We start from the raw sequence: 122,920 nt of genomic DNA, 5'->3' as shown, positions 1-122,920 counted from the left end.
ACCCTAACCCAAAACCTAAACCAAAACCTAAACCTAAACCTAAACCTAAACCTAAACCTGACCCTTGAAACATTCTTTTGAGTTGGGGGATTGCTTTTTTACCCGATAAGAAAGACAAGTCTCCAATAATGTGAAAGATTTAGGTCCCCATGACATGAGTAATACCTGCAAAACACACACACACTCGTTCTAAAGCAGTATGTCATCCAATAGCTTGTTACCCAAATATCGATATGGCCTTTATGTAGATGTGTATTGATCTGTTGTTTTTTTGGTGTTTTCCTTCCTTTCTCTCCAGAGACTGGTTTTATTTCTCTACGTGTCGGCGTCTCACAGCTGAAGCAGCCAATTTGACGTCCGCTAACTCCTCTTGTTTGTTACATAAACCTCAGCGAAGTTAGTCAAGCATAACCAGGTGTGCCGCTGTCAATACAATAATCCTATTATTTATTCATTCCCCCTCGTCTGTCTGTGTATCGCGCTCTTTCTTTCTCACAACTGTGCCACAAATGGAAGCAGCCAGAGGGAGCTGAACTTCTCTTTACGTGCCAACTACAGACTTCCCATGATGACACAGTATGAGGTCAGTGCACACACACACACACACGTAAACAGGGATCAAACATCTGAAACGTACTCCACATCACCCACCATCCCTCCCCGCGGCACCCCCTATTTCTTATCTGCGTGTCCGTCCTCCTTGTGTTCTCTTCTCTTTATCTCCCACTCATTCATAGATTTTTCTGTTTGAAGGAAAGCGTTTCCTCCTCTCTGACGACAGCAGAAGACCCAGTGGTGAAGCGCATCAAAGTTTGTTTCATGTCGGGGTGCAAATGCTTTGCTGAGGCTCTGATTGACTAAGACTGGCCCATTTCATTCAGCGCCAGTCAGAACACAGGCCTTAGTCATCTTGTGCGATGACAGATCCGCTCGTCAAGCCTGAAACTTCAGCAACATCATTTTGAGCGATCGCAGGCAAGTTGAATTATCCAAAGTTCAAGTAACAGATACTGGTAAAGTTGAATGTGTCTAGAATGTGGTCGATTAATCCGGGCAGCACTTTTAAACCGGATTATTTCAGGGGAGCTGCAGCATTTTCTGACAAGTCACACTTTATAAAGGTTAAAAAATCAACAGGTAATTCATAATTTAGTTATACTTTATTTAGCAGAAACAATAAGCTGCTTGAGGTTTACATTTGGTGGGTGTTTATTCCTGTGGAATGACTCTTACTGTGTATTAACTACATATTAACATTTACAGGTACACATGTTGAGTAATAAACCCTTTACTCACGCCTCATTTACATTTATAACTGCAGACACGATGGCCCATTAAGTGAGGACCCAACAACAATCTGTCACACGCTGTAAATTCTAATAAGTGAATGAACAGATTTTCAGTTTCCATAAGGTCAGAGATAAAATAGTTCAGTTGAGCTGAAAAGAAGAAAAACTGCCACTCGAGGAGCATGAACAGCTGCCAGAGATTTGATCAGAAACTGGCACGTTTGGAAGGTTTTTCTCTTCAATGCTCATAAAGACTTGAGTAAATGACTTAATTCAGGCTTTTAAAAGTTGCATCAATAGAATGAGGGAGCTGCTTTATTTTTCAGTGTCCGTGGATCCTGTTGGCGTGGAGCAGTGACCTATGGGACACGTGGATAAGTTTGAAGTCCCGGTGCAGACAAACACCACGCTGAGCTGAATGATGTGTGCACAACATTTAAAAGTCATCTGATAGGGAGATAAGGAGCAGGGGTGGCTTCGTTGATTCTGCTGGGATATTGATTCAGTCAATATCAAGTACAGCAAACACGGGGCCATTGGCTCAGAGATCGCTGATCGATCGGGAGTCACACCAGCAGTTACTCCTCTCAAGTCAAATAACTGTGACATTAATGGGTATTGGACATTGTGTATTATTTCATAGCTGCTTTTATTTGACCAATTTAAATGAATATATATATTTCTACAATTCCTCTCAGCCTCTATTGCTTCCTCTTGCTGAGAAACAGACAACCACAGGCACTTTTCTGAAATCGACACGTAAACTTTTAAGCTCTGAGATTTTGCCCCAGACTTGTAAAACCAATATCTGTCAGCTGATGCCACAATATCTGTGAAGCTTCTCGGCCCATCAAATATTGAAGCAATGTGCATTAAAAATGCACGAGGTTAACAATACTGTGTTGTTTCTCTGATCCCTCTCGCACCGATCATCTTTAAAGGACCCAGACAAGCAGCCACACACACACACACGCACACACACGCACACACGCACACACACGCACACACACGCACACACACCCCTCTACTTTCAAATGGTTTCCAGTATAATTTCACCCATTGCATTACATTTTATGTCTCCGGGAAAACTTACAAGCTATAAAAAATTATAGCTTGTAATTTGTTTTTTTTATTAAATTGAAGTTAATACTGGTCCATAGCAACAGCTCCTAATGTGTTTGGAACTTGTTCCTCTTCACTATATGTCTTTGAAATAGCCACTCTGTGATTATCAGTCAGAGCTGCGGCTATAATTACACACCGCTGGCTTTATGCATATTTAGACATTGCACTTCATTACATGTGCCCATACACAGCTCCAGTTTCTTCGTATTAAAGGTGCCCACAGTTTGGTACAGTCAAACACTGTGGCTCTCCTGCTGAATGTGATAGTTGAGCGTAATGATAGAAGTGCATTTGAAGTGCAAATCGACTCTCATTTCTAACGTGTCTCCCATCTCAACCATCTTCCCGTGTCCCCGACTCTCTTTCTCTCTCTCCTGACTTCATTTCCTTTTCCTTTATTCCCTTTTTCTCTTCCTCTCTCCCTCTGTGGCAAACGTTGCAGCGAACAAAAACTCTAATGAAGACCAGAGAGACTTCATAATGGCGTCACCATAAAGGTCTGCAGGCATACATAAATTAAGCCAGAGTGACAGGGAAAGACTTTCAGCTAAGAATAAACTTCATTATCATGGTGATTATTTGACTTAAAAAGCCTTTTTCAGAGCCGGGGATACTTTTGATGTTGGGTGGAAATAACTGGGGAAATGGTCCACATTTTCCCACAAGGCTAATGTGGCAGGGTGATAACCTCTTACTGAATGTGGAACCCTATATCGCAGCGAACCCCGTGCAGCAGCGGAGTCACGACCACTTGCTGCTGTGATTCTGCTGTATTTTGACGGGTGGTGATGGGAGATGCATCCATCAAGCCGAACAGGACGGGGATTGAGAGATTTGAAGCTCCAGCGCTGTCCTCGTTGCTGACAGCGAGGACAAGTGATGTGACGCTGGGGGAACAGTAGTACATTTTTAAACAGCCTGTTATGTATGGGTGTGTTATTTACATACACAAACACACACACACACTGTGCCTTAAATCTTTCTGTGGCGCTCCCTGATGGGTTCGCTTCAACAGCAAAAACACTGATGATCAATGGCTGTATGATAATATCACCATGCATGGAAGTGCCCAAGGGTAAACGTTAAAATCTAAAATGTTGAGTTCCAAGTTATTCTATTCTAGGATGCAAATACTGGGCGTCTGTTAAAAGTCAAAGCATCTGGTCATTTGTAAAGGACCATTCCATATTTTCGGGAGATTGGCTTTCTCCAATATTGTGCATATTCATGCAAACAGTATTTTTTATTAAAATGACAAGTAATTTCAAACTGGTTCTGGATTTTACTGTAGGGGCTGAACCTCAAAGAGTAAGATCCTCTGAAAATACATTTTTAATGTCCACTTTGATCCATCAGAACAAAAAAGTTTTAAGCCACTGTAGCTGTAAACTTAACCCCTAAACCACTACATCATCAACCAGTCAGAGACGTCCCCCATCCGCTCCTGTCCCTCCTTGTCCTCAGACAGACATGACTGCTGAGTGACTTGGCCGCCGCCTGTGCCAGCGGTTCAAACAGACTGTGGTCTTGGCTGTCGGGAAACTCTGGAGATGAGAAGCTTCTACTTCATACGACATTTCTGTTGCAAAAGTGTGAGCTGCTACTACTGGAGTCATCGCTCATAGCCAGACAACCCAGACAATTTTGCTTTAACAAGTTAGTTGTTTGTCTTAAAGACGTCTGTGTCTGTGTGTCTTAGCCCCTCCTCCCAGCACTCCGTCCTAAAGGGGTTTTTTTTCATTTCCAGAGAGAAACACTTAAACTTAGGGGTGGAGTAACACTTTATTGTCATTAAATTTAAAGATACTTCATGAAGTGTAAACCAAGAGTTTTCTTTCATTTTACATTTTTCATCATAAAGTCTGTCCTGAATGCTGCTTAAAATATGTTTTTGTCCACTTTGAGGCAGCAGAGCAAAACGGAAACACTGAGATTCTGTATGAGCAATTTATTAATCTGCGTTGAACTGACATCATTGATACAACATAGCCGCATACCCTACATTGTAGTGTATGTAGGGCCTACATACACTACATAGCCCGACGTGCAGGGATCGAACACATCATCCTTTCTGCACAATGCAGCGGTGATGTCAGTAAAAGTATCTGTTGTTTAACATTTTTTTGCTCCAGCTCAGCACAGTGGATAGAAACTACACTGTAGCTGTGCGTCACCACAATCTGCCACTGGCCAAAGTGTGTATCACGACAATTCCGTCTGCATGCCCGTGCTCGCTGGACGTGAGGTACAAACAAAACCACTAAACTCTGAATTTTTTTTTCTACCACACAAAAATACGGAGCTGTGTTTTTCATTCTTTTGTCATACTTTCATCTCTGATGGGTTCAAGTCACAGCAGCCGCCCTTCCGTCCTCAGTTTGTTTTATTGGCCTGTCCTGGTAAAAGAGAAGAAAGACAACAGGGGGGGATGGAGGGTATTGGCTTGGTGCCAGACAGAGAGATGTTATCATCACCTCTTGATAATTAACAGCACCTCATTGCTTCAGACTGAGTTTGGTCTTAACAGCTCAATTTCTGTCACTTGGTCTTATAAGTCAAGTACCAATAATCAATACTGTTGAACATGACATCACAAGGTTCCAATGAAATAACAACTAATCTGTCTGGAGCGACACTTTACCACATAAGTAACACAAAACCAGGTAGACACTTGTTCTTAAAGGGTTTTTAAGAAATGTATCACAGCACTGTGTCAGATTTATACCTCAATGAGGTTTTAGACACAATTGCTTCAACAAAGAAAGACTTGATTGTGAATTTATGGCACTTACAGATTGTCCTCTTGGAGGTGCAGTGCCAGTTTTGGTGCGACTTTAACATGCAATACGTTCAATTGTTCAAAATGAACAAGCCAGCGCTCTGTAGCAGTCAGTGGGAGAGCGGCAGTGTGCCTTTAGTCTGTGGACGCATTTGAACATGTTTTATGAACAATGTCTTCTTCTATGTCCTAAGACAAACGTCAGCAGTGGTCGGCATTTAGTCAAACCACGGGTGAAAATCAATGCAGGATCATTTTGATACTTTTACTTTGATACACCATCTGATCTTCATTCATAGAATCACTTCCTCTTTATCAATTTTACTTTGTCTTCAAAGAAAAAGTTTAATTGTTATAATGCTTTACACCGAGTAGAATTACAAACCTTTTATTTTGAAAAGTTGTGACCTTGGCTCTGAAGATTGTGTCGATTGTTCAACAGACCTCTGAAATAGCCGACATGCAGTGTCTGAAAAAAGTAACCGCAGTTAAGTAAATCATTCACACAAGCCACACATGTGAACAGTAATAAAGCTAATTCTGTTTCATTTGAAGCAAAAAACATTGAGTGTAAAATCTTCATCGCAGATAAACCAGTTGGGATGAACACAAAGTTTTCTTTCTGCACCATAGACTTCATAATAATAATAATTGGGAAGTAGCTCCACAGCATTAAGACAGGACAAGAAAACAGCCCATTCCAAACAGGCAGGTTTAGGCACTGCAGTAGTTAACATAAATAGACAACATGGAGATGGTCACTGTTGATACACATTTCATTTCAGACAGGCTATAATACAGTACAATACAGATTCATTATGGTTTGCTTTAACTACCTTACAAAGAAATAGTGCCCATTCCTGACCTACAGCAGCACATCTGGGGCCCACTCACTGCTTTTTATGTTCCCACAAAAATGAATGATACCATTTACACTGACATACCCTTGATCACAGAAACATTCAGCTGCTCACTGAAACCATTAGGATTTGTAGAAAATGAACTTTATAAATTATTGAGGACAAAATCACATGTAATAACCACAGAGTTGAGTGTGCGCTACAACTCACTGTGAGTCATTTCACCCATGATGTTCTGGGTCCCCGGCTGCAGTGTAAGTCAACTGAAGGGGTCAGAGCCGAGAGCACACTGTGAAAACTATTGTCTCTGAGTTCACTGAGATGACATAATGATCTGCGGCTTTGCGAAAGCATTCGCAATAATAATAAATCCAAGTAGGATGCTACAAAATAACTGGTACAGCGGCTGCATTTCAAAGTGTAGCCTGCTCTTGCTAGCTTCTCCATTATTACCAACACTAGTTTTAACAGAAGACTGAAGTAGGTGTGAATGTGAATGGTCGTTTGTCTCTGTATGCCGGCCCTGATGTACTGGCGACCAGTCCAGGGTGTAGCCCGCCTCTCGCCCAATGTCAGCTTGGCTCCCGCCCCCCCGCGACTCTCAAAAGGATAAACTGTATAGATGATGCATGGACGGAATACTGTGTTGGTTATTTGATTGGTCCATACTGAAATATCCCAACACATGTTGGATGGATTGTCATGAAATCGTGTGCAGACATTAAAGTTCCAAAGAGGAGGAATCCTAATGATTTTGATGAAGCCCTGGTTTCGCATCAAGCATCGCTTTCAGGTCAAAACCTTCTCATCAGCCTCAGCTGTACTCTGTTGTTAGTGTTTATATCTTCACATGCTAAACTAAGGTGGAGATCTTAGTGATCTTCTACTACAGCTACTTCACATCACTGTGTAACATTGTTTTTGTGAGCATGTTAATATTAACACTGCAGAACCACAGGGAAGACAAGCTGACAGCATGACTCAAAAGACTGATCAGCTTTTCACAAGACACATTCTTTACGAGGAAAGAATGTTAACCCGATTAAGACAATAGTCTGAATAAGACACAAAAATGCTTTTTTCTGATCATCTCAATTTGAATAAAGTCATACAAAAAATTGCAGTAATTAAATTAAGACATGTGGACAATTCTGAAATTAGTCACAACATCTAAACACGTATAGGTCTTAAACACATTCTAACGCCCACGTTTTCACAGCATTTCGCAATATCAACATACGGCAGCTATCAACTGCTTGACAACACATGTACTGTGCACAGGATTGCTGGCACTGTGAAGAAGTCACATTTCTGGGATGATTGAGAAACCAGAGGTATGCCACCCATTTTATGGGAACTAAATATTGCGTTTGAATGGGCGCAAAGATCACATGAGCAATATTTTCAAAAAGGTCACAGGTGCGTTGGACCTAGTGGCTGACGTGAGTCTGAATAGGACTATGGTTTGTATGAGGAATATGAATATAATATTTTATCAGCAACTATTGTAAACCACATAATCGAGATAATGTCTTATTCAGAATAAGTTCAACAGTCTGAATATTGGTGTCCATGTAAACATAGTTACTGAGGCATTTTACATTCTACATAGGTAGCTTAGGCTGATTGAATTGATTTATTGACTAAACAATACTCAAACTTGTTTTTTTCAGTTCAGCTCATGAACACAAACAATCTCATAACTGCAAATCCAGTCACGCAGTGTCACACAGAATCCAAACAACAAAACAGTCCATCAAAATGTAATCACACGCAGGGAGGTGGAAAACAACCGTAGAACATGAAAAAAAGTGAGTCCTGAGATGATCGGACAGCTATGAATTAAATTTAAAATTTAAATGTAACTGCCTTACACTCACAGCATTACTTTAAAAGTGGTTTTCTTGCAGCGACAGAAGCTTTATTAGTTCTTCAAGAGCCTTGGAAGCGAACAGCCCCCCTCTCTCTGCTTGGAGATGGAGCCATCTGGGAGATGGGCGGCTTGGCTCCTCTGAGATCGTCTGTCAGGCTTTTGCGCTGCCTCTCATATTAAGTTCCATCTCTGTGGGATTCTCTGTAGACTCAGGTTGATTTTTCTTCTTCTTCTTCTTTTCTTTTTTTTTTTTTACTTTGGCATCCTGTGGACCACATGACTGACTAATGGGATGCCCGTGGAATGGATGATGGTGACTCTGCACAAGAATACGGTTAATCTCCATTAACAGCCACTGTGTGTCCACTGTGTATGGCCACACAAATGGAGGCTTTTCATTGACGTTCTTACTTTGGACCCTTGGTTCAGGTTGAACGGTGCATTTCACGAGCATGAAAAGAAGCTTTTACTTCAATTCTTTTTACAACAGGGATGCTCAGTACTCTAGAGAATGCTGCAGTTAAAATGAACATGGTTTCTCCTGTAGTGAAAAGAATACAGGTCATTGCCAGCGTAATACAATACATCCTGAATAACCTGAGGTGAATAACAGCTCTGTCTATTTGCCTTATTAAGCTCGTTTTTCTAACTTTTTTTGTAATATTTCTAACAATTTCATACCACAAACATGGCGGATGCACCGAGAAACCAATCCAAAGAGAAAAAAGTAATCATTTCTTCAAGTATGATAATGGCTTGGACCGAGGTTTACAAAGAGACAAAGTGTCAGATTGAGAGTTCAAATTTCAGCAAAATGTGCTGGAAATCAGGAAGCAGCTGAGAAGCTGATATTATTTTGGCAAAGTGAACTAATCAGACATTTCCTGGAAAGTGAGTGAACGCCGCGGTTTGGTACGGAGACGGAGTAAGGAGGAGGGGAGTGAGAGAGATAGACAGTCATTGAGAAAGATAAAATGGAGCGAGGGACCAGACATTCCTCAATGCTAATACGTGAACGGGGTCCAGGTGCACAGGAGACAGGCATAAGAGGCACCATCTGTTTATCCAGACAAGGCATGCCAAATATGAAATATTCATTATGATTCATAGAAGCACACAAGCATACCATGCATACTGTATTTCAGCAGGGCCCCCAGGCTGTGTAGCATCCATATGCAATAAGCTGGGAGTGGGGAGTACCTGTCAGTGTGTGCGAGAGGGAGAGTGGCAGCATGTGTGCCCACATAAATGACTACCTGGATTCCAGAGTGGCTGTTGTCATGGCTGTGTGACTAATTCCTACATGTCAGCTCTGATTATGATCATCAAGAGTCTCACTGGCAGACCCGCAGCATCTCAACAATATGACACTGTTGTTGCAGAGGAGGCAAAATGTCCCTGTCATTCTGTCTAACATAAAATATATATATATATAAATATATTATGATCAATCAGAGTATTCCATGTTGAGCATGTATGTCTGTGTAATTTTGTAATATCTGAATGGTTTTCTATGATGTTTCATGAAAAGTAATATGTAATAATGTGGCTCAGGATGTTTAGCAGGACGTCCACTAACCAGAAGGTCGGCAGTTCGATTCCAGTCTCCCCCTTTTGCAGGTTGAAGATACTGAACCCCAGTTTTACCCCCAACACGGCAGTGTGTGAGAGATGTGTGATAGAAGAAGGGCTGCACATAGATGAACTGCATGAGTGTGTGTGTGAATGGCTAAACTGTACTGTCAAGCTCTTTGAGTCGTCATCAAGACTAGAAAAGTACTATATAAATACAGATCATTTACATGCTAATGTTTATACAGTAGGTCAAATTATATATACACCATGTTCAGTTTTTTTTATTATAATTATTGAATTCCAAGTAATCCATAGAGAGGATTGTATTCAATGTCAACTCATCATAAATTGCCACATTTATCTGCCAACAAACAAAGCAAAGTTTGCAATTATAAACTTATAACACATTATATTTAAGTGGGAGTAAATATAGTTTTTTCTTTTGTGGACATTCATGGACACAGAAAAAGACGAAGCCTGTGCATATCTGAGAACTGTGTCTCAGTTTCCCCTGTAGCTATGGTGCAAAATTACACTGTAATTTCCAGGAAAAATTAATAGGATATAATAGAGGAAATGTCTGACCCGGAAAACAAAGTGCGACCATTCGCTGTGCTGAGCTCATGATGTGCTCGCTGAGCGGCGCTGGGGGAGAAATGTTATTGAAGGGCATTTACACTCAGCTAATTTCACGCTCCCCATAATAGGATCGCAAAAATGTCACAAAGTTCATTTTGGAGAGGAATATTTCCCGATTTTCTCGCTGATATGAGAGTCTTGAAAACAGCAGCAGAGGCACAACCGAGGTCCACGTCTGGTCCTGTATCAATCACCCTTTGTTTCCATCTTTCGCATGAATATCTCTACACAGTAGTGTTTCTGAGCACTATGACAATATGCACTGATTTGCCATTATTCAAATCAATGCTCAAACCAACCATCCAATTCTTCTTTTATTCTCTTCGAAGCAGAAATAAAAAAGTTCTGTCCGACAACAGGTGTTTAAAACAGCGGCTCTCCACTGAGTTACATTTTTACATTTATATAGTTAGTTTAAATTTTTATTAAAGCTGTCGATGGCCCTCTGTGGCTGTTTACAGTTCTTGTGAAAACACTTGTCTTGTATATAACATAATTCCTGATCTCACAAACGGAAGTTGACAAAATGATCCTGACACGAGGTCCATTAATCAGCTGTTTGGAGCTTTCACTTGCATCACTCAGTCGGCCTTAGAACAAGGAGTTTGATCAGTTGTCACGTAAATACAGATGTGTTGAGTTTTTTTTTTAGAGGATCACATTGTGGTAAGGTCAAGATGTAATTGTCATTAAATTAAAATGAATACATTTTCAAAATTGATTAGAGGCTTAGAAAAACGGGAAAATTAAAACATGTTGAATTCTATGCTCAAAATATCATCATCATCATCATCATCTGCTTATCCACGCTCAGGTTGTGGCAGCAGGCTAAGCAGAGGGTTCCACACATCCCCAGCTCCACTCTCCAGCTCCTCCTGGGGGATCCTGAGGCGCTCCCAGGCTTTACCCCGGGGTCTCCTCCCAGCTGAGTGTGCCTGGAAAGCCTCCAATAGATGCACACAAGAGGCATCTCATCAGGATGCCTCTTGTGTGCCTTCTGTGTTACCGTCTTACCAATGACCTTGACAGTCTTCTTCCCATAAAAGTAGCAGCAGCTTGAGTCACTACAAACGATGAAGAAACTGGCCCTCTGGCAAACAGTCTTCTCTCCGCCCCACCAACCGATGGAGCCGCAGGCTGGCCTCCATGCTTTTGTGGATGATGTGGTTCTTTTGGCTTCATTAGGGCGTGACCTCCAGTGCATAATGGGGTGGTTTGCTGCTGAGTGTGAAGCGGTCAGGATGAGTGTCAGCGCCTCCAAGTCCGAGGTCATTGTTCTCTGCCAGAAAATGGTGGATTACTGAAGGGTAAAGGTGGAGCATCAGATGGACAGGGCATAAGCAGCAATGTGGGCGTTGTACCAGTCTGCTGTGGTACAGAAGGAGCTAAGCTGCGAGGCAAAGCTTTTGATTTACCGGTCAATCTATGTTCCAACCGTCAGCTATGTTCACACGCTCTGGGTAGTGACTGGAAGAACGATATTGCGAAAACAAGTGCCCAAAATGAGTTTTCCCCCATTAGAGAAAGAGTGAGAAGTTCAGACATTCGGAGGAAGCCTTGAGGAGAATCGGAGAGTTGAGGTGGTCCAATCCATCTGTCTGAGGTTTATTGGGCACACACAACTGAGAGGAGACCCTGGGGATGTCCCAGAACTCGGTGGAGGGGTTAAATATCCCATCTGGCCCTGGGAACGCCTCGGGATCCACCAAGAAGAGCTGAAAAGCGGGGTTAGGGAGAGGGACATCTGGGATACCCTCCTTGGCCTGCTACCTCCACGAGTCGAGCCAAGACAAGTGGAAGACAATGAATGGATGGATCCGATAAAGCTAGAATGGCATCATACACAACCTCTGCCTGTCATCTGGGTGCAAAAATCAGTTTGCTCTCGTAACCACCCACCAAATCATTTGGATTTGGTGCATTTGGTGCTAGTAACATACTTTAATGGATGGTTTCCAATCACTCTGAGCAGCCCAAAGGTGTCACATGGAATCTACCTCAGCACCACATACTAAAGCTCTCTTTGTCCCTCTGTCTGTGGACAGTGCATGTCTTCCCGTCTCGTCCGCTCGGACACATTTCTTCTGGTAATTGCCAAATTTACTGTCACATCTCTGAGCCCTCATTGAGCCAACGGCCGCCAAACTCTACTAATGTCAAATGAATAATGATTCCTCTGGGAGAGAGAGGGGCAGAAACAGAGGTGTGTGTGTGTGTGTGTGTGTGTGTTTGAAAATCATTAAATCCCCTGATGTCTTCAGCATTCAACAAGTGTTTAGAAATGGATGACAAGCCAGGAGAGCAATAGAGAGAGAGAGAAGTAAGAATGCATGCAGAGTGAGGATGACTGACACTAATCTCTTCATTAATATGGGTGTGAGACACATACAAAACATGTCAGGATCCTTGACACTGTGTGTTGCTGCGATCTGCTGGAGTCAAACCTGCATTTTGTTTTCTTTGGTTCAGACCAGAGACCCTTTGTTCTTTTTAACACCTGCACTGCTCAGTTATACAAAGAAGCTTTTTAACACAACAATGACGTGACCCAGAAAGCTTTTGTACGTCAGAACAATGAGCTGATGGTTTTTGATTCTCTAGATTTTATCATAGGTCAAAACAAAGAGCTTTTGAAGTTGCACTCCACTAGTGAATCCCCCAAAAAAATAACCTCTTCTTTGTTCCTCAAAATAACACATTCAAAGGTTTAGTCATGAACTAAACTCTCTTCATGGCCTTGAAATGACTTAAATGTAACTCTACAACTTCCCTCCTCATATTGTGACTCAGTTTCAGAGCTCCGCCCACAAGTTGACAAGATTGGTTTCTTAGGTTTGTGATGTCACAAACTCTGGCTGTTTAAATCTGTTTCCTCAGACTGACATTTGTTAACTGTAGTGTTAAGGTGAAGACAATCTCAGAGCACATTGTTGCAGATATCCAGGCCAAGACTCCACCTTCCATTCACTGTTCACTGTTTACAGTCCGACTAGGTTCTTTTTCCACATGAGGCAAATGTTTCTCCACACAAAACACAAACAGCGATTTGGTATAATCCGTATATGACATTAAGATTGAAATATGATAATAATGGCAATGCCTGCTTTTTTTGTTGCTAAAAGTATGTTTTGTTATGGTATAAAAGGCACAAAGGGGGCATCCTCACATGTTAAAAAACTTGATTTTCATCTGAGGTGGACTAGAATTTATAATGTCAATGCCAAAAAAGGGTTAGGGTTAGGGTTAGTCTTAGTAGGGTTAGTAGGGTTAGGTACAAGTATTTCAAGAAAGAAAGCAGAGTTATCAACCAAACTGTCTTTTGTGAACGCAGGTTCACAGACTAACCTCCGTTGTCATGGTAATGTGTGCCATGGTCAGTTTTACAGATTTCTCGTGTGGTCTCAGGCAGTGTTGTGCAAGTCCACACTTCATCTTATTTAGTCCCTATGAACCAAGTTATGCAGCATTGCAACCAAACATGCATCCAAATGATGTTACTAGATTTAATGATGCTCCTCCATGTTCATTAGCAGCAGACAGATACGTTCACCAAAATCATGCCCACGATCAATGAACACGCTTTTTCAGCACATTAATGCACAACACTGCTCTCAGGTTTGGCTCTCCCTCTAAAGCAAGTTGTTGATATCTTCTTAACTGTTCTCAAGCTTTTTCATTATTAATAGACAAAATGAGCAAACTTGTGAGAGTAGCACTTGTAAACCAGAATGATTCTTTGCTGTGCATGTCACGCTATTCCTTCCCTCCTGTTGTTTCTTTTCTATTTCTCTACTGTCAACTGTCCCAAGAAGCTAAAAAGCAAAACAAATATCTTTGAAAAGGTTTGCCGGGGTCTTTTTCCGTGGGGAGTGTGCGTGCTCTCCGCATGTCTGTGTGGGATGAAAGTGAGTGCAAATGGTTATTTGCCTCTCTATGTTGGCCACTTGTCCACATTGTCCCCGCCATTTATCCAATATCAGCTGGGATTGGCTCCAGCTCCCCTCAGAGATGAGTAAGCGGTTTAGATAATAGATGGATGGGTAAAACCATTTGCTAAAGGTTTGGTAAAAGCTGTAGTTGTCACTTCACAAGACAAAACAATCAAAAAGTGCTTCTGGTGCAGACATAAGCGAATTAAGCCAAATCAAATGCAATTTTATTCAATATAAAAATTGGTTCCACAAGTCTTGCATGGCCTGTTGAGAGATGGAGGCCCAGCTACTGATATAAAGAGAGGAGAGACACAAGTTATAATACATGAGGAGTTTAGACGACTTAAACTGAAATACAATATGTATGGGGTTTCAATAAATGATTAATAACACACCTGACTTGAGCACACTGTGTACATATTATTGTGAATTACCTTCAAGAAGACGTCACAGGCAAAGAATGAAAAGATAATTTCTCCCATTGTGATCAATATTATGTCTGATATTTACAACTGCAGAGATCAATAGAGATTGTGTGAGGCAGGTTTATATCTGCGCAATAGTTTCCCTTGATGAGAGATAATGATTGTTGTTCATCTTCTTTTATTAGCCAATTCCTTCCTGTAACAGATACGCACAGCACGCCAACACCTGACGTGTATAAGTACTCACGTACTGTATACAGTATGTGTTCATCAGTCTGAATGAGGATTATGGCTGGTATTTAATATTTAATGATCTGGTTTATCTAATGGATTTGTACTTAACTGCCCTGACGTGAGTTATGAAGCTGCATTAATGTCTCTTCTAAGAGCATCAGAGGAGCGCCACATGGAGGAAACACATGACAAAGCTCCCATAATGCAAAGCACCCAAAAACATATGGAAGAAAAATATATAGAGAGGAATCAATATGAGCTCTTAGTGCTTGATAAGATTGGTAAGTCTTTCAAAAGGCAACAAACCAGTCAAATAATAATTTTAGAAAAAATGAAAAAGCAATTTCCCAATCTTTGCAACTGTTACTATAAACATAACCTCTTGATCTTTGGATTCGTTCATATGTTGAATTGTGCAAGCAACTGTAAAGGAGGAGCCATATTCAAAGAGTCATTTATAAAAACAGGTTGGAGGATGGTAATTATTTCTCAAAGTTTTTAAAAATGAATAACACAAGAGCAAAAATGGAATAACTTGTTTAAACCATAGACTGTACATAAAGATGGATGACGCATCTCCACTTCCTTTCTTTATCCAGAAATGAAGCTAAAATATAGCATCAAATAACTAATTAAAGCCAAATATACTGGAAAAATGAACACACGGATATATTACAGTATTACATATACAAAACATTCAGATATAAACAAATACAAATAATTGAACAGATGAATAAATAAGGGGAAAGGAGAAAATGCATACACCAATAAGGGAAAAAGTTAAATCATCACATAGAACATATGGTTCATAAACAGCCAAGTCAGTCTTTGCACAGCATCTATATTTACAAAATCTATATATATTTTTATGGTCTTTAAAAAACTAAAAAACAACTTAATTTCATCAACTGTGTCAAATGAAAAGAGTGTTTAATTTAATTAACATAAGAAAATAAAAAAAGAGAGATACTACTACTACCATTGCAACGTGGCGGGTTTCTAAGTAAAAGCCAAGTCGCCGGGTATGATTTCTATGTGTGATGCCTGTGTTTGCGCAGTAGGAATAACCTATATCCACTCCTCTCTGTCAGGAGTGAAACGCCACAGGCTAATTTATAATTCAGCTCAGAAACCGAGCCGAGCCAGAGGAGGCACGCAGGAGAATGTCTTTCCTCCAGGCATCACTGGAGGGGAGCGACAATTACCAGCCCTTCGTGCCTCTCTGGCCATGTTTGCCTGTGCAGAGACGTGCGGGCTCACATAGGTGATGGCATTTCCCAGTGTTCATATAAGTGAGGGTTAACAACATTGGCCCTGTTTGTCTTGCATCTGCTGAGTTGTGGGATGGGATATTATTTGCAAACATCTCTGACAGGTTGTGTGTCTTCCCTGACGATGAGGTTTACATCATCATTGCAGTCACACACCCCCTTGAAATTCTTTTTGTCCTGCTCAGAGCCTTTCACTTCTTTGTGTCCCGAGCCACCTCTTCATCAAAAAGCATTTTAATTGCTCCGGGTTTAGACATGTGCAATGAACCCTCATCAACTTAATTGGTTGCAAAATATTCACGCACATGAAAGTAGTCAGCTGACTGCAGCATACGCAGCCCGACACACAGCAATGCACAGTCCGGGCTACACAAAAGCACAAAGCGACACACTGATTCAGACTTTAACGGAGCAGCGAGGATGATCATTTATTATAGCAACAGAATAGATGTGCAGGGAATATCTTCCTCCAGAGAGATGCTCCCCTTCTTGAGTAATTGGGGCAAAGTTGGAAACAGTGACCGTAACTTCAGCTCTCCTTGACTGGCCAGCTTGTCCAACAGCCTGTCAACAAAGTATTGATCTTCTACTTTCACTGACCCATTCTTCATCTGGTGTCATGGATACTGAAATTTAAGTAGAAGAACGCACAGTTGGATCGGTGAATTACAGGCCAAAAGGTCCACAGTGGAAAAAAGAGCGAGGCACACACACTTATTCTGGTGCCTAGCTTTATTTGGAAGAAGACGAAGCAAGCAACATATAATGCTGCTTTCCCAGATACACACACTTTTTAAAAATAAATAAGAAAGTCGTGCTGTTATAAAACGAGAATATGGCAAAGATCATGAAATGCAGGAGCAGTTTGCAGAAAAGTAGCCGACGGCAAAAACATGACTGCTCAGTGCAAGTATAAATATAAAATCTGTGCTGCTGCAACCAGATTCTGTATCAAACAATATTACACTTAACAAATATAGATCTTTAGACAAATTGTTCTGGCTCAGTTTCAATTTCTAGCGTAGGTTATGAAACATTTCCCCCGTCAAAGTCCAAAAAGTTTTGTTGCCTGCTAACAACAAAGGGGAAATTAATGTCCACACAGACCTTTCGAGTTCGGGAATCGAGTTCAGACTTTTCGACAGTGCTAATCACAGGAACACAGCGCCGCCCTCTTAGCAAAGACCTAGAATAAAGAAACTTGTATTGGACATTTGTTGGACTGTCACAGTTAACCCAAAACCACAAGTTCGATTTGAAGGCATCACTTCCTTTCACCGGAGAAGATTCCATTCTCTGACTGTTACGTTATTTGCTGCTATGCTTCAGCAGAGATTTACAAATGGAAAGTTTTATCGCTAAAACAAGTTGTACTATGATGTTTGTATAGTGAGGGTGAAGTGTAGGTGGGTCGTTTCCAAAAGGTTTTTAAGTACCATTCAAATACACAACCACATATATAAACAAAGGGCTCATGTTGAAAAACAGGGGAATCCCCCTTAACAGCCGCTCATTGACAATGTGAGAATATAAACAAAACTGACCAGACCTTCATCACAAATAACAGTGTCTGTTAGTGCTAACTAAGAATAACAGATTAATAAACTTAAAATAACAGATAAATACACTTAAAATAACTGACTCTCATATTGTTGAAGGAGCGACTCAGAGCAAGTGAAGGTCTGAGTCTTGTTGGCGAAGCTACTTATCTTTGTAATAGATCCTCGCTGCTCTTTCACCTTGGCTGGTTATATGTGGCTTTATATAATGGAGTCTAGACATATGATTAATGAATGCCCAGTGGTCAAACTGTGGTTCTGTGTATTCAAAGTGTGTCAATGCTGCTGCTCTTTGACATCAAGGGGAACACACTTAACTTCACCGTCACCACTCTGGTGATGGAAAAGATTCAGAAAGAGATTCAACGCTCTACCTGCTGCTGACAATATATTTTCTAAAAATAGAAACATACAAATATAATTAGGTAAAACAAATGAATACAAAGAGGTATAGATTAATATATAAAATAAAAAAGATGACAGAGGTAGAAAGGTACAACAGTGGTTAAAGGGAATGTGCGAAAAAAAGTGTGCATATAGAATGGTTATATAAGAAACAACTATATATTTATTTTGTGCACAAGGGAACGTATACAAGAGAACAACATATCTCCAGAAAAGAGGATAAAGTGAGAAATCTCTTTAATAGCTGTTCTCTGGTCGTATGATCACGCATGATAAAACCTATCTCTCATGTGATTGATGTTAATTGGTGTCATAAGCTGTAATTTTCCTCCTTTCCCCTGAACCACTTCCCTCACCAGACGTTTGACAGTGTGGAGCTGGATCATTAACGCTGACACAGATCTGAGCAAACAGGTAACAGGCTACAAGGTCCAGCTGATGTGTTTTGACTCACCGACAGGAGACGAATTCAATTTAAAACATGTCAAAAAATGAATAAAATGTTATTAATAATAATAAAAGGATAATGAACGGAGATATATCCACAGAAGAGCGAAGCATGTGCCAATTGAGCAATTTGTATTGCATCATGCTCACTTCACATCACTGCTGTATGGTTGCACAGTATTTGAACATTTTACCTTTTAGTAAATGAAATAGTTTCATCATTTGATCCAATTAGACATTTATGTGAACTTTTGTCTTAGTTAGCGTGTGATTTCTTTTGTTATGACCCAATACAGTCGCAGACAGAAAGGAAATGACAGAAGTGGAAGAGAACTTGAGTGGATCACTTTCTCACATCCACACAACTGACCCATTGCATGAAGCAGGCATGAAGGTCGGTTCGCTGCTCATAAATGTAAAGAAATTGTCGGATGCAGTCCACCCTCAGTTGCACATGTTAGAAAGGTGATGGCGTTCTGATGCTGTTCAACCAGCCTACGCCCGCTTTGATCAGTGCATTTCGCGCTGTGGGGAAAGACCCTGATAAGTAGTTCTGAAATTGAGGCCAGAAAATATTTGATGACCAAGATGTTCGTGGGTTCCACATGAGGGAAAATCTCCTTTCGACTTGCAGAGTGGAAGCTGTTCTGGCTGCTCCGCCTTGCCAATTCATTCCAACCTTAATGGAACAGCCAAGCCAGCAGACTTCACCAAAATAAGCCGACATTATGAAGCTGAAATTTTAAGTTTATATGCAAGATCACGCACATTTAGATTGCTCTGATTGCTCAGCTTATTCTCACTGCAAAGGATGATTCACCTGGATGTGCCTCTCTGGTCTGATGGTTATTTCCTGCAGAGGGAGAAATGAGTCCCCTCACGCTGGATGTAGAATGAAGGATATTCCCATAAAGACAAACAAAATTGATGCTTAAATAGTTAGCATGTAGGGAGCTGGTCAATAAGAGTGTCGTTAAGGGAAAACAGCGCAAGGTCATCATTCATGATGCGACAAAAGCAGTCGTCAGAGAATTTGAAGTTGCTCTAAATTAAAGCCAAATGAAATTGTGAATATTCCACATAAAAGACCTCATTAAATACTGTTCAATGAAAGGCTAACACGTTTTTTTATTTTATTATATGTGGTTTACTGGTGATCTGTGTGCACACACGTTTTGACAATCTGGAAACAACACTTAAATATTTTAAACAGATAAAAGCATTTGAAAATAAAATGTTACAGTAGATCAATTGACTTTAAGTTGGTAATTTATATAAAAACAAGAATTATTCAGGTTGGTATTTATTTAATGTAAAATTAATATATATATAGATATGTTTAAATTAGTTTGTGTATTTGTGGATTGAACAATGTATTTGTGAATGCCTTTAATTACAAATAATCACACACTTGTTAGGAGAAGAGTTTATTAGCTGTGCTTAATGATAGATTCAATAAGCACAGCTAATACTATCCATCTGAATGTACAGAATTTTTAGCTCCAAAACTTGGAGGACCAGTTACAGACTGCGGAGCTGATACCTCATGAGATGGAAATATGAATAAATGTTAAGTGGAAAGATCAATAATTTGTGCAAATAGAGTTTTCCAAAGACAGGTGAAACAATGTTTTCATTAACCCTAATCAATACTATTGATCGCGCAGAGAGCCTTTTGTCCAACAGAGCTTAGGTTTCTGGCTTGCTTGTTAATTACTAAGTGATTACAAAGAGCAGCCACAACGAGTCACTCCCTCCACTCCCCTCCAGTCATCCTCTCCTCTCTTATCAGAGCCATCCTTCATCCTCTCCTCCTTCCTCTCACCACCGTCACTCAATTCTTATTTTACTCTGCGCTCTTGTGCATCGTGCATCCTCACAGAACATTACAAAGGACAGCAGGGTGGGTTCTGAGGTCAAGTTAATCTCCATCTTTAAATGTTTTCAATTTACATCTTCCATTCTGTGCAATTGAACGTCTGTCAGAAGAAATGGGTGGAGTAACAGGGGCGAAAACCTAGAGAACAGGAAGATTTGAGCAATTTGCAAATAATAATACGTGCGACCATCGCCATTATAATGTGGCCTCTGCCGTGGCGAGGCAAGTTCGTTCTCATCAACCCGTGTGTCAGAACAATTGATGGGAAAGCACACAGTGCAATAGGTCTTCCTGTCCATAGTGTTGCTTGATCTCACAGGGGATTCATTCACACGACACAGAGAAATCGCCTGAAGCTCGGCAAAGAAAATGGAAAAGTTTCACGTGTGGAAATTAATCCAGCAGAGAAATGAATAAAATATCTGCTTCAATAACCTTTCCTCCATCGATCCGTGTCTTTAGGAGAAGATTTGCACAAATCTAAATTGATTTTGCAGATATGGAATAGTGTTCTTGTTTACAAGAATGGTCATTTGAGAATGAGAGGGAAGAGAGAAGGAAAATAAGAAAGATGAGGAGCTCCTGAAGAGAAATCTGCATAAACATAGTGTGTAAATCAGTTTGTGTTATTCCTCGCCACGCAGCAAGTTTGCAACAGATATTTCCTGATCCATTATTTCCGTCCAGGTTGCGTGTGTGTGTGTGAAGAGGATCTGGGGAGCTGAGGGTCCAGGTGTCTTTTTCACATCACACTTGAAACCGAATTAATTGGGACTCGAGTGCTGCTGCAGCATCTCCACGCGCCACCAGCACCGTCCACATGTTGGCATACATCAATAAGTGGGATAGTGAACCTACTGGCACATGCATGCGTGAGTGTGTGATTGTGGCGGCCGTCGTTGCTGATGCAGCTCAGCACTTGAGATGAGGACGCAGCTTTAAGGCTTCACATGGAGAGGGTTACTGACAGCGGCCGGTTGGGATGGAAAGATGTATGTGACACCATGTGCACTCTGTCAAGTGGGACGACTGCTCAGTTTGGAAGAACTCAGGCGTGTATACGTCATAAGGCCACCATAGTTTTAACAAAAACAAACCGTAGGGCTCATATCACGACAATTCGTGCGTCCCTTCACAGGTTACCAGTTAAATTCAGGATCGATTTCAAGATTCTTTTTATAACTTTTAAAGCTCAACATGGGCTGGCCCTCACATACATTTCGCAGCTCTTGACTCCCTATAAGTCGGTCGTAACCTGAGATCGGCCAGCCTGTCCCTGTTGGCTGTCCCTAGGTCAAGGCTGGCTACTCAAGGTGACCGGGCTTTCTCTGTCAGGGCCCCGAGGCTCTGGAACTCCCTGCCTGAGGAGATTAGGCTCGCCAACTCACTACCGATCTTTAAATCACTGCTCAAAACGTATTTTTACAGGAAAGCATTTCAAACAAGCGACTTGTAATTATTTTCATTACAACAATCAGTCTTACAGAGTTCAAGTGTGATGTTCCTGATCTCTCTCTCCCCCTCTCTCACCCCCAAAGTGCTTGTGTGAAGCACTTTGTAACCTCGTTTAGATAAGTGCGATACAAATAAAGTTATTATTATTATAAAGTTATTATTCTACGTCAGAGCCATGTCAGAGTTAAATGAGAAGATCAATAACTTGCAGTATTGTAAAATGTAATGGGTTCTTCTCTGACCCATTTCACATCCTTGAATGGATCCATCCATCCTGGAAATCCGTGCGGTAGTTTTATTTGCGTAATGCTGGTAACCATGAGACAGCAAACTAAAACAAACACAGACAAAGAAAGTACGTATGTAAATAGGATGGGAAAAGTTAGCATTGCCTGTATATGCAGCGTGTGCACACAGAGTATGCGTCTCCACTCTGATGCTTTTGATTAGTTTTGTTTCTTTATTATATGACATATTAATTATGTATAAACAGAATCAGATCAGAAACCAGGATGTTACACGGCTGTCGTGTAAACGAAAGAAAACATTCATCCCAAAAATTCCCTCTTTTATTTATTCAACCCACAAACATATATAACATATATATATATATATATATATATATATAACTCTTGTCACATTGTCTATAATAATTGTTTTAATTAATTATAGTTTTGTTTGACAAGAAGGTTCAAACCAGTTTTCAAATCTTTGAACACAAATATTCAACATTATTTTGATGTCAGATTCTCTCAACTCTATCTATAGGTTTTGTTTAAAAAAAACGACAGCTTTGATATATGCAATGAATGGCTGGACTGGTCTTTATTATCTAAGGGCACACACACACACACACACACACACACACACACACACACACACACACGCACACGCACACACGCACACACACACACACACACACACACACACACACACACACGCTGATAGAAGCTAACTGAGGAGTGTACAGTATGTAACGTTCCTGATGACACAAGGGTCCTGCTGAGCTAGAAATTGAAGCACAGCTTGACACAGAGAAGCACGACTTACATGAGGGAGATATCAGGAACAGTTCAACACATCTATCACATAAAACCATCAGGTGGCTGAAATATAAATATATATATATAGTATATATACATACATATATATATATGTATATATATCAATGAGCTCCAGAAACTGACTCCTGGTAAAAAATGCTCCTCTGGTCTAAGTGCATATGCGTGTGTGTAAATGTGAGACAATGCCACTGAGACAGATGCATTAATAGATTTATGCATTATTTAGCGTGTTTACAAAGTGTGTACTCCAGCTCTGGCAAATGCCCTCTGCAAGGGGTCTCTGTATAATCTGTGTAATTGTAGATTTAAGTTTGGTTCCTCTTACAGATCGGGCTCCAATGCCAATTAATTTATTTAACAAGCATTCAAGCTCAACCTACCGCTCCAGATGTGTGTTGGATGCGTTGAGACAATCGACTCCTTGCTCGCCTACACTGGGAGGTGAGAGAATAATCCTGTTCAACAGGTTGTCTCCAGGCTGCTCTGACTCCACGTCTCACACACACGCACGCTTAAAGTATACACCTCATGCAGAAACTCAAAAAACACACACATTTGCACACACATGCACGCCTCCCACACCACACGGTTAATTAATTCTAATTTGAACGGCCGTGGCCTCACCTCCTACACTCATGCCTTCTGATGGTGCCTGGAGAAGACGATGCAGCACCTACAGCGAGTGGGAAAGAAAGCGAGACTCGAGCAGAAGCGTAATTCGAGAAAGTAAAAAAAGAATTCAATGTGAGTTGATGTGATCGAGAGGGACACGTCTCTCCTGAGGGACAGCAGGGACTTGTGGCCCAAAGTTCGGCAGCCAGAGGTGTCGGAATTCAAATTTTGGAGGGTTTTAAGATCAGGAAATCCAGTAAAGTTATGTCAGTAAACAGCGTAAGAGAGACACACATGAAAAATTCGACTCGAAACCCTAACCCTAACCCTAACGACGTAATCTACACCATTGTTTTGGCCTAGGGGGTTAGGGTTAGGGTTTCGAGACAAATTTGAATGTGTGTCTGTTTTACGCTGTTTACTGACATAACTTTACCGGATTTCCTGATCCGGTACTACTTCTCTCCCGCTACCAGAAGCAGCGATGCTAACCCTAACCCTAACCCTAGGATTTGAATGTCGGGGCTTACGGACACTTGGATGACACCACAGGAGCAGAATGGAGGCATTTTATGTTTTCTTTCTGTTTTTATATTACGTGTGAAGAAGAGGTCACGTTTTCCCTGAAACTCCAGACGTGTTTTGTGGACTCAAACACTTCACCCACCCCTCCAGTGGCATAGTGGTGAATAGATAATGAGTGAACTTTAATTTTTTTAAAGTGACCAATCCTGTCATGAAAAAAGAAAAGTCAGTTCCAGACAGGAAAGACTTTGCAACCATTTCTTTTTTTAAGATAATGCATGGTTTGTAAATAACGTTACGGCTGGACCAATACAGATTCAGGATGGAAACTCCTACACTTTATAACTTCATAAAGCCAGTTGTGTTTTAGACTCACTGGAGGCTGTAGGGATGGTAATGTCTCCTGGTTTGTCATCACTCAGTCGCCATGAACTTTCATACAGACATTTATGGATCCACAGGGGACACCAGGTGTTGTTTTTCACAACACACTGAAACTGATCCTCTTATCCCCCAAAAGAATCACAAATCACTGCTAAAAATTACATTGGATTTATGATGTGACAATGCTTTGGTCCAAGTTAAGCACAAAAGAAATGGGTTTGTGTTTATGAAAAGATCCTGGTTTGTGGTAAAATACTTGGTTAATAATAATAATAATAATAATAATAATGGGTTTAAAGTGTTTAATAGAAGTCACTGAATGTACAATATTTATCACTTGAGGCAGCTGAGTTCTGAATTACTTCAGTTACGTTTTAGGGACTTTTTGTCAATAATACAATAATAAGGACCTGTTCGTAAACCATGACATGAACAATCATATTCATAGTTTAAAGAAAGCAACACTGACATGTAATAGATAGGGAATGTAAAAGGTAGGTCCCATGTGTTGTAAATGGTCTTATTTCCAATCACCAGAATGCGGAGTAGAAATCCACATTCACTGTGTATATTCTGTATCAGCTCAAGTCAAATATTCAAAGTTGACACTCTGTGTTTGTTTAATAGCTTTACAAGTCTGTGTGATGGAAATATTCTGTCCTATGCATTATTTTATCCACATTAATTCAGCCGCGCACATTTGGTATCTGCATAAGAATTGGAAATAAAGTTCTGGCAGGACAGAATGAATGTGTAATGACTGACCCACCAGCAGGAGTTAGAGGCCTGCAGTTTTTCTATCCTGTGACTTTTTTTCAAATCCTCAAAATTGAAAATATGGGCCAGTAGCTTAATGCAAACAAGCATTAGGTGCTGCCGAGAGTTTGTGTTTGACCAATTAGGATTGTTCCTTTTACTCATACATCTGCACTGGCAGCAGTGGAGAAGATTAGACTTCACAGAAATATATCTTTGTAATTATGTTGTATTTAGATTCTGTTCACTGCTGACTTGTTTTTATATCCCTGTGGGGGCTTCTTAATACTCATAGACCGCGTTGACATGGACACCATTATTGCGACTACTGACCATATTTTGAATTATAGTGTTGTTAACAGAATGATACAATCATATTCCTGTTTACAGGACTCACATAACTGCATCCACTATTCGTGCAACGTTATTCCACAAGACTTAAAACCACAACCTGGAATAATTTAATGTACGATGCTACCTTTTCCAGTTTTGGATGTTTTCTTTAAAGCTACAGCTCCTTTTTATGTATTTCCATCTTGTTTATACCGAGTGGAAGTGTCATCAAGCAGATGGTAACTGCCGTATGTCGACGTCTCAAAATGCTGTGAAAACTCCAATAGGACGTGATAATGCGATTAAGACATATACATATAGACGTGTCTTAACACTATTATTGGTTGGTGAGTATGCTTATTGTCTTGATCGGGTAATATTGGTGTCCAAAGTAGTCATAGTTGGCTTTTTGAGTTCTAAGACTTGGTTTTAGTGTTAGGGTAAGGCATTTAGTTGTGGTAAGGGGGCTCAGGAATGCATTTCACCAAACAAATTGGTGTGTGTGTGTGTGTGTGTGTGTGTGTGTTGTGTTGTCTGTTAGAGAGAGAGAGAGCTTCGCACTCCTGATTTCAGATCCGTTACAATAAAAGGATGTAGTCTGTATTCCTCCTCTGTGACTCCCCAGTGGAGTTAACAGCCTCATTGATGCCACATGTTCTTGTCCACAGCATCTCAGCGGGTAAATAAGAAGAAAAAAAGCTCAGAGACCCTGATCCTGCCATGCAACAGAGGGCTGTTGGCCTTATTAATAAAAAACATTCACGCACAAACAGCTTATCAATAGCTATTGACCCAGCCTGACGGATTCTCTACACTTGTGTGACTGATGAGCCGGTTTAATCCTGCGTGGTTAGACAGGGTGAGGGAGGTGGGGAGAGAGAATAGGGGGGGGTGGGATGGGGGAGATGTCTCACTTCGAGATGCTCGTCTCTGCTTCGGGACATTTTTTTAAAGTGCGACCATCCGCTCACATCTAATACATGCGTGGGTGTGAACAAATACACACACCCACACGTCCCTGACCACACTGCCACCATCTTAATCACACACACACACACACACACACACACACACACACACACACACACACACACACACACACACACACACACACACACACACCCACACACACACACGTACATCTTTATGATAAGAGAAGCTGTGTATTATTGTACAGGGACACTTAATAAAAATGATTTGCTGATTTCCAGCAAATTGTAAATATTTAGGAACTATTCTTGACTCAGGTGATTTAACTGTATAACACACACACACACACACACACACACACACACACACACACACACACACACACACACATGCACGTTGAATTTTATTATGAGCAAACAGACAATACAAATGAAGCATGCAGTTGAATAGAGGTTGTAATACATACACTCAGACCAGGCTCGCAAACACACAGAGGAATACACAGAATGTACACTGAGGCAGCGCACACACACACACACACACACACACACACACACACACACACACACACACACACACACACACACACAGAATCACACACACACACACACACACACACACACACACACACACACACACACACACACACACACACACACACACACACACACACACAGGGTGCTGAGCGGGGAGTATAAAAGGGGCATCCTTCCCACTCAGCAGAGAAGTACTCTCCTCAGTCTCACACACTCCTCCAACACGCTGAACCTCCTTTCTCACGGTAAGACAACCACTTTTTCTTTTTTCATATTTGATGGACTTGAATGTTTTTTAATATTATGAAGGTTTTTTTTTATAGTGTAAAATGTTTTTTATCTTTATAATCAGACTTGAATTCAAATGTGGATTACATTTCTATTAAAACCTATTGATGTAAGGAATCGAAATGTTACTTTATATTTTGCCATTTAAAAATGGTATATATTTAATATTTAAGTGAATGCATCACATTTGGTACATTTCATTTTTGAAGTCATGATACATTAGAAGCTACAAAATAATTTACTTCCCTTACTGTCTTTGATTCTATTTCCATAAGTGAAAACCTGAGATGTGTCCTGAAAGAAAAAAAAGAAAAAAATGTCTGCATTGACAATCAGGTTAATCTGACCTGCTGCTCGGGATCCAGTGATTTACAATCACAAAGCTTTTGTGTTGTGCTGCTGTGTGGAGCTGTGTCCCTGGATGACAGTGTGAATGTGCTGTACTGATTCCCGCGCCTTCTCGCTGCAGTCAGCGTGATCATTAACTGTGAAGAATGGCAGATGGCAGATGGTCTCAGTAGCAGTTTGTCAGTGTGGAAGACGACCAGTGAGTCAGGAGACGAGGACCCCTGCTGCAAACCCAGACTGGACTCAAGTGCGTCTCAAAATCTCTCTTTGTTAAACTTTCCCCATGTGTTTCTCTCTCCTCTCACCGTGATCCAGATGACTACAGGGCTGTGTGTGTATGTCCTGTTGGCGGTCCTGTGTACGAGCTGTTTGGGGCACCCCCTCTCCTCTCAGCACCTAGACGAGGGCCAGCGCTCCGTCTCCGCTCCCTCTGAAGGTACAGCAACGACAAGCGCACACACTCATTAATATTACAGCAAGTTTCCATGACTGCGACATGAGAGTCTATGTGTTTGTGTGTTGAGTAGCCCTCCTTGAGGCTGATAACCACAGCTTGGGAGAGCCCCACCTCCGACAGAGCCGCTCTGTCCCCCAGCTGAACGCTCTTCCTGTGGCTGAGGAGGATGGAGACTCCCGGGCCAACCTCAGCGAGCTGCTGGCCAGACTCATCTCCTCCAGGAAAGGTGTGTATGCGTATGTGTATGTGTGTGTGTGTGTGTACTGGTGTGTGTCTCTGTGTGTCTGCAGTTGGATGTCATCTTGTTACAGGACATAAGGCGACAATGAACGTGTGATACGGAAAAACATCTGGCAACAGTAATATTTACACAAAAAGGTCATTTTCAGAGTGGAGTTCTCTCCCCTGTCAATCTCCCCCCCCCCTCAGTGTGGCTAATTACTGGAATCAGTGCTCACCCAGCTTTGTAAAATGAATTAGAGGCTCTCAAAAGCTTTTGTGGTTTGGAAGAGCGTGTATTAGTGTGCGCAGCCTTCCGGCCATTCTCCTTGTACAGTCTTTTTTCACTCTTTTTTCTTCCATGTCCGACTCCCGGTGGCTTCATTCTATTTTATTTCCCTCCAAACCAACAGTTCAGGGCTCTGATCTGATAGAAACAACCGGGGAATACTTTGCCACTCACATCACACACACACTCAAACACACACATACTTTGTGATTAACTGTGTTCTCTGCTTGGCTTCCAGATACTAAAACTGCAAAAATGTTTTTACATGGGATTACAGATTAGAAACACATATAATACTCTGGTTCTTACCAGTTTACACATTTCGTGACAACTGGATGATTCATTGTCTTGCCTCAAAGGTGATTTACACATCCATGCACGATGCAGTGATCAGATATCTGGCTAATTATTTCTCACATATTATATATTACATGTAGTTTATATTTCACTGTGGCAAAATATTCAGTTGAAGTATTTTGGAAGTAGAAAAATCTGAAACAGACTCTGCAAAATCAATAAAATGTCAAAGGCCATGTTGAAAAAATGTATATGTAATACCCGTGTGGGGGGTGAGGGTCTGTGCTTGTGCGCTCACTGTTCACTTGCCTGTTTCGGTGTAGGAGGTGTCGTTGTCGAGCCTTCTGCAGCCAATCTTCTCAGCACACCAGGGAACTGAAGCATGTGCATGTGTGTGCATGTTTGTGTGTGTGTGTGTGTGTGTGTGTGTGTGTGTGTTGCGTAGGAGGATGTGGGTTGAGTGCAAGCAGCATCCCTGCGAGCGCTCAATTGATTACCAAACGGATGCATGGCAGTCCTGCTTCTCTCCACTCGGAATAAAATAAAAGTCTGGAATTTTTTGGGAGAATAAGAATCAGAGAGTTTTTACAAGATTAGAGGTCAGAGTATGTCGGGGGTACAAGTGCACACACATGGAAAAATACAGGCACGGACACTCAATGGAAGAGAGGGTAATAGTATGTTGTCGGCGTGAAGTCCAGCTGCTTTCAGAACAACCCTTTTGTTATGCTGTGTGTGGAATTGGGGGGGTGGTCAGGGGGGCAATTATTATGTCACAAAAAACAGTTTCACAGTAGAAAGAAAATCCCCAAATCCAATCTAAACGACACAAATCCATCGCAGCAGCCATCAGTCATCAGCCAAATAAAGTTAGGCGTCTCACAGAGCGAGCACTTTCTCCTCTGAAAAGTATAACTTGGTGATGAACTCCACTAACTTCTGAAAGTTTTAAAAGTTGCAAAAAGTGACGACATTCTGGAGATTAAAGCATCAATCACTTAAACTGCATCTCAGTGCAGGATGAGTACTAACTGCGTGATGGAATGAGATTGTTTGTGACCCCCAGAACTGCCAGATCAGCCTCGTGTGATATTTCCAACAGAATGATGATGCTTCAGTTATTAAAAACTGTGAATAGGTCGTTTCAGCTCTGTCTCCATGTCTCACAAAATTAAAAATGAATTCAAATAGCATCACATTGCGTGCATGTTGCTTCCAAAATCAGAGTATTTCAGATGTCCTCCCCAGCTATCTCTATCCAACTCAAAAGCGGGCCCACAATCCAAGTCTTCGTCCTCTCTCTTGGTCTTCCTACTCTGAAGGATATTTATTTCCATCCTGTTCTCCTCCTCCTCCTCCTCCTCCTCCTCCTCCTCTTCCTCCTTCTCCTCCTGCCACTTCTTCTTCTACCAGGTTCTGTGCGCAGAAACTCAGCGGCGTACAGCAAAGGACTGAGCCCCAACCATCGGATAGCAGACAGGGACTACTTGGGCTGGATGGATTTCGGCCGCCGCAGCGCAGAGGAGTACGAGTACTCCTCGTAAAAAGGGAAAACAAGAAAAAGAAGGGGAACAAACCCCATGCAAGCTGGCCCCTCGGTGTCTCACAATAAGAGTCTATTTATGATGTATTTGTTGTACATTTGTTTGTAAAACTGTAATAATGCAATATACATATATGCCAAATTTTACAGAAAAGCTCTCACTGTCCAAGGTTTGTTTGTTTCTGGTTTTTCTCTGGTTTCTTTATCGTTTTTTGGGTGGAAAGGATCCAGGAGGTGTCAGGGTCTGTTGAGACTAACTGGACTGAATAAAGACTGAAAATATCACTCTCTGCAAATGGTTTCTTATGATGCGTGCTGCTCAAATTAAATTCTCTCACGTTCATTAGTTGCATATCTCACAGCAAAATGTGGATTATCTGTGGCACCTCATTTCTGGTGCCGGTGTGCATCAGTATTATGAAGCTTCCTATATCGCAGAGAGGAGGTGACAGTAGGAACAGGTACTGATACTCACTGCACATGGAAAAACACATATGCAGTTGCTCTTAGTCTTTTTGGGGATTTTGAATAAAAGAGTATACACAGTAACTCACCCTCAAAAACGTAATCATTTGAATCAATCAATCAAATCAATCATTTGGTCAAAACTTGACAAAGACTACATTCCAAAATCAGTCTCATATAATTCCTCTCTCATCTGTAACTGGAAAGAGGCAGATGACTGAGCACAGTTTGAACATAGTCAAAGAAACTGGTCGACACAGGTCACATGTAACTCTATTCTGGTGTGTATATATTGTTTTTATATCCACCTTTGTGACAACATTTCACAATTTTGCGCTAAATATTTACCACTTTTAAATATCTGGAGGGCAAAAAGACAAACAAAACATTAATGTGTTACCAAATGTAAATGTTAGTTGTTTCTAAATATCTACAATTGGAGGATGCAATGGGTATTAAATAGGCTTTACAGATGGCTTTTTCCACTGAACTGTGTGGAGTAGATGTATATCTATATCAATATACACACACACACACATACAGTATATATATAGTCAATGTAAAATAGAGTGAAGACTAAATGTATTTAAATCATCTCACTGCTATTGTCATGGAAATATAGGGAGGTGTGTTGCGTACATTGTGTGATCCAGATAGCTCTGATTTCATACTATCACAGTCACACTCTTCCAGTTTCAAAGGTCAGAGTCTTAGTCCGATGCAAAACGAAGAAATTCAACCACATGAGAAATACACATTGCTATCCCATGGTGGATTTTGCTTAATGCTGCTGGTTTTGATAGCATGATGAATGTAAAGGGAGAAATGTTTAAGACTAAGAAAGGGGGTCAGTGTGCAGCTGCACCGAGGAGATGAAAGTCAGTGAATGCATCATTCATGTTTCAGCATATCTTCAAAAGAACCACAGCATCATTAAGAGCTGTAAAGTGTGTGCTAGAAAAGTAAAATAACCCCTAAGAGAGTCCACAATATGTGTTATATTTAAACATTATGATGTAACTTCATCGGGCAAAGACAAAAAGAAGGGACTCGATGACGTGGTATCCACATTGCTGGGGCTAACTTGACATTTTCTTTTTGAAATACGTTTCGGAAAGCAGCAGCGCTGACCAAAGACAGCAGTGAGAGACGGCTCCTGAGCTGAACCTGTAGAAAGTATTAGTGAGAGGAGGAGGTGGACTCCACAGTGACGATCCACGATGCTGCTGCTACAGCCCCGCCTGTTAACTGAGCGATGTGACTGAAAGTTGGAGAGAAGGATCGATGAACAAAGCAGACTGAGTGAATAATTCAGAGAAGTGGTTTGGGATGCCCTGGGGGAAGGAGAGGGTGTGCTGTGTGTTTATATGTTGGTGTGTGTGTCTGTGTGTGTGTCTGTGTGTGTGTTTCGATTGAGATCACACTTGAATTGGAAATGTACAGAGACTTGAGAATCTGAGCGAGCCATGGGAATTGGCTCGATCTTTCTGTTTTAAGAGGTGAGGTCTAAAGACTTCAAGGCTCTGGAAAGGTTTAAAGGCTCCAGCAAATGTTTCTACTGTGTGTGTGTGTGTGTGTGAGCTTTTGTGCGTGTGTTGGATCTATCAAGAAATGAAGTCACGATATCTCGAGTACGAATGCTGCCATCTTGCACTGAGGATTCCTTTCTGTGCTGCGGTAGCAAGGTTCAGCCGATACACGCATTTGACTAATCACGTGTCAGTCTCAGCTGTCAACCAAAGGAGGAGGTGGGGTTTATGACCTATAATGTCGCCAGCCACTAGGGGGCGATTGAGATGCTTTGGCTTGACTTTTAGGGAGCAGCCATGTTGTCCATGTTTATATACAGTCTATGCAAATTACTTCTAAATTACTGACAAAATTAATCAGTTTGCAAAACTGCACTGAATCTGATTACTTACGAAGCCACCAAAGTTTAAATTCCTCTATTGAGTTAATCTTGAAATATCTCAAAGAATTCTCTTTGCAGATAAAATGCATTTGACATATTAATCATTTGCACGTTAGCCAATGAGCTAATCCATCCATAACCCAACCATGCTACAGTTGCAGATGTATATGAGTTGAGTTCTGCGGTGAAAATGTTTTAAAATTGAATTCAAACCGATTCCAAAAAGTGAAACTCTCAGAGGGAAACTAACCTCTAAGTGTTTCCTGAGGTTTGAAGTTGAAGTCTTTGCTGATAAACCTGATAGTGTTTCTCCTTTTTGAAGTGATGGTGGAATTTCCAGGAATGTAAAGCTGTATGGACGAACCTCCGCTTCTTGACTCATCCCTGTTTCCTTCCCCCCTTGCCACAGAGTCCTTGAGTGAGACCTTGCGTGTCAGACACTCTTTTCATTAGTTAATAAATGTGGTTATTGTAAAAGATTTTCGACAATAAACTAACTAAAAAACTAAAAAACTATGATATAATAACATTACATATTCAACTTTTTCAAATTGAGTCTATATTTTCTATTCTGATTCCGTAATCTCGATTACATGTGGACGTCTGCCAGGAAAATATAAAGGTCAAAGATTCCATGTGCAGTCTTACATGGAGTGACTGGAGCGCTCTTACATTCATAAGTGCTCTGGCTTTGTGTCCTAATGGGCGAAGCCGCACACTCATGAAAGGAACATGAGCTCCAAGTGTGTGGCTGTAATGAAGATCCAGTGACGGTAGATGAGCAGATGGTCTGAGCTCTTCCTGAAACTGTCTCGCATTCTCCGTTGTGTCTGTCTCCAACTCTTACTTTGTTTCACTTCAGATGAATCAGTTCAAAAGCATTTTACTGGCATCTGAAATGAAAGGAGAGTTCCTACATCCTTGATGCTCTGGATCGGTCTCCAAAAACCCTGCAAAATGCAAGTCGGCATATAATGAATTCATCTGGCACCCAGGAGCACATAACACAAGAGCAAAGAAGTAAGAAGCACATTTTAAACTCATTTCAAACCAATGAATACAAATACACTGATTTATTTTCATGCTGACAGTCAGATTATAGAAGATTAATAGCACTCTCACATCTGTTTGGTAAATATGAAGCTACCACCCTCATCCTGTGAGCTTTGTACCGACAGTGGTTACAAGGGGAAAATGGGAAACAACTAGAAATACTTGTTTAGTCTCATTATTAATCTCGCAGTGGGCAAGAGAAAAAAAAGCCTGACACAGGAGGACACAATCTCAGCTTCACATTGATGTGAAGCTGAGACTCAAAACTTTTGGGTAAAAATAACTATTAAACTGCCAATGAAAAGCAGACTGCGTAGGATACACTGCCAAACAACATGAGTCAGTTGTAACACAATTCATCCTTGTAAAATTATTATTACAACACAGTCTGATTGTACAAATCTGACTGAGGCTACCGTAAAGCTCTGAACGCAAATCTGGATCCACACTGAAATGTAATGGGTGCTTCCTTAAACCATAATGCATTCTTCCACCAAGTTTCATGTAAATCTGTCTGGTGGTTTTTCCATAACCCTGCTAAAAAACAAACCAGAACAGACCCCTCAGGAAACCACGTTTTAAATTCACCAAATTGGAATTTTGATTTGGATCTGCACCAAATTGCATACAATAAATGTCAGCCCCCTATACATGCCTGATTCTTTTTTATCAAGATCTATATTCTTTCAGAAATAAAAGCACCATATCTCACCATGTTTAAGAATGTGAAAAAACAATTCCTGGGTTCATTTCTGACCGATACCACTTCATTCTACCAAGTTTTGTGGAAAAACCCATTATGGGTACTCATGTAATCCAGCTAACTAACATATTATAAAACAGTACCTTCTTGGTGGAGGTAATAATGTTCACCATCTTAGTTTGGCATGTCAACATTTAGCTGATTAGCTCTAAACAAAGCTGAGGATGTCATTAGGTTTTCATGTATTTTATCATAAAACAAAGTTTTCATCCTGAGGTTGACGAGACATTTCATGATTAAATCATCTGTAGGGAAACATCAGTGCGGTCGCATTTACACCCGGGAGTGGATTTGATTTAACAGAGGTGTTTGATTTGGTGTTGTCATAAATGATTTTTTCCAAATGTTGTTCTGAGGGGACAGATATCCAATATGGAGGACGTCAGGGACATTAGAAATGAAGTTAGATCTCATTTCCTCCAATTAGTCTCCCCGGGCCGCCTGAGTGACATTTTTCGGTTATTGCTCACCTCTCGTTCACCCCGTGGCTAACATGGGTTTAATAAGCAGCCCTCATCATATCCCTTGCAACACAAGAGAGACACACGGTGCGTGATGGATTATGACTGCACCAATATGGACACTTACATACATGCACTGTGCTTCATGTAATGACTGTTTGCTGTGAAAATAGTGAGCTCCATCTGCTGGAGGAGGGTAAGTAATCATTTTATGCCGGAGACGATCTTTTCCTCATCACGACTGGCCCCAGTTTCATATCGAGGAAAATCATGACATTCAATCTTTTGTTTGACAAGTTTTATTCGGAAAAAAATCCCCTGATTACATGCTCACCCCGATACTTACAGTGATGTGTGGTTCATGGTAATGCACTACACACAATAGTAATAAGTGTGTCATCACTGACATGTCACTGACAATGAACAGTATTTATAATGTGCGTGACAACAGATTATCTCAAATGAAAGAAAGTTGAAATTCAGGACAGGGTTTTTAAAATAACTTAACACAAATGCAACAGTGATAGTGACAGATACTTCACGCCCTTAATCCAACACATGAATAACACAAATGATCAAAAACAGATGGTCGAGGCACATATTGCTTCATTTCACCCTGGAAAACTTAAGGAAGATGTCCGACCACTATGGCTGATTAACCACAATCACTTCCCCTGTCTCTGTCTTCATCCTCTCGCTGAGCTGCAGCTTCAGCGTATTGATCCGTCTGATCCAGTGCAAGCATCATCAACTTCCTGGTCTAATGGCCAATTAGGAAACTAAATCAATGTATCTTTTAATAAAGACGTAAAAACTATTCAATGATTTGCTGAAAGTGACATGTCGGGCTCAAACCCAATTGGATCGGGAGAGATTTAGGGCGAGAGGGGAGAGAGGGAGTGTCATCATGTATTTGGTGTAAATTTTCAATTCTTTATAAAATGTGAATTTTTGATCCAGTAATATTAAGGAAGAATGAATTGGCATGGTTTAGTGCTACAGTGAGGACAAATAGCCAACTAGGGCCATGGCAGATTGAAGAGTGCACCTGTGTACATCAGAGTGTGTGTGGGATTTGGTGGATGTGATTCAGAATAAGGCGAGAGTGGGAGTACTACATCTAGCCAGCAGAGTCAGTCTCCGAAGCAGGGGGGTGTGAGCGGATAGCAGTGGGAGATATTTGCAGCTTTGACTGCACAGTTTTTGGATTTATCCGTCTGGGTCAGTTCACCCAGTTACATACAATTAAATTACATAAAACAGGTTTGCCCAGAGTTTAGATATCTGTCAAACGGAAGAACACAGAGTGCGCTTTTAGTCATAGAGCTAAGATGCAAAATTTAAAAAAAGTTGCATTTATACATTTCAGGGATCTCAAAATCTGAGCACATAAAAACTAATTTAGTGTTCAATCACAATATATAGAATATATGCGTTTCGAATTTTGGGTGAATTAACCCTTTAAATGACTTTGCTCTCAATTAAAGCAGGTGCAACCACGTCAAAGTATTGTAAAGTTGATTGTGTCAGTGTGGAACCACAGTAGTGATGAGTCAGTAGTACCATGTCACTGTCGTACAGTATGAACAGTGTCAGTCAGAGTTTGGGCTCCAGGTGACTGCTCAACAGTCAGTCCTCGGCCCTGCCTGGCTCTGGCCTGGCTACCCAGATGGCCAGCAGTAGTCCGGACTACTCTGGGGGCCCTGGGGCTTTCATGGCCATGCTGGCACCAACCATAGCTGGATAACTCCTGTTCCTCCTTATTCCATCAGGCCCGAAAGGGGAGCCGGACCTGCGAAGCCCACCCAGAGGCCCCAGCATGGGGCTGGGGCTCATTGCTCTGCCCCCTTGAGCTCCGGCCACACCCAGACGTTTCACCTTATCCAGCAGGTTGAGGTGTTGGACGGTAACGCTAACGTCCGTTTGGCTTTCGCAGTCCCGCCCTCTCTGCCTACCCCTCATCCCCCCAGTCACCTCCTTCAGGATGGAGCGGGCTGGTTTAGAGGCCAGGAAGTTGTCGTAAGAAGGGCTATTGAAGTCGAACCCTGCAGACGTCAGCACGGCTGAAGCTCCAGGTCCCGTGGGCGAGTTGGGAGGGGTGGAGGGGCGCAGAGGGTCAGGGTTGGGCGTTCGGTTAGGAGCGATGGAAGTGCTGAATAAGACTCCTCCGCTGCTCTGGCCGTGCTCCAGGCCCTGGCTCTGGTGATACATTGCTGCTGAGATCCCTCTCTCCTGGAGAAGGCGCACCAACCCCAGAGAGGTGCTGGTGGTGCGTGTCGCATCTCTGCAAGAACATGAGAAATGGGGGTTAGTGCTATACCGACTGGTAACACTGCAAAGTAAAGCTTATGGAAAACAAAGTTAGGCTTCAAAAAGTTGATCAAAGTCACACAATCCTCTTTTTTTTGCAATGTTTCCAACCATAGCTTGAACTTAAATGTCTTGTTTTGAAAAAAAGAAGAAGCTTGGGGTGATACAGTTAATTTCTCTTTTAAAGTAGCTACTAAGACACAATCTGCTAACTTGTAAACAAAAAGAACACAGTGAAGTGGTTTCCTGGTTTATCTGGAGCCTTGCCTGAGGTTGGTTGAAGATTCGGACGGCCTGAGACCGAGCCTACGGGGGGTGCAGGGTGTCACAGCCGGAGTGCCCAACAGAGTGCTGGTCATCACACAGGAGGACGTCGCTGGGACTGGGTTCAGACTGAAAATCAATTAATTATCAAGCAAGAAGAAAGGATCATTAGAAACATTGAAAATGTGGTAATTCTTACTTATTTAACCTTCATGATATCATATTCTATGATGTTATCATAGAAATGAGGGGATGCCATAGTTTTATTATGAACCATAAGAACCTGCATGTATCATAAACTTTATATATTTCTAAACAAAGTTATTAGGTACTTTAAATGAAGCGCTCGTCCAGCCAGAGGAACATGTGCATCCTTAGATGACTTTTCTTATAAAAACACATGATTTCATAAGGACTTTTGTAATAAGTCGTCTATTTCAATATGGCTGATATTAGCAGAAAATCAAAACTCTGTAGTTGTTGGTTATTAATAAATGAACAGAAACACTCACGTTGAGCGGCCACAAAAGTTTGACTTTTGTTATTCAATTACCTTGGCGTGACCCGTGTCAGCTCATCTGTCGGGTGAAGAATCCGACAGGTTGTGAAGGTGTAGGTTGAGCTGGTGTGGGCCATGCATTTACCTGGGTAGTACGCAGCTGAACGCCGCACAAACACAGACGTCACAGGTGTTTCACACAGGTTCCACAATGTGAACATTTACATCCATTAAATAAATGCATTGTATGTCCTCACCCAGGGCGTCAGTGTTGCTGAGATGTGGCGATGGGGATGGCGGGGAGGGGGAGAGCGGAGCGAGGCTGGGTGGAGGCTGCCCGAGGTTGGTGTCGCTGGTGCCGGAGGTGGAGGGCACAGCTGGAGAGGCCGAGGCAGAGGACGTGGGCAGATTCTGGAAGTACTGATCACCTGGTTCATCCTCTTCAAAGCCCCCCCATGGATACACCTGCAGAGACACGCAAGGGTTACTACTTTAATTATTACTCCTCATACTATGCGACATTCTTTAGTAATAGAACAAGTACTTAAAAAGTAATTAGTCAAATCAGACTATATACAGTAATCAGACAGATTTCTGTTATTTATTCAAAATAGCTAAATAAAGTTTGTAAGCACCATCAACTTCCTTGTCTAATGGCTACTTAGGAAACTAGATCTCAGTTGTTTTGGTCAGTATGTTCTTTATTTTATTCATATTGTTCACAATTATATTTGTGCAATAAAAAGGTTCTCACCACAATTACTAATTACATCCTGTCATATAGTAATATATATATATATATATATATATAAATAATTATGTATATAATATAAAGCTATCTATTTAGGTGTTACGTGACAAACGCAACACAACTGATTATTTCATAAACTGTAAAAGAGGCACTTGAAGGACATGAGCATATCATGAACATGGTCTACACACACACACACACACACCCACCCACCTGCTCCAGCTCTAGCTCGAGGGGTCTGTAACCCTTGGGTACGACTCCCGGCCTGGCGTCCAGAATCACACCGAGGTGAGGCTGTGCTAACTGCTGCCAGTGGTGCAGGGTGGCAGAGCCTAGAGGACAGAAATGAATAAATCTGCTTTGTAGACAACTGTTTTTTAATGTCCAAAATAAAACACTTGGATTAATATCTATTATAACAATAATTGTAAATGGTTGTTTTACTATCAGATTGATAAGTAGTTTTCCTAAAAAGACTTAAAAGCATTGCCCAATAATATCAAACAGTGTCCTGTGGTTTTAGTTAAAAGATTATAAATTATGAGACTTGGAATCTTAATCATCAAGTTATTTATCAAAGATAAAAATTGGTTGTGTGATTTTGGCACAGGGACAAACTGACAGCTATTATTAATAATTTTAATAAAGTACATATCATGTATAATAGACGGGTACTTACACTATGCATTTAATATGAATAACTACTTATTATTGTCTTATTATTATAAATTATCCATAAAAAAGAACAAGTTCAGAGGAATATAACAGCATAAACCTCATCTGGCTGAAGTGGGTGACGCACAAAGATGGAAGCACTACAGAGACACTAGAAGAGTTGAGGAATAAGGTGAAAAAGAAATGAAATGGAGGAGCAGTTAGAATGAGAAAAAAGGGTTTTATTAGTCTCAGTTTGGAACTGAGATGATAACAAAGAAAAAAATCAGCATACAGAAAAACAGAGGAAGTCATAAATGAATGAATAAATAATAAAACCTCACATAAAGAAAGAATCATGCATATTTAGGAAAATGAGAATTAAAAATAAACACATATATGGTAAAAATGGAAATAGCAGGGTTTCTTTATATATATATATATACAGTATGTATGTATATATATGTAGGAAGATTTAAAAGTTTGATAGGCAATGTGCTGCCCTTATTACTACCAGCAGAGGGCAGCACAGGCCAGCAGCAGCAGCCAACTCAACACTGGATCACACAGGGGAATATTATAACAGGGCTGTGACCCCATCCAGTGATGTCACATCAGGGTCACATTCATATAAACACTTCCTGGATAGATTTCACTTTATTCTATGTTACATGTGGACTCTCACCAAACACTGCAGGTGTTTTTACTGAGCTAAATCCAGGACCTGCAACATACTGAACAATCTATAGCTCAACTCATTTTTATCCTTCAGGCAATTTAAGTTTTTTATATCACCATATTTTACCTGCAGTTGTTGTTGTTTAAGAAAATTCATTTGGTTTAAATAAGATTTTGTGTACTGTATTTATTCTGAGGACCTTTGCTCTTGTTTTTGCTATTTGACAAATTTCTCTTTTTTGTGTCTTGGAATGCTTTCTTTATTTTCCTTACTTGGTTATATTGTAAGAATTCCCGAGTTAAAATAAAGGTTGAATACCTCCTCCTTATCTTACACCTGTTTGTCTGTATTCCAGAATGCCATCCCCTCTCTCCTCCTCTGTGTCTACAGCCAGCCTCTGGGCTGTGTGTCTTTGTAGTAGCTGTGTGGAGATGCGAAGCTGCCTGACTTGTGATGATGCATCAGAGACCAGAAAGAGTTAAAGAGCATGAGCGACAGAGGCCTCTCCTTCCTCTCCCTCGCTCCCTTCATCTTCATGCTCCCGGCCCACCTCCTTCCCCTCTCCCTCTCTATCCCAGCTCCTGTCTTCCTCGCCCACCCCCATCCTTTCTCCTTCTCCCCCTCGAGCGTCTGCCCGTGGCTGTCCCTCCTACTCTCCCTCTCCGTTCCCCAGCCTCGCTTGCTCCCTTTCTTTGCCCCGACTCCCCTGTGCAGTTCCGCCTCCCCCTTCCTCCCCACCTTGCCTCGCTCCCTCTCTCCCTCACCTTCAAGTGGCTTGACGATCTGGAGTTTGTCTGGGAGGTAGGGCCCTCGTGTGGCCCACAGGTGGAGGTTCCCGAGGGACATGATGCTTTCTGAGGGCGTCAACCCGCTCTCCTGGCCCAGAGCATCGTGCATCCCTCCGTGTCCGCCCTTGCTTCGCTCCCGCTCCTCTACAAAGAAGCGCCTCTCGCTCAGGTTGTTTTGTCGACGCAGAGACAGGCGGCGCAGGGCCACCCTCAGGTCCTCAGCACCGTTCGCCTTCTTCTCCCGGCCCCTGCTGTCAGAGCAGGATTGCAACAGACAACAAAGGGTAAGAATATTTTTTCCAATCTTAAGATCATCATATCAGTCAACTCAAAAAGACACTTCTGTCTTTTGACGTCCTTGACCGTCTAAAAGATGCGGTTGCGATGGATTCCGCAAACAATCAGACACAAGAGTTTATTTTCTTTTATCTCTATGCAACTTTTGCTATTATATCAGTCAATTAAAAAAGACACTTCTCCGCCCTCTGATTCCTGCAGAAATCTAAACAACAACTTCCTCTCTCATTTCTTAATTGATAAAGTTCACTTCTTCTCACCCATCCTGATTAGATGCCGTCTCCATTAGGATGCTCTGCGTGCGGTTGTCAAGGGCAGCGCCGTCTCCGCTGATGTCAACGCCATATATGCTGGAGTGGGGCGTGGAGAGGCCGCTGGACTGAGGTGACGTCCGTGCGGACAGAGACTGGTTGGAGCCTGGGATGTTGGCGCTGGTCGGAGTCAGTGAACGCTGACGCACAGTCTGGTTGACGTTCTTGACCGTCTCAAAGACGCGCTTGCGATGGGTTCTGCAAACAATCAGAAACGAGAGCATTAACCCGAGCCATTTGCAGCTAGTCAATAACATCTTCTCTATGCAACATTCGCTATTATACACAGGGCAGATCTGCTTTTTAGGATGTTTTTGTATTTAGGAGTTAAACCTCAATGAATCAAAGAACTGCAAACATTTTGGCATCCAACATCTAAACTACACATCACAGTATCCTATAACTCTCTCTGCAGGATCAAGTACATGAGCTACCTTACCACCTTTAAGATTACGAGTTAAGGCCATAATTTGTCATAGATTCATAAAAACATATGACAAAACACACATGACGATTTCAAATTATGGGCGGTTTTGCTCATTTTCAAAAAGGGAAGGTAACCTACACAGTTGTTTGTTTTTTCCAGAACTGAAACTGTTATCCAATTAATTATTTCTGCATTTACTTTTCTTTTTGAACTTTTATAGTAATTGGTGTCTCTCACATATTGAAAATGCTAATTTTACCTAACTTTAGTCTAAACAATAGTATCATCGGTACTCAATCGTTACAGGATGTTATAGTTTCACCAGTGTCTGTTTGTCTGTTTGTTTATTTGTCAGCAGGATTATACAAAAACTACTGAATCAATTTCCGCCAGACCTGTGGGAGGGCTGGGGCCTGGTCCTGAGAAACATTCATTCCATTTTAGTGTGGATTGTAAGGGGCAGATACAGATGCTTTTTCTTTTATATTTCTATAATAAGAACTAGGTGTAAGATTATTCATACTTGGTGGAGGTATGCGCTCTACTGTAGTTATTATCTGTTTTATTTTATTTTTTAATACTGTGAAAAAGCAAAAAATAAATAATATTGGTGTTGTATTCTGCACAGTCCCTGTAGTTTCAGTGAAATGCTAAGTACTGGATCCATACTTCAGTTCTTCACACTCAGGGTCCTCCAGACTCATCTCCTTCCTCATCGTTCCCTCAATCTCAGCAGCCAGAGAATCCTGCAACACAAAAACTCATGAAGAAATGGAAGATGGGTCACGTAAACCACACACACACACACAGACACACACACACCCACACTCCCTCACCATCGGGTACAGTCCCAGCGTGTTGTAGCGCCGAGGGGTTCCTGCCGTGCAGGATCTGTTCCGCAGGTTCTTCAGCTCCTCCTGAGCTTCATGCAGCATCTCAATGCACTCGAGGTACTTCCCCTCCAACTCCTGCAGCTGTTGCATCGTAGATTTGGTATTAACATCAGTTAATACAACAATATAACAGTCTGGTATCATGACAACATTAAGACAAATACAGTGTTTACAGCGAAGTCATGTTATTCTGAAAACAGTTTGGTAAGAAAAGAAATTGCGATCATAACAGTGCAGTGAAGTGGAAGTTACCTCCGCTGTCAGCTGCCTTTGAGCATCTTTAGCTGCCAGCAGGTGTTGAGAGAGCTCCTCATTCTCCACTGCAAACTAAACACACATACGTGCAGGTTTGAATTAGTAAAACCACCAGAGCATAATAATAATCACATTTGTGTCCGTACGGATACTCACAGATTTGGCTTTCTTTTGCAGATCCACTATGTGAGAGAGGAGGTGTGTGATCTCCTCCTGCTGTCTGGAGGCGTCCTCGGTCTTACGAGCCAGTTCCTCCGCGATGGCAGAGATCTGGAGACTGGACGACCCTGGAAGGACAGAGGGAGCAAGAGTCTCTTTCAACCTCTGAGAGGGAACGAATGTCCCTCCGTAGAAAGAATATGCATGAAAACAGTGTAAAGGAGATAGACACAAAACTTACTGAGCTCTTTCACACAGTCGTTCACGAGCTGCTGCTCCTTTTCTTCATAGATTTCAGTCTCTGACTTCAGATGGTGAGCCTACATGCAGACATCTAGTTTTACAATACACTCCAAGCAATGTGCACTTCTCTTACAATGTGTGTGTGTGCTGCTGTTATCAGTGTGTGGAGACAAACCTCTGAGCGGAGCGACAGGTTTTCTTCTTCCAGGTCTTTGAGTTTCCTCTGCAGTGTGTCGCTCACAAAGCCTCCTGAGGCGGCCCCCACTTTACTCCTCTTACCCCTTCAGATGAAGACAGAGCAGGACTGAGTCTCACAGAAGGTCAGTGCATACGTATTCAGTTTGAACTGGTGTGTGTTCAGCACATTGCTTGTTTTGCTGTTTTGCATTCCAAAACTTGTGATTAAATGTACATGCATACCTGTGGCTTTGTAATGTATCTGACTGTCACATTGTGTTGTTGGATTTGTATAATGTAGTTTAATCACAGATTATTTGCTTGCTTTTATCAGGTGTAGTCAACCATAGTGTTTTAATCGTGGGTTTGTTGTACAGTTAGTTTGGATTTTATGTATAATGCACATGAATTATCCATGGATAATTGCTATTATATAAGACAAGATTTTGTTTATTTCAGGTTGCCTTGTAAAAACTGGCTCATTGAAAGTATTTTGTCTGTTGATTAATGAGCACTGTCCTTATTAAATAAGTAAAGAAAAAAAACTAACACAATATCATCTTTTTACAGATGTTAGTGAACAAAGAACGGATGCTCACGTTGGGGAGCTGCTGGACTCGTCCTCGCTCTCCTCAGCTGCGATGGTGTAAAACTGCAGCAGCTCGTCCTTCAGGTTCAACTCATGGTGCAGCTGGGCCACCTGGAAGAGGTCACATCGTAACTTCACAACTCCTGTATGTGTGTATTACAATGTGTGTCTGTATGTAAGTATCTGGTGTAGGATCTGCTGCACAACTATCAATCTAATGTCATAATCCGGTGTGTGTGTTTGTGTGTTTGTGTGAGTGTGTGTGTGTGTGTGAGTGTGTGTGTGTGTGTGAGTGAGTGTGTGCAGACCTCCTCTGTGATATGTGCCACTTGTATCTCTAGATAGTCATTCTGCTCAGTCAGAATTCGGTTCTTCTTAAGAAGCGACTGGCCGATCCTTGCAGCCAACTCCAAGTCTCTCTCTTTCTGTTGGATGGAAAGTACGAAGACAACAGAGGAGATGATGTAGCTGACATTCAGAACTGCGACACCCAAAAATTGCACAATACAACATTACGAAAATACATTTACTCTTGCAGGTGTCTGTGTGTGTGTGTGTGTGTGTGTGTGTGTGTGTGTGTGTGTGTGTGTGTGTGTGTGTGTGTGTGTGTGTGTGTGTGTGTTTGTGTGTGCGTTGACAAAAGACAAAATTACAAAAAAGAAACAGATGCATGCAACAGCCCAGAGAAAATCATCAGCTCCTCCCAAAATGTTTTCCAATTTTCACACCATGTTTATTAAGTTACATAACGATATTTGAACTGTATTTAACTGTATTTTCAGATCTGTGAAAAGTATCCGATTCAGTCAATCACGTGGGAACATTACTGTGGAAACTGCCTGTCGCACTGGCATGGATGTCCTTATCTCACATTTAATAAGATACAATGTGTTTAAATTTGTGATGCATTGTCCATGAAGTGTACAATAGGTGGTCCACAAGGGTTAGTGTTAGGGTCCTCTATTATTGAGCCCGTAAAAATGGTAAACCATAGAAAAACCTTCTAATGGGGACATTCACATCAGAGGTGAAGGGATTGACAGCCACTGATAAAATATCTTGGCCTGATACTGAATAAAAATTTGTTCTTGGTCTGTAAGAATTTGAAATGGTTGTGCCGTGCCTCCACTTCATGATTTGGTGTTGGACAGCACAGCCAGTTAAACTTTATTTCTATTCTGTTCTGTTCTCTAGATCCTCCAGAAAATCCTGCACCAAACAGCACCATTCCACCACACTGCATTTGGGCAATCAGCTTTATCTGTGACAACCGCAAATCAATGGAACATCCTGACTGGTGATGTGAGGGGCAGCAAACAAACAAATGAACCACAACAACGTCTGCTCAGCTCTGCACCCACTGACTTTTATATTCTATGTGAGGGCCTTCAAGACTCATCTTTACTTTACAAACATACATTTGTAATGTGCTTCATTTGCATAATTGTGTGTGTTGTTTCTACTCTGACTGTAGCCTTGTTGCTCTCTGGTTTAATCAGGTATTCTGGTACAGTGCATCACATGGTGACATTTATGTTTGAGCTGAACACTGTCCCTTTTAAATACATAAATAAATAAAGTGCAGGAGTGCAGAATCGGATCTGCTGCAGCATTACTCGGATGGGTTGGACAATATGGCCAAAACTTTTATCAAGATAAAAATGATCAATATAGATTATTATCACGATAAATGTCAAATTAATATTTCTTTCAAGTTTTAAGGCTCATTGAGTGAGGGTTGTGGTTTTAAAGTCTTCTTTATGAGCTGAGAATGACAAACACTTGATAAACCTGTGCTTGCACAATGCACAAATAGCAATATAGAATAGAATATCGATCAATTTATCTTTTATTATATCGCTATCGATGAAAATTACATGGCGATAATGATTGTTTTTGTTTTTTCCGCTCAGCCCTGACGTAAAAAGACCGTCTCACCTCCTCCAGCAGACGTGTGACAGCATCGATGTCACTGTACGTCTTCGTCATCTGGCCCACTCTGTCTGCACATAGCACTGTAGAAACACAAAACACACAAACAGAGTGAGGAGAAGGCGACAAGTATCACCCTGTGAGCCCTCTACTCATCACATCTACCATGACACACACACACAGCCACAATATGGAACACAGAGAGTTTACAGAGTCATCCTCTCGGAGGTGACGGACGGGCCATGTTTAGATGACAAAGCAGGGCAGCAGTTAAAGGGGAAGGGGTTGTTTTCCATGGCGCACAACAATTGGCTGTGTTGCCCTGAGGTGACAGCGGATATCGGTTTAGACTGTGAATCAATAACATGCTGTACAGAGTTATTGAGTGTGTTATGGTAAACCTCTGTAATCCTGTTACCCACTGAACTGTTGTTATTAAAGCACATTTAAATGAGCCGAATTTAAGTTATGATCCACTCAGGTTTACACAGACACAGCATGAGAGTGTGTGTTTGTTTGTTTTGCTTGTGTGTGTGTGTGTGTGTGTGTGTGTGTGTGTGTGTGTGTGTGTGTGTGTGTGTGTGTGTGTGTGTGTGTGTGTGTGTGTGTGTGTGCATGTGCACTAGGGCTGTTGAACCAAATTATAATAAGCTTCAGGAAAATCCTCTTAATGAGGACGATGCGATACGATATGCTACAATAATCAAATCATAGTATGCCACGATCAAACTGATCATATATTGAATCATATTAGACGTGTCTCTCTTGTCTGTATTCATGACATGCACTTTACCTCTCTTTTCCTCCTTACAGTACCAGTCATCCAGCTCACATTCATCCCTCGCTAATCCCTCCATCCTGCCCTCGCTGTCCATCTCTTCCCTTGGCTTCACGATGAACAACAAGCAGACATGACAACCGTTCCAAATACAGATCCATTCACTGTGTCTCTCTCTCTCTCTCTCTCTCTCTCTCTCTCCCTCTCCCTCTCCTCCTTTTCAGCTTCTGTACAATATAACAGAGCCCTGAGCCTGAATTACCCTCCGCCCACAGGGACGCCCCGTGAGAGAGTGCGAGGGAGGCAGAGAGATGAGAGGGAGTGCACATCTGTTTTGGAAAGAGCTCCGCAGCAGCTGAGGTGAGGGTGGCGGAGGTAGTAGTTGGTTTTTGATCAGACAAGAGAGGTTGGAAGATGGAGGAAGAAAGAGCCAATCAGAGAGAGGGATGTGGCGTGGGCTCCTCTCTTAGTCTATAAGTGCTGACTTCTCTCACCTTTCTATCATTCCCTCACTTCTTCTGTCCACTGCTCGGTGCAGACCCACTGAACGTGTATCTGCCTCCAGCATCTGTTGCTATGGTTACCCTCATCCACAAAAAGACCCCCTGACACATGCACGGACACACACACACACACACACACACACACACACACACAATATTTCTATGTAATACACTTCCTTGCTCTACAATGCCAACAAACAAACAAAATCCTTAAAACATGATAGTTTACAAAAAATAATATATTACTTAGTTTAAATCAAATGTTCACGGTGAAGAATCTCATGTCTATTGTATAGAAGGGAAAATTACTGCCTGTCAAACAATGGAAAGATTAATTTCCAACTTGAAGTACAAGAAACGGGCCGGTAGCAATTTACTAGAAACTAGAATGACACTCAGTCGAGCACATACAGTCCCCTTAAATTCAATCAAGCCTAACCAAATTTCACATACTCCTGGATATTGTTCCACTAAATGTGCTTAATCTTTTTTCATCAAGATCCATGAGAAATCAGGGAAAATGTCAGGGAAAATGTCAAAAAACGCCCTATCTCACACCTGTCCCCTGATTAAGATCTGGACCAAAGGTTAATGGGTTCCGTCCTGATCCATCATTCCACCAAGTTTCATGGTAACCTGTCCAATATTTGTTTGCGTAACCTTGCTTACAAACAAACACGCAAACTTACAAACAAATGGTCAAATGTGAAAACCTGGTGGAGATCATGAAGAAGTTTGAAAATAAGATGCATGAAATATGCTCAGAAGAATTTAAAACTACCTAATATCTATCACAGAGAAATCACTGAGGAAGAAAATTCAGCAAACGGTCGATTAAAACCAAAGAGGAGTCAAAACACTGATGGTTCAAAACATCCAGAGAACAAACACAGAAACACAGAGACTACAAGAAGATAGTGGGACGGCACCACCTTGTGGAGGGAGACTGATATTACAATAATATCAACACAGGAAAGGACAAACAAGAATGTAGATAAAAGTAAGAAGTGACACTTATATAAAAAAAATCTGATTGAATCTTATTATATTCAGTAACAGACGTGTTTTATCTGTAACAGACAAAACATTGCCTATGTTATTGAGCTAATGGTTTTTATGTTTTCACATAACTGTCCTCAGATCATTTTAAGCTCTATTTAATAAACAAACAGAAGAGGAATCGATATTAACTGCAAACTCTCTTAACTGTTTATATGAGAAAGCCTCTGCAGACAGTTCATCTTCTTCCCTCTGAGCCGGTGCATTAGTGGAGGAACAAAAATGATCTTAATCCACAGTTAATGTATTGATCTTCCCGGGCCAGTGAGTGGAGCCGTTATTTGTTTTAATGTTATCTTGATATATACAGTTTGGATCATTTACGGGTTTGAAATAAAATATTCGACCAGGTTCTGACCCACTTTAGACCAAAGAAATACCTCAGTGTCTTTTTACCTCAACATATAACCAGAGTATTCAACATTATCTACATAACTCAGAAGTTTAGAAAAAAAACTTTTAGCATTTAAACATTGACTCTAATACCATCACTCAGTTGTAGCTTTTAAAGTCTTGCTACAGAAATGGTTCATCAAACCAAAAACACTTATTACCTCTGCCAAGGAGGTGTTGTGTTTATCAGCTTTTATTTGTTATTTTTAGTATAGTTTTAATATTGTACAAAATACAGAAATTGTATATTAATAGTAATATTAAACCCCATTTCTCTATAGATTTACTGATTTTAATACTTTTTTGTTTTATGAAGGATTTGTCTGTAAAATGTATCTTTACAGTTGTTAAATTTGTTTCTTTCCCTATACCTACTTTCCCCACATTAAATTGAGGATTAATTTTGTGTTACCCCGCAATATGTTTTGCTTTATCTTGAAATTATTTCCTGTTATCATGCAACATCATCATTTCATTATAAGTGTGCAGTCGTCTGTGTCCCTGCAGTTGTCCTGCATCCTGCAGATCACTGTACTGTGTTCTACTGGAGAGCTCTGGATTTTGTTCAAGTTTACTTCCACAACCAGGCCTGTTGAGCATTAGTACTATATCAGCATGCTTCACGCCCAATTCAAAGTCAATTTAATTCCATACTGCAGGGTTGCGCTGGGAGAAGATGATCGGAAATGATCTACAGAAGAAATAGAAGAAGGAAACTATTGCGAGGTAATGCAATATGTATTGGGAAGTAACGCAATATGTATTAGGAGTTAATGCAATATGTATTAGGAGTTAATGCAATATGTATTGGGAGAGAACACAAAACCTTCTAGAAAGTGATCCTCAAAAAAAGTCTCAACTCACTTTGTTTTTTAACCTGTCAAGATATTCACACAAAATACAGCAGATTATGTTTCCATGAACCTTTTGAAGGATTAAACGTAGCTTGTGCCCAGGTGGGTAAATCCTTCACTTTAAATACCACGTATTCCTACACCAGCCCCAGAGATTAAAACCAACCTGTTAAATCTGCTGTGTCCCTCCTCCTCCATTTCTTTTTACTACATGTCCACTGTCTGACTTAGAAATAAGATGACCAAAAAGTTCCTGCACGCTTCCTCAGGAGCATCAGCATCACTGGAGATTGATATACGCTGTATGTGTTCCCATCACTGCCAAACTTACAGAAGTATTTGAGGGTCTCTTCGATCTGCTCGGTGGTCAGGTCGAGCCTGGCGTCCGGCGCAACCAGAGGAGTGTGCAGCCAGTCATCGTGGTCGTAGCCGTAGACGGTGTCGGCCCGCAGACGGTACACCGGCAGCTGCTCCTCCAGGAGACTGATGATCTCAAACTCTGGCAGGTCAGTGCTGTTGCACACATCTGAACATCACAGAGAAAAAAGTGAGAATACAGCAGCCTGATAGTGGAACTGATACAGTGAAAGATGGAGACTAGGGTGCGGTAACATATATGTTGAATGCGAAGAGAGTATCGTGGTTCAAAGTTCACCAAATTTGATCTCATGTGAGACCCCGCTGTGATTTGCCTCGCCACAGGGAACAAATGTTTCAATCTCCCCCTCACTCCAGAATTGAAGGTGAAGGTTTGCGACCAGGCCGTAACATTCATGCACTGCTTCTACTTAGTTTTAAACTTGAAGAACATTTTGTTTTTAATACTTTTAATTCAGTGAAAATTATAAACACATCTGCCATCTCTGGATGTGTGGTTACATGAATACAATAATTTAGCGTTCATTTGATATAAACTGACACCAGCTGGGACAGTGGCTCTTTGTGGCAGCATCACTGTTACTGCACAGATATGACAGTGAAGATAAAAGTACTAAAAATAGTACTGTTCGGTATTTTTAGAAATAAAAGTGCTAGATATTACAAAAAAATTAAGAAATTAAAATTGAGCTCAAACCAAAAAAACTGCTGAATATTTTGTAATAATATATCTCCTTGAAAGAACAGTGAATAAAACACCTTATAACATAAACAATTTTTTTTGTTTTGAGCTTGATGTTTTCCTGCAGTAATTCCTCATGACCTTCATGCACACACAGACACACACACAGACAGACAGACACACACACACAGACAGACAGACAGACAGAGACAGACACACACAAACAAGAACCTGTGATTGTCTCGGCGTCCCTGCAGTCAGGCGTCACCGGGTGTGTGTCGATGGGCTCTCTCTCGCTCACATACTCCTCCTCGTGCATGTGCCGCTGCTCAGGCTCGGGGTCCGGGTCCGGGTCCGGGTCCGGATCCGGATCCAGGTCCAGGTCCGGGTCCGGGGCCGGGGGCAGGGAGGGGGCCGGGGAGGCCAGCTTGGCTCACCTCTCACTGGCGGAGAGAAACAGGGGCCATGGGCCTCTGGAGCTCCGCACTCCACCGGATCAGCAGGTCAGAGCGACGCAGCAGATACAGACACCTGGGTGAAGAGACGGGTGAGGAAGAGTTACAGAACCATACGGATATTTGTGCTGATGTAACCCACACTGATCAATGCGTCTTTCTCTTTCCCTACAGAGTCTTCAACTTCAAGTGCTGCTGCTGACTCTGCAGCGTGCCGCCTGCCAGCGATCTGCATAACTCAAAACCCGTCCGCTGCAGACACCACTTCTCATCTGTCGGGAAAAGAACGAGAAGGCAGATGAGGGCTAAGAGCGACTCCTGATAATAGCATGATATAATGAGAGTGTATAACTTAATGGATCCAGGTACGGGAAATCGTTTTTCCTTGCTTCCCATCATGGGAGCTCAGACGGCAGGTAGAACTGCAGAGGAGGTTCAGTAAATGTCTTTTCAAAAGATGCTCAACAAACTTTTCAACCATCCATCACCTCAGCAAACCAAACAGGAAGACCTTCACCACAGCCCCAGGCCTCTGGGGCAGCATTGAGTGAAGTTTGGTCCTGAGTCGTCTGTCTGAGGTGAACACACCAGTGCTAGCCATGACCTTGCAGCGTCCTGTTATGTTTCTGCAGGGATCTGTGTTACACTGCAGATCTACTGTCAGCGAACACACCACAGATGTGCATCATGAAATGCACCTGAGTGTCCGATCAAACAGTGAGCGACGGCTGACAGAATATAAATCAAGGCGGAAACGAGGCTTGTGTGCATATGCATGAGTGTCTGCTGCATGAATAGGTGCTTGTGCGTGAGAAAGCAGACATGCAGTGATGTATGAGTGCATCTGACATAGAATGTTTTTCTATAACTGACAAGCACATGCACGACAACAGCAATAGATGAAGCTGATGTTCTCGCACGTGGTCTGGTCTCTGTGCAGCAGCGCCACAACCTTGGGATGTCTTTCTCATTGCGGCAGTTTGTACTCAAGACCAGTGTTAAATACAAGTGGTCATTTGTAGGATTACATCATCTGTGGATAAGTTCAGATTCATAAGGGAAGTATTCCACATTCAGATTTGGGATTAGAAGTCATGTGTGGTGACATTAACAAACCAGTGTCCGCCTACAATCTCTAGAATCACAGCAGATGTGGACAATAAAACAATAATAATAATTATTGGAAGAGGATTTTCATCAATAGCAATATAACAAAAGTTTAATATATATCAATATAATGCATTGTGTAAGCACAGTGAGGAGGTGTAACATATAAGTGATCGACCTCAGATTTGTAAAATGTTTTGTCTGCTCATAAAATAATAACTAAGAGAATAAAACAATCACATAATTTTATCTAAAAAACATATAAGTGAAAAGTTACATGGGACAGTAAACTAATGCTGAACTAAAGTGGCAGTAAGTAGGGTTTAGCCTTAGAATAATAATAATGTGACATTTATCATGATAATTATCGATATCGACTGATATGAAAATGTTTGTCTAGTAATAATTTTTACCATAATTGATACAATATAATTTATATTAATAATTTAAAAGAAATCACAGCATCTTTCTAGACACCCAAGGACACCTTACAATATATCGCAAATAAACACATGATTTTTCTATATAAAATCAAGCTTTAAAATTAGATCAGGAGACACAAACACCTATAAATACAACATATGTAACATAATATTAGTGAAAAGGTAAAATCAAGGTTAAAGGTTCAGTGTGTAAGATTTAGCTGAAAGGGATCTATTGGCAGAGATTTAATATAATATAATCCTAGTGATGTTTTCACTAGTGTGTTTCATCTAAATGATAAGAATTGTTGTTTTATTTACCCTAGAATGGCCCCTTTACAAAATACTTTATATTTACATCAGGAGCGGGTCCTCTCTACGGAGGCCGCCATGTTTTTTACAGTAGCCCAGACTGAACAAACTAAACACCTTTTGAGTTGTTATGACAACTGAAGGATACCACAGGTTCTCTCTCATGTTGGGAAGGGGAGGGTGAGGTGAGGGGTGTTGCAACATGCAACTTCACCACTAGATGTCACTAAATCCTACACACTGAACCTTTAAACTCAGGTTAAGAGACACCTAACAGTATTTCATATGTGAACACAAGAGCAAATCCAAAAGGTTAAAATTAGATTAGTGAGGGACAGATAAGATGTGATGCATGGTAGACGGATCATATCAGATGTGTTTTGATTGATGGGATTCGAACATATGGACCTATAGTCTACTAGTAACAGTAACATTGGAGTGAAATGTGTTATAAGAAGTGGTGAGAGGCCTGGCAGCTGAGTGGATGTGTAAAAAAACAACATTAAATGCTGCTTATGATGATGATGATGATGATGATGATGATGATGATGATGATGACAGTGTAGTAGAAGTAGGCCACGGTTCATTCATGCATGTGGCACAAACAATGCTAGTCGGATTGTGTCTGAGGGCGTGGTTTCATCTGCAGGTTCAGATCTGGGTTTTGTCCTCAACAGTGTCACATTGTGATCTCACACAAACCACCCATGATCAGCTGACCTCATGATGCATGACATCGCCATTAAAACGGTGAAAGCAGACATACAGAGATAAATACTCACACACAGAGGAGACAAGGTCCACACGGTGTCACAATAAAAGATCCAGCAGGGGACTGAGGTGCGGTTAAGTAACCGGACAGACAGGCGGGATAACGGGCAGATGATGGCTGTTCCCCACCAGGATGAGCAGGTAGACACGGGCTCAGTGTGTGTGTGCAGGCCGGGCAGCAGCGCGCACACGCCGGCTGGATCCTCCTCACAGCTCCGGATGATCAAGGTCACCTTAGTTTGGTTTCAGTTGTTCCTGACCCGGTCCACTCCTGCCTCCCTGCAGCCATCTCCCCCTGACTCCCCCCTCTCTCCCCTCACCACCACCAAGCTGCACGAAAGGAGGGCAACACGACTTCCGGGTGCTGCCTTCACAATAAAATCCCTCTTTGACATTCTTCTCAGACAAAAGAAGTAAATGTGGGAATTTTAAGGTTTTAATGAAAATTCTATATCATCCTTTACGTACGTTTAATTTGTAAAGCATATATATAGCCACACCAGTCTGAAGATATTTTTGTGTAGGATTATCCAGAAAAACCAAGACACAATACTGTTTGCTGTGAATCATGACATTTCACCTTGTTTTTATAGCATCGAATTACTATTATAACCCAAGACTTCTGGGAAAATGCTGACTTGAACAAACATCAGTGTGAAAAGAACCACCTAAAATGACAGAAGTAATTTTTTTGAGAAAAATGTATTTGATTGATATTGGATTAAACTTTAGTTTTTATAGTTTGGTTCATGTCCCATCTGCTAACATGGAGGAAGCAGGTGGAAATCATAATGCTTTAGCTTCACTTTTCAGGAGCAGGCATGTCGTTCATCTTAACATACAATCCATGGACATAAATAATAGAATAAGGGCTCAAATCTCTACACAGAAAAATATATAAAATGTTCAATAATCCACAAATCATTTTGTCTTCTCTTTTTTTCTCTGTTTATTGGTATGTTCATTTTCTATGGACACCTCAAAAGTTCATTGTCGTTTTTATTTTCAAATTGGTTTTAATTTGAAGGAAGCGCTTCATCTCTTTCTGTATCCTGGGTAGCTCTCACTGACTTGACAGATTTCTTCTCCCTGCCTCCATCCAGAGACCCAGACAAGGACCCACCCGATGTGGACCAAGACCAGTGACGTCACGAGCACCCACAACAGGAAGGGGACAGGCGAAGAGGCTTGTGGGACATGATTTATATTTCCGTAGCACATATGAAAGGGAAAGAAGAAGCAAACTTGCCTCAAAATCATGAATGAATTGGGTCTAATTAGGACAAAATGTTTTCGCAATTTAAATTAACTTTAATTTTTTTTTGTTACATATATTATAATTAACAAATAAATATATTTTGGCAACATAAGAATGTTTCCCTTTTATCTTAATATACAAACAATGTGATATTATAGAATATATAAGACATCTTATTAATATATGAAAACACACATGTTTCTCATTGGATACTGACCAAACAGAAACCAGATTCCCATGAACCTCCAGTGATTCCCTGCTCTTTCTTGAAGAGCTGGGCTGAAGAGAGAGCAGCCATTGTTCTCCAGAGAATAAATAGACACGACTCAGTCTCAGTCCAACTCCTCTCCCCCACCACCGAACAATGTTGTCCTCGGCTACATTCATTTTTCCAAAGTGCAACTCAAAGTAAAGTAAAGTCGGTGACTGTGTTGTCATGGCGAGTTTGAAGTGACCTCATGCTACTTTGGTGTCATTCTTGTGTTTTCTGTTGGTCGTGGTTGTCTATGTATTTATGACCTATGTTTCCTGTGATCAAACCAAAATCAGCTCTGTGTTCCAGTGCTTCATGCTGAGCATTACTCTATACATTACGATGATGGACATCAGGTTACGAGCATCAGGCCTCTCCTGAGAAGAAAGACCTTGGCAGGGAAAACAGAGGAGAGGACAAAGTTAACAGTGGACATTGTAATGGTTCCCTGCCAGAAAATTACATTTCAACACAATCCAGCAGGTATTGTATTCATCGAGTTGCTTTTCTATGTTTAAAAGTGCTTGTAAGATTCTCAATCGTTCCTGGTCATGATATCTTCAGAAGTTGTACAACTGTACGTAGGCAACTGGACTTGCTTGTGTTTCTTAAAGACACATATTATTAATTAATTATAATAAAAATGATAATATTATAGTTCCCTGCCAGAAAACTGCATTTCAACACAGTCCAGTAGGTATTGTTGGAAATGAATGGTTTCAATTGATTCAATTGAAACATTAATTTATTATTATTATTATTATTATTATTATTATTATTATTATTATTATTATTATTGTAGACCTTATGATGGCATATATATAACTTGCTCACAATGCTATTGCTATTGTATATAACAATGCTCAAAGACACTTTACATGTGTTAAAAACAGAGAAAGGTAAATAAAAGCAAATAAGTAGAACTTTAAAATACATATTCAGCAGCAGAAGCACATGAATGTGACTCCTCACTGGTTATTATAAAATGTAAAGTAAAAATAGTTTTGAAAAAAAGTGGAAACAATACAAACACATGGTGACCTCACTGACAGACAGCAGCAGACAGACGGCAGGTCGGAGGAGACAAGACTCATCTAATCCACTGTCCCGACAGCAGGTGTCAGCAAAAAGAGAAGCTGCAGCTGAAAATGTTGTTGATGCTGTCGGGTCATGTCAGGACTGTTGATGGTGGCACCCTGCAGATGGACTGACCACAGCACCACATGGGACGTGATTTACCTTGTTTACCTCCTGAGCAACCAACCACACTCTGTGATTTATTGTGTTCGGGGTCTTTACGCGCAGCCAACGCCTCCTTCCACACACTAGTAGTCCCGCTCTCCATGTTGGCCCACATTCTCCTCTTTTGCGATGAATTTCGACCAGATCCTCTCTGCCATCGGAGGCTTTGGCAGATATCAGAAGATTCTGTACGTATGGATTTGTTTACCCCAGGTCTTCCTCGCCTTCCACATGATGGTGAGCATCTTCACCGGAGCCACGCCGCCGCACCGCTGCCGAGGCTCCAACTCGAGCTCAGTGGCCGGAGTTCGGTCCTCGGTCCCGGGGAGCCTGAACTTCAGCCTCCTGTACTCTCCATGCTCCTCCACTGGCGTCCCGCTGCAGGACAACCGGACCGAGGGCGTTCCGTGTGGCCGAGGATGGGTGTACAGCCAGGAGACTTTCCTGAGCACCACGGTCACCGAGGTACATGGGGAAATTAAAATGATGTTTAAATCTTTTGTGAATAGCCACTTTAACTATTTATATAGTCACTTTCCTGCTTAGAAACAGGTGGAATAGTTCCACTCTACAAAATAAGAGGAGTCTTTCTTATAATAAAACCTATACAGGATCGATAATTGAAGGGATAACAGCAATAATAATAACCATGTTAGTAGTTATTATAATGCCAACACACTCTTTAATACTGAGCATTTCTATCTCAACTACAGTTTGATTTGATTTACAGGAAATTAATATGATAAGATGCATATTTTATATTTGGATCCTGCACCATTTAAGACAGCTGTTGCAGGTTTGTTTTCCTCTTGGCATTGTTTTCCTGTTAAGTGTATACTTATAATTATGTCAACTTGATCATATTTGCATGTTTTGTGTCTGATATATATATATATATATATTTATATATATATATTTTATTTATTTTTATTTAATGATATAAAACAGCAGTTCTGTTTTTTGTGCACCTCTATGTGTACACCACTATCTGTGGATATGTTACCACAAGATGTAAAGTGTCTTTATCATGGTGATGTGCTGGCAGATAAATTTAGTACCATACAAGGCCGGATTAACTCACTAGTGGGCCCCCCATTCATTTCCTCCCCCTCTGTGCGGAATGTGTAAAAAGTACATCTACCTGTGTGTGTAATGCAGTAACAGTAATAGTAACTGTTTAACTGTTGAGTTTTCCATTTTCTAGTGGGACCTGGTGTGCGACAAAGCTGGACATAACAGCCTGGGTTCGTCCATCTACATGTTTGGCCTGTTGGTGGGATCTGTGTTTTTTGGAGCCATGGCTGACAGGTATTAGCCTGCAGCCCTGTAACCAAGCACTTTGTACAGACACAGCAACACACAGCCAGATCCCTGACATCAGAATATGCAGGTGTACACACACACACACACACACACACACACACACACACACACACACACACACACACACACACACACACACACACACACACACACACACACACACACACACACACACACACACACACACACACACACACAATCTACCAACCAGCCAACCAATATACAAACCAACCAACCAACCAACCAACCAACCAACCAATCAACCAACCAATCTACCTACCTAACTTATTACTCCTCTTTATCTCACAGTTGAAACTGTCTCATAAAATTCCTTAAGGTTTATTGGCAGTTCACACTCAGGTCTCAGCCTGTCGCAGTCAGGGATTCACCCATGCACATGCGCATAGAAAGCATAGTCACGAACACCTCTTCTCCTTCTGCACCAGATACGGCCGACGTTTCGTCCTGCTGCTGTCCATCGCTCTTCAGACTGTGTTTGGAGTCGCTGTTGCCTTCGCACCCAATTTCCTCGTCTATGTGATTCTTCGCTTCTTGGTTGGCACCACGATATCTGGAGTCATCATCAATGCTTTTGTACTTGGTATAAACCAAACACACACGCTCAAACACAAACATCAAGAAGACTGCTGCAGTGGCACTGATGGTTTTGACAGCATTTCAACAACTGTACTGGATGAGTTTCCATGGGATGGAATGCAGACTTCATTGTAGGGTGTTTGGGTTCCTCGCATACCCAGAGGAAAGAGAAATTAAAAAATAAGATATCTTCTTCAATTTGAATAACATTTTAATAAACAGATGACCATTGCTCTGTAGCAGTCAGTGGGGGCGGGGCAGTGTGCCTTCAGTCTGTGGACCAAGTTGAACATGTCTTCTTCTATGTCCTCGGATAAACTAGTGCAGCGGTTACTAGGTCAAACCATGGGTCAAAATAATGGTAATAATAATTTCTCTACAAAGTAAGAGTAAAAGCTTCTTTTTTTCCTGCAATGCTTTATATCAAGCTGAACCACAGAGCTTTTGTTAAGATAACCGACATGTAATGTATACAAAAATTACATACCAGTTACATCAGTATAATTTTATGAAAAACATTGACTAGGTGACCAGGTAGGATGAACACAAAGTTTTCTATCTTTACTCTGCACACAATGTCCAAACAATGAGCACACCAGAAGAAATCATGGTCAGGATCATCTCTCTTGGATTTATCTAGTCTATAGCTTCTCATTTCTCCTAAGGGGGTTGAGGAGAGACAGATCTGAATTTAGACATCTTCAAATAAGAAGATTTGTTTCTCATGAGACAAAGAAAAGAAAGCATTTTTCAAGTGTAATAATGTCTCATGCTGTTTCTGCTACCTCCTCTCCAAACCCAGGGCATAAACCCTGCCCTTTACATTGAAGATCCTAAACAGCAATACCCACTATTCCTCTCCAATCCTCTCCCTCTCCCTCTTCCTCTTCCTCCTCCTCTTCCTCTTCCTCTTCCTCCTCCTCCTCCTCCTCAGGCACTGAGTGGACTTGCACTAAGAGACGCATGCTGGCCGGCATCATCACGGATTATGCTTTTGGCCTGGGCTACATGCTGCTAGCAGGCTTGGCATATCTCATACGAGACTGGAGAAAGCTGCAGCTGGCTATATCAGCCCCAGGCTTCCTCCTCATCTTCTACATATGGTGGGAGATTCAACATTGCATCCTCTGTGCATTCATACACTCCTTGCACAGGAATACCCTCTTTGTGATCCTCATCTCCTCCTAAGCTCTTATTTCTATCCCTCCGCTCTCCTGTCCCGTCTCTTGTCTCCTGTCAGGGTGGTCCCTCACTCTGCCAGATGGTTGTTGGCCAACGACAGGAGAGAGGAAGCCATCGCACTCCTCCGCAAGGCAGCGCTTGTAAATGGTCGAGTTTTACCCCCAGCCGCAGAGGTAAAACTGTGTATTTTACCCCCACACTCTCAGGCTACATAAGCCATTACACCGTTTTTTTCATGTATTCAATTGACAGGTATCAATCTTCTCATCATTGTCCAACATTCAATGATGTGTGGCTCTGCTCAAAGCTGTAGAGCTAACAGTGAAAAGGCTACATCCATACTGCTTTAATGTGAAAACATTAAACTGTTCACACAAGCATTTAAGCTTGGCTACCACTATTAATCCCTGTCCACACTAACACGCCTGCAGACGCATATCACAAGAGCACTTAAGTACACTGGGCATGCGTGTGCGTGAGTGGTGAACGTGAGTTTCTAAACTTAATTGTATGGATATAGCCTGTGCACCTTATTCAATCAGGAATTGTACATTGATGTTAGATATGTAATTTGCCCCTCTTTGTAAATTGGCCCCTTAATGGCCCCTGATTTAGAAAATTTCTAGATCCACCGGGTAGTGAGTATTTAAAGAAATTTCGATTTACTATTCGAATTTATAGTCAAATAGTGCCTGTGTTTGTCATACTGACCTATCTCTCAATGCAATGGAGAAGTTTATTTATGGTTGTTGAGTATTTTTGGAGTACAATAGAGCTCGGACAGAGGACTAAGATATATCAGACATACAGTGGGTGAGGAGGATTAGTTAATTGTTAGTTAAAGGTTGGTCATGAGATTTGGTGGAAATGAAGATAAAGAGCATTGTAATTTATAGTTTTGTGTGTGTGTGCACCAGGTTGAAAAGTGTGAGCTCATAGGTGGAGGGAAGCGAAGTTACTCAGCGGTCGATCTCGTTCGAACCCCTCAGATGAGAAAGAGAGCTCTCATCTTGTTCTACATCTGGTAAATCTTGTGTTTCATGGAGTTTCTATTCCCATCTTCCTTCTCTCTCTTTTCTTTTTTTTCTTTTTTTTACAGTTTTTTGCCCTTTCCCCTCTTTTGCAATCCCCAGGTTTGTGAACGTGCTGGTGTACTATGGCCTTTCACTGGGCGTGTCCAGGTTAGGGACTGACCTCTATCTGAACCAGTTTATGTTCGGCTTGATTGAGATACCGGCTCGTACTCTGGTCCTGCTCGTCCTTCCCTACAGCCGCCGAATCTCCCAAAGCTGCTTTCTGGCTATTGGAGGCCTCGCCTGTCTGCTAATGCTTGCTGTCCCTGCAGGTCAGACGGACGCTGTGAATTTGCATTGATACAGTTCACTGACAGGACTGTTAACAACTTTTATCACTGGGATACTTTCTTTGTCTTTCCTCACCTTCCCTCCCCGTGTCTCTAGATCAGCCCTATGTCCTGAAAGGTCTCGCCATGCTGGGAAAGTTTGGTATAACTGCTTCCTTTGCTGTCATTTACGTGTACACTGCTGAGATATTCCCCACTGTGATACGGTAAGACACCATTGTGTGTCTGTGCATCTTCAATGGCTTTTTCTCAAACACATATCATCATTATTTACACTATTTTTTACCCATTGGGCTAATTCAATACAAAGAGCGGTGTGTCTCAATTCAGGGGCTGCATCCTTGGGAGGACGCAGTCTACCTGCAGTCTACCTGCAGTCTACCTGCCCTCACGACTGTTGTCTACCAACAGAGCTTAGACACGAGAAAGATTTAATGTCAATTGGTTTTTAGCTGTTCGGTTGAGTTGAAGCGTCTTTGAAAAAACGATTGTCCCTGTAGGGCAATGAATTCTGGGATAGTTTGGCCAGGGAAAGAATCCACCCATTGCAGCCTTCTTTTCTCAAGGATGGAAGGACCCATTTGTCGGCCTCAATTTGAGGAGCCTTAAATGGGGCAGTCTAGTCTTGCTGTTGGTCTTCAAATGCAGCCTCTGAAGGATGAATTGACCCACAGCTAATATTGTTTCCTCGTATCCCCATAGGCAAACAGGAATAGGTGTCTCCTGCATGTTTGCCAGGATAGGTGGTGTGTTAGCACCCATCATCAACATGCTTCATAGCCACAACTCCACATTGCCTCTGGTTATCTTCGGTACCTGTCCGCTGCTGGGCGCCATCCTGGCCCTGGCGCTGCCGGAGACTGCCGACAGACCTCTTCCTGACACGGTGGCGGACACAGAGAACTGGGACATGATGAGGTAGAATGTGACCTTCCTAAGTAAAGTTTCAGTGAAGAGTTAGTGGTGAATTGTATTTTCATTCTCACTAAAGAAAAAACTCGTGAGCAAACTAAATACAAGAAGGGAAGCGTGAAAATTAGGAAAAACACAGATTTTTCCTAATTCTTTTAACACGTTGACTTGCTGCGCATCAGGTGTTGAAGTGATATCACAGTTCAGGCTTATTCTGAGTCAGTTGTTAGCTGTTTGTTGAGAATGCTTTTTTCCAACTTTATGTTTATAAGTTAAAATACACACAATCCAGTTTTAAATTTAAAAAAAAATATTGCTTCCATGTCTCTTTCCTCCAAATTTGCAAACATCTTTACAGACATCCACTCACATATCCCAACTCACTGACCCCACCTTTACAGATCCCTGTCACTTCATTGTCTCAATTCTGTTGACAGGACATTATCATCCAGGGAAAGTTTTTTTAAAACAACCCTTAGTTACCCAATATTTAAAATAGGAAAAAACAAGAAAAGGAAAAAAAAAGCCAAACCACAGAACAAACAGGTAAAAGAAACAGAAACTACACAACACACAGACCAAATGTACTATTAAACCATACCACAGACTTTAGTGCCCACATTAACCCTACAAACCATCAGAAAGTGACTTTCAATACAGGTTGAAGAAAGTTCTGAGAGCTTTTACTGTGCCCTCGCTGCTCAGCCTCCATAACCCTGAACTCTCATCACCCAGTCTGCTCACATGAGAAAAACCTTCCTCTGTGACCAGCTCAGTGCGTGCTTTGTGTCTTCTCCTGCAGGTCGCATCCCGCCAAGGACAACCCTGAGAAGTGTGAGTCTGTCAGGCAGTTAGCCAGCAGCACAGAGGAGCAGGAGCTGCAGCATTTAGCGAGGCAGGCCTGACCTGTCTGTTCACAAATTAATACAGCCTTTGACACCAGATGCATGTCTTCAAACATCCTCTTTGCAGTAACACGTCGGGTACAGATTAAGAGCTCTATGCAAGAAAGCCAATCAGGTTTCATTCACCAAACTAGCATGCACATGCATGTGCAGTTGCAGGCATAGGCACACAAAGCAGGCATTCATCTGTGCTGCCGAGGCAAATCAACACCCGACTGTTACCTAACCTTAGTCAGGAGTAGATCTGTTTCAGTCAGGTTTATTCCTCAGAAGTCAACACTTTAAATATATTCTTGAGAATTATTTTGATGTCAATTGTCAGTTATGGGAGGAAACAGAATAAATTGTTGCTGTGTGTATATAAACTTGTATTTGTACATTAACATGATTTAGCTCAAACTTGTAATCCTGTGTGATGAAAAAAATTACATGGACACGAAACCCTGTTTTTCAGGACTGGTGCTTTTATTACTCTGTGCGTTTCTTGAAAGCACTTTTATATTTTTGTACAGAAGTGTATGTGGACTGTTTGTGGTACCTTTATACTCGAACAAGCAAACTGCCTCGTTTTCCACTTAATGATCTCAAGCCAAGTGGAATACAACTGGTCACGTCCCACTGCATGCAGTAGTCACCTTCATTATGCCTAATTTAGCCTTTTGTTACAGTAGCGGATGTGACCAGTAGGTGAAGGGATATTTGTATCATTTTGTGGAGGTTTCTTCTTCTTCTTCTTCTCCTCATGTAAAATTACTTGCCATGATGACTTGGATCTGTGGAGTATCTCGTGTATTTTAAAAATGTTTAAGGGCTGTTTTTGTGAATATTTATTAGTGATACATGAAGAAAAAACACCAGCATGGGTCAGAAGGACAGGTCATGTAGTATCTAATGTTTCTCAGGGAAGGGAATTTGTATTTCTAAAACTATTAATACCTAAAGAAAAGACATTTGGAGTTGATATGAATTGTAAAGTGTGTGTGGAGGGGGATATGCTTGTATTTCACTGCATGGATTTAGAGAGTATGCTTTACTGCCATCCACAGCATGTGGGTTTGTTTTATTAACCAGAGATGTCACTCAGGCCAGCCAATGGAATGATTCTCCAGTTTTTATTTTTATTGCATTCATTTCCACCTGATGTAATTGCAACAATGCAAATTATAAAACAATGAACAACAAAAGGAACTTTGTGATAAAAATGTACTTTGTACACCTAAAATGAAGGCACTGTGCCCGTGTGCTGTCACCAATAAACTTGTCAAAAACCAATGTTTAAAAAAGCGACCCGTTTGTCTTTGTGCAAATTCTACAGCATTTCAGTTCAGTTCAGACTTGGTGTTAACACCTGAGAGATACGATCACAAGTGGCGAGCGTTAAGTTCGTCTGTTCACACCTGGCATTAAAATACGAGAGAGAGAAAAGTGTCAATCATTATGTGGCAATGGGTAAAAACAAATTAACCCATTGAAGACACTGAAGCATAAAAATACTTTTGAGTATTAGTGGTTGAGTTAGTGGTTCTTCATATGGGGCCCATGGTGGATTTGTCTTGCCTCATGTGTCCGAATGTGGTTTGAGTGATCGGACCTCAGGCCAATTTGTGTGCGTTCAAACCTGAACTTATATCTGACCCCTTATGATCGGATCACTCAGGAAAGATGTTAAAACCAGGTCTGAACGGGGTCTCCATCACCATTCAACATTAACATTTCACACGTTATCAAGCAGCTCAATCTGATGCAATAATGATATCAACACGTCCAAATTAGACGTCAACCGTCCCCAGGCACTCAAATACTGGCTTTAACATACAGATTAATGCAGAGAGGACACATCTACGCCAGAGTTACATATGTAGCATCAGTGGTGACACCACAGTTGTTGTCCTTCATAGACATGAGGATGTAGCCGTCGTTGCCCCAGTATGTGGACCATGAGTTCTTTATTAACCAGTACGGCTCACCGCTCAGAGTCCCATAACCCACTGCAAGCACAGCATGGTCCAGATCATCAGTAGTATTACCTGAAAAACAACAGAGGGGCTGAGTTGCAGAGAGAGAAAGACAATGGCAGTAAAAAAGTATGAGAAACAGTGGGAGGATAACTCACCACAAGCAGGTTCGTAGTAGACGCCATGGCTGTAGAAAACAAATGATCGATGTGCTGCGTCAATACTAACGGCCACCGGCCCGTTTTTATAGAGGGCCAGCTTAAGGGCCTCCCCATCCCCTGATGTCACGTTGGTGTAGCTCTTGATCTTTGCAGTAAGCTGTGAGGCGTTCATGTGACAAAATCCGTTCTGTTCAGAGAGAAAAACGACATTTTAAACACAGAACTAACTGAAAAGTTACTCACATAACACTTCTCATGTTTCTTAAAGCAGGTTACAAAGCCGTTTAAGGCTCGTCTGTTAGACTCACTGAAACTGAAGATAAAAGGTGCAATTAAAACCATAACATTACTTTCACAGGCACATTGTGGTGCTGGCAAAATGGCTTAAGGTGCCTAAATGTCTTTTTGTTTGCTCTTCATTATTATGCAAATATTCGAAGGAGGTTTCAAGGTGTTTAAACACTTTAAACACAAATACAATACATTTTATTTACAGCATACAGAATTTTTCCACATTCTGACTTCAAAGCACACCGAAGTCAGCTTCACATCTGTGGAAATGGGATCTTCTGAGGAACATATGAATGCACAGATAATTGTAAAGTTTCAGGAAAATATTCCAAATGAAAAACTAACTGCACTCATCACTGGACTCATTTTATAGAAACTTGCAATTTGAGTAGTAGCAGTTTCAATTTCTCCTCATCCAGTACTGAGCATATGGTTTATGTTACTTCACATCTTGAAAACATCTCACCATTCCCATATAGGCTCCGTAAGTCTCTGTTGTAGCGATGCCTCCGTGTTTCATGATCCACTCGTATGCTCTCCACTCCTCCCCTCCATCACAGCCGTTATTGCCGAATCCCCAGGAACAGTCCACCAGCATCTGCTGAGAGAGAACCTGCAGGGAGCCCGTCTGAAAGACAAGAGGAAAGCACGGTCACACTCGAAAAGCAGATCATTAATGGATGATTAATGAGGATTTAATTCTCTGAAATAGATTCACCAGCTTTTTCATCTCACAGCACCACGTCAGCCTCTCGTAACCTAATATTATGGCTTCATTAATCCCTGATCTAACGAAAAAAGGACTGAAGGAGGGAGAGAAAACTAGACTTAAGGTCATGTAGAGGATACAAAGGGGCACAACAAACAGACAAGACAGCTAGACATAAACAAAACTTTCAGATATTTAATAAAAGTTGATCAAGGTATTTGTTAAAAGCTGATCATGAACATCCTTACACCTGCTCTTACTGTACCTACAGGTTGCTAGGGAGACACTGAGCTCATGAAGAGGTTAATCTAACACTGGCCCCTGGGGAGTGGCTCTGTTTATGAACCTGTCTGTGGGGACGAGGGATGCTGGATCATGCAGGTCACGTCCTGCTGCTGTGAGCTGGCAGAGGCACAAAGACGAACTGCTGCTGCCTCACAACAGGACGTTATCACAGCCAAATCAAACTGGACTCGGAGAATTCAGACACGGAATAGTTCATACATTGTGCTCAAAGTCTGCAGCTGTCGACAACTGACAACCACTTTAGTTCTGTGAAACTGGTTAAAGAGTAAATGGTAGTTTGGCTGAAACGTTGTCAGTGTTTTACAATTTATAAAAGGTAAAATGTTTACTGAAATGTAATCAACCGATTGAGCAACCATCAAATCCCATAATAAGCCGGTCCAGTCTTTGGGATCGAGTTGCTTAGCAACACCAGAGAAGGAATGCCTTTGAGCATCGCCTTCCACATTCAGTTATATTTACTTAAACAGTCAAGTGTGAGTGAAAGTCTCACAATGATTCCTCTTGTGGACCAGTCTCTGCTCTGAAGGAGATGCAGCTATCCACTCACAGGGATATTTCACTTAAACTTTGAAAGATCGACAACTCAAATGCATCAGAAGTTCTTGAAGAACTATGATGATGGACTTCGACTATAAATCTTTACCCAAACACAGCAGCTTTTCTCCAGAACATCCTCACACAAATGTCCACAACAATTATAATCTATACATTTCGAGTTACTTTAAAAACGTATTCCTAATCCTAACCTTTTTTCTTTTCTGCTGCTTTTAAAAATTGTCATTAGAAAGTACCTCACTTCACATCATATCTACCCCATGTTTTCCACTTGTGCATTTCTATGTCATGTACCACAAACTATATCCTTCGATTACAAAGGAGAAGACCACCTCCCCCTCCACAGACATGGAGAAGAAGTGGATGAGTGTGGATGACCTTAAATTCCTGGGAGACAATGGCCCAATCCCATTTCACCCCTTGGCCCTACCCCTAGCCCTCGTTTTCGATGGTTATCTTGCTTCTTCAAACAGAGTCACAAGGGATAGTGGTTGAAATCTTCTCCTAAAAATTGTGACAGCCTTTCAAGAAGCCGTTACATTATCAGTAGTCGGCGCGAAAACCAGACACGTTATCAGTAGTCCCCGATGTAAACAGACGAGACAAAAAGTTTAGCCAGGGATGTCATTGTAATAACATTGTTGAGATCCTAAATAAACCAATGCTATTGTTTGCAGTTACTAAAGTGACAAACCTATAATATCCAAATAACATCCCCAATGAAGGGGAAGGGTAAGGGGTGGGTCCAAGGGGTGAAATGGGATTGGGCCAATGTGTCAAAAAAAAAAAAAAAATGACACGGACCTCCAACACCTCACAGTTGGTCAAAACGGCCCAAGGCTTGAGGCAGGACCACCTCCCACAGAAACTAATGGTAAATTTCTACAAGAGCACGATAGAGAACATCCTCACAAACTGCCAAGGTCTCTGCCAAGCGCAGAGACCTGCTGTGAGGTGAAGGTGGCCCAGCGCATTAGTGGGATGGATCTTCCGACACTGAACACTACATACGCTGGTCAACTTGACATGAGGGCCAGAAGTATTTTCCGGAACCACAAACACCCCGGCCACTCCCTGTTCGAACCGCTGCCATCCGTTAGATAATTAAGGACATAAAGATCCACCACTAATATACTGAGGAATAGTTTCTATCCTAGAGCTGTGACACCCATCACACCCCTCCCTGCCCAAGCACACCTCCAGAGATGGTTGAGGGCAAATACCACATAGGACTGTAATTATCACCCACACATTCCACCCTCTGGGCCTCAAACTGAAAAGAAAAAAAATCTTGCATCATTATATTACCTGTATGCCTTATCCTAATATTTTTCCTATAATTCCTCTATACTTTTACAATTTTATTTATTTCTGTGTGCATTTGTCGTTGTATTGTGTGTACCTGAGTATAATGTAAGTACAAATCTAAAAATATGAGTTATTTGTGTATTTTCTGCATAAATGACCCACATCCCAACAGGAATTTAAACTGTTACAACTTATCTATCAAAAAATATCAAGAGATTGCAGCAACTGCAAATTGACAGATGAAGCCCAATGTTGAACATCTGATGCTTCAAAGAGCATAAGGAAGTAGCACAGTCAGTTGAAAACACTGGCTGGTGCCAGCAACCATGGTGCCCGCTGGTTCCTTATTATTTGTCACCTTTAGGAAGAGAGCGCCCTCTACTGCTCCAGTGGTGGCAAAGCTCCAGCAGGAGCCACAGATGGCCTGATCCTTCACTGGGGTCACAGCACCTGAAAGGAAAGAGGAGATGTAAATACTAGGTCTCCTGCCAGACAGATACCTATTTCTATAGTATTCCAGATATATTTGTACATGTACCATAAAGCCTCCAGTCATGTGAGTCGGGCACTTTCACCCCTCCATAAATCTCGGAGGGGAAGGGGAGACCTCTGTTTGGAGTCTTTCCGTTCCTCCTTCCTCTCATGGCGGCTAGTTCTGACATGGTGCGATCTGAGAGAGAGTTCAGAGCCAAAGAGAAAGGCAGCCCAGCTCTGTTCCTGGAGTGGACAAACCTACAGGAGGGACAAAGTTACCAGGTCATGAAAAATCCTGCAATGAAAACTTAAATCATGTATTAAAGATGACCATGTCCTTGAAGAAAGTCTGCATGGACACAACTCTTTAGTATTTTTCCTCTCACCGAAGATTATGAACGAAAGCGTGCTCCCTCTTCTCATGTTCCCTTTCATCGCTGTACTGACGCTGAAACTTCTCCTTGAAATGGCTGAACATGCTCTGTGAGTGGCCGGAGGCCGAGGTGTGGATGAGATCTTTCATTGGATTGGCCAACATGTGGTGCTCCACTCCTGGACCAGGAAATCCCCCACAGCTCATACCTAAAAGGGAAAAAAATTGAAAAGCGTTCTTTACGCTTGTACATGTACAGTTTGTAAGTAGAGCAGGAGGCCACAAACCTTCAGGCAGGGAGAAGGCTTTGGGGTCCACATGAGTACTGAACTCCTTGTAGTCCACCAAGTATTTATCATAGTGAGACCCCAGCAGTGTGTTGTATCCCATCATCTCATAGTGGAGAGGAGTAGGGGGCTCTTTTCCATCAGCGCCCGTCTCTGAACGGGTCACCCACAGTGTGTACGTGTTCTTCTTGTTACCCACAGTGGTCACATTCTGCCAGACTTCACACAGGGAACCTTCGTAATACTCCCTCCTCAGGAACTACATTTTTATTTGCAAGAGCACAGACGGTGGGAGGATTTTATTAACAGCAATGCATTGAGGTTAAATAAATATTTTAAGCAATGAATTATGTGGTTTGAGATGACCGGTACATTATACAATTTACATTAAGAGGATGATGTAGCCCTGTTTAACCCCAGTCCTCAACACTTCTATGTGTTTGCATTAGTGAAAAGCTGGGAGACTATGGAAAAAGTCACAATGAACTTAAATCTCACTCATTAAGACTGCACTGTAACAGACTCTATAAAAGCTCTACTGCCATTTAACAGGAAATAACCGGGTTAAACAAGTTGTGACTGAAGTTCAAGGTCCTATTCCGACCTGGTATAATACCATCCATCCTGAGAGATCTGATCACAATTGGACAGGTCTAAGTTTGTGTGTTCACAACTGGTATTAAATTGCATACTGAATGAGTCTCCTGTGACCACTTGTGATCAGATCTCACTTCCCTGCTCTATATGCAAATAATCACATACGTCATCTGTGTTCACGTGCTGTTCTTCCACAGTCTTAGTTTACAGCTGTGTTCAATGTCAATGTTTGTATTTGTGTGTGTGTCGGTGCGAGCAAGCAGAGTCAGGAGGGGCCGATTCCAATAATGAGCTGCAGATCAAATATGAAGAAAGATTTGAACTAAGGACAAATTTGGGTGCCTTCAGACCTGAACTTAGCGCTGACCACTTATGATCTGATCACTCAGGACGGACATTAACCAGGTATCATGCAGTGAAAACGTCTCTAACAGTCTTCAAGTTTGTTTACGCTGATAGGTATAATGTTAAATTACTCTAATAACTGTTTTAGTGTTTAAAACCTATACATTGAGGGTTTCTAATGTGCATACACACCTGGAAGCCCTGCACATCAGGCAGCGATGCCTGCGGTGTGACAGTTTCATTCTTTGTTCCGTTGACCAGAAAGCACTTCATCACATTCTGTTCAATCTCTGTGGTCTCAGGGCTGATCTTATAGGAAATGCCCCACGGCTTCTCGGCCCCCAGCTGGTATGTCGACACTTGGCCTGGGGGCGATCAAGAGGAGAGACGTTAAAAAGTTACAAAACTATTGTCTCCTTACAGCATCTCTCCTGACCAGTGTCAGTCCTAAAACAACAATATACCACAGTGACCAACAGCGGAGAGGCTTGTTTACACTCACAAGTTGATGACAATAGTCACATACGCATAGGTGATCAGGTACAAGTTAGTTTTAGCTTTATTGTGTAGCTCTATATGTGCACCCTGAACGAGAGGGTCAGAAAGCGACTGACAAGGCTGGTACACGCTTTATGGACTTCATGAAAGTCCACCTTTTGACAGTCCGCAGTTTAGAAACAAACACTTCAAAAAGTCACATGAATATGCAACATGAGACAAGAGTTGAGTTACCCCCTAAAGTGCTTATTCATTCTTTTTCACTTCTTTGTTTATGTAGCAAGTGATTAGGAACTCTTGCCTCTTTGGTCTGACACACAATGTTCTCAGTTTCACATCACTAATCCAGCCGAGCAGGGACAAATGCAGAGTCAGATTTCAGAGAAAAGCAGCTTTCTTACCATGATAATAGTCTATGCGGCTGGAGTTTGCTGCAAGATCTAACCAGGCCTCAAAGGGCTCCTTGATCTCGGCATAGGGCAGAGAGATCACTCCTGTAATGGAAATGTAACAGTTTAGTAACGAGGTTAAGTCCTGAGAACAACATTATATTATAATCCTGCTGTGGTACAAAGTTTTACCTTTGACGTGATAGCTGCTCCCAAAGTCTGGAGGGGAAGGGACCACTTTTCCCTGTGAGGCTGAAAACACACAACTCGTGCTTTACATAAACTTCAAAGGACCAACAAGCTAAATGTAACGTCATACTTCAGACTATAAATGTAACAGGGCCGATGTGAATATTGATTGATTGATTATCCTTACACATCTTCTATAACTGAGACCTTATACACATAAGATAGTGTTATTATGTTGTACACATAGCTGGAGCCTTTATAAAGATTTCATTAAATTGTAATTTAATGAATGCATGTTTGATGCATGATATGTTTCATATATGCCGAATTAAAAAGAATAGACTATACTATTGATTGGTACCATAAACAGGTTTCAAATGAGTATGAATTTATAGCTATAAGCAAGTAAATGCTAAATTGACAGTAATTTGGCTTGAGTTTGGTTTAAGTGCATACAACACCACTAAGACTGAAGCAGATGTGCTTCACTTGATAATTATTTCTCATATTTTTTTACAACAGTGCTGTACAGCCACTCGTGTCTGAAACCACTGTTCAGCAACCTGGACGACAGCATTGCCATTGAGGCGACCAGCTGCTCTGCTAGCATGTAGCTAGCTCAAAGTGCTAAACGAAAAGTGGTACTTTACCTGTGACAGCCCACAGAACAACTACTGGGATCCAGCAGGCCCGCATCCCTTCTGCTGTGAGCTCAGAGAACCAGGAGAAACCACACAGCCACAGCAAAGTCAGACAACAACACAGGACTCCGCATTTATCAGGCTACTGACTCCCTCTGTCAGCCAATCACATCGTGGCGTGGAGGAGTGTAGGCCAATCAGAGACGAGAGGCGGGTCTTATCTGATGGACATCATGTGAACTTTGTCACATGACTAACCTTTAAACATCGATTCTAGATTTGAGGACAAATTTGGATTTCCAAAAGTTACTCAATGCAAATATTACAAGTAATGAAATTCCTGCCACTAGATTCATTTTACACATCATCTTACAATACATGATATGAGACAGGGGCATATATAAATATAAATAAAATAGGAATAAAAACAGCATTAAAATGACCATAGCAGAATAAATAAGAGGTGTTGACATAGTAGTATTTGATAGTTTACCTAGAGAAAATAAACTAATATTGATAAAGTGGCTAATGAGTAGAGAAAAAGGCCAAATGTAAAGAAGACATTGAAACCCCATTTCAGGCAGTGAAAGAAAAAAAGGATGAATGCTAAATCTAAATAATGAGATAGTAATTCATGATTATGACAAAGTAAGTCACAATAAAATAATAAGTAAAGATTATGAGATATTGAGTCATAATAATTAAATAGTAAGTAATTACTTTGAGATATTAAGTTAACTAAGAATTGGGCTTCCCAAGTGAGTAAATCAGCGGGAGACATTTAGACCGTCGAAAACCTTGAATTCAGCAGGACTTATGGGAAAGTTTGCACAATCTAAATACACATGAAAGTTTGTTTATGTGCTGAAGTTTCGAGATGTGTCTGCTGGTGGCATTTGGTCATCCAAAGTTCAGACAACAAAAGTCTATTTTAAGCAATAATTTATCAGTCTGGATTCCTCTAATGTACAACAAATCACAACACAATTTTAAAATGGATTGCCTCAAAGATTTAACTTTTGAATAAGCAATTCTGACAAAATGTCATTTTTCAAAGTTCCTGTTTCAATTCATGATTTCAAGATGTATGGTGAAGAGGCCACAAGTCTGGATGGGCACATCAAGATCAACATCGCTGCTTCACCTCTTCTCACTTCTATATTTGCACCGTACCTTTTGCAAAAGTTCTTATGTTATTATTAGTTTTTTTCTTTTTTAAATTAAATCATTTAAAAAGCTTCCTCCTGAGATGTCTCACTCTCTTCATCCCTGTGCCCCCTCGTACACAGCCTGAAATGTACATACAAAGTGTAAATATGGCACTAGATGTCAGTGTTTGACACAATATGGACGCGATACTTCCCAGTATTACCAATCAGCTCTGTGAAACTTGAGTTCAGAGCTATTCTGATACAGATATTGAAGTGACAGGATGCAGAGCAATTGAAAGGCGGCGTGCTTTTAGAAACGTGTACAGACAGCGATAGGAAAGAAAGGACCAGTGGAGTGTGTTACAGAGTAAAAGACACTGTGCTGCACTGAACTCAGTCAGGAGATGCAGGGCAACAGCTGAGCAGCCAGCAGGACATGAAAACAGCCAGTGTGGGTTCAACGCACAACAAACTGCTGAAAGGCGGAGAGAGAGAGAACCTCTGCGGGCAGGAAATGTCATTTCCTATTGTGTACTGTGTTGCACTTTTCAGGAAACAGAATTACATCTGATGATAAACAAATTAAATGGAAAAGGAAAACTTTGCAGGCACATACAAACTTTATGTTTGTAGCAGTCACCAATGGCTTATTTAGGTCATGGTCTGTTGTTCAGATTTCAAAATTATAATTCAAATACTGAACACTTTGTTCCCAATGAAATACATAAAAAAATGTCTGTCCTGAGGCATTAATTACCTCCACCAAGGAGGGTATGTTTTCATTTAGTCTGTTTGCAAAAAGTACTTCTCAATTCCATCAGGAAATAATCAGATCCAGATATATTGTATTTAAATGGGATTTCATAAGAGATTGTTGGGCCTTGGCAGAGGTATGCAAAAACCACTTTCTCTTAAGTGTCTGTTGGACACCCTTAGCTAGACTACCCCCGGTCCACACACAAACAAACACACACACACACACTAATATAAGCTTAAAGCATGGGATATTATATGTTTACAAGGAACAATCTGCCGAATCCAAAACAAATTGACAAACACTATAATGTTACATGAAGCACATGTTTATTGCTCATTTTGTGTTAAACAATGACAACAGTAACCACAAAACATTGTTCATATACAAGAATAGAGGGGTATAAATATAGAATATCTGTACTACAGGGGAGTACTTGAACGTTTGTCAAAAAACAGACACAAGAAATAAAAAAATAATAACTGCATTTGCCTCACATACGAATCACCACAGACGGTGATTTTCATGTCACACTCAAGAATACATAGACTCACTCATTCACAAATATCAATGGAAGACCATTTCGCTGTCTCACCAGGTTCAGTCACATGTTAGGTCTCTTTAGTTTAGTGCTCAGAGTGCTGCTCGTACTTCAGTTTCTTCCTTGACAACTATTCCTATAAAATAGGCTCCTGCATCAAACTGACAGCGGGGGTTTTAAACATCAAGGAAATGATTTAGATGATTTTCTTTTTTCATCCTGTTTGATTCCTCATGTGGAAATTCGGAGCCAACAAAGCCTCACTCTTCATATTAATGCAGAATGTCTCTTGGTGCTGCAGCCAGCCGAATTTTGACATCAAGTAAAGTTAATCATATTAACTTTGCCACACACTGTTAATGAGAGGAGCAGCAGCCTCTATGATATGCCGCACTGCTTTAATTCACAAAAAGAAGATGGTGTTCTTCACACAGAAACAGAGCTATAGTGAAATCAGCTTTCTTATATGAAGCAAGGAGGTTTATGGGTAATGTAGTTTGCTGAATAACCCTGTCACTAATAGTGTTGTGAAATACAGACCACCACTAATACTGTCCCTACTCATATTTGTCTATAATACGCTCACAATTTATTCACAGTAACACTGATATACTGTTGGTCAAATACACGACATATAGCACCATTAATGTGACACCATCTGATGAGTATTGTGATATATTTCCAGCCCGGTCTGGAGCGAGCAGCTCGATCGCTCATTGCTGACAACGAGCACTTTATCCTGCCCTGTGCCGCATCTTCTGCCGAGGAGTCCAGTCTGCGACCTGACGCCGGGCGCGGCGAGTGTTTTAAGGGATGACGGACACTCATCAGACACTGTTGAGTAGCACAATGGCAGGAGCTGAGCTGGAGGAGGCTACTTCAGGGTTAATGTACTGGGGGTCTTGTTCGTCCCCAGAGTCTCCTTGTTTTTGTGCAACAGTCAAGGTTAGCTTACTCAGACCGGCTTCTAGCGTGGCCTCTGCTCCCTCTGCTCTGTCACCTGGAACACACACACAGGAAGGAAGAGCAGGCGCTGGTTAATACATCTGCAAGCTAAACCAGGGCTACTTATTAAAACCCAAACATTGGCCAGACAGATTAAAATGATGGATCATGGTGTTTGCAAATTATAAAACAGCTAGTGCAGTGACTGTTCTAAACCTGCCTGTTTGGAATGGGCTGTTTTATGGTCTGTGTTGATGTTGGTTTCATTTTCTGAAGGTGTTAAAGTGACCTGCAGTAATTAAGTCAAGTTAAGTTGGACTGCTGAACCCTGAAGCTGCTCCACCGCTGCTGCACAATTAGCTGTTTTTTCACCTGTTTTTTCAAAGTTCAGTGAAGCTCAACTCAGTACAAAGTACCCCAAACTGGGGAATCAATTGTTGACCATATCACTTATGCTGGTGAGTCCCAGTCGACACTGCAACAGTGCACTGGTCACTGATTGCCAGTTTATACAAAGTTCAATAATATTGAACGTATCTCATGTCCGTAAATCGCACCAATTTGACACTGCACTTCCTTGGGCCCTTTACAATAAACATGCAAAGTGTGAAGCCAATAAGATGTAGGGTTCTCAAGATATGCGGGCCAAATACAGAGAGACATTATTGGAAAATCAGTAGATTGATGTAGAGCAGAAATGATAAATAATACTAAAATTGATTAAATAAAGCCTTTCAATTTCATTCTTTTAAAGCAGATTTCATAGTTCTGAGAAAAAATATTAGCTCCTGCATCTCCTATCATTTGCTAAAGCAGCTTTCACACATGAACTTCAACCCTGAACTTTTCTAGGCATTACCTCGAGGAGATTTATAGTGAGATATTTCTCGATCAGTTAAATCGAACGTTAAACAGACATCACTAGTACAAAGTCTGTGTTATATCTGATTGCGCAGATGTTTGGAGAATATTGTCAGGAGGATTCACGGCGAGAGATTGGTTGCATCGAGGACATCACTTTTTTTTATCCTGATTACTGCACGCTCTACCCAGGAGTCACCCGTCACCTGAACCACACAGTATTCCCAATAGGTGTGAACACGTCTGACCCACACAAGGCGAAAAGGTGTTTTCTAAAAAGCTAATATATCTCTTTAATGCTCCAAAACTAAAATTTCAAACAGATTGGATGAGGCCTCACACCAGAAGGTAACAAACAAATGCATGGTGACGTGATGAACACAACGTACACACCTCTCTCCTGGTCGCAGTCTGGAGAGGAAGCTCCGCTGCACTGGCTGCGAGGGCCAAGGAGAGGTGAGGCATGCCCAGAACCGCACACCGAGTCTGAGTCATGAGAGCTGCTGGGGCTCACTGACTTCAGGCTCCCGGGACAGGAGGAGGAGGAGGGGACGGAGGACAAAGTGGAGATGTAGGAGAGGGGGTAAGGGCTGGGCGTGTCGAGGGGGGTGGAGGCGGAGGTGGAAGGATGGGAGGAGGAAGGAGACGCTGACGAGGGCAGGGCTTCTGGTGAGGAGGTGTTGGTCTCCTCCTCTGAGCTGCTGCTGTGACTGCCCTCTTCGTCAATTGACACTGACACCACTGAAACACACACACACACACACACACACAGATATGAACATTAAACATGCAGACACACAGATGCAACAACATAACAAGACATAACAAAAATGTGGAAAGATGAAATGAATGGCGAGCTTTGGTTACACTCACTTGACAGGCCGTCTGACTCCATCTTGAAGTTGGCGATGTCCTCGTTGCTTCCATCTCCCTCCGCGCCCACACCCTGCTCCCTGGTTCCCATGGCGAGGGAGCGTCGCTGGGCATGTATCTCCTCTGAGATGCTCTCAAGGTTGCGTAGCGCTTCGCGGTACTGGGCCTTCGCGACCACAAGTTTGGCCTGATGCTCGTCGACGTGACGTTTTAGTTGCTATGAGAAATAAAAACACAACTTCTAAGTAAAACTATGTATAGATAATGATAATGTACTATAACATCAATTTGTGTGTCCATCTATCTATTTTATATACATTTTAACATTAGGAAAGTGTTTCCTAGGCTAAGTGAGCATGGCATTTGGCCAAATACCAAATGGAAAATGCTCTGCATCTAAAATCACATCTTTTATACGAACAGAACATACAGTACCTCAAGCTGTAGATAGTACTTGGCTTTCAGCTCAAAATATGGTCTGCAGGGGAGAAAAAGAAGAAAAAGTGAGAGAGAGGGCATGAGAAACTGCCTGAAGAATAACACTCCTCAATGAGCAGTCACATTCCTTGGCTCTTACAAAAGGAGCACACCCCAGCACTGCGCAACCAATGAAACATCTGGATTGCATCATAAACGTAGGCCCTCTTTCTCTCTCTCACACACACACACAAACACACTCGCATACGAAGAGGCCCAAGCAGAGGGAAGCTCAAGTCAAGTCGATCGCAGAGGAAACAAAAGCCCAGACCTGGATTTGTTGATGGAGCGTTTGAGCTTCTTCTCCAACTGCCTCATGTGGCTGATACAGGAGTTGTAGTTGGATGCCGTCTTCCTGTGCTCAGCCTCGCTGCGTGTTCTCGCTTGCTCTGCCTCCATCACCTGAACCAACCAGAAGGACAGTTAGGCCCAAAACATCAGTCTGACAAGTCCAACAAAATCATCAGTCAACTAATTCCACAAACATCTGTCTCTCTGTATATGGAATGCATATCTCCTGTTCATCTAATCGGCTTCACTCGTGCCATGTGTATTCTTAGTGGTCATAAGAAGTGCAGTGTAGAGTTTGGTGTGATTTGGGCAAGCAATACATACTTATTTTAATTTCACAAAATCATATAGACACAGACATTCACGGGTACAGCGGGTGCTGATCTCTGTGATGGCAACAACATTCATAGAATCACTTTCTCTTTCTCAAATTGTCTTCAAAGTAAAAGCACAAAATGTGTTTCGTTGCTTTATATTGAGCTGAATCACAGCGCTCTTCTTTTGAATAGTTGTGAACTTAGGTCTTGTGTCAATGGCTTTACAGACCTCGGAAATAACCGACAAACTGTATGAAAAACAGAAGTTAAGTAAATCTTAACTGTGAGCAGTAATAAAGCAAATCCAGTTTAATTTTATCAAAACCTCAACTATGAAATTTAAATGTTTTAATAAACCAGGTAGGATTAACACAAAGTTTTCTAACTCCTGCACCATAGACTGATACAAAAAGCTCTGCACACAACATCCAGCACACAAACAATAACAAGATAACAAGTGACAGTATATTGTAGTTTTTGGAGGACTCACTAATGACACCAATGACTAATGAAATAATTCTGAAATAGCTCCAGAGCATCAACACAGGCCAAGAATACAGTCCATTACAAACAGGCAGGTTTAGAGCAGGCACAGTGCCTGCACTGACTAACTCCACTTTCACTATCTCACATGTCAGTAGTGGTATATTCTAGCTGTTTTGCGTCATGTGCCTACCCTCTGTGTGGCATGGTTGAGCATTTCCTGCCAGGCAGAGTCAAACTGGCGGCTCTCCTCCTCGAGGAGCCGCTCCTCGGCGAGGGCTATGGTTTCCTTGGCCGCCCGCAGGATCTCCACCGCCCGCTGGAACTCCTGAGTGGCCTTTTGGGCTTCAACCTGGGCCTGGAGTTCAGGGAGAAGGGTAGTTATTATCTTTTCAAATATAAAATGTTTTAAACCAGCCTAAATGTGGTGAATATTAAAGCTGTGAAGCTCACACTTTCACGATAGACTGAGATTTCGCTCGATTGTGTTGCAATGAGAAGTGACAAGTGTGAAAATGCTGAGAGCAAGCTTAAACCACTGTGATCGTGACAGCTTTGAATGTGTCCAAGGGTTCAATTTTGACATGCAAGTTGATCAAATCCATTCTCACATGGTGTGTATGCAGCAGGAGGCCCTGTTCCTCATGACAGGAAGAGGGGCGAAGGACCCTTTGCAGCACACACACACAAACAGATAACCCTGCAACAGACAAATACAAGCTTTGTCACTAAGAAAATCTGACACATTGTCAGCGGGCTCTTCCTGCCCACAGTGACACTCAATGGGAGGATTATTCCCATCATGCTGCTACATATTTGGACCCACTCTCCCACCCTCCGACAAGCATCACTAAAAGGTCAGCTTATTGGATGAACACAAAGATTAAGCTACACAGTAACTCCAGTCAGACTATGTCCAATAACATTAACATAATCAGAAAAATCTGTCTGGCTGGGGATCTAATTGAGACTTTTATCTTGGAAAAAGGTAAAATGGAGGGTAACGTCCTCAGTGGGATTTAAATGTCAACACATGATGGGGACTCCCAAAATATCCTGAACACACCCATATTGTGTCTGGTACATTTACGATTAGATTCTGAAACAAAAAAAAAGAGGCTAATAAGGGCAAGAAATTAAGATTAATCTGATTCATTTTCCTCGTAACCCTCTTGCATGTTTCATTTATGGGAAATTAAATGTCTTACAATGGACAAAAGGGTCGCACAAAACAAAAGTGAATGTGAAAAACACTGCTGTTATCTGGCATTTCATTATTATGCAGCTATGGTACCTTTCCTTCCCTTCCTGCGTTTTGACTACATACTGTAGAGCTACAATGGAAACAAACTTGCTGGTCTACTTAGTGTTTCTGTTCGTGAGCATTTGGAAAAGAGTATTGTGTGCTATTGTTGCAGCTAAATGGCCATTTTAACTGCAGAATAAACATTTTTTTCCCCTGTTGGAAATATAAATCATTCCACTGGGCAACTGTTTGAAATCCAAATGTGCAATGTTTTCTAATGGAGTCTTTCACAATATCACCACGTGAGCAGGGAGAATATTATCTACACAAGGGTTTTAAAATATCAACAGTACGACTTGTGACCTGTACACAGCATGCACCGGTTAGTTATTATAATGCTGCGATGTAAGCATATCCTAATACTGCATGGTGTGTTCACATCATATCATATAAACCGTAACTAAGTGCAGCCGAGTAGGAAAAACACTTAAGATTTGCAAATGCACCAACACTGGCAAATACATGAAAATAAATAGTTTTTTATTTACACTGTTTGTATGTGGTTTTACTCGGTTATGAAGTGCTGCAAATAACATTAAGCAACAAATAAAGCTAATTTAAGTTCTTCTCCCAAATAGATAGTGCAGTTCTCTCAGCTGTTACATTTTTCTCACGGCCCCCTGGCTCTCTGTTACATTGACCTCTGTAACTCGACCCCTGCCAGTGTCAGCCATTTTTACGATAAGGGGTCTAACAGTGACGTGAGCAAGCGGTTGTCTGCATCGTCTCACACAAAGGTATAGAAACCACAAAACTGGCAACTACTGTGTTGGCGTTAGCTGGACATCTGACAAGTGCAGTGATTAGATATGTTATCCAGGGTTGCCAAGGCTCCTTCGAGAAAGAGAGGAGATAGAAGACGGGAGGGGGGGAGATAACTGCTGCTCCATGCATGTAATCTGTGAGTTTGACAAACTGGCAAAGATGAATCCCTCCTCTATTTGTCTCTTGTCGTGACCCATTTCCCAGGCTCAGAGAAGGGGGGTTGGATGCAGGGAAAACAGAAGGAGGATGATGGATATTTGATGAGGAGAAACTATGAGGAAGGAATAGAGAAGGAACTCGTGTTTTTTATCAGGTTGGAGGTAAAACGTACCGGTCCTCCACAGGACTTCCTGCACACACTTCCTTTCTCATTAGCGTGTATCCCTAAGAGCTACAGCGAGTGGGGGGGCTCAGTGTTGTCATTACCTAAGCTGACAGAAGACAGTGACTGTGTGAGTCTCAGGCTACATCCATACTACTACATTTTAGTTTGAAAACAGGGTTCTCAAGCTAAAACGATCTCTTGCCACTAGCGTTTACAATAATGTTCATGTAGGCATGTAAACATTATTGTAAAATGCAGAATTTAACTGCATATCAGCTGTTAGCTGGGTGAATAACACGTGTAATTGATTATCCATGTTGCGCTCTACACTGGTAGCTGAGGCTGATGCCGGTTGTTTTTCTTCCAGAAGGGGAGTGACCATGTGATAGGAGCTGGACGTAACAGTGAAGTGACCAGAAAGACCCAATCAGCAAGCGGTTGTGGGTGTATACGTCATCGTTTCGGGCCCAGACTAAAACAAGGCCCTGGAGTTTTAAGACGATAACAGGATCAGCAGTGTTTCCAAACAACTTGATTTTGGCAGCTCAAACACTTCAGTAGTGTGGACACCAGGAGTATCTGTCACAGAGCTGATGTGTTTTCTAATGATAAGGTAGTAGTGCGGATGTAGCCTCAGTCTTACTCAGTTTGCATAAATGAATTAAACGGGTGACAGATCTTTGGCACAATGATGAGTTACTCAGATCAGAAGGCAGAGGACACAAAAGCCTGCTCAAGCATGATACAGCATGCAAATGACGAGCTTTGCCATCTGTTGATTAACATGATGTCATGGCCACCACATAATCTGACGCAGAAGAAAACAATGAGATGGTTTGAGTCTGAAACACCACAACAGCCACCTCACCATTTTGTACCATGACTCCTCCTGTCCCCCTACTAAAGGGTGTTGTTGTCGTTGGTTTCTGTGTGTGTGTGTGTGTGATTTTTATTCCCTGTGTCGACACCGCTGCCCTGTCTGACACCTCCATCACTAGGGGCTCAGCCCATTTAGAGTGTTGGGAGGTGAGCGGTGGAGGGTGAAGACGTAGAAAAAGGTGAAACAAACGGGGAAGGTGAGAGAGGGGACACGGGAGACAGACAGCCAGACAAACAGGCAGTGGTGCAGAAGAGAATGCTGGGTGAAAAAGGACAAAAGACAGGACAGTGCAGGCAAATTCCTCTACACACCCCCCCACCCCACAAATTTGTTGGAATGTGGGGGGAAACATGGGGGGTTGGGGATGAGGGATGAGTCTGGTTTATGGATGGGGGTTGAGGTAAGTGCAATATTGTGTGTGTGTGTGTGTGTGTGTGTGTGTGTGTGTGTGAGGGTCAATGAGGGCAGGCATTGGAGCTACATTCACACACATGTTTTCCTAGTGAGTCCCTTGAAAATAGGTCACATATTAAATATTAAATATTCATCCATAAATCATGTCCAGACAATACGCTAGTTCAACCCAAGGCCTTTATCGGCTTTGCTCTGTTTAAACCCTCAGATCATACACACACACACACACACACACACACACACACACACACACACACACACACACACACACACACACACACACACACACACACACACACACACACACACACACACACACACACACACAAAGCTAGGGGACTTTTGATCCCTCCACGTGAAAGCGTGTCCCATCAAAATTCAAAACCTCCCAGTAATCCCTAACACTCACATGCGAGTGTCAGGAGCAGGTACGGTAGTTTGTCATATTGCAACACAAATAAGGACCTACACAAACACACAGACACACACACACATAAGGACACAGTCTATTTCAGTTTGACAGCTCAGCTCTGACACACAAATGTCTGCCATCTGATGAATGACTCATAAGCTCCTTCCTTATTGGCTTGCAAAGGGGGTGCGCTGGACTCAAAATGTCTGGTGCTATCCAATCTTATCAGAGCCTCCGCAGGCTCGAGCAACTAGACAGTAAAGGACGTGACACACTGCAGAGGGAACAGCACAGTTTAGTATGATAACCACTGGGGAAGTCGCCCCACTGTATGTCTACCTGCAGCAGTGAAGCAAACCTTAAACCACTAAGAGTCTAAAACCACATAGAGCAGCAAAGAAAGCAAGTCAGATTATAAGAAATGTGGCAGATATATCGTGTGTGTGTGTGTGTTTGTAAAAATAGAAATCAAATGACTGAGCTCTCTTTAAGTAGATACAAGCTGAGCTCTTTAAAATTCTCATCACTAATCCTCAGTCAGTTTGCCCCTTACATTCTCTATCTGAGTCACTCAATTCACCTCTTCTCTGTGAACACGTGTGTGTGTATGTGTGTGTGCATACATGTGCACATGTATGCACGTGTGTGTACCTGTCTTGCTGCTTTGCGTGCTTCCCAGTACGGTTTGGAGTCATCCACAGCTCGGCCAATCCTCTTCGCCTGCTCGTCCAGCTTCACCGTTGCTTCCACCAGCACAGCGCGAAACCGCTGACGACAGTCCTAGACACAAATATACACACCAAGATATGAGAGTCTGAACTTCTCCGACATTGTTAGCCTGAATCTGTGTGTTTCCTGTATTGTGTTGTGTTTTTTGGATGCAGGGGCTCTATTGCAACATCCACTATCAGGTTTCTCAAAGAGCTAGGAATCCATGAACAAGCCCTACATTAGACCATAAAAGAAATATCGCGGACTGCAGAACGCTGCTGCCGATTAGCTCTGGGTCAGGAGGACAGACCCCAGGTGGCCCCTAAGATGTTAGGGACACACACCCAGGTCTGATAAACCTGTGGTTGGCCGGCTTTAACAGAGGGTGTCTTGTAATTAAAAAAGGCAGAAACACAGACAAGACGCCAACGTACACAACTGATGATATTGTTGGATTGAACCATGGTCCCTCTGTGAGTTATGTCTCCCTCAGTAAATGTATTGATCCCTTAAATGTTCATGTAACACCATCATGAGGTCTAAATTTTAATTTGTCCAATATTTCCATTTTGGTTCATAACTAACTACCTGCAAATCCAACGACATTCCAACTAAACTTTGTGTTTAGTGCCAATTAGCCAATGATAACATTCTAACAAGCCAAACACAGAGGGTGAACATGCTGCATAGACTCAGCAAGGCGTGCATTATGTCAGAGCTGCTAGCATGGCTATAGACCCTTGTTAGCCTGCAGCTGAATCACTGCCTTTCATCCAGGTCCAACCATTAACAAATGTGAAAAGTCAGTGTTGGCCATTTACCCAGTACAATCTCTCCTGTGTTTAACGTTTTAAGCACCATCCACAAGTCTGCATGCCATGTGGCTTCAGCTGCCCTGTTAGCCCGGATCTATTTGGCCTTGTGGCTCCAGAGTGGCTGCTCTAATTCAAGTCATCGCGAAAACCATTAGCCAAACACAAGCACGTGCATTTCACACCGCGGTAGCTCAGTTTAGCGTTTTTGCCTTTTCCCCTTTGTGCTGTTGAGCAAACCTTATATTCATTCTTTGGTGGTGAAATCCTGGATTGTGAGATAACCAAATTGTTGTGTGCGTGCGTGTGTGTGTGTGTGTTTTTACATCAAGCCCAGGCTGGTAGGCATTTAATCTATGTTATTCAAAAATGAGACCTGTCATCTGCTAAATTATATATAACAGTTAATATGTAAGTGTGTGTGTGTGTGTGTGTGTGTGTGTGTGTGTGTGTGTGTGTGTGTGTGTGTGTGTGTGTGTGTGTGTGTTAGTGGCCTGTTCATTAAACGGACAGAGAAATATAACAGTGTTAAAGAGGGAAAAAAAGAGAGGGCGCTACAGGAAGCAAACTTCCTGTGACATCATTACGTTTTTCTTGACTTCCTGTTCCTGCGTTGAGGTGGTGACGCAGCATGCAGTCTGAGAGGTAAAACCTGTGAGCTACTGGTCACGTATTGTGGTCAAGAATGGCACATAGTCTTGGACTCTCTGTTTTTAGGTCTTACTCTAAACCCCCCAACACACACACACACACACACACACATTATTATCTTGCTGCCAGGACATATAGGAGGTTTAGTTTATATTGGCAGAGTAGAGAATCTCATCTCTGAACATGATGTTAACCACAGCTTGTCCTGACTCCTCTCAATCTACTGTACTTCTTCCTTAATCGACTCCAGACCTGGCACGAAAGCAGCCCCGCAGCCTGACAGCTGCATGTTCACATTCTTCAGCTCCTTACTTTCATTCCTGCTCCTTCATGAATTGCCCTCTTTCTCTGTCTATTTGTCAATGTCCGTGTGTGTATTTATGTGTGTGTCGATGGCTCCATATGGACACAGCGGTTTCTCCGAAATATTGTCACGGCAATGAAAGAAATGTGACTTTTCAACGTGTGGCATGTAATTCAGTAACACATGTGGGTAAAAAATAACCAGGGTCTACGATCCTGTCTCTAGCTGGAATAAAGCAATAAATAATAATGGCTCAGCCTTGTGCATTCAGATGCTCTCTCTCACTGCCTCTGTTGTTCCATGTACTCCGGCTCTGGTTTGTGGAGTTTGGACTGAAGGCCTTAATGAGAAACAGAGGAGACCTACTTTGGGGAAAAGAAAAACTGCAGCCTCCCTCTGGAATGTTTTTACTTTTGGTGAACAGTAACCCCTCTAGCACACATTTAAATACACGTGAGTGCGGTTAGGAAAAAAAACGTCGACTGTTTCTTGCTGCTTCCCTTACAGCCTTTAAATGAGGTTTGTTTTTTAAGTCTGAGGGCGTTACAGGGAAATGAGGACAGTGCTTGGTATTTAAACTATTTAAAATGTGCCATACAAAGATTTTATTTAACATTCAGATTACAGTTATGCTCTACCCGAGCACTGCGAGCTCATTCAGTACAGTGTTATTAAGCAGGAGTGGCACTTCTTTTCCCACATTTTCCCTCAGAGGCAGCTCCTGCTTTTAGAAACATTTCCATTCCATGCGAATCACAGTATTTCAAAGCAATGACCTCGTTGCTAGGCAAATTCCTAAAAAAACACAGAATGGTGTCGGAAACAATGAATTGACTCATAGCACTGATTCATTTTTTTTTTTACAGTAAAACACAGGATTCTAAGTTTTTGAGCGAGTGAGAGGGAGGAGTGTTTTGTTTACCCATGCTGGGTGAGGCTGATGATGATGATGATGATAGCAGTTGGTGTTTGGACTTACCTCGAGTTCGCTCTCCCAGCGGTTAATGTCATCTGTAGACTGGTTTAACTTCTCCAGTTCCCCCTGTTTACACACAACATGGCAACATGGAAAGGCCCGGAGAGGGGGCGAGTTAGTTGGGAAGAGATAATGTAACTGGAGTCAAAATTGTGTGTGTGTGTGTGTGTGTGTGTGTGTGTGTGTGTGTGTGTGTGTGTGTGAGAGGGTCAAATTCAATTTAAATCTATTTTTCACCACCTCGGAGCAGCTCATTTAATGACTATACACTATAAATTCTGTACTTACTTTAAATGACACTGTAACTGCTGCAGAATAATTTCATTTCGTATAGGACTACATTAAATGTGGGGGTGAAAAATACATTAGTCCTAACACTGTCCATCTAAATGTGATCCTTGTTTTCGTCATCTTTCCACATTTTCATTTCAATGTCACTTTCACATCTGGTCACATCTGGATCCGTGAAAAAGATCTCACCTGGATTCTTGGATCTACTTTTTCTTCCTCCTCCGCGCACTGCGACTCTTCCTCACAGTTACTGTCGTTTCGTAAAGGATCCATTTTCGGGGTTACTGGAGAAAGAAAAGGAGGGTCCTCTCTGCGAACAAAGCGCGACCCCCGGGTGCTGCGCTGGACAGCGGGGGGTGTCCAGCAGTGATCCGCCCTATCTAACCTTCACACCGGGCACTTCGCATGCTCCAGGCTTTTAAAGGCGTTAGAGGGTGCGCGTAAAGGAGCGGAGCGCTGAGCTGTGTGCCCAGGGGCAGCGCGTCAGGACGCACGGAGAGGTGACACCACACTTGGCACGACCAGGATCACTGGTCGGGTATGGAAGGCAAACACATTGTGGAAGGACATAAAGTTAATTGAGTAATCAACAATCGCACTTCTGGTTTGGACTTTCAAAATAAAAGCCAGATGGAAAGGAGCAGCAGCTTTCGTAGGAGGTCGAAACAGTGGCCTCTTGTGTGGGTGAAATGATTAGTTGATCTATTGGTTAATGAAAGATATAACAATCATTATTAATAACGATAAGAAAAAGAATAAAGAATCTATCTATTGCGGCATGTACATTATGTGTCCAGCCTAAAACAGGCTTACATGACACCATCATTCAGAAAAAGATGACGAACAAACAAAGTAAGAAACCACATTAATAGAAATAGATATGTATAGATAAACGAATACATGTATAAATTAATAAATGTTTAAATAAATAAACGTATTAATACAGAAACTACATTTTTGGTTTATTTATTCCTTCATCTATATGTTTTGTCCTTCATATCGATTAGCCTAGTAGTCTGGTTGTGATAAATAATGACAATAGCATTATTTTTTATTGTTAATTAATTTAGCTGATTGCATAACTAATCGTTGGATTCTTATTTATAACAAAAAGTCAAAACAAATTTCACAGGTAGTTTTTCTTACATATGAATATTGTGGTACTCTGCCCGTTCTTTATGATAGTAAAGCCAATATTTTGTGGATGCACTGAAACACTGACAACCTTTGTTCTTTTCTCGTTGTCTATAGGACCTGACAACAGGAGCTGCAGCACATCTCTGTCCTATGTCTGTACTTGACCTTACTTTATTTAAACTACATTCAAGTTATGAACTGTAGCTTTAGAAGATTTTAGTTTATAGGACTTGAAAAAAAAAAATCTTTAAATTACGCTTTTATTTTGACAGTACACACCGGTCTTTATTGGAGCTGGTTATTATCCTGCTTGACGCAGCTCCACTATACGGTCTATGACCTCCACATGGGATTGACAGTTGGTTTCCTTCGCCCCCTGGTGGCGAGGACCCAGGAGCACAGCAGGTTTGATGAGCATTATTGGCCCACACATACACATACACACACACAAACACAAATAGTTGATCCCATTTGTCTGTGATGCCCATTTGTTCCAGAGGGGTGGACAGCACAGTCGCTCTCGCAGCTTCCCTTCATCATGAGGCAATGAAACACAGGCCTCCTGGACCCGTCTGACACACCACACAGAAAGAAAAACTGTTCATAATCTCCTGCAAATTCTCAAATAGTGGATGAGCCACATTTTTGCTCAGCTGAGAGGAGCCTTTATCATATTGGACACATGCCTTTATTTTGAAAGACAAAAAAGTCACAGTAAACTCTGTAATAAATTTAATGAAAATGAAAAACAGTCTTTCTCTTTGGTAAAAGGATTTTACTCCTTATATTGAGGTCCACTTAACACTTGTTATGAAGCTTTCTACTGAGCTGCAGTCATCCTCCACTCAAAGCTCCACAGAAACTGGATCTTGAATGAAAGGTCACCTGCTGTTTCTTAGTTCAAGAATGAGGTCATCTCAAATAACAGCTCCATATACAGTATTTTCAAATTGGAGCTGGATGGATGCATAGAATGTACGAGTTTCAGATCTGTCACGCTGCATACTGGCATAGGCAGGGTATTGTTTTCAACCCTGTGTGTGTGTGTGTGTGTGTGTGTGTGTGTGTGTGTGTGTGTGTGTGTGTGTGTGTGTGTGTGCGTGTGTGTGTGCGTGTTGGTCCAAAACAATATTGTTCTTTCTCTGATTAAACATCATTCTGAACGTGTATGTAACACAATGCAATAGAAGTGAAAACACAGTGTCTAACATACATGAAAAGGTGTATCACTGTTTAAAGCATGTATGCAAAAAGAAATGGTTCACGTAAGTTGTAGTGTATAGTAAACTGTAAACTTTCTAAATCATGGTTCTTCCACCTAGAAATATCAGTTAATTCAAAGCTGTTGTCTCACATACAGGATTAGAGATGCTTATACATGCTTTGATTTCCTCCTGTATTGACTGCAATGTAAATGCAAATAGATAAATAAATATAATTCAGTTCAAAAATCCTGACTTTTGAATGTGGATCACTGCACCATCAGGCCCCTACATATCCAGCTCTACTCCATCCTAATCCATTACAGATCCCACACACCCATCTAAAGACTTGTGGGGACAGGGCTTTTTAAACAATAGGACCAAAGCTGTGGAATAAACTATACATCTGTAAGGTTTGCTGACTCTGTGGATTCAAAAACCAGTTAAATGCATTCCTGTTTAAAGAGGCTTTAAGGTAATTTATGTGTACTAGGTCTGTCTCTCTATGCACTTTACTGGACCCTGTATTATTCTTTTTAGTGTTTATGTGTGTGTGTGTGTGTTTGTTATCTCTGTATTTAACTTTATTTGGCCCTGTGAACTTTACTTACTTATTCAGCTAACACAGGGAATCATATCCATGTACAGATTTACAGAATTACTCTGCAGGTTATTAATGTACCAGGAAAATTAGAGCTGATTATTGCTCATATTCATGCTGATGATTGTAAGTATAGTGTTTTGTGAAACTATTATTTAATTGTACTAATTATAGGAATAATATAATGTAGGCTACAAGATCATTATTGACCTTTAAAAAGATGAATCTTTAAAGACATGTCTTAGTACAGTCGATTTGTGGCCTTTGTGATTGGATGTGGCTCAGCTGAGTACACCTTATATCAAATTATTATAAATATCACTAGACGTTGAGGCCTTTGCAAATAAACCACCATCCTATGAAAAGAGTGGGGCAAAGATTTTTGTGATTTGGGTGAACTGATCATTTATTGATCCTTGTAGATGAAAATAATTCATGCCAGAAACTGTCTTTGGTAGTTTATGGAGACCTCATGCTCTTAGTATTGATTTGTAGCTGACACTCTCTTCACTTAAGTGTAGTATTTATATTTTTTATAATAATGAACAATGTGCCACTATTTTCAAAGTCTCCAGAGACACATACTCTTACTGCTGTAATCCCAAGTACAATATGTTTGGGTCTGGTTTTAGGTTACATTTTTCTTCACTTTAGTTTAGTATTATTTTAATTATTACTAATCATTTGTTATGTGCTAACTTAACGTTTACATCTATCTATCTATCTATCTATCTATCTATCTATCTATCTATCTATCTATCTATCTATCTATCTATCTATCTATCTATCTATCTATCTATCTATCTATCTATCTATCTATCTATCTATCTATCTATCTATCTATCTATCTATCGATTTGTAATGGCTCCATATAAGTGTTTCCATGTTGCATAATGTCATGCCTCCCTCATGATGTCAGCTGCAGGTTCAGATGAAACACTCATTCAAGCTGCAGTGAGAAAGTTGCATGGGAGTAGGCCTGGATATGGACGGCTGCCCGGCTCCTCTATTCGTCATCGCGTTTCTTCCAGCGTCCTCCTGCGTATGCATGCATGCGACCGACGGGCTGATTTCATAACGTGGGGAGGAAGAGGAGAGGAATGGGGCTCTGAGAGCGGATGAGCAGCAGACCCGGTACAGGCTCCGTGCACCAGACACCGGTACAAACTCCGTGCAGCAGCAGCGGTGTTCAGGCTCTCTCTGCTCCCGGGCCATGCAGACGGCGCGCTAGAGGAGATGCGTTAGTGGAGGCTGCTGCTGATGCTGCTGGAGCTGCTGCCGCTGTCCGATCAGCTCTTATCTGCGTCTTGAAGCATCGTCGCCACAGCCACGGCCACAGGAATCGAGATCAAGCTCCGGAGCCAGGGCCACCGCAGCGCGGATCACCGCACAGGAGGATGGAGTTCAAGCATCTGGTGGAGGCGGCGGAGAAGTGGTGCTCCGGGAACCCGTTCGACCTCATCTTCGCCGAGGAGGACGACGAGAGGCGGCTGGACTTTTACGCAGAGCCCGGCGTCTCGTTCTACGTGCTGTGTCCCGGCGGCACCGACAGCTTCGTGAGTGCGCTTTTCTGCAGGGCCTCTGTGTGTGTGTGTGTGTGTGTGTGTGTGTGTGTGTGTGTGTGTGTGTGTGTGTGTGTGTGTGTGTGTGTGTGTGTGTGTGTGTGTCGAGGTGGGGTTTTCCCTGCTGGTTTTTCCTGCTGATGAGCTGATGGAGAAGGGGAGAGGAGGGGGGGTCCTGGGCAGGAGTGTTGGCGATGATGTCATTTTAGTTTATGTGCCCCCCCCACACACACACACACCTCCACATTCCTGTGTTGATGGTGTTTTGTCATCTATCATAATCCTCTGCGATAACCCTCTGACCCACAACACCATCATGCACAACACACCACCCACAAACACGAGGCCTTCAACTTTCAAAATAAAAGTCCCACAGACAATTATTCTGTCAACAGAATAGCATAAACATATATTTCTATTGTTTAACTTGTTTTTTCCCCTCCATCAACAGCATTACTTTATGTTATTATATTAGTTTATTGCTATAAATGTTTGTTGCCTAAAAGTTCAAACTCACATACAATGCTGTCCAGATACTCCTACCCAGTTAATCCACTGACCTAAAGACAAAGATAAGATAAGATAAGATAAGATAAGATAAGATAAGATAAGATAAGATACGATAAGATAAGATAAGATAAGATAAGATAAGATAAGATACGATACGTTATGGTACAATAAGATGAGATGAGATGAGATGAGATGATACAAGTTAAGATAAGATAAGATAAGATAAGATAAGATAAGATAAGACATGGTAATATAAGATAAGATAAACCTTTTCAATCCCATGTCGGGGAATTTCACTTGTTACAGCAGCAGATAGTCAGAATGAAGAAGACAAGAGAACACATGAAACTATAAAGAAGAATAAAATAGGCAACAAAATTAAATTAAAATACAGGGAGCATGTCCATAATATTCACCTTTACAGACGGGTGTATTTATTATTTGTAGAGAAACACACTTGAGTAAAGTGCCGTGGCACTATAGATATTAATAGGTGTAGATTTTAAATACACATTTTTATAATTTTGAAAGTATTGTTGCCAGTTGATGATCCAACTAAACCCCAGTTTTAATGTAATGTTTGCAGACACACAAATAAACACTGAGAGTTTTATTTTTGATGTTCTGTTGGTTTTATCTCCAGAGCAGCTTCGGTGCACCTTGGCATTGACTCTGTATGTATGATCACAAGTCTGTATGATCACAATTCTTCAAAAGATATTGATGATGTTGGTGGAGAGTGCTGTCAATGCAATACCTTAAGATCTGGGGGCTGTGAGGGCCAAAACAAATGAGTCGCTTCATCAAACCATTCTGTGACCCCTTGTGCCCTATGGATGGGGTCATTGTCATTCTGGGATTTGTCATTTAAGATAGAAGTGTCTCAGATAAAGGTCAACTTTGCATTTTTGTTCCAGTTACCCTTCCCTCCAAGGGGACAGGTGGTAGCAAATCATGGAGGCCAAATGCCGCCCACTGCATAACAGAGCCACTGGAACCCCTCACTACAGGGGTTAGGCCTTCAGGCCTTTAACCTACACATGCATTTATCTCTGTTTTTCCTTACATGTCGCATTAGCGCTAGAGCATCATGGTTTATCATGTGGGAGCTGTTAAATACAACATCTGACACTTCTTACTGACGACATAGATATAAACGCAGATGTCACTTTAGTCACGGTTCAGATGATATCATCAGACAGTTGAGTCTGTCTGTGCCCAAATAATGACGTCTCTTTCAAAGTCACTTAGATCTTTCCCCTCTGCCACCTTGACTCAGAATCAGAATCGGCTGGACCTGCTCAGCATTTTACAACACGCCACAGAGCATGACTTGATGCTAATTGCTTAACTGTACCATGAATAACTAGAATACCTAATGAATACCCTAGCCAAGGCAAAAACAACCCCAGTTTGAAACCACATCTAAATCCACTAGATACAAATTTTGATTTTGATCTGCAATATCAGGATCCATTCATCAAGATCCATGAATTATTCTCGGAATAATCAACGACAATGTTGAAATCTCGCAAGGTTAAACAAAGTGAAAACAAGTCCTGGTTCTGCACCCTGATCGGAATCAACACCAAAATGTAATGGGTTCTTTCCTGGGTCATGCTGCACCTCTCCTCAAAATGTCATGAAAATCGTAGTAGCGTAGTAAGTAGAGTAGTTGCCCTCCTCAGTGGAGGTAACCCATGCTTCTGCTTTCGTTATTTTTTGCTGTGTTGTGTTTTCTCTGGTTTTTCCCTTGTCCCCAGTCTGTAAATCCTGTACCAGTGTGGTGCAGTTGTGGTGTAATGAGTCCTAAAGCTCCTCCTCCCGCTCAGTGCCAGGGGCAAACAGGGCAGGGAGGAGCAGATGGAGATGACCCGAGAGCCATGGCGTCTGTTCAGCTTGTAACACATGATATGTTGCACCGACTGTGCCTGTGTAATGGGTTTGCAGGTTTGGCTTGAACTGTCCCACAGACAGAGGGGCAGGGCTGCTGAGGCGCACACACACACGCACGCACACACACACACACACACACACACACACACACACGCACACACACGCACACACACGCACACACACGCACACACACACACTGGGCTGCATGCTCACTAATAACTCCTCTCTGCAGGATTCTAGAGATCTGGTTACTCTTGCTCAAACAATACTGGTAGCAGCAGGACGTCTCACATGCTGTCTCTCTCTCTCTCTCTCTCTCTCCCTCACTCACACACACACACACACGCACATGCGCACACATATTCCTACTCATTTCATCTTGTTTTTCCCAGAACTGTGTACGCCCAACGCATTAGTATGTCCACTAGGGAGCGTTGTGAGACCAGGCAGACAATGAAAACTGCAGCTGCACATCACAGCTCTGTCACACCGCCCCAGGGTACGTTTTAGCAGTTTTCAGTCATCCAGGTCATGTGAGACAGCATAGCAGAAAAACAAGAACAATTGGATTTGCTATGTGGCCTCTGATCATCTGAGTAGCTTAGCTGAAATTGGGGTGAGGCCTGTGCTGCAGCGACACGCCTTCATGTGAGAGTCCATCCATCAGTGTCAAAGTGGAGCCAATATCCCTGAACAGTGAGCGCTGGAGAGAGCACGACAACAACTATGTCTGCAACGCGGTGGTTACATTTTAACCACACGGCTTTTTGCACCACTCTCATGTGACTCTTAAATTCTCACATGAAATTGTGTCTCCTCCACTGCTCACCTTAAATATCCATTAATTAATTAAGTAAAAAACAATCAAAATTGCACAAAACCCATGAAAACCATTTACACATTAAAAACGTGCTCATTTGAAGGGGTTTTAACCCTTTAACCCCCTTAAAACATGCATATACAGCAATAAATTAAAATACATGCATTTATTACAATAGATTAATATTGTCATTCATCAACCCCTATGAATTTGAACCTGGATTGAAGAAATAAAAAGGTATGTGCAGTGTAATTTTGTACATTTGAGGGTTTTTCTACCAAGACAAAATATTTGAACTGTTCCTGAAATCTGTTAAAATACAGCAAGATTCCAGTTACCTATCAATTAATCCCATATTCAAGGCATAAACAATTTAATACTGTATAAAAATATTTAAACCAATGAAAATCATTCATTTTCACCTTAAAGTCACCAAAATGCTGGGTGACCCAAACGTCCAGTACAACTGACCCAGTAAGAGCATCTGCTTGGTTTTACACATGCTGGTTATTTGCCCCACATCATTCTCCACACTTGGCCACACACCCTTAATAACCTAACCTGATACATAACCAAACAGTGCGGCCTTTAGACTCCAATTAAACAACAATAAATCCAAGTGCTGTGAAATTGCTACAATTGCCTTTCCCGAAGCAGCGATGTTTATCTAACACATCCTGTAAGTGCTTTGAAGTATATGTGAACTAATGAGGAAGTTTATTTTAATCCAACAAGCAATCTTATGTCTGATATCAAGAACTTATCATTTCTTAATACTGTTTTATTGGCAATAAGGATGCAAGGCAAAGGTATTTCTGATCTGGCCTTCAGTGCAAGTGATTAAAATTGAGCATATGGGCTAAGAAGTGTCTTGTACAGGTACACATGTGTATGATGTTAATTTACAATATGGAGGTTGCAATAAGTCTCACAAAAGTTCTATAATGAAGAATTCCAGTTCTGTAATAAGGGGTTTAGCTAATTGGTGAATAGATCTTATGTCTATGTGTGTTTCACCTGTTTCTCATACTGTATGTTCCGATGTAAATATTCTGTTGTTTGTGTATCTTGTTGCAAACCCTCACCATTGTTTGTTCTTGAGGAAATGTCTCTTTAGCAGGCTTGTATGTTGTCAGTATGTCGCCATTCAGCCCAACATATAGTTTCAGTTTTGGTTTTATCATTGCTCAGGAAGGATGTTTCTGTGTGTTTCTAGCACGTGTGGAGCGAGAGCGAGGACTGCCTTCCCTTCCTGCAGCTGGCCCAGGACTACATCTCCTCCTGCGGGAAGAAGACTCTACTGGAGGTGCTGGAGAAGGTCTTCACGTCCTTCAGGCCTGTAAGGAACCAAACAAGCGGTGACACATTATCATCATCATCGTCATCTTCATCGCTCCATCATCACCAGCACAGTGACCTCTGCTCGCTGTGTGTCTGTCTTTTACAATACTGATCAGGTCCAACTCTACTATGAAATCTGATGTTTATCATCTCACAAGGGACTTTTATTTTTTTAGTTAAAGTGAAAATGTGGTGATATCTTTCATTCCACGTTTTTGCCCCTTTGACCACTCGAATAATCCATTAAAAAGAACTCAATATATTAACGCGCTATCGTTTATCTGTTAGTCAACAAGAAACTTTGGATGGACATCTAAATTGGCAATAATTCAACCTTAGTCTGTGAAAACCAATTACATACATCCAGAATAGATATATGTTTAGTAAATATTATCAATTTACACTTTCAAACCTCTAATGTGAATCAAAAACACCACCCCAAATATGTTATGGATGGATTTCAAATGAATGTATCATTTAAGGAGAACGTCTTATACCCCTTAAATGTACTTAGTTAAGGGGTTTGTTAAATCTTCACTGGTCCAAGTCAACAGATATTTGCTAAACAACATGATTCAGATTAAAGGAATAATTCCACATTTTAGGAAGCCGGGTTTTTATTGCTGTCTAGCTAATTTCGTAGGTAATCTCCCAAATCTTATCCCTCCTCAAAATATTTTGTATATTAACATGCAGGGTTAGGGTTAGGGGGGTTTATAGAGATCACTTTTTTGCCTAAAGATAAATACCACTGTCATGTCTGTGCTCTGGTTAGCCCAGCTTAGCACAAAGGCTAGACACCGAGCCTGGCTCTGTGCTGAGGTCATGAAAGCTGTCGACTGTCTGAAGTTTACTGATTAGCACATTGTATCACACAGTAGCACAGTAACTCTCCAGGGTCACGGCTGTTTATCTGACAACATAAATAAACGATAAACAGCCTCACCCGTTACAGCACATAAAACCACATACATCCACACATGTAACTCTGGTTTTGCGTCGAATAACAGAGGAGATTTAACATGTTAATTAGTCAGTGAGTCATTAGTGAGCCTCAAGATCTTTGCACATAAAGTTTGTATTTTTTGTCTGAAATTCAAGCAGATGAAATTCTCCTTGTCCCTGAAGTCTTCCCAGGATTGGAAAGACCCAACGTTTTCATTTTCATTTTTTCAAGAAGTGAGAGGACGACAAAATTATCGTCACTCCTCAACTCTATTTTAACTACAAGTTTTTGGAATATATAGAATGATAAAATGCATCGGACTCAGGTTCCTGTGCCCTGTTCCACTGCATATTTACTGTACAGACAGAGTGTTATCAATCTCATTCTATTCCTTTAAAGTGACCAATATGTTTTCAGGAGTAAATTAAAAATGAATCAAGGGTATTTTCAGGGATCGTTGTTTCTTAGTGTAATGCATGTACAGTATGTTGAGCTGAGATTAGGCCGTTGGTCTTTGTTCATGTTCTAACTCCTGTGTGCCTGTTTGCTGATAAAAGGCCTCATTGAACAGCTTTTGTACAAGACAGGAAGGAACTGTATTTTAACACAATCTTCAACAATCCTCCTTGTCTCTCTCTTTCTCTGCCAGCTGCTGGGTCTTCCAGACTTAGAAGATGACAGTTTTGAGCATTACCACACTGACATGGAGGGGGAACCAGGGCCGGACCAACAGCAGATGGGGGTCAGCCAGCAGTGATGAGACCCAAAAAGGAGGCCCTGCAGCTGCGGGTAGAGCTGATCACGAGCCCTGGGCCTCTTATCCAAACACACACACACACACACACAAACACGTAGTCGACTTGCTAAAAATGCACCACCATGTTCTTGAATGTCTCAGTGGCTTTGCTTCCCAAAGAGTGCACACCATAGCACTTTGTTGCCCCTACTGAACACACACACACACACACACACACACACACACACACACACACCCACACACACACACACACACACACACACACACACACACACACACACACACACACACACACACACACTGGCTACGTGAGCTGTAGCCATGTACAATGCAAGAATCATAATCATTCACCATTCGGTTAGTTAAAGTTCCACAGCACAGCAATATTGGCCTCGGCCTTGGCTTTGTTATGCAGAAATGCAGTCAGATACACACTTCCCCCTCGTGGCTCTGGAGATGAATGTGACAGATAACCTACTTTGTCTACCCGTTTATTGACACGGAGGCTGCATGAATGCCAGACGAAACATACGCAGGTGAAAACCAACGGTTCGCGGCTTCGTTTGGGGCAATGGGAGTGACGCAAGAAGGCGAGGAAGGAGGGCGGTGTATCGCAACAACAGAGGGGCAGAACTTTCCACTTCACGGAGGGAGAGACGGAGGGAGCTGAGGAGTGAGGGTGTAGAGTTGTGACGTAGTTTCAGGTGAAGCTGCTCTCAGAGGGTCCCGTTTCAAACACACGGCTAAAATAGTTGGCTCCTCGCTCGCAGCTCTGCAGTAACATAGGTCACATTTTGGTGGCGCGTCTCTTAGTGCGAACGAGAGCTAAAAGTCACTTCATGGGGGACGTTTTTAATCAGTGTTACTATCTTATGACCATCACAACAAAGGCTCATGCTGAAGATGAAACCCTTCCCTGTTTGGGTGTCTTGCTGTCACATGACACCCTTAGTTCTGCTGTCCTGTCGTCTTCCTGGTTGCCTTTTGTGGTTCACAGTTTTGCCCTCATCTCTGAGCACAATCTGACGAGACAAACCCTGCCCACTTTCTCTTCTGTGTGTGTTGTTTTGAATTGATCTGCGCCTCTCGAGGTTCCTCCTGACCGTGAATTTTGACGAGCGCACACCCACAACCACCCCCCCCCGAGTGATATCTCAGGGGAAGGGAAAACATGAGTGGTGACCCCCCCTCCTACCTGCCCTGTTCTTTCTAAACTGACAGTGTGTTGTTGTATGTCACATCCAGTGCACTGCCACGCTTCAGGCCCCCTTCGCCCTCCACCGCTCCATCCACACTGCAAGACTGTATCATATTTATCCTGGCTTGTAAACGTTTCTGTCTTTTTATTGCCTCTTTGAATGTTTCTCATACAGTGTATCCTCTGTTTGGCCGCCGACGTGTGTGAAATTGTTCAATAAACCGTGTGAACAGAGCATTCCTCAGGCATCTGTGGGTTTTATTTTTTCTTTCTTAATGACCTGGAGTTAATGGAAACACAAGGCGTTCAACATGGAGGCCCTTTCATATCACACAGTGGACCGGTGACCTGCTGCTGTGCCAACAGCCCGCTGGTGTTCCTGGGGTTGACGTCACGGGCCACCTGACGCGCACACTCAAGGCTACGTCAAGCTGGGGTCTGGGAGGGCCTGCGCAGGAAGCGATCATCCTGCCTTCAAAGTAAAAGCATCAAAGGTATACATTGAATAGCGTTCCGGTTACATCACTGACTGAAAGCACAAGACATGATACATTAGCCCCATTTCTACTTATTTATTGCACTGTCCCAAAGTGCATAGTTTATAAGGTTTATTGTGTATTTACCTATAATGCTACTTTACACTCAACTCTTACACTCACTACAACTTTTTACAAAGGTAAATATTTCACCAAGTTGCTTAAATTAAGACTATTAATATATGATCCACTTGTAAAAGAAATACTCAATTTGTTTTTAATAATGAAAATTAAGATGATGATAATAATAATAACAATAATAAAAACCTTTATTTAGAGTAAAGCAATTGTTTCAATAATAATTAATATATTTACTACAATTAAGACTATATATGATGAGCTTGTAAAAAACATACTAAAATGGTTTTTAATAATAATAATAATAATAACAATAACCATAATAAAAACGTCACTACACGTAAGATTATTGATTTACGAAGGTCTTGTACAAATGTTTATAGTAATTTCGAAAATAATATTAACAATAATAATAATATATTTGCCACAATTAAGATTATAATTATATAATGAGCTTGTGCAAAACGACTCAACTAGTTTATTAACTATTATCATTATTCCCATTATTATTATTATTATTATTATTATTAGTAGTAGTAGTAGTGTTATACTACATCATAAGTAATGATTCAAGAATATATCTATCAACATAACATTTAAATTTTTTAAATTATGATACAATTTACTATATTTATACGATAACTGTATCGAGAGACAGAATATAGACTTATTATCATATATGTCTAAAGTTGTTATATTTCTATGTATAATATGTGGTCGATAATAGCCACATATATTATACATAAAGGTTTTCTCAGTATAGGGAACTGAATGATACTGAGCCTTCAGTTTTTTGTTTTCATTTGTTTTTGCAGAGTGGAATACTTTTATTGTGAAGGCGGGCTGATCCTGTTCTGGTGGACTGTAGTTGTTATGATGGAGCTGCCTCACACAGGGAGGAGGGCAGACTTTTATTTTTCTTCGCAGACGAGCACAGTTGAGCACAAAAACAAACTTGAACCAGACGAGCTGTGGGTCAACACACGCGCCTGTGTGCTCGCATGAAGCGGAGACGCTGAAAACGTTGAACTGAAGAGATTTCATTTTATTTTTTATTTTTCCATTGTTGAAAAAAAAAAAAGGGGAAGGGCTCTGCCAAGAAAAAAACAACCATTTGGATATTAAGTTATGCGTCAGTGAGTGCGCACTTTACGCACAGGGCGCACCTGAAACTTTGAGATGTGCAAGCGAGCGTCTGTTGTTGTTGTTGTCCGTGGTTCAGGTTTGACCTCCTGTGTTGGTGTCAGCTCTTCAGGACTCACCGTGACCATGTGTCGTGGTTAAGAAACTTAGACGCGCACTCAAAGCCAAGAGGAGGAACGCCTGAGGCAGCATGGGGGCCAAGCAGAGCAGCCCCGTATTTGATGGCAGAACTCGGGCTTATTCCAGCTCCGATCTCCCATCCAGCAACTCCAGCGGCGGGGAGAGGATCGCGGGGTTCAGGTACACGAATGGACCCGATGGCCCCAGGATCCGTTACACGGGTGGAGGGCCCACCAGCTCGGGGCTCAGCATACCAGCCGGCGGCAGGTCGGGGTCGCACGTACTCAATCAGAGTCTGGATGGCACTGATGGGGACGATGAGGGCCAGCTGCCTCCCGAGGGCCACAGGCTGCTTATAGGTTCCTTACCGGCTCACCTGTCCCCTCACCTGTTGGGAGGTAAGACTCGATGCAAATTCAGAATATCCACAAATTCAAGCACGCAACTCTTGTGATGTTCTTGTTAATATGCCATATTTAATGTCCCTGGGGTGCACCCACAGCCAGCAGAGTTTTTTCTGTCTTCAAAAATATGAATACTGACTTCATTGTTCTTGCTCTTATCTCATTTAACTCCAATTTTTACAGTGTCATGTGGGAGAGCTGTAATTCTAGGTCTTTATACTGTCTGTGGGATCCAGTGTGCATTGAGAGTCGACATGTTTCTTCATGTTTGCTACCATATGTTTATGGCACTCCTACAAGATACCATAAAATGTACACTTGGTCAGGTCTGCTCTGTGCTTTTCCATTTGACACATGATATCTGGAATATGGTATTAGCTGTACGTTGACTGAGCCCTTTGTTTTTGCACTTTTACTTTTATTGTACCCACAGGTGGCTGTACTGTACAGCACTGCTCTTTATGGCAGTCTTTCTTCTTCTTCTTCTTCTTCTCTTTCTTCTTCTTTGTCTTGCAAAACTGGCCTGTTTTTCACTCCAGCTGAGAGGGAAGAGTGCATAATGTAGGTCAGCAGATAACAGCTTCCTGCTGGTTAGACATTGCCTGACACACACACACACACACACACACACACACACACACACACACACACACACACACACACACACACACACACACACACAAACTTCCTGAACCCACAAGCTGTACAGTTTCACAATTGTGAGCCGTCTCTAGACCAGACCACAACAATACACAGCTCAAGCAAACACTTGCTCCATAACAAAAGACCTAAAGTTTAATTATGTTTCCCTGTATACTTATATTGCTGTTGGATCTCTTGGAAATGACACACACTCCCAATTTCCTCATCTTGCATCTTAACATGGACAACAAGGGTGCAGCTAAATTTAATTCCCGCTTCAGTTTATCAGCTTCCTTAATGAGGATGACTCATCATTACTACCCTCATCAATAATCCTTCCTCATTAGATCCATGTGATTTTGACTTGATGGGCCCTGACATTATGTCCACAGGCTCCTTCCATTTTCTCACCTCCCCCTTGCAAACACATGACACAAGCATGAGTTTCACAGCAGCCACGGAGATAATGACTGCCTGCACCCAGGACACATTTGTTGTCCTTTTCCTGACCGCCATGTTATAACGTTAAACAGGAGGTCAGCTTATGTCAAGTCAAGCAGCTCCTGGCCTATTAATCCTTGTGCAGCTGAGACGGTGCTCGGGGTCGTGCAGGCTGTCTACTGTATATGTGGGTCAAATTAGGAATTATTAATGAACGTAATCTAATAAATGAATTCTCAAACATGGTGCAATAAATATGAAGCCAGGCCAGCTTGAGGAGGGGTTTACAGTAAGATTGTAATGAGTAACGATACCAAACGATTGTTTGATTAGGTGAGCAGATTGTTACAGATTGTTTATAACAGATAGAGGAAGCATGCAGGTGTGTATTGTCATGTAGGGCTCTTTCAGATTCCGCTCATGCAGACAGTCCCACGCCCTCTCCTGTGTACATATCAATAAAAGGTTATGAGACGGACGTTACCACATCTGGGTCCTCATGTTCTTGTCTTTGTGTTGTTATTTTTTTTTTGCCAGGCTTCCACTGCCCCGTCTGCTCCAAGTTTATGGAGTCGGATGAAATAGAGAAGCACCTGCTCATGTGTTTCAGCAAAACACGCCTCACCTACAACAGTAAGTAATCAGGGCTGAAAGAGCAGGAGGGTGGGTGATTCTGAGAGCTGAAGCAGATGGTGTTTGTTTGCAGCCACAGAAACCTGTGACACCCTTCATTCCTCAGTTTACTGATTAATTTTTGGTTCAAAATAGAGAACATGTGAAGCTGGACAATGACAATGCTAAGAAGGTTAACATCAGCCTTTTTCCACTGGGGAAAGAAGCAACATTAGCAAAACAGCAAGATTCTTCATTAAAGCTAGGGTCGGTAATCCTGGAAAAGCTAGCAAGAGCAGGCTACAGTTTGAAAACGCAACTGACATATCCCACCCCCTCCCGTCAGCCCTCTTGTCAAAGCTACGCCCCCAAATACATTGAATGTGCACTGACTGACAACTGCTAGAAGCTGACTGAACCTGTAACTCGCTCGTTACTTTCTGGTTATTGTCTCTGGTCGGGCAGGGTGCACACGGGTAAGCCAGTCGGGTTTTGACAGACAGGTACGCTATGAAATGATTTATTGTTTATTACAGTCCTCCGAATTTATTTATTGATGGCTTTCTGGGCGTTGAGGATTTCAACAAAAAATATAAAAAGTGTTTCAGAAACAAATGACCAACCCTACCTCTGAAAGTAAAACTGCTTTCATAACTTGTTTCTGCTGATCAGTGGGTTAAAGGAATAGTTCACCCAAAAATGAGAATTCACTCATTAACTACTCGCCCCTATGCCGATGGAGGGGTGGGTGAAGTGTTTGAGTCCACAAAACTCTTCTGGAGTTTCATGGGTGAACATCGTAGCAGCCAGGTAGCAGCCGAATCAAATACAGCTGAAGATATTAGGGGCTTTAGACGTAAAAAACCCGACAGAAAAAAAACATAAATATACTCAATACTGCTCCTCTGATGTCATCCAAGTGTCCACAAGCCCTGACATTCATATTCGACTCTAAACGAGGTCATTTACACCGTGTTTTAAAGCCTAAATGGCTAAAGGCTGCATTCAGGGACCATCAGAAATGCTAACAGTCTGCTGGCTTAGCCACTTCTGGTGGACTTTTAGGCGTAAAACACATTGGAAATTACCTTGTTTCGAGTCGAATATGCATGTCGGGGCTTGCAGATACTTGGATGACACCACAGGAGCCTAAAAGTGGGTGAACTATTCCTTTCACTAGTTACCTTGCTCCAGTAATGGGGATGTGTACTCCAGCTGATGATTACAGGTGCAGCAGTGCACATTTATAAACACACCCAGTGGTCAGAGGTGAAACAGACCTGAAGCCTTCAATGAGAGTTTAACAAAACACTGTTTTCAGCCTGACAGATCATGTTGCACTGCCATATTTCTACAGAAACCTAGAATGTAAAAAACCAAACAGTGGCTCTAGAGAGGATTTTCAGAGGCCTGAAGAGATAAAACATCCAGTATTCAACAGGATGCCGAGAGGAAGAATTAAAATGTGATAATTGGCAGGAAAGTTAATAATTTTGTGATCCTTCATATTTATTATAGGACCTGTTTGACAGTAGAAATATTGTATTACATCATCTGATTATCAACTCTATTACATTACTTTGTTCACTTCTTTTTAATGATCTGCATGATAAAGAATATTGTTGAATGATCTTATTCATTGTTTTTTAGTTAATTCACTAATAATGCATCGTTTCTATAATCCTAAATAATCATCATAGTTTTTTTTTATGTATCTTAATCTGAAAGGTATCTTTTAACTCCAGCTGTCAGACGTAATGGAGTCGAAGATGCAGTGTTTGCCTCTGTGAATGTAATGGAGTGGAAGAATAAGCACATAATGGTTGTGTAGTAATCAAGTACAAGTACTAAAATGTACTGTACTTATAGTCATAATAAATTGCCATATTGTTTTTACAACCGGACTGTGGTTGTAATTATGAGTTAATGTTTATTTTGCATTAATTAATCCTTATATTGACTTTTATGAAGATCTAATATCCACAGAAATGCACCTGCTTGAGGATTTTATACAGAACAGCATGAAAAGGAAGCAAACGCAGCGATGTGATGCAGCTGCACAGCCACTCACACGCCTGCAGAATGTGTGTGAACACCTGTTCTGCACACCCATGTGCACACAAACAGGAAAGACAAACACATCTGTCTGTAGACATACGGTTGTCTCTACATGCACTTTCTGCATGTAGAAACTTCCTGACCTCAACTGTCGTATATAAAAACAAGAGAAGATTTTTTTCCCCTCCATCTTAAATGTTGGTGCATGTACAGAAACGTGCTTTCAGCTCGCACACGGCCACAGCAGCATGCATTTTGCTGATAGATACTGAATACAGCATGCAGCTTTTGCCTTAGCTTATCACATGCGAATAGATGTGTTAAACTTATACAATCATGGCTTTATCCTTCAACTACAAATATTTTCAGAGTACATTTTTCCTGTTTTATGCGATTCATTTCAAAAAGTCTTAGTTAGTCATTCGCCTCAGGTGTTGACCGTATAGGGCCAGTAACAGCTGAACATGCAGATTAACATGTGACATTGAAAAGAAAACTGTGAGAAAACGTTCCCGGTTCTTATCTGATCAGAGACGAGGATTTGAAACATCTGTGCCCATATGAGAGATGACATTCTGGTACCAAAGGTTATACTGGTGGTTAGGCAGGATTCAGTGCCTGGACTGAAACTCTGATACGGGGTTTGGTGTGCGAGACAGCTTCTTGCTCAGTTTGTCTCTGTATTGTCTTTCTCAGAGGACATCCTGTCCAGAGACTCTGGGGAATGTGCCATCTGTTTAGAGGAGCTGGAGCAGGGAGACACCATTGCCAGACTGCCCTGCCTCTGTATCTACCATAAAGGGTAACAAACACACACAAAATCTTGGCGAGAATGCAAATAATAGCATATTTCCAAAATCACGTCAAACTATTCCTTTAATACAGAATATTACTGGAACTAGTAATTCTACAATGCATTGTATGGGAGTTTATTTGAAATTCTACCCAACATGCTGACCTGTTTGTCTCCCAGTAGAAAAGGGAGAAAAAATGTTAATACAAACCCCACTCTTTTTTATAGAAATCACAAAAATATGAATTAACCAAATGAACAGGTCTTAGATAATAGTAAGAGGAAGGTTTTTCGGGACACTGGTGGATGGAGGGGCACAAATCCAGTGTGTTTATTGTCAGTTTTAAACTTAAGAATTATTACAATAACAGAAAAATATCGTTGTAATAGGTGACCGGCGTCTCAATATAAAATATACTTGAATAAAAGTGGAAAAATAAATTTTGTCTCACTCACTGTAGGTGAGGATTTGTTTCTCCTATAGAATAATTGTCCAAGAGTTAGATGAGAAGATTTTCATGTCTGTACTTAAAATATAAAACTACAGCCATCTTTAAATAATTAATCTAAAAACATTCTTTAAAGTGACACTCAAAAGCCCATTGTTTAAAGGGATAGTTCACAGAAAATATTTAATTCCCTCATTATCCACTCACAACTATGCCGATGGAGGGGTAGGTGAATTGTTTTAGTCCACAAAACACTTCTGGAGTCTCAGGGGTAAACAGTGTTGCAGCAGAATCCAATAAAATTGAAGTAACTGGCGACTTATACCTCAGACTTAATGTCTTATGTTTTTTCCTTTAAACTCCCTCTGATCACATGCAACAACTTGTCCTGCTCTTCTTGTTTCAGGTGTATAGATGAGTGGTTCGAGGTGAATCGCTCGTGTCCGGAGCATCCTGCCGACTAGGAGCTGCAGGAGTACAGTTTCAATCAGCTGTACATCTGTGTGGCCCAACTTGTGACTCCAACCTCATCCCAACACTGTCTGTTTGAGCCGAGCATCAGCTCCTCAGGGATTGTTAGTCGTTATTGTGTGCAACATTTTTCATATTGCCTCACGGAACCGTGACGGACTTGATGGACTTTGGATATGTTTCTCTCAACGTCCGTGTGACGTTCAAAGTAAGAACCACTGGTGGAGTCATGTTTCCATTAATATGTGAATGTTCCTGATGCCACCTGCTGGCCTAAAGAGGGGTCACGGAGCTGAACTGGTGAGCTGCGAGGACTTGAAGATCATGGTGGAAGAGTTTCTGTTCAGCAGAGATCTGGATCAGTGCCTGTTCAAAGACTTGATCAGATGGCTGAAGGCTGATTGTTGTGCAATGTGAAAAACAGCCATAGAGAATTAAAGAAATGCCAATATCAGCTTTAAGGGATGATTACAGTGTTGATTGTAGTTAGGAAATAAATCTTTATTTTATTGCTAAATTGGCTATCACTACTGTCTGTTCAACAATCATGTGCCCTAGACCAAATAGTCTAACATAGTGGGACTTTGTTAATCATTTGGCCGTTCAGAACCACAGTAATGTGATTGTGTTGTCAAATTAAGGTTAGATATATATAACGATGATTCACACACTCTCCAAGGAGTGCCATAATATGCTGCTATGTCATAGACTGGAAATCTTTCCTTTAACCTTTGAGCCTTGGTTCATTGTATTTTGTATTTGTACTGTAATGGATTGCACAACAATAAATGTTTTGTCTTCGTGTCTCTTTCCTGTAAAGCACCTATTCTGTATTTGAATATATAGTTACTATGTAATGTTACATGCGCCAAGGAGGTTATTTTTTGGTTTTGTTTGTCCGACAACCACGCACAAACTACTGGGCGGATAACCACAAAACTTGGTGGAAGGAAGTGGTATGGGTAAGGCAAGAACCCATTACAAAATTTTATTTTGGATCAGGATCCAGGATGATTCTTTTTTCTCTCTTTTTCTTTAACATTGTAAGATGGGGAGTTTTGTAACATCTTTGTTACTCAGAGAATAATTCATGGATCTTAATGAAAAATATCTGGCATGTCTAAGGCACTGATATTTACGGGTGTGTGCAATTTGGTGCAGATCCAAATGAAAATCCATATCAAGTGAATTTAAATGTTGTTTCATAAGGAGACTGTTGAGCTTTGGCGGAGGTATGTGCTCTCTTAGTGCCATTCTAGTTCACAGGATCTCCAATCTTAAAATCAGTGTATGACATTTGCATTGTTTCTGTCTGATATGAATACATCAGATGACAGTTACGACGGTGATTTAATCAATAAAAGTTTTTTCATTTATGTATTTTATGTTGAATAGATATTTATACACAAAGCAGACATAGGCTTGAAATTAAGGTGGATTTGTATGCAATTGACAAAGTGGCACAATAGTTTATGACATCATTGATAATAGTATTTTCAGTGTTAGAATCCAAACACAAGAAGGATTCCTGAAGTAGAGACCAGCTAAGAGAAGTTTACATAAGTTATTTCTCCCTGTGGGTGGGCATGCCAAGACACGGATCCTGTCGACTGAGCGTTGGTTCTGTTCGTTGTTAAATGTGCAGTCAGAAGAAATGCCACCCTGAGGGTTTTCAGGAGTAATGTATTTCAGTATTTGGTAATGTATGAGTAGAGGGTATATTTTTCCTTGGTAAAACAGTCACAAGGATAAGATAACATTGAAGAACAACTAGTTGAGAAGAGTGGAGTTCTAAAAAAAAAAAGTTTGTCTTCATACCAAGGTTACTTCCTTAAATAATGTACTTTGAGGGAGCAAAGATAAGTATTTTGGTTCAAATTATACAGTGTTCTGAGGTGTTTTTTTCTTTTTCTTTGTTAGTTATAAAACCAATTCATTGTATAATACATAACACAAACCTCTTTAACCAATTCATCTGAGTGGATTGTTGTGTATTAGGTTTTTATAAGTATCCACCAACTCATCCGGTTAATCATTGACTGCATTTTGTATTTTTAAATGTTTTAATCGTGTCTATGGCTGCAATCAAAACAAAAACCCAGAACGTGCTCGGCCACGTACAGTGACGTAACCACGTCGCTGTCGCACACCGATGACGTGGTGCAAGCACGCCAACGCCGCACCGACGGAAAAGATACAATAAAAACCAAACCACCGGGGACTCACTGGTTTACTTCGCCATACACACACATTCATTTTTATTCTGAGGTAAGATGAGTGTCGCTTTGTTACTTTAGCTCATTTCCACCCAGTGTTGTTTCTTTCTTCTCCATTGTCAGACTTTTCCCTCGGTTAGCCACTTTAAGCTACTTAGCTCGCTGCTATGTTCAGGCTAACTGCTCGTACTCACTTACAGTCCTGAGCTGAAGTCCTGGTTTTGCTGCTTGTCGTTGTTCAAATACCTGCTAATGTGAAGCTAAAGTCACATGTGTTGCTTTACAGCTGGGTGATCGATCGGAGTCAAGATGTCGTACATGCTCCCTCATCTCCACAATGGCTGGCAGGTTGACCAAGCCATCCTGTCCGAGGAGGACCGAGTGCTCGTCATCCGCTTCGGACACGACTGGGACCCGACGTGCATGAAGATGGACGAGGTCCTGTACAGCATCGCAGAAAAGGTCTGAGCTCCTACTGTGTAAACAGTGTGATGTAGGATATTAGCATTAGCTTGGTTGAGCCGTCTCAACATGACCAATAGCACCACCTGCTGGTCTGCTATCAACTGAACGTGGTCAGATCAGGGTGAATGTAAACATGAGACTTTGAGAGACAACACATCAAACCAAACATTAGCAGCAGCCAGTCTGGTCAAATCCCAGTGAAATGCACTCAGTTTAACCAGTTGCCAGATTTATTGACCAAGTATATAACATTTCCAACCAACAGTTCACAGAGTTGATATCGTTGTTAAATATCAGCAGAGATGGAAAAACGTGATGTAGAGTCTGATCGATTCATCAGTTGGCTGATAAAATCTGAGGTATTGACATTCATGAGCTTAATGTCAATAGTCGAAGAAAAACAAGAAAGTATGAACATTTATATTATTTAATTTATTAAGGTGGTTTATATTATGTTTTCCTTTTTTATATTATGGTTATTTATCATAGTCAGTGTTTCCACTGGGTCCAAAAAAGTCCAACAATATAACGATATTGATAATTGGAAATTAAAATGTCTTAAATATGGTAAAATATGGCTCAGTGGATCTTAAATACCTTCTGGTAGGTCTTAATTATGTTAAAGTACATCACACTGAAAACCTTTTTTTTTTAAGCGAAATGTTTTGGTGGACTGCAAGGTTTGCAATGTCTTAGTGTGTTTCAGTTCTTCAGACATTAGCACACTGTAATAAAAGAACAAACAAAACCAATGTGGAACTGATAATCTACAAACACCCTGTTCACAATCCATCGCAGGACACTCAGTTTGCCTGTGGGACAGACTAAGAATAATATGCCTGCACTTTTGAGAGATATCGGGCGTTTTGAGACATTATTCACTTGGATACTTTAACCTTATCTTCAAATATAGGGATGGGTTTAAATCTGGGACACTGATGTTCCTTTGTATGTGTCATACTTGTTATAAGTCTTACATTTATTTCATCATGCTTAAAAAAAAAGTCTTAAATTTAACTTGTTGAAACCTTGTATAAAGTTCATGGTTAAACTACATTGGCATCACATTTTTTTATGCCCTAGTATCGGTATCCGCCACCAAACATCCATATTCGTCGGTCTCTATTATGATCACAAATTGTAGTTGTTGTAGTAATCCCATAGTGTTATGCTCAAACAGCTGCTGACACTCAGTTTTTCTATTACCAGCCCTATTGGAACTCCACTCTGAGTTATACATTTTTAATATCCTTGTCTATCGCAGCGTCTCCAACTGTTGCAAAATTAATCAACTTAAAGAAATGGTTGACTGTAAAATCCACATACGCTGTGGAGCGGTTAGAACTAACAGGAGCATTAAAGTTTATTACAGTACAGTTTGGCTTGACAATCTTATCGATGTGCACGTTACCAGGAAACCATGTGAGGGTCCCTCTCTTGGATGCTATAGATTTTCTCTAGTGCTGATTTTATATTAGCTGCTAGAGGATATGAAGATTTAACACCATTTTCATCACTGTGATCGCTGCTCTTGACAGTTTACTGCTGATTTTACAACTAAGATTCCCATTACTGGATATTATGCTGATGTCTCTTGCTCTCTGTCAGCAATTTATAAACCAATTCCAGTTCATGCTGCCCGGAGATATTAAAGCTGCCAAAAAGCTCACTTATTGAACTAATTTCTTAAAGATTTAACATATGAAAGTGTGTAAGTATATTTAAACTTGCCCAGTTTTAAAATCACTTAACTGGAATAGTGAGAAAAAGCTCTAGCAGAAAGTTGTCTGTTGTGTTGAATGTATGCTGCTGTCAGCAAAGCTCACCCTCATAATATATTAATATATATTTTGACAGGTGAAGAACTTTGCCGTCATTTACCTGGTGGACATCACAGAAGTTCCCGACTTCAACAAGATGTACGAGTTGTACGACCCCTGTACTGTCATGTTCTTCTTCAGGTAGGACACTAACTGCCTAGATTGCACAGTATCAAGCCATAAATCATTATTATTACTTAAATTACTTGTGAAGTGTCACTGGTTTTACCCTTCTCATGATATTGTTATTGTCTGTCCTCAGGAACAAACACATCATGATTGATTTGGGCACCGGTAACAACAACAAGATCAACTGGACGATGGAGGACAAGCAGGAGATGATAGACATTGTTGAAACCGTGTACCGAGGAGCAAGAAAGGGACGAGGTCTGGTGGTGTCTCCGAAGGATTATTCTACAAAATACAGATATTGATTCTTGTTTTTTTCCTTCCTTATTTTTTAAGATGTTTTTTTCCTCCGATACATTTTTGTGACACAACACAAAGACTCAAGTTACAGAAATCGAGACCTTTTAGTTTTTACCAGGAAAAGAAGACTCTTATTAATGCCCAGGATTGTGTGATATTGTGCCATGTGTTTTTTTTGTCTGTGTGTGTGTGTGTGTGTGTTGAGATAAACATTTTATTCAGTTTATTCAAATTAAGTTGTCGACTTATTTCTGTGAAACAAGTGCTGAAGAAACCGGACTCATTACACAAGACCTCTATTCATATGTTGTAATAAATATTGACATTTACAGAAAAGATTGTTCGTAGGTTTTTGCTGTTTCAGAGCATTTTATTGAAACCTTTGCATAAATATGGAAGAGAAAATGGCTCAACAGATTGAGTAAATGCGACTTAATTCTATGGAAAATATTAAAAGCTTTTCCATATTTATCTGGCAAAAAATACAAGCTTTTCTGAAATTATATTTAGAAATATGTGTTAAACTCAGCATGATTTTAACATCTATGTTTAGATGATGTGCAGAGAGGGTGCAGTGCCCTATAATCTCCATCAGGTGGAGTCAGAGATGTTCAGGTCTGCTGTACAGATTGAGATGATCTAACCCACCAGTGTGGGATCTATCAAACAAACAATGTTGGACATGTATGATCACACACAAAGGAAATCTAGTATAATTTTAAATTAGTCCCAATCTCTAATGCCACAAACGTAGCAACAATTGGGTACGAATGGGTATAAGAAATGAAACAAAACGTTTTACAATAAATTAGAGCCATAAATGGAGAAAAAGAAACATTGCCAAGGTGTTGCATGATGGGTACATTAACAGGTTTATGTTAAAGGTTTTGGCACTTGTGTATACATTTAGATTGGTAACGCAAATTAAACATGGATGCTGGTGTATGCGCAGTCCAGGTACTGTAACACAAGCTCTATTATGAGTGAAGGTGGTATAATATTGTGAGAAAACCTGTGGATTATTATAGTGCAGCACAGGATAGATATAAATATCTTACAAACACATACACACAGAACTATAACAATAGTAATTTCACAGTAATTACAGGGTATTGTGCAGACACTGCGGGGAAACATCCACTTGGCTGAGCTTACTCTTTATGACTGTGATGTCCTTTGGGAAGAAACGATTCTTGTTCCTGCTAGTTTTGGCGCTCAGTGCTGCGCAGCGCCTGCCGGAGGGGGAGATGTCCACACAAGCGTTGGCCGCGGTGCGAAGTGTTTGTCTCTGAGTGTGTCACAGCAGGTGTGTGAGTTACCATTTAAGAGCTGGGGATTTCATGGGTTGATTTAACATGTTTTTATTCTCACTGTGACCATCACTGCAGTTTAGGATAAATCCCCATGTGTTTTCTAAGTCCACAATGTCTACACAAAACAGCAGCAGTCCCCTGTGGACCACTCCTCTGTGGGGCGATGACAGAGCAGGATAATTATTGCAGGCCCTCAGTCTTGCTTGTTTTGTTTCCCCAACAGTTTTCATCATCTGCACACAGCCCTGACCGTAGTTATCCATCAGTGGGAGAGTGATGGGAAAACTGAGAGAAGTGAACAGAGCAGAGAAAAGAAGAGCGAGGAGAAAATAGCGGGTGAGGGAGTTGTAGAGAACGAGAGAAATATCAGTAGATGAGTCTCATTAATATCCCTTAACCGTCAACTCAGTCTCTTGCAGCTCCTCATAATCACACAGCACATACTGCACCAGAGACACAGTCCAATTTGTTGAGTGATAAATGAGGTGGTAGGGGACAAATTCGGTCTCTCTCTGAATTTTGTGAGTGTGTTTGGACCAAAGACAGAGAGGGATCCTCTCCAGAGTAAATATTCTGACCTCCCCACCTCTCCTGAGTGAGACAAGTCGGGAGTCACTTGGGGTAAGACCTCCCGTCTCAGAGTCTGTGTGTGTTTGTGTGTGTGCGTTTTTGGATGTTCAAGGTTAGGCATGAATTGGTCATGGTTAAGGTGAGGGATGAGGTTTTAATTAGGCTGTCCACAATGAATGGAAGTCCATGTAAAGTCATAGTAAAGACAGCAACGCAAACCAGTGTCCGTGTGTGTTGCACAACCCACTGTACTGTACATCCCCGGTTTTGACATGTTCCCTGAAGCCCCTACTCAACTCTCAGCTTCCCGTCAGGTTGTAACTGGAGAAACCAACACTCTGACCACACTTGGCTGCTCCAGAGTAAAAAGAAAAACACACAATCTTTAAAGTATTACTTTTTCAGGAACCATAATAATGCTGTGTTTTTAGGTTTCGTGCCATTCATTCTTTTTCAAATCTAACGGTATGAAAGCTGGAGCCCGAGGATGACCTCAATGCGTCAATGAGTAGATTTACTGTTCAAAATAAACTAATTTCCTCATCTTTGTGTGTTTGTCGACTACGTTGAGGACCCATATACTGTACATCCCCTCCAGGCCTCCCATGTCCTTTCCACTTAGATTAACCTACAGTCTGGCATGCTTTTGTCTGGCCTATCCCTGCAGGGCTCATGTACAGCGTCACTTGGCCCCATATGGAGCGCTGGGGCCAAAGGCCGCATCCATTGGTCCATTATAATTCACATTATCATGCATTGTTGTTCCCTATTACTGTTAATCAGCTCAGCCCCGGGGGGAAAGGAGAGGTCTGGACGATGAAGGGTTACTGGGAAACTCCGGTCTAGACACATATGGATACATGGCGGGATGCTGCATACAGTGTTTGTTTGGGTGTGGATGTTAGCGAGGCAGAGGGAGGAGGATTTGTTCCTCCTATAGATTATATAGGAAATATCTACACCCAGCACAGACACTGAATTAATCCGGGATCTGTTTTCAACTGATAGCGTTTAAGTGGATCTACACAAAGAGGGTGTAGTGTGCAGACCGTGAGGATCATCTGGGTACCAGGGGGAAGACATCCTGGCACCCCTCCATCTTTCTCTCTCCCTTTCTATGTCGCTGCCTCCCTCCCTCCTCCTTTTCTTGTCTGTCACTGTCCATGTGGATGCCCAACGCGGGGGGAAGGGTGAGCGGCGGCGGTGGCCAATTTCTGGGACACCCCCACCCCTGCAGATTCCCCTGTTGGCACCATTAAAGCCGTTCCATCTACCCAGTAACCGGGCCTCACTCAGCTGTGCGTCACTACTACTTTCGAGCCAGTGGCTTTTGAAAATCCGCCTCCAAGTCAGCCTGGATCATCGTCATCACCATCATCTTCATCATCATGAGTAAATCACTATTCAGGATCCCTATATTGCATATGTTTATGCATAGTGGCCTTCTCAGCAAAAAATTTAAAATTTATTTTATTACGTTTAGGAGTCTGGAGATGTAGAGATTAATAATTTACAAGCAAAATACATACACTTTCCCCTCACTGTAACTATTTGCTGGTTGCTCCAATAGTTACTGGGGAAGTAGGGGGTGAATCTAAATCCCTGGAAATCACTGAAAAGTTCTCACCTTCTTATTCCTTGACCTCTTATCTTCTTCCTTTGACATTAGATTTGTTTGTCCTTGTACTGCCTAGGAACCCATGTATTTTATTTATACACTAGAATGGCACACAGAGTGCATACCACCACCAAGGCCCGACTGTGCCCTTGAATTCAATCAAGCTACACCGAAACATTTTGAGGGTCCCTGGGGGAGCTGGAGTCAATCATCCATCCGCCCCTGAATATGCCTGACTTCTTCCAAGATCCATGAATTATTCCCTGGGAAATTGGTGAAATCATCCAAAAATGTCCTATCACACAATGTTAAATAAAGTGATAAAACATTTCCTGGATCTGCACTCTGATCCGGATCCAAACCAAAATTGATTGGGTTATTTCCTGACCCATACCGCATCCTTCCATCAAGTTTTGTGGAAATCCATTGAGTAGTTTTTGCGTAAACTTGCTTATAAACAAATACACCAACAAACAAACATACCCTCTCTAATAGCAAAAGCCAAATATTACAGAAAAGTTAGGAAAAATCATAAAAAACATTTATGTGGCAGAAAGGTGTTTGCTTTACTTTTCTGTTAATCATTTCACGACCTCTCAGGTGTCAGTAGGGAGGGTCTCGACCCCCAGGCTGGGAACCTCTGCATTGCATACTCTTAAAGTAAAGTGAAGTGAGTGTATGGTGCTACTACTGCTGCTCTCACAGTAAAGGACTACTCTGTGTACATATACATGCATGTGTCATCCCGACAGCAAACCTCCACCGGTGTAAATCTGTGACCTCAATCCAGCCTGTCCTTCAACTTCCTCATCCCACAAGCTCCAGCTCTCCTCTCTGTGATCGGAGTTTTCTGGAAGCTGGTGAAAGGAGAACTCAGGCAGCCGCTGATGTCCTATGCAGAAGGGTTTAATGTAGACTTGATGCATCAAGGAGACCGGAAGGTTGAACAATATACCAACGCTAACAGAGTAACATGAGCAATTGTCAACCCCCCAAGCCTGAAAATGTCTCACACAGCATCCCCATATATCTCCCTCTACTTGCGTCACCCATTCCAACAGCACACCCATGAAAGGCTTGATTTGTCATTGTCACTCATCATGTTACATGTAGGTGTTTGCATCCCATTGGATAGCTAAGTGTAAATATGCATTCCTAAATCACGTTGAGTTGTTACATCTTGCCGCTGGTGTAACAGGCAAAAGAGTCCGAGTTTGGTGCCTCTCTGTCTGAGCATCTGAATCTGGTAAGAAAGTCCTTCCACGTAGACACTACAATGTGCTGCTGGTTGGCCATTTGTCTGTAGCCTGACCTTGGGCACTGCTCGGAGAGAGAAAAGGGAGTATGTGTGGAATGAGCTCTATTCTCCTCATGGTGAGCAGATGTAATGTGTGAGAATGGTCCAAAATTCTCTCACACCCTCGGGTTATATCAGATCCTCTTTGCATAGCCAGTCATCATCATCACCGTCATATCCATTCTAGGGCTGTGTTGTTTGGCTCCTTCAGGTCTTTGTCACAGCAAATGGGACCAAGTGGCGGATGTGGTCCATGGTCTGGGGAGTCTCGCCCCAGAGACACTGAGAATCAAGATTGATTCCCCATTGGTTTTGCCTACTTTCACCCCTGCTCTTTGCTATGCTGTCTTACTTCCTGATCTCCGTAGAGTGGATGCCTGGGATCGATTAGTTGTTTATATCTTTCGGTTTTAGTGATTGTTTTTCGTCGGATGTGGGGCGATGAGATACCTGCCGACCTAAATAAGTCTGGAGGAGCTGCTTTACATAACCAGTGAGAGCTTTCAAACCTCATCTCCCTGGTGACGGTTTTCACCCCCTAAATCCTTCAAAGGGAATACAGACTGGGAGACCTGATGGAGAAACAGGAGGAGATGGTTCACTGTTGTATACACATCCTGAGATAGTGAGCGACGGCTAAACTCCAAACTGCCTCTGAATCAAGATCCTATTTATTCATCTGATCTGTCTATTTCCTCTTCAGAGATCAGTTGTGGGCTTTAGAGTGGGATTCAGTTTTGGCCCCTTGGGGGAGTTACTCACAGTAAATGAACTATTGCCTACAGGTTGGTGGAGATTAACAAGAGCAGATGTTTCATACTGATAATATGCTGAAACCAACACACACACACACTGTGTGTCATTAAATAACTCCCTGCCTGCCTACTCTCGTAGATGCTGACACACTTAGCAGCCGGGTGTTATTTGGCTTTAATTCCCTTCTCTTCCCCTTCTGCGTCTGCTTTTTACTCCACTCAGGGACCTGTGACTAAATGGATTTGCATCCTTCACTCTCATCCTGCATTTATTCCCGATGGGCTGTCATCCCTCCATCTGTAGCGAAACGAGGGGTCTATTTGACTTAGCTGCAACAGATACCAGTACACAGGCAGGAGGTGTGTTTGTGCGCTCTGTGGCATTGCTGACGCAGATGTACCGTGCTCATGCTAAACAAACACACATGGATCACATTTGCCTCCATTCATGGCAGACGGCCCCATTCAGAAGAATCAGGCCCAATTAGCACCTGCCCCGCACTTACAGGCAGAACAGGAGGTGTGACGCTGAGAAGTGCGCCAGCTGAACCAACACACACACACACTCACACACACACACACACACTTCTCTGTGACTTCAAAGGACATTACATTGATTTACTGGTTTCTACTTACCTAACCATTACCCTAACCTTAATCTAAACTTAACCCAACCTTAAAACACACCTTCACTTGATAATGATATTCATTATGGAGACATGTTTTTTTTGACACTCATTTAAAGATAAACTTAAGAGATGTAGCATATGATCTGCAGTTGTTGCAGGAGTTAACGGTAAATACACTCTGTCCCTGTCTGTTTAAACTGATTGTCTGCTTAGCTAGCTCATATAATCAGTTAGCTCTCTAGGACAGAGATGATCCAAAAAGTACAGAAGAGTGTCAGCCATTGTTTTCACTAAACATGTGGATAAGACAATGTAAATGAATTTAACTTGTTTTTATTATTTAGGCTTGCATTTTATATGTTTATCTGAATCAATGAGATTTCTATAAATAATATACATTTTCTTAGTTATTTCATCATAATGCTTTTTAAAAATTGGTAATATTGAGATTGACATGCATGAAGCAAGATGATTTTTTTTTAAGCGTAATACAAGTGTCCCAGATTATCTAAAAGCTGCGTCATATCTTCTCTGCGTATGATATCTCAATTCTATCTTCTGGTGTGGTTAGAAGAAATCTTAAGGATTACAGAGAGGTATAATATTTTTGATCTAATGTGTAAAACAGATTTCGGTACAAGTTACAGAAGTGAAAATTGCAAAAATGTCCCAGATTACTTAAATGTCCCACCCACTAAGAAGGAGGTGGGCGGGATCTATGACCTCTACTGCAACCATCCACTAGGGGGTGATTAATGATTTGGCTCCACTTTTTGGAAGTGGTTATGTTGTCCATCTCAGATTTTGCTGCATTTTGATCATTTGTTGATCCATAACACTGTTGGTCTTATATGCAACATCAAATCGATTTAAGTACTTTAAATAAGATGAATAGGCAGAAGTTCCTAACAATGCAAATTACTTGATTATGTGTCAGTAAGGAAATAATAGTCATCAACAGGGCAGGGAGAAATCTACTGAAATATATTAAGGATTATTAGGATATTAAGGAGTTGCATGACAGGAAGTGTAGTATCAAGTGTTTTTCGAGCTTGGGCCATACGAGGGATTGATCTGACCACTTTATGTCTTTCACAAGTCCTTCAATCGCCACAATCAATAATTCAGATTTTTTAATAGAAGCTGGATCGATGAGGAATCGTCCATCTCTGATTTCAACACGTATGAAGCTTTTTGTTTGTTTACATTTTGCATAACTGATCAATATTTTACTGGCTGTGAGCTCAGCAGCAGTTAACCTGAATTAATTGTGATCAGACTCCACACAAGCACAGTGGATTGTGTTTATATGAACATGATAACAGTTAGGCCACATGAATGCTGCATAATCACCGAGAGGAGGAAAAGGATGTTGATGATTAAATGATGCCACAGTCTGAGGCATCAGTGTTGATGCTGAGAGCTTAAGAGCGCTGCAGCCACATCCCAATACATTCTCCTCTGTTATATTCTGTGATCTGCTGACATGACCTTTAGGGATGATGAATATCTTCTACCTAGAAGAATTCTTTCTGCAGTTCAAAGATATAATATATGTACTGTGCATTTAGGAAAATGTTTAAAATGTAGATCGAAAGTTCTGCAGCCATAGCCTCAATATGAATGTGTTATCTACTACAAGTCTGTCTTTCTGTCCATCTGTCTGTGGAACAAATATCTTGAGAACTGTTCATCTAATCAGCTTCACACTTGGCATATGTACTGTATAGTAACTTGACTGAAGAAGTGCAATGCTGAATTTGGTGCGATTTGGACACATGATACATTCAATAAAGAAGCGACCAGCACTCTGTATCAGTCAGTCGAGGACGGGGCAGTGTGCCTTCATTTCCTCTTTAGCAAGTTGTCTTCAAAGTAAAACATCAACGGTAATTTTGTGTCTGTAATTGTTTATATTAAGCCGAATTACAGAGCTTTTATTTTAAAAGATTCTGACCTTGGGTCAGACGATGTGTTGTTTAACAGACCTCTGATATAGCCGACATGCAAGTTCAGTGAATCATTCTAACTTATATATAAACCACACACTTGAACTGTAATAAAGCAAATTCAGTTTAATTTAATGAAAAGCATTGACTTTAAAGTCTTCACTGCAGATAAACCAGACAAGATGAACACAGAGATTTCTAACTTCAGCTTTGCACACAACATCCAGCGCACAAACAATAAAAAGTGACAGTATATTATAGAACCATTTGAGGAAGACTCACTAATGACAAGGAATAATTCTGAAGTAGCTCCGGAGCATTAACACCAGACAAGAGAACAGGTATGAGAGTTATGTTTACGCTTGACTACTTTATTAATAAACATGACTGACGCACATGTTCACTTATTTCACATTGTCTACAAATGCAGTTTATTTAACAAGCTGAACAACTTAAAGCACCCTTTATTTTGATTAGTGTTGTATTATGCATTTGCATATCGTTAATATGGGTGTTTATTTGTGGGTTATTAATCCTGTGAAGAAACAAAATCAAAGGAGAAAAACAAATGATGAAAACATAGTGTGCCACTGGCCTGTTGGTATTTATTTTTAAAAGCCCCAAAAGCTTCACTTCTTATCACAGCATCCCCATCACCCTCTCTCCTTCTCCCTCTCCATCGTCATCCCTCCTCCTTCCTCCTCCCTGTTCAGTGTTTCCTAATCTCTACTCCTCTGTCGCTACATCATCATCTCTCTCTCCCTCTCCTCCGGTTCCAGCCACTGTCCCTCTACCTGTCTGCCTGTGCTGATACAACGCCCCCCCCCCCCTTGCCTCTGTCAATGTATTTTGCCCTTATAAGGAGAGAGCACAGGCAGACTGTACTAACCGTGCGAGCTCGGCGGGGGTGTTGCAGGGGCACGGAGAGTGGATGGTAGGGATGGGGGTGGTGGGGAAATTGGGTGTCAAGCTCCCACACTTCTGTCAATGACTCCAAATAAGATGACAGAAATAGGCACACGGGAGGAGGAGGAGAGGCTGGAGACTGGAGAGGGAGGCATGTGAGGAGAGAGGCAGGTGAATGTATCTGTGAGGACGGGGATGCTGTGTGCGCTGCATGTCAGCTCGAGGTAATGTCACCATTCCAGCAACACTTACATCCCAAGTTGTTGCACAGTGATTACATGCACAGCTCTCGCTCTTCCCAATCCCGACTCTGTGAGTCTGCTTGATGCCAGCTCACCGGCAGCCCACATGCTCATCGATATAGAAGCATTTAGCTGCTGAGAGCCATGTAGGGGGGAGTGTGGGTGGCTCAGTACGGAAGTCTGTAGTGCAACGTGACTGGTCCAGGCCTCAGATGTTCCGATGAAAGGAGCATGACACCCTTTGAATGGGTGAACCTAGACATAAAAACAACATGCACATGCAGTAAGTGCACGGTAGATCAACAAAATATCTGAAGATCTGCACACTTAAAGGTTCCCGTTAAAGGATTTTTTTTTGCTGATGTGACATTTAGAGCACAAGGCTTCTCCTCAGATAAGATCAGAGACCTCCGATAAATACAAATTAGCCACCTTAAATACCTACAATCCGATGGTTAGTCCACGTTAACCAACACATGGGATTAATCGCAACAGTGATCAGCAATGAAAAACACATATCATAGATTATATTTTAATAAATGGGTACAAAAGATAGTGTGCAAGGGTGAATTAACCTAGGTTACATAAGTAAATCAGGAAAAGACAATACATAAAAAACATATCTGTACTGCTATTAGTCCTGAGATTCGCGGGCCCAGCGGACATTGGGCCAACAAACAGAGACAACCACTCCCACAGCTACAGTCAATTTAGAGAGCCAGAGGAACCAAAGAAACAGACACAGGGACATCATGCAAACTGAAAGCAGAAAGATCCTGGCCGAAACTGGGATTCAAACCAGTAACCTTCTTGCTGTGAGGCGACAGCAAGAAAGTGCTGATTACTGCTCCACCGAGCCGACAGATACATCACAGAAATGTCTAATATCAAAGTCTTCATTTAAACCTTGAACCTAGACATCTTCCTCCAGCGTCTGCCTTCAAAGACATGCAGATTGGGGTGAGGTTAATTGGGGACTTTCTTGGAGACAAGAAAGAACCTATGTATTACTTGTAGCCTCTGATCCGGAATCCAGGTCCTTTTCTTAAACATTGTGAGATTTTCTGAGATTTTCACACATTTCTCAGGGCATAATACATGGATCTTGATAAAATAGATATATTTAGGAGACTGATATCTATGTGAGTGTGTATATTATTTGGTGCAGCTTGATTGATTTTGAGGGAACTGTTGGGCCTCTGTGAAGGTATGTGCTCTACTGAGTGCCACTCTAGTTGGGGAATGAATCAAATGAATTCAAGTGAGACTAGCACCTCTTCTTCCTTCTTTTTTTTTTTTTTACCAAAGGCTGTAAAATGCAGCATTTTTATGTTTAATATCTTTCAGAAATAAGTGTTCTCAGCTTTGATTTTCTCTCTCCAAGTTGCTCTTTCACAGTGTTTTGCAGTAATGGTACCAGTGCACTTTACTTCCCCTCATAATTCATAAAGGAGGCCTTTAAAGAGACTAAACTCGGCCAACGGCGGGCTCACACACCACAGGCAGCCATTGATGCAATGGCAAGCAAGATGGGACAATTGACCTAAAAAAATAATAGACACTGTATAAATAATCCAAGGTGCTCTACCTTATTCTGGTTGGCAATAATGCTCAGATATTAATATTTCAGTTATAAAATGGGGGCCTCCATATCTTGCTCACTTTTTTGCATGTTGTAGGCTGGGTCTTACCAATGCAGCTTGTCCTCTTTTTTCGTACTGTGACTGTACACAGTGGGTTACTCCAGAGGCAAACTTTAACTAGAAGCTTATGCAAATGTGAAATCGAAACACGTTCCTCATTTCAGTGTCCTCCACTGCACAGCTGCCATGTTTCAGAGCCACGCACCCCAGATCAGGTGATGATCATGTGTCTCAGCCAGGGTCTGCGGTATCTGCTGTTCAATCTGACACACACACACACACACACACACACACACACACACACACACACACACACACACACACACACACACACACACACACACACACACACACACAAAGAAAGACATTGGTGTGAGTCTACTCTCAATAGCATACACAATTGGATTTCACGGTTTGGTGGGATGTGAACAATTTATCTTTTAGCCGGAGTCGAGTTGGTCAGGAGGGTTCAGAATGACGCCTCACATCAAAGATCGTGTTTATTCACAGACAACATTCAAACCCACCCCTCCATCACCACCAGTCGCACCCACCCCCCGTTGTTCCAAAGACAACATCTGGTCCCGTGCGTGTTTGGCTCATTAGGGGCGGCGTTGCTGGCTCGAACAGTGAAACCCTGGAGTATTTTGTTGTTTGAAAGCCTTCCAGACTGTGATGCACTGAGTTAACAAATGATCTCAGTCCACGCTGGAGTCGTTTTGAAAAGAAGAAATTAGAAAGGCGACACTGATGTTGGCAAGACAGTGGAGG

General features: G+C 41.6%; 8 protein-coding genes and 1 long non-coding RNA gene across 11 annotated transcripts; 6 read left to right on the top strand and 3 right to left on the bottom strand.

Annotated features, from left to right (window-relative positions):
- The first annotated feature begins 27,079 nt into the window (after positions 1-27,079).
- On the top strand, positions 27,080-30,613 carry cckb (cholecystokinin b). The gene is made up of 4 exons (XM_035183137.1): positions 27,080-27,132; positions 27,839-27,959; positions 28,051-28,206; positions 30,199-30,613. The coding sequence occupies exons 2-4, from the start codon at positions 27,839-27,841 to the stop codon at positions 30,327-30,329; spliced, it is 408 nt and encodes a 135-aa protein (XP_035039028.1). The 5' UTR covers positions 27,080-27,132; the 3' UTR covers positions 30,330-30,613.
- A 4,652-nt stretch (positions 30,614-35,265) lies between these two features.
- On the bottom strand, positions 35,266-54,249 carry LOC118125253 (trafficking kinesin-binding protein 1). 3 transcript variants are annotated; one of them, XM_035183675.2, is made up of 20 exons: positions 53,936-54,249; positions 51,485-51,584; positions 51,089-51,388; positions 50,129-50,323; positions 46,217-46,293; positions 44,587-44,703; positions 44,289-44,389; positions 43,688-43,793; positions 43,511-43,589; positions 43,267-43,397; positions 43,108-43,182; positions 42,799-42,936; positions 42,632-42,708; positions 41,485-41,733; positions 40,904-41,178; positions 39,020-39,138; positions 38,313-38,520; positions 38,110-38,215; positions 37,560-37,685; positions 35,266-37,266 (listed from the first exon to the last, which is right to left on the bottom strand). In XM_035183675.2, the coding sequence occupies exons 3-20, from the start codon at positions 51,174-51,176 to the stop codon at positions 36,672-36,674; spliced, it is 2,862 nt and encodes a 953-aa protein (XP_035039566.1). In that variant the 5' UTR covers positions 51,177-51,388; positions 51,485-51,584; positions 53,936-54,249; the 3' UTR covers positions 35,266-36,671. The 3 variants fall into 3 exon arrangements, with proteins under 3 accessions (XP_035039566.1, XP_035039567.1, XP_035039568.1); XM_035183676.2 differs by lacking the exon at positions 51,485-51,584; XM_035183677.2 differs by lacking the exons at positions 50,129-50,323; positions 51,089-51,388; positions 51,485-51,584; positions 53,936-54,249 and adding an exon at positions 47,004-47,214.
- Positions 54,250-56,566: 2,317 nt separating this feature from the next.
- On the top strand, positions 56,567-63,903 carry si:dkey-166k12.1 (solute carrier family 22 member 6-B). Its single transcript, XM_035182980.2, has 10 exons — positions 56,567-57,142; positions 57,882-57,985; positions 58,447-58,601; positions 59,532-59,700; positions 59,838-59,952; positions 60,697-60,803; positions 60,913-61,124; positions 61,240-61,348; positions 61,845-62,060; positions 62,857-63,903. Exons 1-10 carry the CDS (start codon positions 56,807-56,809, stop codon positions 62,957-62,959), a joined length of 1,626 nt encoding a protein of 541 aa, XP_035038871.1. The 5' UTR covers positions 56,567-56,806; the 3' UTR covers positions 62,960-63,903.
- A 154-nt stretch (positions 63,904-64,057) lies between these two features.
- Positions 64,058-72,207, bottom strand: zgc:110239 (uncharacterized protein LOC550326 homolog). The gene is made up of 11 exons (XM_035182979.2): positions 72,050-72,207; positions 71,403-71,462; positions 71,223-71,315; positions 70,516-70,688; positions 69,382-69,640; positions 69,108-69,303; positions 68,786-68,979; positions 68,606-68,697; positions 65,833-65,994; positions 65,073-65,262; positions 64,058-64,986 (listed from the first exon to the last, which is right to left on the bottom strand). The coding sequence occupies exons 1-11, from the start codon at positions 72,093-72,095 to the stop codon at positions 64,799-64,801; spliced, it is 1,653 nt and encodes a 550-aa protein (XP_035038870.1). The 5' UTR covers positions 72,096-72,207; the 3' UTR covers positions 64,058-64,798.
- Positions 72,208-74,257: 2,050 nt separating this feature from the next.
- Positions 74,258-87,136, bottom strand: sh3bp5a (SH3-domain binding protein 5a (BTK-associated)). The gene is made up of 9 exons (XM_035182899.1): positions 86,770-87,136; positions 86,293-86,355; positions 83,487-83,615; positions 78,927-79,091; positions 77,914-78,044; positions 77,601-77,643; positions 77,166-77,382; positions 76,686-77,033; positions 74,258-75,486 (listed from the first exon to the last, which is right to left on the bottom strand). Exons 1-9 carry the CDS (start codon positions 86,851-86,853, stop codon positions 75,314-75,316), a joined length of 1,353 nt encoding a protein of 450 aa, XP_035038790.1. The 5' UTR covers positions 86,854-87,136; the 3' UTR covers positions 74,258-75,313.
- Positions 78,981-89,128, top strand: LOC118124776. The gene is made up of 4 exons (XR_004698772.2): positions 78,981-79,110; positions 87,832-87,869; positions 87,990-88,122; positions 88,215-89,128. It is a non-coding gene; the product is annotated as an uncharacterized LOC118124776 (long non-coding RNA).
- A 1,336-nt stretch (positions 89,129-90,464) lies between these two features.
- On the top strand, positions 90,465-98,785 carry mturn (maturin, neural progenitor differentiation regulator homolog (Xenopus)). Its single transcript, XM_035183637.2, has 3 exons — positions 90,465-91,076; positions 95,525-95,647; positions 97,245-98,785. The coding sequence occupies exons 1-3, from the start codon at positions 90,639-90,641 to the stop codon at positions 97,350-97,352; spliced, it is 669 nt and encodes a 222-aa protein (XP_035039528.2). The 5' UTR covers positions 90,465-90,638; the 3' UTR covers positions 97,353-98,785.
- A 1,234-nt stretch (positions 98,786-100,019) lies between these two features.
- LOC118124786 (E3 ubiquitin-protein ligase ZNRF2) lies at positions 100,020-107,103 on the top strand. Its single transcript, XM_035182923.2, has 4 exons — positions 100,020-100,825; positions 102,452-102,547; positions 105,281-105,386; positions 106,233-107,103. Exons 1-4 carry the CDS (start codon positions 100,498-100,500, stop codon positions 106,288-106,290), a joined length of 588 nt encoding a protein of 195 aa, XP_035038814.1. The 5' UTR covers positions 100,020-100,497; the 3' UTR covers positions 106,291-107,103.
- Positions 107,104-108,411: 1,308 nt separating this feature from the next.
- On the top strand, positions 108,412-111,459 carry txnl4a (thioredoxin-like 4A). Its single transcript, XM_035182925.2, has 4 exons — positions 108,412-108,565; positions 108,800-108,975; positions 110,836-110,939; positions 111,061-111,459. Exons 2-4 carry the CDS (start codon positions 108,823-108,825, stop codon positions 111,230-111,232), a joined length of 429 nt encoding a protein of 142 aa, XP_035038816.1. The 5' UTR covers positions 108,412-108,565; positions 108,800-108,822; the 3' UTR covers positions 111,233-111,459.
- Positions 111,460-122,920: the final 11,461 nt, after the last annotated feature.

Source organism: Hippoglossus stenolepis, chromosome 17 (assembly GCF_022539355.2).
Source record: "Hippoglossus stenolepis isolate QCI-W04-F060 chromosome 17, HSTE1.2, whole genome shotgun sequence".
Classification (NCBI taxonomy): domain Eukaryota; kingdom Metazoa; phylum Chordata; class Actinopteri; order Pleuronectiformes; family Pleuronectidae; genus Hippoglossus; species Hippoglossus stenolepis.
Note: the sequence above shows the minus strand (reverse complement) of the source record. Positions and strands in the feature narration are given on the sequence as shown.

Bases quoted from the DNA above. Each gene is read 5' to 3' on its own strand.
- mturn (XM_035183637.2), top strand. From the start codon at position 90,639: ATGAGCAGCAGACCCGGTACAGGCTCCGTGCACCAGACACCGGTACAA. The intron at 91,077-95,524 runs GTGAGTGCGCTT...GTGTGTTTCTAG, and splicing joins CCGGCGGCACCGACAGCTTC to CACGTGTGGAGCGAGAGCGA. The intron at 95,648-97,244 runs GTAAGGAACCAA...TTTCTCTGCCAG, and splicing joins TCTTCACGTCCTTCAGGCCT to CTGCTGGGTCTTCCAGACTT.
- sh3bp5a (XM_035182899.1), bottom strand. From the start codon at position 86,853: ATGGATCCTTTACGAAACGACAGTAACTGTGAGGAAGAGTCGCAGTGC. The intron at 78,045-78,926 runs GTAGGCACATGA...TGGTTGGTTCAG, and splicing joins TCAACCATGCCACACAGAGG to GTGATGGAGGCAGAGCAAGC. The intron at 77,383-77,600 runs GTACTGTATGTT...TATTTCTCATAG, and splicing joins AGTACTATCTACAGCTTGAG to CAACTAAAACGTCACGTCGA.
- txnl4a (XM_035182925.2), top strand. From the start codon at position 108,823: ATGTCGTACATGCTCCCTCATCTCCACAATGGCTGGCAGGTTGACCAA. The intron at 108,976-110,835 runs GTCTGAGCTCCT...ATATTTTGACAG, and splicing joins TGTACAGCATCGCAGAAAAG to GTGAAGAACTTTGCCGTCAT. The intron at 110,940-111,060 runs GTAGGACACTAA...GTCTGTCCTCAG, and splicing joins ACTGTCATGTTCTTCTTCAG to GAACAAACACATCATGATTG.
- cckb (XM_035183137.1), top strand. From the start codon at position 27,839: ATGACTACAGGGCTGTGTGTGTATGTCCTGTTGGCGGTCCTGTGTACG. The intron at 27,960-28,050 runs GTACAGCAACGA...TGTGTTGAGTAG, and splicing joins CGTCTCCGCTCCCTCTGAAG to CCCTCCTTGAGGCTGATAAC. The intron at 28,207-30,198 runs GTGTGTATGCGT...TTCTTCTACCAG, and splicing joins ACTCATCTCCTCCAGGAAAG to GTTCTGTGCGCAGAAACTCA.
- si:dkey-166k12.1 (XM_035182980.2), top strand. From the start codon at position 56,807: ATGAATTTCGACCAGATCCTCTCTGCCATCGGAGGCTTTGGCAGATAT. The intron at 57,986-58,446 runs GTATTAGCCTGC...CTTCTGCACCAG, and splicing joins TTTGGAGCCATGGCTGACAG to ATACGGCCGACGTTTCGTCC. The intron at 59,953-60,696 runs GTAAAACTGTGT...TGTGTGCACCAG, and splicing joins TTTTACCCCCAGCCGCAGAG to GTTGAAAAGTGTGAGCTCAT.
- LOC118124786 (XM_035182923.2), top strand. From the start codon at position 100,498: ATGGGGGCCAAGCAGAGCAGCCCCGTATTTGATGGCAGAACTCGGGCT. The intron at 100,826-102,451 runs GTAAGACTCGAT...TTTTTTTGCCAG, and splicing joins GTCCCCTCACCTGTTGGGAG to GCTTCCACTGCCCCGTCTGC. The intron at 105,387-106,232 runs GTAACAAACACA...TTCTTGTTTCAG, and splicing joins CTCTGTATCTACCATAAAGG to GTGTATAGATGAGTGGTTCG.
- LOC118125253 (XM_035183675.2), bottom strand. From the start codon at position 51,176: ATGCACGAGGAGGAGTATGTGAGCGAGAGAGAGCCCATCGACACACAC. The intron at 44,704-46,216 runs GTGAGACGGTCT...TCCATCCAACAG, and splicing joins TCACACGTCTGCTGGAGGAG to AAAGAGAGAGACTTGGAGTT. The intron at 42,937-43,107 runs GTAACTTCCACT...ACGATGCAACAG, and splicing joins AAAGGCAGCTGACAGCGGAG to CTGCAGGAGTTGGAGGGGAA.
- zgc:110239 (XM_035182979.2), bottom strand. From the start codon at position 72,095: ATGCGGGCCTGCTGGATCCCAGTAGTTGTTCTGTGGGCTGTCACAG. The intron at 71,316-71,402 runs GTAAAACTTTGT...TTTCCATTACAG, and splicing joins GAGCAGCTATCACGTCAAAG to GAGTGATCTCTCTGCCCTAT. The intron at 65,995-68,605 runs GTGACAAATAAT...CTTGTCTTTCAG, and splicing joins AGGGCGCTCTCTTCCTAAAG to ACGGGCTCCCTGCAGGTTCT.